A 144179-nucleotide genomic window follows, 5' to 3' on the forward strand; every position below is an offset into this window, starting at 1 on the left:
AGCTTCTACTGCTAAATTAATAGAGTCACAGCTGTTACTGCTAAATGAATAGGAGTAACATCTTCTACTGATAAATTAATAGGAGTCACAGCTTCTACTGCTAAATTAATAGGAGTCACAGCTGTTACTGATAAATTAATAGGAGTCACAGCTTCTACTGCTAAATTAATAGAGTCACAGCTTCTACTGCTAAATTAATAGAGTCACATCTTCTACTGATAAATTAATAGGAGTCACAGCTTCTACTGATAAATTAATAGGAGTCACAGCTTCTACTGCTAAATTAATAGAGTCACAGCTTCTACTGCTAAATTAATAGAGTAACATCTTCTACTGATAAATTAATAGGAGTCACAGCTTCTACTGCTAAATGAATAGGAGTCACAGCTGTTACTGATAAATTAATAGGAATCACAGCTTCTACTGTTAAATTAATAGGAGTCACAGCTGTTACTGTTAAATTAATAGGAGTCACAGCTTCTACTGTTAAATTAATAGGAGTCACAGCTGTTACTGTTAAATTAATAGGAGTCACAGCTGTTACTGATAAATTAATAGGAGTCACAGCTTCTACTGTTAAATTAATAGGAGTCACAGCTGTTACTGATAAATTAATAGGAGTCACAGCTGTTACTGATAAATTAATAGGAGTCACAGCTGTTACTGCTAAATTAATAGGAGTCACATCTGTTACTGATAAATTAATAGGAATCACAGCTTCTACTGATAAATTAATATGAGTCACAGCTTCTACTGATAAATTAATAGGAGTCACATCTTCTACTGTTAAATTAATAGGAGTCACAGCTTCTACTGCTAAATTAATAGAGTCACAGCTTCTACTGCTAAATTAATAGGAGTCACAGCTGTTGCTGATAAATTAATAGGAGTCACAGCTGTTACTGTTAAATTAATAGGAGTCACATCTGTTACTGTTAAATTAATAGGAGTCACAGCTGTTGCTGATCAATTAATAGGAGTCACATCTTCTGCTGCTAAATTAATAGGAGTCACAGCTGTTGCTGATCAATTAATAGGAGTCACATCTTCTGCTGCTAAATTAATAGGAGTCACAGCTGTTGCTGTTAAATTAATCGGAGTCACAGCTGTTACTGCTAAATTAATAGGAGTCACAGCTGTTACTGATAAATTAATAGGAGTCACAGCTTCTACTGCTAAATTAATAGGAATCACATCTTCTGCTGCTAAATTAATAGGAGTCACAGCTGTTACTGATAAATTAATAGGAGTCACAGCTGTTACTGCTAAATTAATAGGAGTCACAACTGTTACTGTTAAATTAATAGAGTCACAGCTGTTACTGATAAATTAATAGGAGTCACAGCTTCTGCTGCTAAATTAATAGGAGTCACAGCTGTTACTGTTAAATGAATATGAGTCACAGTTGTTACTGATAAATTAATAGGAGTCACATCTTCTACTGCTAAATTAATAGGAGTCACAGCTGTTACTGCTAAATTAATAGGAGTCACAGCTTCTACTGATAAATTAATAGGAGTCACAGCTTCTACTGATAAATTAATAGGAGTCACAGCTGTTACTGATAAATTAATAGAGTCACAGCTGTTACTGTTAAATTAATAGAGTCACAGCTGTTGCTGATAAATTAATAGAGTCACAGCTGTTACTGCTAAATTAATAGGAGTCACAGCTGTTGCTGATAAATTAATAGAGTCACAGCTGTTGCTGATAAATTAATAGAGTCACAGCTGTTACTGATAAATTAATAGGAGTCACAGCTGTTACTGATAAATTAATAGGAGTCACAGCTTCTACTGATAAATTAATAGGAGTCACAGCTGTTACTGATAAATTAATAGGAGTCACAGCTTCTACTGTTAAATTAATAGGAGTCACAGCTGTTACTGATAAATTAATAGGAGTCACAGCTTCTACTGTTAAATTAATAGGAGTCACAGCTGTTACTGATAAATTAATAGGAGTCACAGCTGTTACTGATAAATTAATAGGAGTCACAGCTGTTACTGCTAAATTAATAGGAGTCACATCTGTTACTGATAAATTAATAGGAATCACAGCTTCTACTGATAAATTAATATGAGTCACAGCTTCTACTGATAAATTAATAGGAGTCACATCTTCTACTGTTAAATTAATAGGAGTCACAGCTTCTACTGCTAAATTAATAGAGTCACAGCTTCTACTGCTAAATTAATAGGAGTCACAGCTGTTGCTGATAAATTAATAGGAGTCACAGCTGTTACTGTTAAATTAATAGGAGTCACATCTGTTACTGTTAAATTAATAGGAGTCACAGCTGTTGCTGATCAATTAATAGGAGTCACATCTTCTGCTGCTAAATTAATAGGAGTCACAGCTGTTGCTGATCAATTAATAGGAGTCACATCTTCTGCTGCTAAATTAATAGGAGTCACAGCTGTTGCTGTTAAATTAATCGGAGTCACAGCTGTTACTGCTAAATTAATAGGAGTCACAGCTGTTACTGATAAATTAATAGGAGTCACAGCTTCTACTGCTAAATTAATAGGAATCACATCTTCTGCTGCTAAATTAATAGGAGTCACAGCTGTTACTGATAAATTAATAGGAGTCACAGCTGTTACTGCTAAATTAATAGGAGTCACAACTGTTACTGTTAAATTAATAGAGTCACAGCTGTTACTGATAAATTAATAGGAGTCACAGCTTCTGCTGCTAAATTAATAGGAGTCACAGCTGTTACTGTTAAATGAATATGAGTCACAGTTGTTACTGATAAATTAATAGGAGTCACATCTTCTACTGCTAAATTAATAGGAGTCACAGCTGTTACTGCTAAATTAATAGGAGTCACAGCTTCTACTGATAAATTAATAGGAGTCACAGCTTCTACTGATAAATTAATAGGAGTCACAGCTGTTACTGATAAATTAATAGAGTCACAGCTGTTACTGTTAAATTAATAGAGTCACAGCTGTTGCTGATAAATTAATAGAGTCACAGCTGTTACTGCTAAATTAATAGGAGTCACAGCTGTTGCTGATAAATTAATAGAGTCACAGCTGTTGCTGATAAATTAATAGAGTCACAGCTGTTACTGATAAATTAATAGGAGTCACAGCTGTTACTGATAAATTAATAGGAGTCACAGCTTCTACTGATAAATTAATAGGAGTCACAGCTGTTACTGATAAATTAATAGTCACAGCTGTTACTGCTAAATTAATAGGAGTCACAGCTGTTACTGATAAATTAATAGGAGTCACAGCTGTTACTGATAAATTAATAGAGTCACAGCTGTTACTGATAAATTAATATGAGTCACAGCTGTTGCTGATAAATTAATAGGCGTCACATCTTCTACTGATAAATGAATAGGAGTCACAGCTTCTACTGCTAAATTAATAGGAGTCACATCTTCTGCTGCTACGGTGAAAGCATCCTCGTTTAGAATAGAACAGTGCGTTTGTTGATTTAATGTGGGGAAAAAATCTTAAACCTTTAAAAAGAATTAAGATTGGCCACAAGGTTACTGTACTGTTGCATGGCCTATACAGTATGTTCAGGGTCTTTAGTTTACAATAGTATATACATACTATATACTAAGAAGAGCCCTCTGGTCTTATATTTGGTTCACACGACTACAGTACCTTCAATATGACTCTACTGTAAGAAATGTATGATTATTTTACGAGCAGTAAAGAAATATCGGTGGCTAAATTGTGGGCCCGGTACAAGAGAACCAAACTATGAATTCAAGGTTTCACCAGATTCTTTCTTTACTCCGAAGGGCCAAAGAAACAAGAGAAAAGGGAGGGGGGAGCTGATCAGTTTACTGTTGTCAAAATAATGCTATAATACCCCTTTCCCCCCCTACCTCACCCTCCCTTCTCAGACCCAAATCCACGCCCACCCCCACCGGGATCTCGAGTGCCAACGGTGTGCCAACAGAATCAGTGGACTACGACCGATTGAAACAGGTGCATATTTATCTTTCTTTTTTTTTTAACCTTTATTTCACCAGGTAAGAAGCTTGAGCTCAAAGAGCTCTTTTTCGAGCAACACCGGACATAAAACAACAACAAACAACCATACAGGACAGTAAATGAACATAGATAAATGACAAAAAGAGAAAGATAAAAAAAAGAGCAAGCAGCAGCCCGGGAGAGCCAATGCTTAACCTGAGAAGCATTTGCACACTCTCATATCGGCCATTAAAAGGTCAGTAATTACTGTTTTAAAACTGTGCAAAGTAATAAAAGAGATTTTCTTAAGTCCATTCCAGGTAAACGGAGCAGAGTACACAAAAGCAAAGGTATACCAACAACTTTACCAACAAGCCAGTCGGTAAACAAATTTCATTTGAGTTTGAAAGAGGACATTTCATACTGCTGGTCGTAATAAACAAACGTGCATTATTGCAAAAGCTGCGACGCATCCACACATGCATTCACACATGCATTCACACACACACACACATACGCACTCACACAAACACTTGACCTCCATGCCAAAGTTTAACCTCCTATGGTAGAAACTGTGGCCACTAGAGGGTGGGGACACTTTTGTGGACCACTCAACCAACCGAGAGAGCTATAGAGCTGCTGGTCACAGGCAGCTAATAAATAAGTATAAATGTCCTTCCGAGACACTACCTTTTCAGACGGGATGTGTATTTAATTTAGTAATTGCAAATTATGTCCCCAGTGGAAAACGTTGTAAACATCTGCAATAAAAATATATACACAGATAACGTTTTCAGTCTATTCATCTCATTGTGAACCAAAAACCTTTATATTTTTTTATATAATGATACTTTGCGTCACTGTTTCGATATAATATCGGCAGACAAAATGATGCAATATATTGCTCTATCGATTTTTCCCCCACCCCTACTTGCAATGTCGAGCAATATGTACCATGCAAATTAAATACATGTACAATACACAGTAGCCCGATCGGTGGAGCATGGCACTAACACTGCCAAGGCTGGAGGTTTGATTCCCACTGGGACCACCCATGGTAAAACAAAAAGAAAACAAACAAAAAAGTATATATACAGTTTATATCACTCATGGTACTTTAGATGTTTTACAATATTGTACAAATATGGTACATGTTCAATTATGTTAATATATGAAGTAGTTAAACTTGCATTAAGATACCATAAGGCACAAACTGACTCTAGTGTGTAACCAGGGAGTGGAGTAGTTGTATATTATTACAGACTGACCCTAGTGTGACCAGGGAGTGGAGTTGTATATTACAGCCTGACTAGTGTGACCAGGGTGTGGCCAATGACTGTATCCCGCTGTAGAGCAGTCCCCTCCCTCTGATCACCATGAATGAACCTGCTAGATAAGTACTGGGGGCTCGCTCAGCGCTGCCTATCTGCTAACACAGCACATCACTGGAACCATAGGACTGAGAGGGAGGGAGGGAGGGAGGGAGGGCTGGCTCCACACAGGCTTACTACTAGTCTGGCACTCTCATTCACTAACACACACACACAAACACTCTCTCTTTCTCTCTCTCTCACACTCTCTCGCTCTCTCTCTTTCTCTCTCTTTCTCTCTTTCTCTCGTTCTCTCTCTTTTTCTCTTCTCTCTTTCTCTCTTTCTCTCCTCTCTTTCTCTCCCTCTCCCTCTCTCTCTCTCTCTCTCTCTCTCTCTCTCTCTCTCTCTCTCTCTCTCTCTCTCTCTCTCTATCCCTCTTCCCCCCTATCTCTCTATCTCTCTGTTTCTATCTCTCTCCATCTGAATGTCACTCCTCAATACTTCAATGTGAATTCAGAACGGGCTAGAAAGAATGCAGAGAATTCACAAAGAATGGATTGCGGCCACTAAAGATATTGCGCGAATGATATACTAGCGTAAACACGACCATACTGTGTTGCAGCTGAGTGCAATTTGCTCCAGATATCTAGCAGCGCAGTTGGCTGCTGGCAGAGTTTGAGCAGACCTGTCCATGGTGCTGAATCTTTAGGCCGAAGTTATATATTTATATATATTTTCAGATTTGTGAATATTTTTAGAGTGAGAAATGAAGTTGTATTTAATGTTTGAGAATAGAACCTGCATTCTCATTATACTCCAGAATAAACTTTCATTGACCGTGTTTCCAGCGTCTACTCCTCATGGACATGACAAAACGTTATCAATTAAAAGTCATCAGCCATGGCTGGAGTTGGTAGCCGCCGTCACCTACTGTATGATACACAAATACCTTTCCCCCACACATTTGCAATGAATATTACAGCACAAACGTTTTTCTCAAAACAACTTTCTTACCCAGTAACCAGGGATTGTCATCCATGTCTTGCATCATTCCGTATAGACTGCTGTTCCTAAAAATATTGCTGTCGTGCACAGACCCAGGGAATTTGGCAACCACATTCGTTATTAGATTACTGGTTGCACACTACCTGGGTGTTGATTGAATACGTTTAATACCTATTTCTAAAAACATGTTCGTTTTCACATGGTGGTACAATTGGAACGTGAGTACAGTCAATAGCGCCCACAACACTCTCAATCTCTCTCTCTCTGCCTCTCTCTCTGCCTCTCTCTCTCTGCCTCTCTCTCTCTCTCTCTCTCTCTCTCTCTCTCTCTCTCTCTCTCTCTCTCTCTCTCTCTGCCTCTCTCTCTCTGCCTCTCTCTCTCTCTCTCTCTCTCTCTCTCTTCTCTGCCTCTCTCTCTCTCTCTCTGCCTCTCTCTCTTCTCTCTCTCTCTCTCCTCTCTCTCTCTCTCTGCCTCTCTCTCTCTCCTCTCTCTCTCTCTGTGGGTTTGAACCCGAGGCAGTGTGACTGACACTACAGGCTGTGCAGTGACCATGTGGGCTACAGGCTCAGCGGGGGGTAATTTGCTAATTCATTGAGGGTTTAAAAGGGCCATCTGTGTCATCTCTCATTTTCTACTAGTGACTTAGCAGGGCTGGTGTGGCGCCCAACCTACTGGCCATGTGACACGTCCACTCTTAATCTAAGCCCGTTTAAATCCCAGGGGAACCCCTTTAATCCCATGTGACTGTCCAAGATGGTTAGAAGGTGTAACGCTGAAAGCACGTGGACATTTATAAACCTTCTACTGTAGCAATTCGCTGAGTGAAGCACAGTAATATTCACACAACTTTTCTGGGATACTCTGGTATCTTGAGTTGACACAGGTAGAAATGCCAGATCCCATTTGTAATAGCTAGGATTAGCTCATATTCTATGAGAAAATACAAACTTGATGGCTGGGATATTGTAATATTAGCTGGGATACTGGGGCATTTGTAAATACCTTTTATATCCTGTTATATGTTATCCTGTTGGCTCATGTTTAGAGGGATATTTATCCTGTTATATGTTATCCTGTTGGCTCATGTTTAGAGGGATATTTATCCTGTTATATGTTATCCTGTTGGCTCATGTTTAGAGGGATATTTATCCTGTTATATGTTATCCTGTTGGCTCATGTTTGTGATATATAGATGTGTTTCTCGTCCACCTCAGACTTAGTGTGCGCGCGCATCAAGGCGGCAAAAAGGAACGTAATCCTGGTCAGAACAACGGGGCGGACTACAATATACCATTTGCATTTGTTAGCCATGCTAGCAATCAATTAATTAAAAACAATCAATCCATGCCAAAGCTAGACGTGTAAAAGGTGAAAGACTCGGGGGCGTTAGGTGGCGTAGCGGAGATTGCGTTCGTCACCAACCCCGGAGACGCTAGGATTCAGCTCACAGCTCCGGGGTTGTCACCAGCTTGGCTGGCCGTTCACACTAATACAATTGGCAGTATTAGAGGGTGGGAGAAGCTGGCGGGGTGGGTCCGGGTCGTTGTAAACAGCGACTCCTACAGTTCGGTCGGGGCGCCTGCTAAGAGCGGATAGGACCTGAGTGGGATAGTGTGATCCTTCCACACGCTACGCCCTCTCAGAGAATATCCGCGCTGCCAGGTGAAAAGAAGCGGTGATTGGCTGGACGTGTGTCGGAGGAAGCACGTGGTAGCCTCCACTCTCCCAGACCGACTGTGGGGGGTAAGTGCGCAGCGACCAGGAAGGGGACTGGGAATTGGCATAACGACTAACATTGGGATGGGAGAAAATCGGGGGAAAATGGAGGGGGAAAAGACCAAAAAAAAATAAAAAAGGTGAAAGACTCACACTCACAGCAAATCTGATTTTGGCAAAATGACATCCAGCCGTTTTTGTTTGAAACAACTTTTAGTCAGGGGAGTGTCATGGTTTCTCCTTAGAGCCCCGTTGTACTTCTTTTGGCGCAGCAGCTCGCGCAGGTCCGGGGTGACTCAGTTGGTATTGCTGATTGGCTCGACCGCGGTATGTTTATAAACAAGAAACAGGTCTATATGCGTATGTGAAGTTTTACTTTATTAACCCCCCCCCTGCCTTCTTGCTGTGAGGACCACATGAAGATTCAGATTAACTTTGTATCACATCTAAGACCATAAAGGAACACACCAACATTATGGGAAATGTGCTTACCATCTTCTCCAGAGCCAGATAAGAAGATAGATACCAATTTCCTCTCATTTCAGTAGAAAGCTATCCGACAAATTAATGGAAGCCGATATGGACCAATTTCCTCTTTTTTCAGCCTTATCAACCTTATCAACCTGTCTGATCTGCCGTTCTGTGAAGTCTCTGCACTGTTTGTTATTTGTTCATTGATGGTTATCTTACTGGCTGTCACACTGTTCACTGTTGATTCATCTGTAACAGAAGAATTTGTACTGGAAACTACTGATCTCTTTCTTGGTGGGATGTTTATTTTCATATACAAAAGGTCTCGTACAGAATGAAACAAATTGAAAGTCTTAAAAAGGTTAGGAAACTAGATTAATAAATCCTATCTCCTCTCTTGGTTGTTGCGGCCTAGCTCACAAGCCGAAGCTCTCTCCTGTCTCGCTGTCTCGCTTGCTATCCAACACACTTTTGTTTCTGTTACCGGAAGAATACCAACTATAAAGTCTATTTCCATAGCAACGCCGCCCTATCTCCTACTCTCGTCACTTGTCACCTCTGACCCAATCAGACGCTGCTATGGCTTAAAATTAACACTCTATCTCTGAGTGACCTTGGCGCTCTGTCTGTCTCTTACAGCCAGAGTTCAACACACAATACATGTTAAAACTACATATCTCTATAGATATGCACTTCACGGGCGGCCGGGTAGCGCAGCGGACTAAGCGTCTATCTACCACTACAGAGCCAGTGGGATCGAATCCGGCTGTGGTGCCTCCGGCTTGGCCGACCGTCCATACTAACACAATTGGCAGTGTTAGCGGGTGGGAAGCCGGCGTGGGTGGGTCCTGGTCGTTGTAAACAGCGACTCCTACAGTTCGGTCGGGGGGCCTGCACAGCAAGGGAAGGATCTGGGAGAGGTAGTGTGACCTTCCACACGTTACACTCTCCCAGTGAGAGTCCGCGCTGCCAGGTGAAAAGAAGCGGTGGGCTGGCTACACATGTGTCGGAGGAAGCATGTGATAGTCTCCGCCCTCCCAGACCGACGGTAGGGGGTAGAGTGCGCAACAACCAGGAAGGGGATTGGGAATTGGCATAACGACTAACATTGGGATGGGAGAAAAACGGAAAAAGAAGGGGGGGGGGGAGAGAATAAAAAAAAATATATAAAGATATGCACTTCACATACATGCCTGTCATTTCAAGTGAAAACCAGTGATTTCCTTCAGTGTTCAGTAGAAAGCTATCCAGCTGCAAGCTAGCCTAGCTTAGCACAAATTAATGGAAGTGGACAGACCAGCTAGCTTAGCTGTTGGCCAAAAACACATCTCCCTGTATTTTAAGCTAGGCTAGTTTCAAGTTTCTTTATTAGTTGTCATACAGAAATACAGGATACTTTTGTATGAAATGCTTCTTTCTGTTTTGCTCCTGAGAGTGTGCTAGGTAAAAATAGATAATTATAAAATAAGTATAATAAGTATAAAATAGAAAGTCAAGTACTTAAACAAGTGTAAACCAGACAAAAATGTTCAATATACATAATATGTATATTGAACATTTTTGTCTGGTTTACACTTGTTTAAGTACTTGACTGTACAATATACAATGCAGAGTAGTTACAATACAATATAAATGGGATGAGGTAGCTTGTGGTGCCACCTTGTGGTGGTAAGGTAAGGTGCAAGGCTTGGCTATGTGCAATGAGGTATGAGTTGCCAATAAATATAAAGTGTGTTAGTGTCTAAAGTGTGTAAAGTTGGTGCTACAGTGAGTTGTTTATTTAAAGTGGGTGTGTACGTGTGGGTGTGTGTGCTGTGAGTGTGTTTGATGGTTTGTACGTGTGGGTGTGTGTGCTGTGAGTGTGTTTGATGGTTTGTTACATAGTGTTAATTGTCATTGAGCATCCTGATGGCCTGGGGATAGAAGCTCTTTCTGAGTCTCTCTGTGCTTGCCATGAGACTCCGGTATCACTTGCCTGACCGCAGCAGTTCAAAGAGGCAGTTGTTTGGGTGGCTAGAGTCTTTTATTATTCTCTTGGCCTTATTCTTGCAAAGCTTGTTGTAAATGTCTTGGAGAGTTAGAAGCCCACCTCCAATTGTGCGTTTGGCTGAACGGGCCACTCTTTGTAGTCTGCTAGGGGTCTATATATATATGGTTGAATTGTCAAATGAATGTTGTTGGTTTGAATTGTGTTTTCAGGACATTCTGGACGAGATGAGGAAGGAGCTGTCGAAGCTGAAGGAAGAGCTCATTGATGGTTGATGGTAAGTAGATTGACCTTAACAGTAAAGTCTCATAGTAGCTTAATGATCATTTCAGTTTTACCATGGTACTGGCCATTGTATAAATAATTTCCTCATGGTTGTACATGGCCATGTATTGCCATGATACCACTTTTGTACTTACAGGGGCCCTATTATGCTTTTCAACAAGTTAATTTAGATCTCTCTCTCTGTGTCTCTCTCTGTCTATCTCTCTCTGTGTGTGTGTGTGTGTCTCTCTCTCTCTCTCTCTCTCTCTCTCTCTCTGTCTCTCTCTGTCTCTTTCTCTCTCTGTCTCTCTCTCTCTGTGTCTCTCTCTGTCTCTCTCTCTCTCTGTGTCTCTCTCTGTCTATCGCTCTGTGTCTCTCTCTCGCTCTCTCTTTCTCTCTCTCTCTCTCTCTCTCTCTCTCTCTCTCTCTCTCTCTCTCTCTCTCTCTCTCTCTCTCTCTCTCTCTCTCTCTCTCTGTCTATCTCTCTGTGTGTGTCTCTCTGTCTCTCTCTCTGTCTCTCTCTCTCTGTGTCTCTCTCTGTCTCTCTCTGTGTCTCTATCTCTGTCTCTCTCTCTCTCTGTGTCTCTCTCTCTCTCTCTCTCTGTGTCTCTCTCTGTCTATCTCTCTGTGTGTCTCTCTCTCTCTGTCTATCTCTCTGTGTGTGTGTCTCTCTCTCTCTGTCTCTCTCTGTCTATCTCTCTGTGTGTCTCTCTCTCTCTCTCTCTCTCTCTCTCCCTCTCTCTCTCTCTCTCCTCTCTCTCTCGCTCTCTAGCTATCAGGGAGGAGCTGGGAAAGTCCAGCATGGCGTAGAAAGATGTCCCCTCCCTGCACACTGCTACAGCCATACAGATGACCCCCACAACACACCAGCGGGGGGGGGTCGAATCCAGACACAACAATATCACAACGCGGAAAAACAAAAACACCTAAAAATTGGCGTGGTTTTGATGATGATGATGATGATGAGGATGATGGTGGTGATGATGATGATGTTAACAATAATCATATTAATACTGAGAGAGGGCACTCTTGAGCGGCATAGGACAATACATCAAACGAGAGGAGGGGTGACAGGAGGTGTGTTGCATGGATCTCCATGACCCCGCGGCAGCCATTTTGTGGAGCTGTTCAGCCATTTTACCCCTGCCCCTCTCTCTCTCTCTCCCTCTGAGAGCATTGCTTCCCCGAAGGACAAAGCATGGTCTGAGAAGAGAAGTGACCGTCTTTCTGCAAAGAGGATTTCTCTCTCTATATATCCTACACCAAACAAGAAACCATGGGAGACAAAAAAAATATGACATTTAAACACAAAAACACACACACACACACAATATTGAACTACTACAATGATGCTGTATTAACCATTTATATAAAGTGTGAGAGAACAGAGGAGCATTCACAAATCAGAACTCTTCTCGGACGCACACTTGTGATTTCCTACGGCGAAAAGAAAACAAAAAGGCACGTTTTATCTCGAGTGAGTGTCGTTTTTAGAGGCTGGATGACGAAGGGCGGGGTTAAGGGAAATGGAGCCCCCCCCCCCCCCACAAGGCCATAGGGGTAGCCTCTCTTGTGTGTGTGGATGAGGGACTGACAAGACTGTTCTTCAGACCAACGCTGCAGGACGCTGTAAACGCTTGTCTTCCTCAACAACAACAAACATACTATTTTAACCTGAATATGTACAAAAGAGAGCGAGAAAAAGAACATATTTAAAGGGAGAAGAGAAAAAAAACGCTTTCTTGTCAATCAATCATATCTGTTTCAATGTTAAAACTATGGCCATATCAAGTAGCTCAATAATCTCAATCTCTAAATACAGGATCCTCTCTTCGTCTCGTCTCTTGGTCTGTGTGAGCTCCCATACTTGTAACTGTTTTTCTTTTTTGTGTGTGTGTTTTTTATCCTTCCAGAAATGAGTGCTTTTCTACCCTACCAGGCTACCGTACTTTCTTTCTTCTTTCACACAGTTTTTTTTGGCAGGTCAATGACACACAGACTAGGGTACTACCCGCATGTCGGGAAGGCAATCATTGTAGCTCTCTACCAAACCTCTTCTGTCAACGAAAAAAAAAAAAAAAGTGCTGATCTTATTACTGCTAACTCAACATGGCCAGATGATGTAGACGAATTGAAACTTTTCTGTGTACCGTTTTATTTGTTTAAAATAATTATCTTTTTCTTTTTGTCTGTCACTCTTTTTGTCTTTACGGTTCTTTACGGTTGTTTTCTGAGGGTCACAAGGCATTTTGTTACAAGCAATAAGTGTAGCATCTGCGTCAAGTTCCTTCCGGAAAGTTCAAATGTTCCCTGTAGAGAACTTCTACTGTGTGACGACTCTTATCACCCCTTTGTCAACTTGTAACTGAAGGCAAAACGTCTTAGTGTTGAGAGCCACACGTGTAAAGACTTACATTTTACTAAGGTACGCAATGTACTATGGTACTCTGTCCATAGTCCCCCACCTGTGAAATTCAATAATACTGTGTCTTTATTGGTACTACGGTTAAACTTTTTACCGAATTTAAACGGAAAACTGTTAAGAGGAAAAGTAAGCAAGGGACAACCAAGACATAACTCGTGCCATGGGCTCATTCTTTCACCAGTGCTTAATTGGTTTCTTTCTGTCCCTCAACTGCCATCAAAGGTCTAAAGACAACACTGTTTTTCTTGTCTCCTAAGAATTTGTTTCTATATTAGTTGCTCTTTGATAATTATAATTTTAGAATTTCTTTCTAATATTTTTTTTTATTTTTTTTCACAACACATTTGTTTTCCCCTGTGACCCACCACATGTGTTCCATTTTGGCTCTTGGTTCTCCGTGATAAAGGTGCTTGGGTCGTTATGAGGCAAAGATAGATGTATAACACATTAGTTTCATGCGTTGTGGAAGGCGGGTGGGTAAGGTTAGGGTCATTACTTGGCCTGTAGACTATGTTGTCGTAGGCAGCGGAAGGTCAATACAGATGGAACACAGTATCAGGGAAGAGCGAAAAGGACTGCATGCAACCGCAGTAAGTTCTAGTCATACTTTAATGTATCATTTTGGGAAATCTATTTGTGGTGGATAAGCAATGGATCTACAGTATAGTATGTATGGAAAACACTGACACTAATAGAAAGCACTATTAAATCCTACAAAAGCAGTAGTATCTCTTGCAAAGGTGTCATGATTTGGACGCACTGGCTCATCCCACGGATCTCACTTGGAAAATACCACCGTGGTTTACAGCTCCACCTGTTATGGATGATACGATTTTCTTTTTTTAAATGTAACCCTTCCACTGAAGAATCATATAACTCTGGTTTGAAATATCTTTTTGGATAGCACATAATTGTAGTTGTAAAGTCGATGTGAATGTGACATACATTCACTCTTAACTTACCATCTTTAGATAATGAAGTACTCCGACTCTGTCTTTAACTCTAAATTAACACAACACTCTAACTTACCATCTCTGGATAATACAGTTTGAAAATATTGCTCTTGACTTAATATGGAATTATATGGTTCTTCATGTGAGGTACTCTGATATGTATTTAAAAATAAATATAATATGATCTGTTATCATGTGAAGGGATGCGAACTCGCAACACTCCTTGGTATAATGTGTTTCTCCGTTCCATAAAACAAAACCGCTGTCCTCATCCACCTCCGAAATGGAAATATACGAGAGGCTCACTGTCTACTGATGAGTGTTTACACAGCATCGATTGCACTTTAATATATATATATATTCTTTTTTTTTTATGCATAGAAAAGTCCAAGATACGATGACACTAATTGCTCACAGCCTCTGTTGCCAGTAGCGTGGCTATCTCACCAAAGGTATCAGCTCAGCAGTCACCTCTCAATGAAGTTGCCTTTTCTTTTTATTCTTTTTTTTCTTGTCATAATTCTTTATTATTATTTTGTCAGAGGATTACGCGGAAAAAGAGACGTCTATCTTGTCTATAAAACCTATATATCCAGGACTGGATGGGGGATTTGAAATGTTCTCCATTAAGGGATAATATCAACACGTGGGATATTTCTGTTACATGGTTTGTGCCTTGTTCTGAAGTTGCATTTAATAATTATGTCAAAGATTTAAGGATGACTAGTAATAATATCTAGGGACTAGGGTCATTATTATTATGATTATTATCACACACAACCATAGTTTATTTTTTTGTGTGCCATCTCAGTAACGTTGTTTTTAAAGGGAGAATGGGCTTGACCTTGGCTTGTGTGCGAACTTTGTGCTGAGATGCTTATAGGAAAAGCCCAAGCCTTGTTCAAAAGTCCAAAACAAGTCTGGAAGCTGTTCGGAGGGTTGTTCTTTTTTTGTTTGTTTTTCCTCATGCCATTTGTATGTTATTGAAGCTGTGTGTGTGTGTGTGTGTGTGTGTTAAAGCAGGTTTAAGTTTCTCAAGATGCTTTTCAAATCTGAAAATGGATATTTTGTCCTCTGTGGTGAAATTTGTTTGTTTATGTCAGGTTTGCTGAAGGAAACTTTGAACTTTTTTTTGTCACAAACCCAGTTATGTAAAACATCTCCTAAGGGAACTGAATGAGCTGTGGGTGTTGTAATGAAGAGAATGTGGGAGTGAATTCAGCTGATATTAGTCCCCTGCCGCTTTCACATGGGTTTCCTGACTTGTTATTCTTTTATGATTCACATTGTACTATACCGTTCTCATGTTAATTAGACTTTTCTTACATGCTAACATTGTTTTTGTTTGAGCAAATGAAATAAAAATTGCAATACATGATATAAAAAAAGCCATATTTCTTTTGAATGATGCTCAGTTAAGCATTGTTATGAACTTGAGCAGGTAGCCTACATGGTCATAATGAGTACTGTACTTTGAGCATTTCGTTTTTTTTTACTGTTATTTTGTCAACATATGTGTGGGAAAACTTTCTTTAGACAGACGGTACATTTTAAAGTATATCAATAATCATAACCTCTCATTGTATTTTCTAATGTAAAAGACAGATGAACATTATTTCATTATAATTAAATAATATTACGATGGTACTTAGTTCTTAAGAAGATGATCTTGCCTACACTGAAGGATCAGTAACACGTGGATGAATATACATTGGTGGATTTGGGGACTTTGTTGAATATCTTGGCTGACCGGCAACGATCTTCACGGACTTGGCCAGTATCTGTGAATGTTGACTTGGACCGGATGTCTTTCCTCACTTCACTTCACTGGATATCGTATTATCGCACCGTCGTTATCATCTTAGCGACCTCGTTTTTCGTTCTTACCCCACCTGGAGGCACTTAGTCAGCTAGGAGGATAGCGTCACCATTACGATTTATTATTATGTTCTAGGGCTGTCCCCGACTAAGGATTTGGATGGTCGACTATGATTGGCCAAAATTTGCCGTTAGTCGACTGGTCAAAAAATACAAAATAAAATAGAACATTCCATTTGGGCTGTGGGGGGTGCTTAATGTCTGAAGGAGTCGACTGAAGGCTTTCTTGTCCTCTGAAAAAGCATGCAATTGGTCCACTGATGGATACATCTTGATATTTGTCTAGTGTGTTCATTAGATGGGTGAAATCCTCTTTCAGTGCCTCTGTGCCTGTTTTCTTAGGCAGTTAGCCTCTGGTATGCGTGTCCATAAATATATATAGAACACTAGATAGCTTGCCCGCGCTGCCGGCCAATGGAGAGCGACGTCACTGAACCGCCGCCATCTTGTGAGGGTCAGCCTTGAGTGAGAGTGAGTGAGCTGCACAGACAAAAATACTCATAACTCGCTGAAATATTGACGGATTTACAAACGGTTTGGTTTATTACAAGCATTATTAACGTGGCTATGATTCAAGCGGTTTGTAAAAAAAATTTAATTTTTTTTTATAAGTATGCAGTATCATAACTACATCTTTGATGTTTATAGCAAACCAACCCGTTTGTAAATCCGTCAATATTTCAGCGAGTTATGAGTATTTTTGTCTGTGCAGCTCACTCACTCTCACTCAAGGCTGACCCTCACAAGATGGCGGCGGTTCAGTGACGCTGGTGACTCCGCCTTAAGCTATCTAGTGTTCTATAGATATCTATGTGCGTGCCAATAGCGTTAGCCACGCTTCTAGGCCTCTTTTCTTTGGAAATAATGATAAAAAAATATATATATATATTAGAAATATTTTTTATTTTATATTCGACTAAGAGGTTGGTCAGTCGACTACGGCTCCTTTCGACTGATTAGTCGACTAATCAACTAATAGGGGTCAGCCCTATGTTCAATACACCATTATTGGCTGCAGGCTTACGACAATTTTTGTTGTGTTTATTCAAGTTATATCTATATGGCCACGTTTATAGCTCAATGCTCAGTCTGAGCATTCTAATGTTCTTGCTTTTTTAAACCTACAGTTCTCACAGGGTGCTCGTTTAGAGCACAGGTTGTATAAGATTAGCTGGAATGCTAGGCACAGTTGGTGATACTCTGGCTGTGGGCAGTCATGTCCTTTCATATATATATATGTATTCACAACAGTGTTTTTTTTTTTCGTTCTCTTTTTAATGTAACCACCCTAAACCGCCATTCTGCCATCACCCATGTCATGAATATTTCTTCACTTTGTCATGCCAGTGTCTAATCCTAATAAGGGGCCAGGGGGTAAAAATTGTAATACTAACATAATCAGTTGGAATGTGAAGGGTGTGAACAATCCCTTTAAATGTACTAGGATCCTTGGGGTTGGTATCAGCTTTTAGCAGGAAACTCACCTCCAGAGAGCAGATCACTCATATACACAGAGCTTGGGTAGGTCAAGTGTTTCACTCTGGTTTTCAGAGTAAAGCTAGAGGAACAGCCATCCTGATTAACAAAAACACACCATTTACTTCATCTGATGTGATCTCTGACCCTAATGGCAGATTAATTATAGTTTCAGGAACTCTTTATTCTACAAGGGTAGTTTTAGTCAATGTATATGCCCCTAACTTTGATGACATGCATTTTTTTTTCTTTTTTATTCTCCACACTCCCTGACCTGAACTCTAATCAACTGATTATGGGAGGTGACTTCAACTGTGCTCTTAACCCAGCTCTATATCGATCATCCTCCAATGCAGCCCCACAATCTCAGACTTCCTTTTTGAAGCAATACAGTATCTCAGATGTCTGGCGTTTCTTCCACCCCTCCTCCAATCAGTACTCTTCATCAGTTCACCATACATATTCCCGAATTGGTGGGCGGCTACGTGGCGTAGTGGGCAAGGCGCTCGCCACGATTGCGGAGACGTTGGGCTCGCCTGTTCGAGCCCAGCGCTCCACATTGCTTTCAGTTTAGCTGGTCGTTCATACTAATACACATTGGCCGTATTAGGGGGAGGGAAACTGATGGGTGGGGATCGGGCGTTGTGGACAGCGACTCCTACAGGTCGGTTGGTGCGCTCTGCGCATTAGAATCAGGAAGTGTCGGGGGCAGCGTGAGCCTCCCACGCGTTACTCCTCGCCACTGAGAGATCGAGCTGCGCAGGTGAAAAGATGCGACTGCTGTTACCTCAAGTACCGGAGGGGACTTGTGCTATGTATGACTTAGTCCACATTGCAGCCGGCTTGTGGGAGGCAAGAAACAGCGTTCGTGACAGGGGAGGGTTGAATTGGATGATACGAAATTGGGATGGGAGAAAATATAGAAAATGGGAGAAAAAGTGGATAAAAAAATAAACATATTTCCGAATTGATTATTTTTTCATTGATAACACATGTTTTATCTCAAGTGCGTTCCTGTGCTGGTGCTTCAGTTAAGACAACGCACCGCTCAGAACTTGATCACGCAAATTAATTCTGCCACTGGAGAGCCTTATACGGACCCATTGGAAATAAATAGTCAATTCAAATATTTGTATTCTTCATTATATACTACTTCTGATTCTCTTAAAGACTCCTCCCTCATGGATAGCTTTTTTGAAGATTTAGATATACCAATTAAATTATGCTTTTAGAAGAGCCCATTAGTGCTGATGAAGTTCAACAGGCTATAACTACAGTACGGTGCAGAGTGGGAAATGCCCAGGCCCAGATTTGGAATTTACTTAGGTATGTATTTTCAGGCAAATTTTCTGAAAATATGGCTAGGGCTTAAGAGGTTAAAATCATTGGTAAACAAACGTAGTGCTGAAAATATACACTTTGGCTGCTGTTTTGACAGGGTTAGGGTATTTACTCTTGGCTACATTTGAAAAAGAAACACAACATTAATCTTAACGTTCGACGGCCCGCATACGGTCCATCATGCCCGTGCAGGAGATGCGCGCACCTCGCGGCACTTTGCTCTCGTCGGTCGGCTCCGGGCTGCATTTTTCGCCGATCATCCAATACACCATTCGAAAATTGTATTTGCTGCCTTTCGATTGCCACCACACTCAACCTATTGCATGCTTCAGGTCTCGTCATTTGACAGGCCGCTCCGTCAAGTGACCACATCCGACTGTATACGGTCCCGAACTTACCAGTCACCGCTGATGGCGAAAATGATTGACCACCCAAGGAGTGTCTGCTCCGAAAGCGATCCCAGACGGGCGGGTGAGAGTGGGGGAAGGTGACGAAGAAATCCTTTGTCCTGACTCGTGTGTCTGAATGAATTGAAGTGGACGGCCATTTTGGATAATCACACTGAATTATTGCGGTACACACATTACAAAAACTAAAAAACATTTTCCGTGAGATTTTTATAAACTTTGGACTGTATGACTAAAAGACTTCAGGCTATGGAACCGTTATGTTTTCCAGCTCCTACCTCTCATCTGGAACCCAAAAACAGGTATCTGGCAACAAGTCAACACAAAAGTAAGGAGAAATATTTTATTTCAGTGTGTTCAAACCTCTGTTTCTCTAATACTGTACATTAGCACTCAAAGTGAACTTTATTGTGTTAGCAACTTCAGAATGTTACCTTTCAAAAGAGACCAGACTCATGCATGTGCTATAAGTATAAAGTATAATAAATCACAAATTACTTTGGCTATGAGATTTTCAGGTGTTTTCTGCTAAATGGGGGGTATGCTTAAGATTAATACATTCTGTATTCATCTATTTTATGGCGTGATATCAATCTCGTACCGGACCGCTCAGGCTTGATGTTTGAAGAATCATTTCAGACCTGCTCGCTTCCTTCGACCCTCTACTGAGCTTCAATATCCCTGCTTTAAAAAAAAGATAAGGATCCAAAAGATTGTGGCTCATATTGCCCTATCTCCCTCTTCAACGTTGATGTAAAAATATTTGCAAAGGTACTCGCCTGGTAATTGGAATCTTTTGTACCTAGTGTTATCCATTCAGATCAGACTGGTTTTGTGAAAGATAGAATGGCTTTTTTAACCTTCTGCGTCTTAGTCTTATGAATATAATTTACTCCCCCACTGAGTCTCCCATTGCAGAGGTCTTTGTTACACTTGATGTGGAGAAGGCTTTGGTTTTGGTGAGAAATGTGTGTCCTGGGTCAAACTTATATACACCTCTCCAGTGGCATCAGTTCGAACAAACAATGTCACTTCGGAATTCTTCCCCTGCACCGCAGCACAAGACAGGGCTCTCAGTCCCTGCTATTATTTGCATTAGCAATCGAGCCCCTGACCGTCGTGTTCAAGGCATCATTAGAGATGGACAGGAACAAAGAATCTCATTGAATATGCTGATGATGTACTGCTGTATATCTTGGATCAGGATGCCCTTCACATACTGCACAAGTTTGGTGTATTTTCTGGTTATACAGTCAATCAAATTTAAACAAGAGTGAACTTTTTCCCATAAACTCATTGGCCAGAAATCTCCCCCCATCTACATCCCCCCTTTTTTTTTATCAAATCTTTTTTCAAAACAAACAAAACACAATACAATAATACATCACAAGACAATACTTCAATAATATTAACTACAATAACGATAACAAAATAATAATAAACACAGAGTACAAATAAACAAACAAGACAAACACCACAAAAGACATTAGACATTTCCTCCCCCACTCCCACCCCCCCCCCCCCCCCCCCCCCCCCCCCCCCCCCCCCAATGCCGGCCTGTCCCACTCCAATTACACGTGCAGTAGAGATTTCAATATAAATAACATCCAGTAGTGTCAGAGATTAATTGACCAATTAATCATTGTGAGTTTCTCAGGTTCCTTCCACCTCATGGCTATCAGCTTCTTGGCTACAGTAACGTCTACATTCCCCTTTAAGCTTTCCTCAAGTTGCTTCTGTTACCTCTGTATAATGATAACACATAAACACTCTAATCTCAAGACTCAACTCACTCACTCCAAATACATTCAAAATACAACTCCAAAACGTTCCTGTAAACATGTTGTGACCTGTGTATTTACCATGTGGAGAAAAAAATGTATTAGATATTTTAGTTTTCTAAGCAGATATACTCTGAACTCTTTTTTGCCGAACCACTGCTGTCTGGGCGCAGTGATTTCCAATGTGACTAATGTTATGTCTACTGAGGAAATGGTTGTAAAATATTGCATCATATCAAGTTATATTGAGTTCCATAAGGCAATTTAGATGGCATTATTGCTGACCATAATAATCTCAACTACACTAAAAACAAGGAGAAAGTTTAATTCAGATGTATTAGGCCTATGGGTAAAATTCCCCTCTTAAAGTACAGTATTTGTGTAAAAGTACTTTGTTTCTTTTCAGAGAGATGAGTGAGACAACTCACTGAGTTAAAAAAAAATACTGTATAGTCCTCCCCGAGGGTGACACAGTCACTCAGTTGGAATCAGAAACTGAGTCTCGATTGTGAGAGAGAGAGAGAGAGAGAGAGAGAGAGAGAGAGAGAGAGAGAGAGAGAGAGAGAGAGAGAGAGAGAGAGAGAGAGAGAGAGAGAGAGAGAGAGAGAGAGAGAGAGAGAGAGAGAGAGAGAGAGAGAGAGAGAGAGAGAGAGAGAGAGAGAGAGAGAGAGAGAGAGAGAGAGACTGGGGCAAAAAGGGGGAGGAGAAAGACGAGGGGAGGCATACAAAAAAACAGACGGAGGAGGAGAGCGAGAGTGATCTGTGCAGTGTGTGGTGGTGCTTTGGGACACAATGTGGAGAGCATAATGGGGCTTCGTGTGGGAGGGGCTTCCTGTGATTTTTTTCGTAGCCGCAGTTTGAGAAGACGCTCTCTGATTGGCTAGCCCGCGTACAGCGAAGACTTGATTGATTGATTGAATTGATTGATTGATTGATTGAAAAGTTTATTAACAGATTGCAGAATGGGTACAGTACAGTACAGCTCAATACATACAATTGTTAAGGGGATGCAGACCAGAGAAAGACTTTCGTCTTGTTTACATCAGGGTCCCCCATTTTCAATTCATCGTAACATATATGACATACATGACATACAGATAGACAGTACTGCTACATCTATACATTTATGACATACCAGATTTGTAAATACAGTACTGTTTGTGATACAAAAAGAGTCCAGAAAAAAAAGTATATACATTTGGCGTAGAAACTGTACATTGGATTGGGTAGGTGGGGGGGACTGTACATTGGAGGTGGGGGGTGGGGGGGGGGTCGGGTAGGGGGGGGGGGGGTGGGGGACACTGTACAACTATACAAACAAAACTGTACATTGGAATATTGACAAGACCATACTTGGTAATTTACTGTACATTGGAGGGGGTTGTGTTAGGACATTTACAGGGGCCAGTTTCGAATTGCAGTCTCCCGTAGGTGTTTTTGAAAGTGGGTAGTGATTCACATTCCTTTACAGCTTTGGGTAGGGCGTTCCACATTGATGTGGCATAATTGCGAAACGTGTTTAGTCCCTTGTTTGAGCCAAATCTGGGTTTAACATGATTTGTGGAGCTCCCTCTGGTGTTGTGATCGTGGTATTCACTGACCTTTGGGAAGTATTTTGACATGTACATGGGTACCTTGGTCGTGTAGTGTATCTTGTAGACCAGGCCCATTGCAAGTTGCTGTACTCTGTCGTCTACTCTAAGCCATCCTAGGTTGTCAAAGTGGGCAGGGGTGAGGTGGGTTCTAGGAGTAAGGTCAAGCAGTAGTCTGACCAGTTTGTTTTGAGATGTTTGTAATTTAGTTTTTAGCGCCTTTGAGGTGCTTTGGTACCATGAGGTGCAAGCATAGTCGTAGTACCCTTGAATGAGTGCTCCTGCCAGAGTCTTCAGGGTATTCTTGTTTACCAGTGAGGAGATCCGGTACAAGAATCGAGTTCGTTGGTTGACTATTTTTATTACATTGGATGCCATTTTGTCACAGGAAAGATTTGCCTCTAGGATGGAACCCAGGTAGGTAATATCTTCTTTCCTTGTGACAATATTGTCACCCACTGTAACTGAGAAGCCGTCGGTCTTGCTGAGTTTGTTATTTGAACCGAAGAGAATGGACTGTTTTGCCCATGTGTAATGATAGTTTGTTATCAGCGAGCCATATGCAGATTTTGCCTAGTTCTGAGCTGAGGGTTTTTTCAACCTGTAACTTGTTCTTGTCAGAGACCAGCAGGGCTGAGTCGTCCGCAAACAGGAACAAGTTGCAGTCACAAGCTGACGACATGTCATTTGCATAAATTAGGAACAGTAGCGGACCTAGTATGCTTCCTTGTGGAACACCACAGCTTACTGTGAGGGGGGGGGGGGGTAGGGTACCGTTTACCTCCACCATCTGCTCTCTCCAAGGCCAGATTAAGACTTCAGAGGCCCCTGGGCCAGATTCTTGTGGAGGCCCCCCCACACACACGTGCACGCACGCACAGTGGCGTTTTTATATGTCACTTTAAAAAATATATAGAATACCGTAATTCCTCTAATAGTAACCCCGGCTTGTATTTGTTTCAACTGTAGTGGATACCAGGCTTGTATTAGGAGGAGGCATGTATAAGAGAGAGGCCTATATTTCTACTATTTTTTTTACTGAATGAATGAATGAATGAATGAAAACTTTATTTAACAGATTGCAGAATGGGTACAATACAGTACGGCTCAATACACACAATTGTTAAGGCAGGGGATGCAGACCAGAGAAAGACGTTTGTCTTGTTTACATCAGGGTCCCCCATTTTCAATTCATATAGACATTTATGACATACACAACATACATGACATTTATGGCATAGGGACATATAGGTATTTAGTACTAGTACTAGTGTGTAGTGTGGAGGCCCCTAGTCGCGTTATTTCTAAACCTAGCCGCATTTCTGGCAAGACGCTCTCTGATTGGCCGATGCCTGTTTCTACACTGGTTAAGCTTAGGCACTCTTTCGAAGTTGGTTAAGGTTAGAGTTTGTCTTAGAGCGTGACGGGCTGACGGCAAGTTCTTTCGACGGTTAAGCTTAGGCACTCTTTCGAAGTTGGTTAAGGTTAGAGTTTGTCTTAGAGCATGGCGATAGAACGCCAGGTAGTTTGCAGGCTGTTTGACGAGGAAATGGGCAAAGACACAGCTCGTCACGCGATTGGGCAAACATGTCAGTGGCCAATCAGAGAGCGTCAGTCAGTGCCAATCATTCAGTGTCACAGTATGACATCGATCTCCAAAATAAGAAAAAAATAAAAATAAAATGTGGGGTGACGAGGGGCCTCCAAAAATGTTTAAAATAAAAGTTAAAAAAAATAAACAAATATTTGGGGCCTCTAGTGACGAGGGGCCTCCAAAAGAAAAGAAAATAAAAGTAAAAAAAAAAAAAAAAAAAAAATTTGGGGCCTCTAGTGACGAGGGGCCTCCAAAAGGCCTCTAGTGACGAGTGGCCTCAAAAAATTAAAAATTAAAATTAAAAAAAAAATTAAAGAATGTGGGGCATCTAGTGACGAGGGGCCTCCGAAAAACTAAAATATAAAAAATAAAAAATTTAATTTAATTTTTTTTGAGGCCCCTCATCACTCGAGGCCCACGGGCCGCGGCCCGGTCGGCCCGGTCGTTAATCCGGCCCTGGCTCTCTCCCCTCCAGGTAGGATTGCATCCAGCTCACTGATAGACTATCAAAACCAATTGCTTTTAGCTTGTCAATCAGAATGGTGTGATTGACAGTGTCGAAGGCCTTTTGTAGGTCCAGCATGACCATGCCGCAGTATTTGCCCGCGTCCACCTCTTGTTTGATGTGGTCGTTTAAATAGAGAAGGCATGTGTCAGTGGAGTGGGATGTTCTGAAGCCAGATTGGAATTCGTAGATTAGATTTTTTTCCGCGAGGTATTTTTCGACCTGTTCGTATACAATTTTTTCCATAACTTTCGAGATGGAGGTAAGGATAGAAACAGGGCGGTAGTTGCCTGGGTCTAATTTACTGCCTTTTTTGTGCAGAGGGGTCACTCACAATTTTGAAGTCCTTGGGGACGTGTCCCTGTTTTATGGAGAGGTTTATTATGTGTGATGACTGGGGTGATGGCGGCTGCTGAGTCTCTGAGGAATTTGGAGGGGATGTTGTCATGGCCAGTGGCCTTGTTAGGTTGGAGGGCGCTCAGTTTTTTGAGTACCTCATCTGTTGTTACCGTTTCCAGTTTGAAGTCGTCTTTGTGGACCCCTAGGTTCTTGTAGTATGCTACTATGTGTTCTACCCCATAATGCCCTGAGTGGGAGGGTAGTTTGTTTACCAGTGTTGTGGCTATGTTTGTGAAGAAACTATTTAAGTAATTGGCTACATCCAGCTTTTCTGTGATGAGCGTGTTGTCCGTCTTTATGTTTATATTTGAGAATCTGGTTTTAAGTTTTTTACTGCAGCCCAGTTGGTTATTGAGTCATTTCCAAAGTTCACGTGGTTTGTTTTTGTTTTCCTCGGTTTTGTCATTGATGACATTTTTTTTTGCTGTTTTGATCATGGAGTTTACATCATTTCTGGTGGTCCATCGCCCTGCTCTAAAGATAAACTCTAAGCATAACCCACTTCGAAAGAGGACAAAAGCATAACCAGTTCGAAGCAGAGAATATATAATTATGTACAAGGCGGAAGAGCCCTTCGGAGCTAAACCAATCAGAGAGGGTCTTCGCTGTACGCGGGCTAGACAATCAGAGAGCGTCTTCGCAAACTGCGGCTACGAAAAAAAATCATGCAGTCCATCCACAGTTCATTTGAGGTTGAACTTGTGGTCGAAACCGTACACCGACTAGAGAGAAGATGCTTTTCACACAGGAAGACACTGAGCTGCAGGGACAGAGACAGTGAGTGAAAGAGAATGAAGAAGAAGAAGAAGAAGAAGAAGAAGAAGAAGAAGAAGAAGAAGAAGAAGAAGAAGAAGAAGAAGAAGAAGAAGAAGAAGAAGAAGAAGAAGAAGAAGAAGAAGAAGAAGAAGAAGAAGAAGAAGAAGAAGAAGAAGAAGATATATATATATATATATATATATTTCAATGTACATTAAATAATAGGTTATGGCAGCAGGTATGAATAATTAATTTACTGCACTCAGATCTCAAGCAGGCATCCGTGGCTGTTGCTCTTCACAGTCAAACTTGTAACATTTTCTTCAGAGCGAGTTGATTATTAATTATTGCAGTTGTTCTCACATTTTACGAAGCAGTCCGGCTTTAAGCTAGCCTAGCTTAGCACAAATGACTGGAGACGGATACAGATCAGCTAGCCTAGCCATTGCCCAAAAACACCTCTCCCAGAGTTCAACAGCTAGGCTAGCTGATCCGCTTTTAGATCTGGTGACACACAGGCCTACTGTTCAGCCAGGGCTAACCTAGGGGAATCAAGCAGGCCAAGCACGGCCACAAGCTAAGGGTTGAAGAGCACTTCAACAACTCAGATTACAAACCCACTCTTCCCCCAACGACTGATCCCTCCCTCCCTGATGAGCTCAATAACTTTTGTGCCCGATTTGACAGACAACCAGGAGGTATACACACCAAGGCTGCCCTCCCTGCCAACCTCCAACCCCTCACTCTCTCCCCCACTGATGTGTGTACAGCACTGAGCAGGACTAATGCATGTAAGGCGGCTGTCCCTGATGGCATCCCCGGCAGAGTGCTCAGGAACTGCGCTGAGCAGCGGTCCGGGGTCTTAACTGACATCTTCAACCTGTCACCAGCCCAGGCAGTTGTCCCAGCGTGCTCTAAAACCACCTCCATTTACATTTAGTCATTTAGCTGAAACGCTTTTATCCAAAGCGACTTACAAGTTCTGTACGACAGGTCATCAGGAAGGGTACAACTCTATCAGCTGAGTAACAATGTTCATCAAAGTGTTGCGTGTTACAGTGTAGGTTCGTTTATTAGGACAAGTGCATGACAGTAAGGTTAGTTAGGGTTAGATTATATTATTATTATATATATTTTTTTCATTATTTCAGATAATGGTTGAAGAAGTGCGTCTTTAGTCGACGGCGAAAGATTGGACGGGATTCGGCTGTCCTAACTGGGGTGGGTAGTTCATTCCACCATTGTGGGGCAAGGACTGAGAATAGGCGACTTCTCTTTGATGACCCTCCCGGAGCTTGGATAGGAGTAGGTCTGAGGCGGCCAGAAGATGCAGAGCGTAGGGGTCTTGAGGGTGTGTAGTTAGAGACCATTGACCGGAGGTAGCCGGGAGCGGTTCCCTTTGCCGCACGGTATGCTAGGTCGAGGGCCTTGAAGCGGATACGTGCAGCAATGGGGAGCCAGTGCAGGTCCCTAAGAAGTGGGGTGACATGGGCCGACTTCGGTAGGTTTGAGATCAGGCGGGCCGCTGCGTTTTGAATGAGTTGAAGAGGCTTGGTGGCAGTGGTCGGAAGGCCAGCAAGCAGTGCGTTGCAGTAGTCGAGGCGGGAGATGACTGTTGATTGGACGAGGAGTTGGTTGAATGGAATCATGCCAGTGCCTAAACACTCCTCCGCCTCGAGCCTTAATGACTTCCACCCTGTTGCACTCGCCCCCATTATCATGAAGTGCTTCGAGAGGCTGGTCCTGGCTCACCTCAAATCTGGCCTCTCACCCTCACTGGACAGTCACAAATTTGCCTACAGTGAAAACAGGAGCACGGAGGACACTATATCCTCAGCGCTACACTCCACCCTCTCCCGCCTGGATGAGAGCAACACCCATGATGTGAGAATGCTGTTCGTCGACTTCAGCTCAGCGTTCAACACCATCATCCCCTCCAAACTCATCTCCAGTTCAGGAAGACTAGAGCCAGTCTAGTCTCCAGCGTAAAATTCCTGGGAGTCCACATCTCCGAGGACCTCAACCCCTCAGCACGGGTCGAGAAGGCTCACCGGCGCCTCTTCTTCCTGACGAGACTGAGCCCATCTGTCCCCTCAGGTTCTGGTGAACTTTTACCGGTGTGCCGTTCTTTGTCTTGTCGTGTCCACAAGACAGTCAATTACAAGGCTTGGCTATTTTTGTTTTTTTTGTTTAACCTTTATTTACCCACAGGGTAGGTTCGCTGAGCACAGATGCTACTTTTCAGGAACGCCCTGCTTCACATTCACACAGTTCCATTCACACCTGGGAGCTGCCCAGTACAACCACAGTTGACACCATTGGCCACTGAGCAACTCCACTGGAGCAGTTGGGGGTTAAGTGCTTTGCTCAAGGGCACTTCAGCGGCAGATTTTCCCTGCCGGTCCCGGGGATCGAACCGGCGACCTCCCGGTCGCTTCTCTAACCTTCAGGCCACCACTGCCCCCTAAGATGATAGATGCTAGATGTGGTTCAACCACAGTTGAACACATTGCTGTCCCTTCTCATTGAACTCTGCCAAGTCCGATGCTGTGCAGGGCTGTTCCAGCAGGGGGCATATCAGGAGGTGCTGCATGGTCTGTGTTTCAGTGCCACAATCACACACAACGTCCGCATCATTTAAGTATCCCCATTTGGCGAGAGTGGCTTTTGGACGCCCAACACCGGCGGTGTGCCATAGAAAGTATACTCAGTCACCAACGGCATCACAGTCTGCTACGGCAATTGCACTGCCTCTGACTGGAGAGCACTGCAGAGGGTGGTGAAAACCGGTACATCACTCCATACTATTGAGTCGTCTATCCACCACAAACGGTGTCTGAGGAAAGCACACAGCATTGTCAAGGACACCTCTCATCCCAATCATGGACCGTTTGCCCTCCACCCCTCTGGGAGACGCTAGAGGAACCTGTGCTCCGGGTCAAGCAGACTCGGGACGTTTATTTCCCTCAACTGTCATCTCTCTGAACTCTGTGCCATGTTGACCATAGATATATATAGAACACTAGATAGCTTAAGGCGGAGTCACCAGCGTCACTGAACCGCCGCCATCTTGCTCGAGTCAGCCTTGAGTGAGAGTGAGTGAGCTGCACAGACAAAAATACTCATAACTCACTGAAATATTGACGGATTTACAAACGGTTTGGTTTATTACAAGCATTATTAACGTGGCTATGATTCAAGCGGTTTGTAAAAAAAAACATCTTAATTCTTTTTTTTTCTTTTTATAAGTATGCAGTATCATAACTACATCTTTGATGTTTATAGCAAACCAACCCGTTTGTAAATCCGTCAATATTTCAACGAGTTATGAGTATTTTTGTCTGTGCAGATCACACACCCTCACTCAAGGCTGACTCGAGCAAGATGGCGGCCCTACGACGACGTCGCTCTCCATTGGCCGGCAGCGCGGGTAAGCTATCTAGTGTTCTATATATATCTATGATGTTGACAGCCCCCCCCCCCTTACCATATAAACTCTGACTCCATTGCCCTACACCTTAGGCTCTGTTACCCATACTGCATGACTCTGAACTCTGTTGCCTATACTCAATTTATACCTACCTACTGCGTTCACTGTCTACAACTGCCCTACACTGTAATCATAGTCATCATAATAATCTTAACTACCCGGCCACCTCATACTATCTACCAGAGGCGGATTTAGGATTGTAGGAGATCTGGGGCTTAGCCCAGATTGTTTTTACTTCGACACCACCATTTTTTACTTATACCACCACCTTGAAAGTGTTAATATGCATCTTTGTTTACGGTTTGATTATCACTGATACAAAGTAAAATAGTGCAGTGCAATAAAATAGTTAGTAAAATAGAATAAAATAATGCAATAGTGCATTGCAATAAAATAGTTATCGTATTTTTTCGGGAGGCCGGTAAGGAGTGCATTACAGTAGTCGAGTGGGCTTGAGATAAAGGCATGGATTTTCAGCGTCCTTTTGATTTATAAATGGCCGTACTTTAGCTATGTTTCTAAGGTGGAAGAATTATGTTTTTGTCAACTTGTTGATTGTGATTTAAAGCTTAGGTCTGAGTCTACCATAACACCAAGACTTAACTCACTCAAATACAGTTAGCAGCTGGATAGACTACAGATGGAAATTAGCTTCTGCTAAATCTGGTGCAAACATATTTTCATGTAACAATGATGAATTGTCAAAAAAAAGAAAAAAAAATTATACTTTTTTTTTTAAAATAGATTTGGGGCTTTTCAGAAAACATTCGGGGCTTGAGCCCAAGTAGCCACCCCCTAGCCCCGCCCCTGCTATCTACCCATAATACTCTGTATGATAGCATGTACAACAGTACTATATATATCGCATATTTATATTCTTATATTTACCGCATATATATATATATATACACACAGTATGTATATCCATATTTATACTTACTTATACACCTGCATATAACCCATAGCTCTGTATGATAGCATGTACAAATGCTGTATCTAGAATATATATATATATATTCTCACCGCATAATCTATCCACACCTGTCTGTATTTACCTGCACATAGTCCTTACATATTAGATACTATCTACAAATCTATCTATATCTGTACTGTACATATCCTACTCTTACTAGTTACGCTGCTGGCCAGTATCACTGTACATATTATACTACAACTCTGTACATACATCTGATTAGTACTACACTCAGTAGTACTCAATTGTATATTTTGTACCTAGTTTAATCACCTGTAAATTGTACCTGTATATTGCTGTTGCACTTTACTGTTATACATTTGCACTCTGGTTGGATGCCAAACTTATTTTCATTGTACTGTACTTGTGCTGTATAATGACAATACATTTGAATCTAATCTAATCTAATAGTTTTGTGCTAATCTATAATAGTTTGCAGCCAGATAGCTTTCTAATGAACGCACAGAGTTGAAATTGGTAACTATCTTCTTGTCTGACTCTGGAGAAGACGGTAAGCACATTTGCCATAATGTTGGCGTGGTCCTTTAAACCAGTCAACCAACACCAAATATACTTATAAATATAATAATACTTACTTTAAACGTTTCATTTGTTTGCTTTCCCTGTGAAGGTGAAGCTAGAATCAGGATTATAATACCATACACTGTAAGGATTGATATGCTAAGGGTGAATGAGAGATGGAAAGTCCTTTGTTAAACCCCCCCCCAAATATATTAAACATAATAACATAATATTTATATGGTTTCAGCCAGTGTACATTTGAGTATACCACCATAATTTGTTTCCATGTTGTTCTCTTTATGGTAATAGTGTGACATCATATGTATGTATATAATCTCTGTTAGGATCTATGGGTAACAGTACTGTATATTTGCATATCGTATATGTCACAAATGCAACAGTACTATATACCTGTATGTTCCTATGCCATAAATGTCATGATGTCATGTATGTTGTGTATGTCATAAATGTCACTATGAATTGGAAATAGGGGACCCTGATGTAAACAAGACAAAACGTCTTTCTCTGGTCTGCATCCCCTTAACGATTGTGTGTATTGAGCCGTACTGTGTATTGTACCCATTCTGCAATCTGTTAAATAAAGTTTTCATTCATCCATGCAGCTATTCGTGTTACAAAAAGATCTTATTTTACAATCATAAAGAGTGACGTCTACAACACAACTACTTTGCGACTCCACAACCATCTCCATGTTGACCAGTAAACAAAGCGAGCAGTCATCACTTCTCGCGACCAATGACAATCTAGTTAAAAGCCCGCGTCGGCCAATGAGAACGCGAAGGTGTTTGAAATGAACAGCGGACCGGCCAATCGGCGGCCTTCGCGCTCATCGGTGGGTGTTGCAGAAAGAGGGAGGGAGGACGCGCTGCCAAATACAAAATAACGTTAACTATAGATTATTTTCCTTTCCAGTTTTATACGATAATACACTATTATTGGAATTATTCGCGTCATTCTAACGGTAAGTTTGGTGGCGGAGCTGTTCATTGAATGTGCCTTTGTTGAAATATTGGGCTTAACGTGAGCGAACAGTTAACTAACCGCCTAGCGGGTCTTCTTTTGACACTCTGCTGTTGTGTTCCGACTATTCACGTTATTAACCCCCCTGCGTTTGTTTTTATTCATATAACCAACGTTAACAACTTAACGTTGTAAACGTTTGCGTTGTAAAAAATGAAACTCTATTGAATGTTTAATTTACAACAACAAGTGAAGTCATCATACATTGAGCTGGATTAAAAAAAGTTAACGTCCAGGTTGAATAGACTGCGTCGTCTAATATTACTTCTTCATTCTTGAAAAGAGCCAACGTTGGGCAAAGCAAGCGGCTGTTTATGACAATATTTTTGGGGTAACACTACACACATGGGTGGCTAATATTAATAACGTAACAGCCGCAAGCTGTTGAATTATCCATAATTATGCGGCGTGTTGAGTCTTGACCCACTTTTGTTTTGTTTCTAACGTTCCGCTGGTTTTTGAATCCATGACTCGTCCCTTCTCTCCTGTCACTTGGAGTTAGTTAGTTAATGAACCAGCAAAGATATAGTCGCCGTCGGTTGTGTGATTATAGTAAAGGGTTAACCTTCGGTCGTCGTGTGGCAGTGAAAGGGTTAACCGTTTTGGTAGTGTGGTAGTGAAAGGGCTAACCTTCTGTGTGTATTGTCGCAGTGAAAGGGTTAACCGTTTTTGTTGGTGCGGCAGTGAAAGGGTTATCCTCCTGTGTGATTGATTGATTGAACACTTTATTAACAGATTGCAGAATGGGTACAGTACAGTACGGCTCAATACACACAATTGTTAAGGAGATGCAGACCAAGACTTTCGTCTTGTTTACATCAGGGTCCCCCATTTCAATTCATCATAACATATATGACATACAGATAGACAGTACTGCTACATCTATACATTTATGACATATCAGATTTGCAAATACAGTACTGTTTGTGATACAAAAATAGTCCAGAAAAGAGAGTATATACATTTGATGTAGAAACTGTACATTGGAGGGTGGGGGGGGGGGGGGGGACTGTACATTGGAGGTGGTTGGGTGGGTGGGGGCACACACATTGTACAACTGTACAAGCAAAACTGTACATTGTAATATTGACAACCATACTTGGTAATTTACTGTACATTTATAGGGGCCAGTTTCGAATTGCAGTCTCCCGTAGGTGTTTTTGAAAGTGGGTAGTGACTAGTGATTCACATTCCTTTACAGCTTTGGGTAGGGCGTTCCACATTGATGTGGCATAATTGCGAAACGTGTTTAGTACCTTGTTTGAGCCGAATCTGGGTTTAACATGATTTGTGGAGCTCCCTCTGGTGTTGTGATCGTGGTATTCACTGACCTTTGGGAAGTATTTTGACATGTACATGGGTACCTTGGTCGTGTAGTGTATCTTGTAGACCAGGCCCATTGCAAGTTGCTGTACTCTGTCGTCTACTCTAAGCCATCCTAGTTTGTCAAAGTGGGCAGGGGTGAGGTGGGTTCTAGGAGTAAGGTCAAGCAGTAGTCTGACCAGTTTGTTTTGAGATGTTTGTAATTTTGTTTTTAGCGCCTTTGAGGTGCTTGTACCATGAGGTGCAACTTGCAAGCATAGTCGTAGTACCCTTGAATGAGTGCTCCTGCAGTGCCAGAGTCTTCAGGGTATTCTTGTTTACCAGTGAGGAGATCCGGTACAAGAATCGAGTTCGTTGGTTGACTTTTTTTATTACATTGGATGCCATTTTGTCACAGGAAAGATTTGCCTCTAGGATGGAGCCCAGGTAGGTAATTTCTTCTTTCCTTGTGACAATATTGTCACCCACTGTAACTGAGAAGCCGTCGGTCTTGCTGAGTTTGTTATTTGAACCGAAGAGAATGGACTCTGTTTTGCCCATGTGTAATGATAGTTTATCAGCGAGCCATATGCAGATTTTGCCTAGTTCCGAGCTGAGGGTTTTTTCAACCTGTAACTTGTTCTTGTCAGAGACCAGCAGGGCTGAGTCGTCCGCAAACAGGAACAAGTTGCAGTCACAAGCTGACGACATGTCATTTGCATAAATTAGGAACAGTAGCAGTCCTAGTATGCTTCCTTGTGGAACACCACAGCTCACTGTGAGGGGGGGGGGGATAGGGTACCGTTTACCTCCACCATCTGTTCTCTCCCCTCCAGGTAGGATTGCATCCAGCTCACTGATAGACTATCAAAACCAATTGCTTTTAGCTTGTCAAACAGAATGGTGTGATTGACAGTGTCGAAGGCCTTTTTGTAGGTCCAGTATGACCATGCCGCAGTATTTGCCCACGTCCACCTCTTGTTTGATGTGGTCGTTTAAATAGAGAAGGCATGTGTCAGTGGAGTGGGATGTTCTGAAGCCAGATTGGAATTCGTAGATTCGATTTTTTTCCGCAAGGTACTTTTCGACCTGTTCGTAACTTCGTATAAAAAAATGTCCATGACTTTCGACTTCGAGATGGAGGTAAGGATAGAAACAGGGCGGTAGTTGCCTGGGTCTAATTTACTGCCCTTTTTGTGCAGGGGTGTTACTCTCGCAATTTTGAAGTCCTTGGGGACGTGTCCCTGTTTTATGGAGAGGTTTATTATGTGTGTGATGTAGAGCTGCCGCGATTACCGCATTACCGCGGTATCGCTGTTACATCACGGCCACCGCAGAGTAGGCTGAATACCGTGTCACCGCTGTTTTTTATAATAATAATAATAATTTACCCTCCTCTCGTTGGGCTTGCGGCTCTGCAGATATACCCTACTCGTCTATCGAGGTTCCAAGCGACCCTATTGGGTACCAGAAAAGTCACATGAAACATTGCAGACCACTGATTGGTCAGAAGAGAGACGCGTCACACGTTTTTACTTCCTGAATGTCAGCACATCACAACACGGCTAATAACGTTAGCTTTAACTCTCCGCCGGAGTGGACTATCATCGCTCTTCAGGAGTACTAAACGAGACATAATGATTTTACTGTCTGCAACGAATGTTATAATAAAAGCCCTTCGTTCTATACACTTGTCTGATTGAAAACTTTATTAACAGACCGCAGAATGGGACAACTCAGCACGCTCTGAGCAAAGAAAGGAACTGAGATATGAATAGAGTATTGCTTGCTATGGTCCGGTAAATACGCTGATGTTATTGAACGCATAACTATATAATGTCAATGCCACAAAACGAATGCCTTTATTATAAAGTAGTAACTTTATAGTAATAATAATAAGAAAGGGTCGGGGGGTGCCCGCGACACCGAGTGAACTGCGCATCCGTGTTTCACTTTCAATAACTAATGCGTGCTTGCCGAATCCCAAACAATATTCATGCTGCAAAGTCATCCTCTAAAGATAGACATTTAGACTAGAGGCAGGCTATATGCTATAAAGAGTAGACTACTACAAAAAAAAAAATGCATTCAAACTTTTTTTTTAATTTTGTGTGCGTGCGGTAAAAACCGCGGCGGTAGGAAATATTTTGCAAATTTGTGCGATAAGGAAATAATCAATACCGCGGCAGCTCTAGTGTGATGACTGGGGTGATGGCGGCTGCTGAGTCTCTGAGGAATTTAAATTGTGTATTGTCGTGGTGAAAGGGTTAACCGTTTGGTTAGTGCAGCAGTGAAAGGGTTAAAACCTTCTGTGTAGTGTCGCAGTGAAAGGGTTAACCGTTTTTGTTAGTGTGGCAGTGAAAGGGTTAACCTTCTGCGTATTGTCGCAGTGAAAGGGTTAACCGTTTTTGTTAGTGCGGCAGTGAAAGGGTTCATTATAATTTGTGTAGCAACAGTAGCAGCATTTTTGAGAGCGAGGCTCAATGTGAACCATATACCGTTATCATAAATTAGTCAAGGGTCCATCAACTAACTAACTTATAACTAGGGTTGGGCATCGTTTGGATTTGAACGATTCCGGTTCCGATTCCGATTCTCCATATCGATTCCTGTTCTAAACGATTCTCGATTCCGATTCTTTGAGGTGCAGGTCAAAACAGGTCACAGCTTATTTCGAAGGAGATTTTTATTTATTTTTTATTTCAAAAAGAAAATCATACTATTCACATTTTCAGTTGACTTGATACAGTTTAATTTGGTTGCTGTACTGTAACTAGGGTATTAATTAACAAAGTAAAAAAAAAAATCGAAATTTAGAATCGAAATTCAAATATGTTACTTCCGGTTCCAGAACCGGAAGTTAGGAACCGGTTCCTATTAGAACCGGTTTTCGGTGCCCAACCCTACTTATAACATGACAATAAACAGGAATTATTTTTGTGATATTGATATTTCTGTTAATGTTAACTTTAACCAACCGAGTAAACTGGCACACGATAGCTTGTGTGTCGCGTACCTGCACAACTTTGATTGCCTGTGACTGTCTGTGTGTGTGCTGCTCGCTAATTTTTTAACGATGGGACATTGGAGGCAAGGCAAACGTGTACTCTTCTAATTCTAATTTTAGAGGTGGTTAATGGGTTTGCTAAATTAAGGCTCAATATACTAAAGCTACACCCACGTCACTTTCATGTACCCGGAGATGGTGAGCCAAGCTTTACCCCAGATTAGAGCTGCCGCGGTATTGATTATTTCCTTATCGCACAAATTTGCAAAATATTTCCTACCGCCGCGGTTTTTACCGCACGCACACAAAAAATTTAAAAAAAAGTTTGAATGCATTTTTTTTTTTTTAGTAGTAGTCTACTCTTTATAGCATATAGCCTGCCTCTAGTCTAAATGTCTATCTTTAGAGGATGACTTTGCAGCATGAATATTGTTTGGGATTCGGCAAGCACGCATTAGTTATTGAAAGTGAAACACGGATGCGCAGTTCACTCGGTGTCGCGGGCACCCCCCCGACCCTTTCTTATTATTATTACTATAAAGTTACTACTTTATAATAAAGGCATTCGTTTTGTGGCATTGACATTATATAGTTATGCGTTCAATAACATCAGCGTATTTACCGGACCATAGCAAGCAATACTCTATTCATATCTCAGTTCCTTTCTTTGCTCAGAGCGTGCTGAGTTGTCCCATTCTGCGGTCTGTTAATAAAGTTTTCAATCAGACAAGTGTATAGAACGAAGGGCTTTTATTATAACATTCGTTGCAGACAGTAAAATCATTATGTCTCGTTTAGTACTCCTGAAGAGCGATGATAGTCCACTCCGGCGGAGAGTTAAAGCTAACGTTATTAGCTGTTGTGATGAACTGACATTCAGGACGTAAAAACGTGTGACGCGTCTCTCTTCTGACCAATCAGTGGTCTGCAATGTTTCACGTGACTTTTCTGGTACCCAATAGGGTCGCTTGGAACCTCGATAGACGAGTAGGGTATATCTGCAGAGCCGCAAGCCCAACGAGAGGAGGGTAAATTATTATTATTATTATAAAAAAACAGCGGTGACGCGGTATTCAGCCTACTCTGCGGTGGCCGTGATGTAACAGCGATACCGCGGTAATCGCGGCAGCTCTACCCCAGATGATCCCATATGTGGAATTGCACAGGGCCACCAGCAAAGCGGCACAGAGACTTAATATTTTGGGTGTGTCACACCGAGTTGATTTCCACATGTGTTTTATGGAATGCATTGCTTCATTAGATTAGTGTGTAAACTGTGACCAAATTGATTAGTGGTTAGCAGCTACACATGTCTGTTTTTCCCACTCTCTCTCTGTCTCTCAGAGACAAAAAATGCTCTTGAGTTTCATAAAAGTCAGTCAAAGCTTACCAAAAGCTTGAGCAGTGAACTCCAAGCCCACGTGACTGAACTCAAACTGCAAAGAAACAGACTAAGAAATGAAGTAAACTCCATGATCAAAACGGCAAAAAAGAATTCAATGACAAAACTGAGAAACAAAAATAAACCCTGTGAACTTTGGAAATTACTCAATAATCAACTAGTCTAGGCTGCAGTAAAAAACTTAAAACCAGATTTTCAAACATAAACATGAAGACGGACAACACGCTCATCACAGACAAGCTGGATATGGCCAATTACTTAAACATTTTCTTTCAGATGGTGCAGGTAAACGGTACCCTATCCCCCCCCCCCCTCCCAGTGAGCTGTGGTGTTCCACAAGGAAGCATACTAGGACCGCTACTGTTCCTAATTTATGCAAATGACATGTCGTCAGCTTGTGACTGCATTGCAACTTGTTCCTGTTCCCGGACGAGAACAAGTTACAGGTTGAAAAAACCCTCAGCTCGGAACTAGGCAAAATCTGCACCTGGCTCGCTGACAAGTGTACACCTGGGTAAAACGGAGTCCATTCTCTTTGGTTCAAATAACAAACTCAGCAAGGCCGACGGCTTCTCAGTTACAGTGGGTGACAATATTGTCACAAGGAAAGATGAAATTACATACCTAGGTTCCATCCTAGATAAATGGGTGATTCTCATGAAATCTTGATTTCAAAATTTCAAACATAATTTTTTTTTAACAAACTTGCATCAACAAATTTCCTTTTCAAGCACTATAAGCCAGGTCTAGAGTATATGTGAATAATAATTAGAAAATATTTATTTACAATTTACCACCTTTTTTAACACATTTTCCAAAATAAGTCCTTCAAATTCGCATTACCGCAACAGTCATAACTTCAAGACAATAAGAAAAGTGTATACATTTTCAAAGTTTTAAGAATTGATTATTAACAGTCATAGACACATACCTGAAACTATGAAATAATATATATTTTTAAATAATCATTTTTAGAATAGTTTGTCATATTACTCTCATTACCGCAACACCTTCTGCAGTCGACAACCTAATTTTTGTGATATTTCATGGAAACCTGAATTTGTCTTAAAATGTCATTGTAAACATGAAAGCACATAACAAATAGATCATGGACATGCCTTTAGAATCAAATTATAATTGTTCACTAAATTAAATAAACATTCAATTAACAGCTGTTGTGGACTTGTGGTAATGATACATGGGTCAAAAAGTTAAGTTTGTTCCCTGCTTGCTGGTTCCCGCCACCAAAGTGGGTGTCTTTCACTTCCCTGGTGTACTTACAGCTATAGTTAGTGTGGGTGACCACCCACACTATTGTAATCTATACTATTTATTTATTTATTATTTATTCCGCCGGTTTTTGTCCAGTAACTCCTGCCAGAGCTTTTTTTGGTCCAACTCGAGTTGCTATTACATTTTGGAAAGTTTCACCGCACTGTTTGGCTACAAATCGACTTTAAACAGGAACTTTTGGTCCATAAGGAATGAATGGCATACCATTCTAGAATATTTGTGATGTCACAGTATGTCATAATAGAACATTCTAGAACATTTGTAATGTCACAGTATGATGTCATAATAGTACATTCTAGAACATTTGTGATGTCACAGTATGATGTCATAATATAGCATTAGTGTCACCCACACTAATTACAAGGGTCAGTCAACTCTACGACAATCGGTTCAAAAGATACAAAAAGGGGGCGCAGCCTAAGGATCAAGATGAATCCTCTGAAGGGGAGGAGCCGAACCATGGTGGGGGCATGGTCAACATAGAACAATGAAAGAGGATATCCCTACTGATTTTGATGTCATAATAGAACATTCTAGACCATTTGTGTTCTATATATAACAATTCTAACAATTCTCGCAGAAGATCTCATTCTGAAGAAGAATCAGGACTGACACATAGACTGAAGCCTACATTTCTCAAACAAGATGCCTAAGGTGAGTGTCCACAACAGCTAGCTAGCTCTCCGCGCAGGGAAATTGTGAAAGTGTGGGTGATGCCTGTGCACCGCCGGCCAACGGGAGATGGTCTATGAATTGTTGAATAGATCAGGGTTTCCGTTAGAAAAAATTGTTGCCGGTCTCCGTGACCTGCAAGATTTCAATCTACCGGACAAATGAGATTAATTCCGGTCATAGTTTATTGAGCTTTAAAACAATTGAATAAAGAATGTCATCCTCAAGGCATGTAGATTTATAATATTATTACTTAAAACTATAGGCTACTTTTGCGTATACAGTCATTAATATATTCCAAATAAAATAAGTCCCTCGATACTCCGTGCTGCTGCTGACTTGAAATAAAATAGACCGCGTATGTGGGCAGTCGGTCCGACACTAAACAGCAGTCTGTTATAATCACATTTTTATGAGCTAACGAATTCCGTTATATTGGACATTTGTTGTATTAATTATATCAAGCGAAGAACTGAGAAATTTTGCAGAGAGAGACGGCAACATTATCGTGGGTTTGCGTGATGTATATCTCCACCTCCCAACGACTTGGTGCTGGTCATAATGTCCGGTGAAAACAACTCCCTCCAAGCACAACTTGACCACCCGAACCGTACCAAAACAGGCCAAAATTAAATAGCCCATGCGACGAACGATTCATTACATTCGTTTCATCGTTGCTCCACCAAGCAGCCGGTCCAACAATGAAAGCTGTTATCAGCGCGAGCCGGCCGCAGTTAGTTTGCAAGAAGCATCCAGCTGCAGACCCGCAGAGCAGCTTTCCAGGTCTGGGGACCGCACTGTGCCAGCAAAGCTGGTGGGTTCTGTGGGTCTGCAGCTGCATGCCTTCCGCAAATCCAGCAGCAAGCTCTCGCTGAGCGAAGCAACGACAACAAACGCAATGATTGTTTCGTTCATCGCATAGGCCACCCAACTCCAGCCCATCCAAATACAATTCAAATAATCAAACTGTGCCCAGAGGGAACTATTTTCACCGGACACTATGACCGGAGAGATTAAATATGTCGGACTTCAACAGATTTTGCCGGTCAAATACCGGTAATTACCGGCTAACGGAAACGCTGGAATAGATACACAAATCTTCTAGAATGTTCTATTATGACATCATGACATCATACTGTGACATCACAAATGTTCTAGAATGTCCTGCCATTCAGTCCTTATGACCAACATTTCCCGTTTAAAGTCGATTTGTAGCCAAACGGTGCAGTGAAACTTTCCAAAAAGTTATAGCAACTCGAGTTGGACCAAGGCGTTTTTTTTCCCCCCCCCCACTTTTTCTCCCATTTCTTTTCTATTTTTCCCCCATCCCAATTTCGCCTCGCCAATTCTCCCTTCAATTCACCCCTCCCCTGTCTCGAACGTTGCCAGACCATGCCTCCCACTGGTCGGCTGCAGTGATGACGAAGCCTTGCATCACGTGTCCCCTCCGGTACACGAGGAGGCAGCCGTTGCATCTTTTCACCTGTACAGCACAATCGCTCAGTGGCGAGGAGTAACGCGTGGGAGGCTCACGCTGCCCCCATTGCTTCCTGATTCTGCTGTACAGGCGCACCAACCGACCTGTAGGAGTTGCTGTCCACAACGTCCGATCCCCACCCACCGGCTTTCCCACCCCCTAATACTGGCAATTGTATTGGTATGAACGACCAGCCAAGCCGGAAGCAACGCCGAGAGCTGGGCTCGAACCCAGCATCTCCTGCGTTAGTGGCGAGCGCCTTGCCCACTGTGCCACTTAGCCGCCCTCAAGCCGGTCGTTTTGATACCTTACACTGGTGTGTGGTGTGAAAGCTCTGGCAGGAGTTACTGGACAAAAATCGGCAGAATAAATAATAAATAAATAAAAATGAATAGTATAGATTACAATAGTGTGGGTGGTCACCTCACTGTAATCAATGTGGACGGCCACCTCTTTCTCAGTAAGGCTCTCCTTGAGTGACTTCAGCCTCTGGAACTGGTGTTGGATGTTATACACATGAATGGCCAGTTTGACTTCCGGTTTAGCTGCAATATGTAGCGCACGCATTTGGTTATAGCTCCGCTCCCGTTAACGTTAATTTCGTTTAAAAACCTTATTTGGACAATACCAAAAGAGATTAAACCACATCGTATGTATTGATAAGACCTTCTACTAACTATATCAACAGACAACATGGATAAGGATAAGAAAAAGGGTGGAAAGAAACAAGAAACAGCAATTCCAACGGCGCCGATTGAAACACGTTCAAGAAAAATAACAGGCGACGCTGCGGCAGATCCGTCGGTTACAAGCCCCGACGTGTGGGATTATAGAGGAGAATACACCGGGACCAAGGACTACTGGCCCCGAGAGGGAGACAATAGATGACAACATAACAGGAACGACAGGAAAAAGTACCGTGAAGGATAAAGCAGGTGATTTTGAGAAGATAATAGCAAACATATCCATCGGATCCCTCACTGCACCCATAACATCAACTGACACAAGCAGTGCAATTACACAACCCGACTTCAACTCTCTGACTATCCTGATAAAAGAACAGATGGTCGCTTTCAAATTACACGTTGCACACATCGATACTAAATTCGAACACATCGATGCTAAACTCGAAGAGGTTATGAGAGCGGTCGCTGTACAGTCCATGCGAATCACGACAGTGGAGAATACGGTGACAGAAATTACACGGGCAGTCAAGGCGAACGAAGGTGGCATGACAGAGATGGAAAAAGAGATAGAAAGTGTGAAAGAAGAATACCGGAGGGAAATACAAGTGGTTAAAAACGAAGCGACGGAGAGGCTACTCGAATCCCAACGCTACCACAGGCGGAATAACATCCGCATTGTAGGGCTTGATGAAGCAGTAAACTGCGAAGATGCCAACTTTCCAACAGTGCTATCAACGATTTTGGGTAACAACGATCCAAACACAGTGCCAGAAGTGGACCATGTTTACAGAATCGGTTCTCGGGGGCAAAGAAACATCGGGCCAAGAGTCATCATTGTTACTCTGCGGAAGACTACAACAAGGGATGACATCATCAAATTTGCTCGCATCCAACGTGGGAATCTGAATTATGGTGATAAATCAATATTTATCTACGAAGATTTGAGCAAAGAAGCCATCATTCGACGTCTACCATACAAGGAGGTGATGCAAAAGCTGTTCAAATCTGGTCACAAGCCAAGGTTATCATACCCGGCGCTGTTATCATTCGTGGGCAGTGACGGCCACAGGTCTGGTGTATACACACCTAAAGAAGCTGAGGATTTTCTGAATCGAAATGGAGCAAATAACCCAAGGCAGGACGACAATGCCGGAAACAGATAAGCCTCTTTCTCAATGTATACCAGTGTTAGAATGACTTTATTGTGTTCATCAAGGTAGCAGACGATATGCAAGCCGTCTATAACAATGTGTACTGTGTATAATACGATTCGTAATACATTATAATTTCAGACTCTGGTCTCTGGGGAGACAAATACATATCATTGCAAAAAGATCTATCTGGAATATTCTGGGTTTATCGCTCAAATGCCCTGGGTCTCTTAGATCATTCTGGAACATAAAAATAGTCTATTGCACTAGTATACTCTACAACCTTCTAGAATATAAGGCACCATGACAACGAAGGCCTACAACTCTAACAATAAACATCCGGTGTGTATACACATAGCAGATAATCAATTGAATGAAGTTCAATCAGTCCTTAATAATACTTTAAAAATTAACCACACCTAAACGTATGAACACTACAAGGTTATTCTAACAATTTAAGTAATCACTCCATTGATGGTGACTGGCACATTGAAGCTCTAAAAGGCTCTGCTTTTCTATCTTATCTAATCTGTTAATTCGGTTCTAGTGGCTTCTCCACGTTGATAATTATTCTATCTCTCATTCCTTATCTATATCTTTCCTTTAATTTTTTCTTCTCATTACTCTATTTTTTATATATATTTTAACTTACATTGTTCTTTTCCACTGTTCTTCACATTAAGGTGTCAATATTGCTCTACAATCTTTTCCTTTTTTCCTTTTTTCCCACACGTTAGTAGAGGGTTCAAATGAATATGTCGATGAAAGTTTGTTCTCTTTTTTAATTTTTAATTTTGTCATTTATCACAATACTTCATTACAGTAAGGGAAGGTGCAAGACCAAAAGCGACATTCTATTGCAATAGAATGGAAATGTTAGATCCTATGGCAATTAGCATAGGAAGATTAAGATTACAATGCTCAGTTTGGGCAATCCGGTGGACTATGGGAGAAAGTCAATCGCGGAGGATGTGTTTTTGGAACACAGGCCTGTACGACTTTCTGGGTGAGGGGAAAATAGGGGATTTTTATTTGTATATATATATGTTTTTAAGCTCAGCTCTCAACGGGACCTCATTAATTGGATGTACATCTATTGTAGCTTCGCACTCCAGAAGCATTACCAAAAACTACACAAAAACATGCATAGATTATGGCTAGTTTGAATATAATGGTATGGAACACCGGTGGGATAAACAAACAACACAAACGCAAAAGCGTGCTCACACTGATGAAAAAAGAACATGTGGACGTGGCTCTATTAAGCGAAACGCACATTTTAGAGGAAGACATAAATACGTTAGCGGATAACATATACCATAATATTAGTCACTCTTCTTTTGTTACGAGAACTAGAGGGGTAGCCATAGTCGTCAGACGCAAATTAAATATCGAATTGAAAGGGGTATGGTCGGATGCTGAGGGGCGCATAACTATAGCTAGGATTATACACAATAACAGGAAAATTGCGTTGGCAGCGGTATATGCCCCAAATTTGTACGAAGTGGGTTTCTTCACTTCACTAACCGGAGAAATGTTAAACCATCCCGAGTACTCATATATAATAGGTGCGGATTTTAATGCCATTTGGAACCCAAGGATGGACAAAACTTACCTTACCTTTTCCAGCGAACAAAAAAATTCATCTAAAGCATTAAAAGATTGGTCAAAATCAACAGGGGTAATTGATTTATGGCGTTCACTTAATCCCATGACCCGCATGTACTCCTGTCGTTCGGCGAGACACAACACACTATCCAGAATTGATTACGTCTTTGCATCCCCGAGAATATTTGATAAATATGAAGTGGAAATGACACCCAATGCGCTATCAGATCACTGCTACTTAATCCTGAAAGCAACATTTGGTACACTATCTTCCCGGGCCCCAAGATGGCGTTTTAATTCTATGCTGCTTAACAACAAGGAATTCATTACACAAATTAAAGAAGCTCTCACAGTATTCCTACGGGATAAATCAAACTCGGTGCAAGATAGAATATTATGGATGTCGGTAAAGAGTATGATCAAGGATTTCACGGATAGATTTTCCTCCATATTGCGCAAAAATCAATGCACAAAACTGTCTGAAATGGAAACGCTTTACTCAACGCTTTTTAATTCTTTAAAATACAACAACTCTACTAGACTAGAAAACCAAGTTAACATTCTAAAGACAGAGATCAAAGCAATATACAGACAAAAATCGGAATTGCAAATACGCAGCACAAGACAACAGCAGTACTTCCAAGGATCTAAACCTAGTCACCTATTAGCCATGCGACTAAGAATGAATGCAAAATTTGCAGATATAACTGCCATTAGGAAACAACAAGCTCTAGTAACAGAACCCAAAATAATAAACGATACATTCAAAGAATTCTACTCCGATTTGTATAATTCAGAGACGACCTTTGATCAAGACAAATTAGACACATATCTTAATCAAATTACTCTCCCTAAACTTTCGGAGGACGACGCTAAACAGTTAGAAGCACCGATCACATTAGAAGAACTCAAGAAGGCCATATCCGGAATGAAAAACGGCAAGGCTCCGGGAATTGACGGTATCCCATCAGAAATGTACATTTCTTGCTGGGACATATTTGGACCCTTATTACTAAATATGATCTTATACTCAGTCAAAGAGGGAAGCTTCCATAAACACCAAAATATCGCACTCATTTCAGTTCTTCACAAAAAAGACAAAGACCCCACTGAGTGCGGTAGTTACCGACCTTTAAGCCTCCTCGGAACCGATGTCAAACTGTACTCTAAGATATTAGCCATCAGATTGCAAAAGCATATGACGTCTTTAGTTCATCCGGGCCAAACAGGCTTCATAAAAGGTCGCCTGATCAATGATAACATAAGGCGAATACTGCACGTACTAGATGCAGACAAAGAGGACACCACACCTAAGGCGATGCTATCAGGGACCGAAACTAAAGCCCGCCGCCCGCCATGGGCGGGCTGTTTTTACCTTTGGCGCATGACACTTAGAGGGCTGCCCGCCGTGTGGCGTGTAGACGTGTAGTTCATAACTTCATAACGATACTCTTGTGCGAGTACAGATTATAGCCGCTCGTCTTTTTTTTCTCCGCCGCGAGATCGTTAAAAAACTACAAGTCCCACATCGCACTAGGTCCAATCACAGTAGAGTGACGTGACTGGTTTCACGAGAAAAAAAGCAAATGACCAATCGGAAGCTATCATTTGGCTTGTTTACTTCCATCTGCTCTAGTCTATATCGGACCTCCAAGAGTCTAACGTTACTGTTTAAACAATGACCCAGTCAACTATTCACTTTTAGTTTAATACATGACGAGGCATTGTCTAACGGTATCTAGCTGGCTAGCTACTGATAGCTGCTGATATCAACAAATGCTCCAGCAATAGTCTACTCGAGTGCATAATACCTCCGGTCCCTCGTTAGCTAGCTTAGCTAGCTCACGTTGATCCATATGTCCCAGTAAACTAAATTGTCTTAACGTTATCTACCGGGCTAGCAGTAGCTACAGATAGCTCCTGATATCAATGTCTTATAACATTGATTGAATGCGTATTCTAGCTGAGGGCATGTTGAATGGGATTTGACAAAAGAACGGTAACGTTATAAATAGGTCCAGCTTAGGCCTGTCACGATAACACATTTTGCTGGGCGATTAATTGTCCCAGAAAATATTGCGATAAGCGATATTATTGCGGTTTTGAGAGATTTTTTTTGAGAAATGTATTTCCCAAAAGTTTTCAATTAACCTTTTTATTTATTTTTACTAATATAATAATAGCATAATATTGCAAGGAAGCCGTTTCAAAGTGCAATAAACCTTTATTTAACATTGGAAGATATTTTAAATATCCTAAATAAAAAAATGCTCAGTTTGATTGTTTATTATAAAACAAACTGAAACTGGAAACAAGCCCTCTGTCTGGCTTTTTGTATCATCCTTTTAACATGTACATTTATTATTAATGTACCTTGCGGTACCATGTACAAAATATAATAATATAATAATAAAGTATGAGGAAAAAACTGTGGAAACGTAATAAATAAAAAGGCAGTGAAACAATAATCAAATAAACACCAAAATATATACTATCTCTATTGGAATGGAGACTTCAGCACAGGATAAACTAGGGATGGGCAAAAATAATCCAGATCGATTGATCACATGATGTACTCGAGTACTCGTGGAGGAAAACGCTGTACAAAATAAACATCTTTTCCGGTGTTTTAGACTTTTATTTTGAAACCCACCCACCGGTCCGGAGCGGAAGTATTGTTGTTATTATCCTAGCAGAACGTATTGAGCGGACAACTTGTCTCGTCCGGTTCTGTGTTTTTGAGCTAATGATAAAACAAATGTTGAGATTGTTGGTGAACAACTAACTTTAGGTTAGTTTTAACGTTAGCTACTAACGTTAGTTGCAGCTACTACAGGCAATCAATGATGAGGAGGAAGCGCCAAAGCCGTATATAATAGAATAGTAGCCCTGTGGTGTGTAGGCACGACTCGAAACTACCTGTTATAATAAATTAATTCATGTTTAACTTGTCCCCGTGTCCAGTCCTTTGACTAGCCCCACCCGTTCATTGTAAACAATGATGCATGTAATTGTATTAACGTTATTCTGTGTTGTAGCTAGCTATGCTATACGCTGTATTTCGTTTGTTAGCTATTTAGCTAATGTTGATAGCATCAACGCTAGATCTTTAATCTTTATTTAGCAGTCCAGTTTCTCCGGGCAGTAGCGAGAAACTACTTGGGTCTAAAAATAGCTACACTACAAAGAACACTACTTGGTTAAAAGGAGCAACACTATTGAGAAATGTAGTTAAGCTATGTGGCGTTGCTAGTGCCCCACGGAGCTCCCGTGCTGTACTCTGTAGTAAGGCCAGCGGCCCCCCACACGGAGAGTGACTGACAAGGGGTACTGGTTCCGCCTCATTAAAACAAACGCCAAATAGCAATTAATTGCGCCCGTCAAAATCATTGCATTCATTTTAATTATTGCGCCGATTAATCGATTTATTGCTTATTGCGGCAGGCCTAGTCCAGCTGCATCGCCGGAGAATCCTTGCATGCTGAATGTAGGGTCTAGCTGAATATAGGGTCTAGCTGCAAGGCCGGAGAATCCTTGCTGGAGCTGGAGGCTACTCAAGTATACACACAGACAGTGGAGCTGTTTGCAGATAGCAAGCATTTTGACTTGCTCCCAGGTGCGATACCCATGGTCAAACATTTTAGATGCTTGGGTGTGGAAATATTTCCCACCATAAGACAAACGGTGAAGCACAATTACACAAAAATACAGAACAAAATCAAAGACGACCTGGACAGGTGGGCAAAACTTAAAAACTCAGTACAGGCAAGGGTATCAATAGTTAAGATGGATGTATTACCAAGAATCAATTTCTTCAGCTCAATGCTTCCGTTACCTCCTCCAGAGGGCTACTGGAAAAGATTACAAACCTCCACATACAAATTTATTTGGAATAACAAACCACCTCGCATAAAAAGATCCACCGCACAGAGAAATAAAGCAGACGGTGGCATGGCAGTTCCAGATTTTTTACAATATTTTAAGGCCTTCACATTAAGACCATTGAAGATATGGTTTGACCCCCAGGCTTTGGTATCTTGGAGAGAATTAGAAGAAAACATAGTAGCCCCACAGAGACTGAAAGACATAGCACACACTAAACTTTCAATCAAGCATTGTGAGCGAGAATTTGGCCCAATAATTACCCATGCAATCAGAACATGGCGGGAAACACAAAAGAAATATCCTAACCCTCAAGAATGGCATAATCACACTCCCATATTCAATAACAATGCACTCTTAATGGGAAAACGCCCTATAAGATTCCCTATATGGGAAGAGCAAGGCATACACTCATTAGGGGATATTTTTAATAACCAGGGCCTCTGTAGTTATGTCGAAATATGCACAAAGTTTAACCTCACCGAGTCCACATGGCTTTTTTACATACAGTTACGACTTTGTCTGAGGTCTCACAGTGTTCCATTACTCATACCAATTGAACACCACAGATACCACAAATTTTTCTATGAAAGAGAAACATTGGGAGGTTTTTGTATCAGGTTTTTATTATCAATTACTAACGTCCTCGTATGAAACCCTTCAACTAGACACTGTCTGGAGGAGGGATATACCAGACCTGGAAAATGACTTTGATTGGCAAGGAGCCTGGGCAAATGTCCGACTTACATCAAGGAACCCGGATCATCAACAAATCAATCTGAACTATATTCACAGGACATACTTGACTCCTATAAGGCTGTGCAAAATGGGGCTTAAACAAGACTCCAAATGCTCCCAATGTACAAATGGGGACGAAGGAACATTTATGCACATGTATTGGGACTGCCCACCAGTTAAGGCATTCTGGAAAGATGTGTCCCAACAATTATCAATACTCGTATCTTGGAATATACCTGTACACCCCTCGGTATTACTATTGAATGATGTTTTTGAGTTTGCAGTGAATCCACAACTAAAGAGATTGGTTTTATCGGGTATCACAGTAGCTAAAAAACTGATCGCATCACGTTGGTTTCAACTGGAAAAAATGTGCCGAAAAGTGTGGTTTCTTACATATCTCGATGTGATATATCAAGAAATATCTACAGCAAGAATTCTGGGTCTCAATGAATCCAAAATGTCAATGTGGTTAGAAGTGGTGGAGAGAATAAAAGCTAGCTTATAATGGTAGTGTCTGGTTAGGAGTGAGGGATAATGGAGGTACTATCCAAGAGGGGGTCCGGGAGGGGGGGGTTCGAGCTGGAGCATATGTGTGTAGGGTTTTAGAAAATGGGTATTAGGGGTATATTATATACTAACATTTATATAATTGTAATTTCGCTGGATATACACTGTATACGGTTAAAATGTTATTATAGACTATTTTTGTTTTATCTTGTTTCTGTACTTGCATATATTTTAACCACCTTTACTGAAAGTTTCATTATGCATTGTGTGTTGAGTACTGACTTTTAATAATTTTTGTTTTGCAACAATAAAAAAAATATAAAAAAATGAATGGCCAGTTTATTTACATGGTCCTGAGTGAGGTCAACAAGTTTGTCGATGGATGTGTGTGTCTTCTCCAGTGCTGTGTTTTTGACATTCGTCTCCTCCAGTGCACCATCTTTTCCCTTTTTTGTGATTTTACCTGTCCGGGTAACCCACTGGTCCCAGGAAATTATGTTTCCCTTGGTTGTAGGGAAGGTTTTGCCTTGGCATTGAATGCACCTTCTGTTCATGCATTCCATATCACTTGAGCTGCAGACACAGGACTCAACTATTTCAGTTGTGGATGGTGTGGCAACAATCCCAAGCTGGTGAAGCTTCTTGATTTTGAATTGGAAATTCTCGTGAATTTTGCAGGCACAGGTTTCTCTTTGGGAAACGTTGGGTCTCATGGTCCAAAAGGGCTTCAGTCTGCAGAACTGAGCCCTTGAGAGTTTGTAGCGAGGATGCTGACAGAAAAATGTAACATGTAGTCTCTCCATAGTGTCAGTCAGTGCCCTCTTCCTGAACACTTGTCCTTTCTTGCGGACTTTCCCTGTTTTGCCATTGATGACGGTTGAGTTGTCATCCTGGTGCAAGAAACGACTCACAACATGTCCCATCAATCGTCTCTGGCTGTTGTTGGGCAGGGTCTTGGGCTCTCCGGTGGGTGGCTCTCTTCTCAATGGTGCCTATCAAAGGTGCTGGTCCTTTTTTGTTTTTTCTTGTAGCCTTCTAAGTAGGGCTGGGCGATATAACTATACCGATAAATATCACGATATATTTTAATAATCGATATCGAATATAGAAAAAAAAAATCGAAAAATCTTTTTTCTTTTTAAATTTTATTTATACTTTTTTTTTTTTTTTTTTTTTTTGTGGCCTGCAACAGGGCAGTTTTAAAACCAGAGACAGTGGACAGACTTGTCTTTCTTGCCTGCAACTTAAAGTAATGTCTTTGCTTGTCCAAATGACAATACTGACCAAATTGAGATTTATTTTTCTCTTGTCCATTTATTTTGTTTGCTTTCTAATTTAAAATACAGTTTGAAACCGTCTGTACACACACAGTAGGCTATGTGTGCTAGCAGAGCTAGACTCCAGTCACGACAAGTCACAGTGCACATGTGCGGTGGTTTGTCCACCAAAAAAGCGCCGGAAAATAAACTAGCAGAGCCACAACTGTTCAACTCCCCTGGAGCCACAGCCAGCAGAGAAGCCGGTTTACTTTCGCTTTTAAACCAGCTGCAGCCTGAGAACTGGAGTGTGAGGGGATGTAACTGTAACACTAAAGATGGCGGCAACGACAAAGAATTGCTGCAAAATAAACATACAGTACATATCGCTGCTGTCGGGACAAAACCTCATAACTCCATTTTTTTAATATTTTTTTTTTATATAAATCAACTCCGTAGATCATCCTCCATATGTGTGTGTGGGTTTTACAAAGTTTAAACGATGGGAACGCATTAAACCGATCATCTGTCTAAACCTCCTAACTATCTGCTGAAAAGTTGGGTTTTTGGAGTTATGAGGTTTTGCCCCGACAGCAGCGATATGTTGTTTAAAAAAAATAAAAATAAAAATTACTTAACAATTTCGATAATTATCGATATCGAGAAATATGATAACATTATCATATCGTTATCGCGATATGATTTTTTGCCATATCGCCCAGCCCTACTTCTAAGCTGCTTCGTTAGATTAGAGTATTTTCGGGACTGGATTTCCAGTTGATCTTTTGTCGCCCTCAGTTTTGACTAGGGGTGCACCGATGTATCAGTCGGGTATCGGCCGATAAGTGCCTTGTTGACTGCAATCGGCCGATAAGCTCGAATGTGCCGATGGCAGTAGCCGATAAATATCCATCAATTTGTGTCTCGTTAAAAGGCAAAAAAAAGTTCAGTCGCATCCTTCACAACGCCGCCCCCAGTCCCCCACACACACACAAGCTTGTTAGTTGAACTATCGGTATCGGTGGCAAATTTTCATATCGGTGCATCCCTAGTTTTGACCTCAGTGAGGTTATGGTTGCCTTCCTTTTTCTTCCTGCTTTGGGGGTGGAGGTCTGCTCTGGTGTTGGGCAGTTCAAAGGTGGCTCGGGAGGGCTTGGTACTACCTGGACATCCTGCATCCTCCTTTTTCTTCTTGCTTTGGGGGTGGACGTCTGCTCTGGTGTTGGGCAGTGTGATAGCAGTTCTGGGGGGCTTGGTGGTACCGGTAGGCCTCCATCTTGCTCCGGTACCTGTGCAGCATCTGGCTCATTGATGGAGGGAGGGGTCAAATCCAAGATGGCATTCAGTGTTTTCTTTTTAGCATAATGCCTGTTTGAAGGAAGCATACCATAAAATTAGGAAAAACATATATGGACAGACCCTACACTAGTGTGTGTGCATATGTGTGTCCTACAGTAGGGTTCTCCCTGTGTGTGTGTGTGTGTGTGTGTGTGCGCGTGTCCTACAGTAGGGACTGAATGGCTTACAAAGTGTGAGTGTGTACACATCCTCTAGTAAGGGCCAGAAAGCTGGACATCCTATCAACTAAATGGCTTGTATGAGGCTTCCTATAAACGAGCATGTTTGCTAATGACTGTACCATTTCCAACCCCCCTAACCTCTCTCTCTCCTTCCTTCTGTACTCGTCCAGCAGGTCAGGGTTGTTGTAAACCCTTTCTCTGAATTTTGCTAGCCTAGCCTTTGCTAACGCTTTCTTTTTCTCAGTGGCTGACTGTCTGCAATGAAACAGGAAAGTTAGTAAATTACATCAAAAAGTAACTGTTGATACACATTTTATTATTACTAGTAGGGATGCCCCGATCACGTTTTTTGCCACCGATACCGATCGTCGTGAGCCATATCGGCCGATATTGGAATTGGAGTATTGCACTATTGGATCATTGATAATAGATCGATATATATCGATCTGGATCGATGTATCGTCCCCTAGTCATAAATCAGTCTCTCTAGAGTCTAGACTGTCTGACATAATTATATATATTTCTTTTTCAAACATATTCAAGATTAAACATCCTAACCATGTCACAACCACAGTCATAGTGTATATGTTCAGCAATACGTTTGTTTACCAATAGGTTACAGTGTTTCCCCTAAAAATAAATTCAACAGCTGTGCTGTGCGCACGCTGCCGGAATCCATATTTGTGTGTGCGTACGTGCTGCCGGAATCCATATTAGCGCACGCTGCCGGAGAAATAACTTAAAACTACCTTAGAATTGTTCGCGATTCTCGACTCCCGGAGTCAGCATTGCCTGGGGCTTGGGCCAATCGTCATACTAACTCGTTTGGCTGGGTTAGGGGGAGGGAAGCCGTGGGTGGTAATCTGGCGTTGTGGACAGTGACACCTACAGGTCAGGTCTGGGAGCCTGCTCAGCGAAAGGCAGGAAGTGGTGAAGGCAGCGTGACCTCCCACGCGTTACACTTCACCAATGAGAGTCCTCGCTGCCAGGTGAAAAGAGAGCCACTGGCTGTCTCCGCATGTGTCGGAGGAAGCATGCGGTAGACATCAGGGTTCCCTTGTACCGACCAGTAGGGGGAACATGCGCACAACGACCAGGTAGGGGAGAGGGGGGAAATTGGCATAATGACTAAATTGGGGGGGAAAACACAGAAAATCAGGCGGAGAAAAAAGAGATTTGTTCGTGATGGGTTATTCTTGTTCATGTTCATGTTCATGGAGTCATGTCTGTGTGAATTTGCTAGGATGTTTTTGGTGTGTCCGCAGATCTATTCTGGGCTTGGTTTTTGAAAGTGCTATTCTGAGGTCATGCTGAGCATTTAGTCTGTTTCTGTATTTGTTTTTCAGGTATGCTAGAGTAGAAAACCCAGAGTCACATAAGTATGTGGTGCCAAACTGAATCAACACATTTACAGCTTACATTTTTTTTTAATTAGGGTCGCGACCCTAAGTTTGGGAAACACTGTGACTAGACTAATATCAAGATGTATCCATCTGGTGGACCAATTGCATGCTTTCGCAGAGGACAAGAAGCCTTCAGTCGACTCCTTCAGACAGTTTCAGTGCCACGGGTCCGGAACCCCGTTGCGTGCCAACGCCCACTTCAATGATAGAGCTCTCATATTTGCGAACGCATAAACTATATCTTAAATTATGGCTATGTCTATAATATGGCCGTCGCTTATTGATGACTTGCTTGCAGTCAACATTGTCGAAACGGATTGTTTTTTAATCGGTTAATTTCCGTTTTATACCATTTTGAAAAAAAAACGTTGTAATTTTTTGGCCTATTTATGAATAGTTTTCAAATAAACGCTAGATTATCGATATACTTATGCACGCTATAGAAGCGGGCTGAAAAATCGATTATCCATTTCCTGATCAGCACCAGTGTTGGGCAAGTTACTTTAAAAAAGTAACTAGTTACAGTTACTAGTTACTTCTTCCAAAAAGTAACTAAATTACTTACTCAGTTACAAATTATAAAAGTAACTAGTTACTTCCAGGGACCGAAACTAAAGCCCGCCGCCCGCCAGGGGCGGTCTGTTTTTACCTTTGGCGCATGACACTTAGAGGGCTGCCCGCCGTGTGGCGTGTAGACGTGTAGTTCATAACGATACTCTTGTGCGAGTACAGATTATAGCCGCTCGTCTTTTTTTTCTCCGCCGCGAGATCGTTAAAAAACTACAAGTCCCACATTGCACTCAAGTCAACGGTCCAATCACAGAGTGACGTGACTGGTTTCACGAGAAAGAAAGCAAATGACTAATCGGAAGCTCTCATTTGGCTTGTTTACTTCCGTCTGCTCTAGTCTATATCGGACCTCCATGAGCTAACGTTACTGTTTAAACAATGACCCAGTCAACTATTCACTTTTAGTTTAATACATGACGAGGCATTGTCTAACGGTATCTAGCTGGCTAGCTACTGATAGCTGCTGATATCAACAAATGCTCCAGCAATAGTCGACTCGAGTGCTCCGTTCCCTCGTTAGCTAGCTTAGCTAGCTCACGCTAGATCCATCTGTCCCAGTAAACTAAATTGTCTTAACGTTATCTACCGGGCTAGCAGTAGCTACAGATAGCTCCTGATATCAATGTCTTATAACATTGATTGAATGCATATTCTAGCTGAGGGCATGTTGAATGTGATTTGACAAAAGAACGGTAACGTTAAATAGGGTCCAGCTGCATCGCCGGAGAATCCTTGCATGCTGAATGTAGGGTCTAGCTGAATATAGGGTCTAGCTGCAGGGCCGGAGAATCCTTGCTGGAGCTGGAGGCTACTCAAGTATACACACAGACAGTGGAGCTGTTTGCAGATAGCAAGCATTTTGACTTATTGCGTGGTGGCGATGTCTCGCAGATAATACAACTACAAGTATGATTATATAATATATATTTTATTTAAAAAAAAATGTTTTATATAAAATATATATATATATATTTTTAATCAAAAAAGTTTTGGCAGGTAAGAAATATGCTTGGCGGGTAGACTCTTCCCATCTACCCGCCACTGGCCGGTGAGTCAAAAAGTAAATTTCGCTCCGTGCACCACCACATAATTTAGGGTGCACCCAAACATTTTCACCGCACCTCTTGCCGCTGCAATAATACATTTTAAGCGTTACCGTTACCTTTTTTGTCAGTTCCCATACACATTAGTAATTTCTTAATATGTTATGTAAATTATTGTAAACAGGAATAAAAGGTACAGATCACAAACGAGAAATTGTCATATGACACACAGCAGGTCTTAAAGTTCAGACAAATGGCTTTCAAACTAATTGTCTCACAAAATTCCACTGGAGCTTAAAAATTTAAATAAGATTGCAATAACCTCAATTGTTTAGAAGAAGGGGAAAAAAGTGCTGTGCTTGACTTGGCAGCATAGACTCCTATGAAAAAATAACATTGTATAGCAAAGTCCAATCTATTTTTACACATTCAGCTCAGCTCCAGTAGCCTAAATCCAGGTTGTATGTCTATTACTCATTATTATTATTACTCCACATTAAAACAGAAAATTATATTGAAAAAATAAAACGTAATAACAGATTCCATAGTTATGGCCCTATATCATATGCTTATTGAATCTATTTGAATAGCCTAATAACTATTTAAATGTGTTGCTTGTCTTATTTCTGCTTAAACTGGAGTTATTATATAATAACATTGCTGTACCTTTTGCATGTGCGACGCGTGCTCCACCTCGATGTGGCCAGTAATTAGGATATTGATAGGTCTCCCGTTGCGCAATATGCGGCTGTAGACGAGCTCGCACTACTTTGCAGAGACGTCTGTATCTCCGTCGATCATGAAGGGACGTCTTCTTTTTTAATGTGTCTGCAATCACTCCCATGAACTGGGCACAGGCAGTGTCGTTGCTGTACGTCGGGTTGACGTTTAACAAGCAGTTTTCTTTCATTAGGGTGATCTGCGATTTGAATTTAGTAAACGCCAGCTCTTCTTTTGCGATATTATAAGCAGTGTTGAATTTGATTTTCATTTCTTCCTCCTCGCTTTTTTTATTTGCCGCCGTCTGGCGCTGAAATGCTTCGTGGAGAGGCACTGTTGATGTGCTGGCAACACACCTGTCACGACACAGTATGTGTTTTTTGGAGACACTATGCTTTTTTAATGTTTCTATTCTGAATGTTGATGATCTGACAGCAAACGCAGTACTGTCAGCCATATTAGGACCACACTCCTTGCAATACATGCAAACCATACTGTTTGTTGCTTTATCGTAGCGGAGCCAGGGAAATTGAACCAGCCATTCCTTCCGAAAGGTATATATTTTGGTTTCAGGTTTCACAGTGGCGGCTAGGGGTGGGACGATACATCGATCCAGATCGATACATCGATGTAATTATCAACGATCGAATCGGATCGATGCAATGTAATAAGATCGATTCATATCGATACTCTTATTTTGAAAATCCTGTGGCGAGTCTCATATCCGCCCAAGAACAACAGCAGTAGCTCCGTGTGTGTAGATGTTACAGCTCTGTGTGTGTAGACGTTACAGCATAGCATTCTCCCTTTCTGTGTGTGTGTGTGTGTGTGTGTGTAGACGTTACAGCATAGCATTCTCCCTTTCTGTGTGTGTGTGTGTGTGTGGTGTGTGTGGTGTGTGTGGTGTGTGTGTGTGTGTGTGTGTGTGTGTGTGTGTGTGTGTGTGTGTGTGTGTGTGTGTGTGTGTGTGTGTGTGTGTGTGTGTGTGTGTGTGTGTGTGTGTGTGTGTGTGTGTGTGTGTGTGTGTGTGTGTGTGTGTGTGTGTGTGTGTGTGTGTGTGTGTGTTAGAGCTGCCGCGATAACCGCATTACCGCGGTATCGCTGTTGCATCACGCTCACCGCAGAGTTAGGCTGAATACCGCGTCACCGCTGTTTTTTATCATAATAATAAAGTTGGCTTGCGGCTTTGCAGATATACCCTACTCGGTTCCAAGCGACCCTATTGGGTAGAAGTGGTACCAGAAAAGTCATGTGAAACATTGCAGACCACTGACTGGTCAGAAGAGAGACGCGTCACAGTTTGGAGGCTCTGAACAAAAACAGAACGCCGCCATCTTTACTGCCTCGCTAAGGATGCATTTCATTCAGGATTTGTTTGCGACAGAACCAAGTGCAATAAACAAAAAAGAATGGATTCACGAGAGGTAACGTTAAACCCGGGTTGCTTGGTAGAATACACAATGAGAGGTAACGTTAGCTTTGGCAGAATAGACGCAACGAGAGTATGGTTAATGTTGTTATTGATTGATTGATTGATTTAAACTGTGTTAAACTCTGGCTTGCTGCAAGCCCTCGGACACGGAGCTTTCAGTGTACACAAGCGAGCGGCCCCGCCTGCATCCCCACACGGAGACAAACGGAGTAGTACCTGGCTGCAGTGGAAAAGGAACGAAGTACCAGGTGCCTAAAGCGGGTCGAGTCGAGTGGGTACTATGCAGTGGAAAAGCGCCATTAGACTAGAGGCAGGCTATAAGAGTAGACTACTACTAAAAAAAAAAAAAAAAATGCATTAAATTATTTTTTTTGTACGCACTGTGCGGTAATAACCGCGGCGGTAGGAAATATTTCGCAAATGTGTGCGGTAAGGAAAATATCAATACCGCGGCAGCTTGTGTGTCTCTCTCTCTCTCTTTGGAAAGACCAGAATGAGGTCAGAGGAGTTTGATGTTTTTGTTATTTAAACAATATAATACATAATAAATGTAGGCCTATACATGATCATGCAACATCAACAAATTGTTGTAGGCACGGTTTGGGAGAGGGAGGTAGGGAGGGGTTTAGGCTGTGAGTTTTGAGTTCCAAAAAATGGAGCTTAAAGTTTAAAGCTCAATATATCAAAACGTGGCACTTTACAGTGAACAGGAGGTCTATTTGTATTAAAAACAATAGATTGATTTTCCTTTGATGTCTGGAAGAGCTCAAAAATACAAATGTCAAAATGATATTTTCGTTACCTTTTTTTTGTTGATCTAAATGTGACTGATTGTGTTAAATGGGCATATGATATCATCTCATATTATCGGTGCCTGAATCTAATCGTATCTCGTATTGTATCGTGAGAGACTTTGTGATATCGCCAAATATCGTATCGTTGTCCAAAGAATCGATATCGTATCGTATCGTGATGAAACTGGTGATTCCCACCCCTAGTGGCGGCGGCGCATGACTTTTTTTTGTTTATCCCGTCATTCAGTGAATAACGATCAGAGCCAATCAGAGGCAGATCAGGGCTGGTCTTTGCATAATGCACGTGTTAGAACCAATCAAAGGCAGATTTATTTTTTTTATAATTTTTTTTGAGAACGCACATGGCCGGGAAAAAGACGCTACACACACACATACACACAGACAGTCTATAGACCTGCTGGGAGGTGCACCAGTGCGACAAGGGAAAACATCCAGTTGCACTAAGCTGATATTTGGTCGCAAAATGCGACCAAATCAGGCGCTCTCTGGAGCCCAGCCCTGATAGGGACTGGAAATCGCTAATAAAAAAAAACGAGATCTCGCGTTGTTGGCATGAACTAACGAGAAATATCGTCGTTGGCACTCAAAGTGTTAAGCACCCTCCACAGCCCAAATGGAATGATAAAATAAAAAAATTCTGGCGTATGTCTGGTCATTTTTAGCATGGTGGCATTTTAGCATTCACTGTCAAAGATGCAAAGAAAAATCTTAATTCATATTCTCTGTTTCATCACAATTTAAGCAAGCCTAATAATGGACACAATATTTCTGACACTGGAATACATTCCCTGAGGTCCATAGATGTCCCTAGATACCAAGAACATGCAAATGGACCTTGTAGAAGTGGAGCAATCTTCCATTTACTTAGGTATGTATTTTAGGCGGATTTTCAGAAAATAGGGCTAAGCAAATTCCACGCCATTCCGCGATAATTCAGAATTCCATGTTAATATTTCAATTCCGTGAAATCCTCTGCGATTCCACGATTGCGGATTCCATAGGGCCCTATATGTACCTAGCATGTAGGGCTGATGTGGAAAAAATATCTAATTTGCTATTATTTTGACTGACATTGCAATTAAAATATTCACAATATTAGAGGAAATGAAAATGTTTCTCATTATGTCTCTCTCGCTTGTCCAGGTCAATGCGATGTCTGTTCCGAAGCATCAGAATGGAGACACAGTGATGGGTCACTGGCCTGGAAGCAGTCTCTACTACGAGGTGAAGGTGTTGAGCTTCCACGCCAAGAGCCAACTCTACACCGTCATCTACAAGGATGGCACCGAACTGGAGCTCAAGGAGCTTGACATTAAGGTAGGAAATGATCCAACAAGGCCAAAACCATACACCAAAGTATTAAGGCTAGACCATTTATCGATTTATCGATAACTGCGTGATATCGATAAGTGGCGTCACATATCGATATATTTGCATATGTAAAGAAAAAAATATATATAGTACCGGTATATATATTTTTTAAATACTTTTACTATACTAAAATACTAGGTCTTGTGGCATGTTTTAGTTGAATTGCAACTCTGCACTGTGCATTCAATATCCAGTGCACTCCTCCATCACATCCAGAGACCACCGACTATAAAATGAGAAGGATGACACTGTGGTAGTTTTGAATGGGGAAATCTGTAACACTAAAAATAGTGGCAACAACAAAGAATTGCTGCAAAATAAACATACATTTGTTGTTAACACTTTCAGCTCCAGCCGTTTTAGTTATCCTTGTACTCAATGGGCCACCAAGATGAGCACAGAAAGAATGGATGAATGTCGGGCCCTGTTTAGACGGAAACGCTAGCAGGTGAATCAGCAAAAATATTTTTTCGGATGTGCCTTTCGTTTATACGGAAACTGCGTTTTTACGGGGTGAAACCGCAAAAAGGTGAGACTACCTTCCAGGGTTGAATTCCTAGAAACGATAAACCTTTGCGCTATCATCTAAACTGTCAAACCGCATAAAACGATGACGAAAGGGTTGTCAAGGCTCTCGTTGCGCGTACTGCTTACATCACAGGCATGCGCCAGTAGCCTAGAAGCGTAAACAAAGCATGTCTGATTCTATCCATGGCGATCACCTGAAGGCTACATTGGCAGTACTTTTAAATACAGAAGAATCTGTCCCGCGGCGTGACTGGACCCACTGTCTGTGAGTGACTCTGCTTTGGTCCAATCACATTCCCCACCCACAGTCTGCGAATCAAAGGCAGAGTAGGGCGGGTCTTCACAGCACGTCATGTGACATATGCGCCAATCGTGTGACAGCGGGGCTCAGTCGTCTCGAGTCGTTACAGCCTCGTCTGCACGGAGAATTCCATCCCAAAACGCTAGTCTAAACGCAAAATTAAAAGTGAGACCGCAAGACGACTTTTGCGGTTTCTGTTCAGACTCTCTCCGTCTAAACGTAGCCTCAGAGCAGTGATTTAAACTTAAAGTGAACATTCCTTGGCAACAGTTACCTTAGGTAGTAATAGATAAGCAAAATGCATCATCATCCACAGCAATATTAATTCATTTAATAAGCCTTCTTTGATGCAACAGAAACGGATGGTAAAAACTAGGCTAAGTTACAGCATGTTAAGAGAAAAAGATATGACGTGCAAATGTCATGTCACAATTTACTGACTAGACTAGAGCCTAAATCTGCCTAAACCCTAAAAAAGAATGAAAGGTAGAATAGTTTTGGTTCTTAATATTTAATTTCTTCCCCACCACAAATATTAGATTTGGAAGGGATTCAATAAGCCAGAACGAACCAGAACGTAAAACTATAAAATCCAAAGGATACCCAACCCTACTGATTTTTTTTTTGCAATGTAGCTTGGTCCTGTTCCATTTAGTGCTTTGTACTGTATATAAGGAGGATGACCTTAAAATCGATTCTAAATGTTACCGGAAGCCAGTGCAGGCCGCTGAACTGATGTGGTCTCTTCTCTTGGTTCTAGTTAGTAGTCTAGCTGCCGAGTTTTGAATTGTAGTATGAACTGTTTGAATTATAGTAGACTAGGAACACGTTATGACATGTATGTTACTAAACTCAAACCCATATGCCTTTTGAGTGTTTTGTGTACTTCAAATTAGGGCTGTCAAAATTGGCCGCCTACAATGACATTCGACTATGCCTTCTTAAAAAGAAATACATAGTTTCGAACCATTCGAATATCTATTATTGCGCATTATGTAAACAAAATGAATTACCTTTAAGATCAACAGGGGCTGTCTCTGGGAGTGAGATCAAATTAATGAAACTTTATGTTATATAGGACGGACATTCATACACAGCCTACGAGCAAGGTGTGATAAACATTATTATTATGATACAATTATATATTTTCCTTCGCATGAAACCATTGGTGACCTGCAAGACACTTCTGTCTCAATGTCATTATTCAATATCTATGTGCTTTACCGTGAGGGATGATTTACAATAAAGTGCTAAGTGCTAAAAACGGAAAAATAGGCTACTTGCATTCCTGACGCTAGAACTCCCAAAATAGCGTTAGCATAAAAAAAAGAAGGTAGGCCAGGCCAGCTGTAGTTTACATAGCTTGCATACAACTTTGTCTCGAGGTTCCATAAGTTGATCAAAATATGAAGTATTTCCAAACGTTGTTTTTAGATTGCTCAAGAGTGCAAATCACCGTCTTCGCGACCAAGTTGGGTTTTGAACTCTCTGCCATTACGCCATGCAGTTGTTGTTACGTTCTTCAGCTCAATGAAAGTGACGTTGCGTGTCTCCTGTCCGTCATGCAGCGCATTCAGGCCCACGCGAGCAGTCGGGGGCTGTCTTTTTTTTTTTTTCTTTTTTGTTATTATTTACAAATCGTATATAGAATATTTGTTGACACAGCCCTACTTAAATGTGACACTGCACTTTGAATATAGTATATAAATTCTGAGTCATGCCATGAAAAGAATTCCTACAGGGGAGCTCCAGTAGCTCACCACGTACCGCGAGTGCTATTTCAGCGCCGTGGACAACCGCGCTCGCGCGGATCTGGGGCTGAGCGCGTTCGAATCCCGGACGGCAGCCGTGCCTTTCCCAGAGTGTCTTTCCCCCCATCTGAACCCTTTCAGCCTGCTTCTGTCGGTCGAACTTGACCAAGTATGAATGCGACGAAAAAGCGATAAACGCTAAAAAGAACCAGCTGACTGGTCAAAGTTTTAAAAAAAAGAAAAGAATTCCTACGGGCAATGAATGTCGGATCACAGAAAATAGTGATGACATCAGAAATCTAGCTAGTGAGCTAACTGGAGATGGGGCTGGGCAATTAATACAACTTTGAAAACAAGATAATAAGACTTTCAGGTCATGTTTTTAAGCCAGGTCAAGCCTTTGAGCTAGGTCATGTTTTTGTTTTTCAGTTGAATTACCCTATTTTTAAAGTTCAAGGAAATCCACAATTTCCTTTGTAAAGTTCAATAAATGCATGATGTTTAAGTCATGTAATCGTGTTTAAATAATTGTGACCTCAATATTGACTAAGATAATCGTGATTATGATTTTCTTTTTTTGTGGACAAACTATATTTACCATCCAAAATGTACTTTTTTTTTGTGATATAACTGTGATATATACTGTATTGTAGGGATGTTCGATATTGGCTTTTTTACCGATATACCGATATTGTCAAACTCTTAATTTCTGATACCGATATCAACCGATACCGATATATGCAGGGTTCCCCCCCCCAAAAAAACTGAATAATTTCAGGTAATTAACATTACATATCTCTTGTCGTGGAATTAACACAACATTATGCATACTTTTGACAATAAATAAAATAAGAATTTGTTCTTACAGGGTGTCCGCGGGACCTTAAAAAGTCTTAAAAAGTCTTAAATTCAACTATCAACTATTAAGGCCTTAATTTGTCTTAAAATGTCTTAAATCCGACTTTCGGAGGTCTTAAAAACATGCCATGTCATCTTATGTTTCATTGTGAAATCTGGGGGGAAACTATTATTAACGGGAGATAAAGTCAGGCTTTTTTTTCTCTTTCACGCAAACGGTACGCTGTGGGGCGGAACCAATTTATGGTCCTTAATGTGTGTCGCCGTCGGGAGCTATTTCAGAACACCGGAGCATAGGTAACACGTTATTCAAGCCGTAGCGATAACGCTGACGTTTAGTTTAGTTTAATTGATTTGTATTTATTTGCACTCGTTAATTTAACATGGGAAAGTGCAAATTTAATGAGAACTGGCTCGAAAACCCTCTGTTTGCAGTTGCACCGTGGTTGGTCCCAGTGAAAGTACGAGGCCCGCTGCAAACTCTGCAAAAAGGATTTTAAACTGGGAACGATGGGAATAAAAGCAGTCGAGTCACACATGCACAGCGCTAAGCATGTTACATATGCAAAAACCCGCCTGCAGACAACTTCAATATCAAATTTCTTTTCGACGCCGTCCACATCAACTGCTCAGGGACAGGTAGGTCTACCACCAATTACATCTGCACCTGTCCGGGTAACGTTCGGCTCCACGCCAACCCTTGAAGCTGAGGTACTGTGGGTTCTAAATACGGTCGCAAAGCATCAGTCCTACAATGGAAATGAGGGACTAGGAGAGGTGTTTCAAGCGATGTTCCCTGACTCTGTTAGGATCTATGCGTAGCAGTACTGTATATTTGCATATCATGTATGTCACAAATGTAACGGTAATATATACCTGTATGTCATGTATATCCCTATGCCATAAATGTCATGTATGTTGTGTATGTCATAAATGTCACTATGAATTGAAAATGGGGGACCCTGATGTAAACAAGACAAACGTCTTTCTCTGGTCTGCATCCCCTTATTATTGTGTGTATTGAGCTGTACTGTATTGTACCCATTCTGAAATCTGTTAAATAAAGTATTCATTCAACCAAACCACAAAAACAAAACAACTGGATGAATGAAAACTTTATTTAACAGATTGCAGAATGTGTACAATACAGTACAGCTCAATACACACAATAATAAGGGGATGCAGACCAGATAAAGACGTTTGTCTTGTTTACATCAGGGTCCCCCATTTTCAATTCATATTGACATACACAACATAGAATAGATAGAATAGAAATACTTTTATTATCCCGTGGGAAATTTGACACTGCAAATCGCTCAACATTTAAACATTTAGACAGGACAGGTCACGAATTAGAATAATAACACAAATCAATCAAGTTGCCTAGGATAAGAGTAGAGTAAAATAGAATAAAAATGAAATAAAATATACAGAAATAAATACAGTAAAAACATACATGACATCATGACATACAGGTATATACTGTAGTACTGTTACATTTGTGACATACGATATGCAAATAATATACAGTACTGTTACCCAGAGATCATAACAGATAATATTATATATATATGATGGGGATGAGACTGTACATTAGGAGGAGGGGGGGGGGGGTTGGACATTTACGGTGGCCAGTTTCGAATTGCAGCCTCCCGTAGGTGCTCTTTAAGAGCGGTTTTGAATGTGGGCAGGGGTAAAGTGGGTTTTAGGAGTGAGGTTAAGCAGTAGTCTGACCAGTTTGTTTTGTGATGTTTGTAATCTTGTTTTTAGTGCCTTTGAGGTGCTTTGGTACCATGAGGTGCAGGCATAGTCGTAGTACCCTTGAATGAGTGTACTGAGAGTACCCATGATTTTTGCCATTTTGTTATCGTGAAATTGGTATTAAATTTAATTCTGAGTGGCATTAAAAAGTCTTAAAAAGCCTTAAATCTGACTGGGCTAAACCTGCAGATACCCTGTCTTACTAGCCTGGGTAAAGAAAGGTTATATAAATGTAAAAAAGAAAAGAAAAAGTTGAAAACCGATACCGATCCGATATTACATTTTAATGCCAATATCGGCCGATAATATTGGACATCCCTACTGTATTGTGTAACTGCATTCCTATTAGACAATATATTAACCACTAGCCATAACCTGTCCCCCCCCCCCCCCCCCCCAGAGTCCTACCGGCTTCCAGCGTTCCCGCTCCCGCTCCAGGTCACGCTCTCCGAGCCGCCGTCGCAGTCGCTCCCGTTCCCCGGCCAGGACCACGCGCCGCGCCTCCTCCCGCATCGCCGCCGCCCACGTGGTCGGGGAGAGGGGAGATCATATAGAGGCCAGGACGAAGGACGGAGCGGTGGAGGAGGTCAGACTCTGTCTCCTTGATAAATTATATCATCATCATCACCATCATCACTTTATTTATCCGTACATGGGATCACCACAGTCCAACAGTACATATTCACATAATTCACAAAAAATACCATGGCCGAAAGGAACAGGAAGAAGAAAAAATCTTATATATACCTGCCCCTACACACGTACAACACACCGATAGACATATTGTGTAAAACCAAACAGAATATACCCATTTTGCAAAAAATAAATAAAAATTTAACATCAACACAACCAAATTAAATCAACATAAATAAACCCATTGAAGAATGGATTCTATCTCAACCATTTTGGTTCAGTGGCCCCACACAAATGTCATATCCTTATCTTAAATAATGGATGCAATGGGCTCTGCTAATACATGAAGTGAAGTACTCCGAGTCTGTAAGGTGATCTCAGTGCATCATTAAAGCAAAGCTCTGACTAAGCTCTCCCACTTCAGGGCAGGGGTACCTCATTTGAAACCTTTTCCCCCAAGCCTTGAACGTTTTGAGAAATGATCCATGTCCATAACATTGGGGAGAAAACATTTGTTTATAATTTCCCATTTTATAGTCACTCACGAGTTCAGACTAGATGTACCCTGGCATAATGTTAGACATTTGATCTTGTGTCTTGCCAAATCAAGACATTCTATTCACAAATGGGTATTTCTGACATTGTGACATTGACAAATATTGGTCCTGGAATGTTGCTAGGCTAAACAAATTAATCATGGAACGTTATTGAAAAGAATCTTCCATTGGTTGATTGTACCAATCGTCCTTGGCGTCTTTGTGGGACCCATGAGAGGGGAAATGTTGTCAGACCTCATGAAGAAGATGGTGAGAGAGATGGAGGTTAAGCTTATAGATTCAATGTACATTAGGTCCGCATTTCCATTTTAGCATTTACACAATACAATACACAATATTAAATAAATAAAGGTAATATCTGTATATTGCCCTGCCCTAATACTGTGCAAGTTCTGAAATTGTACGTTAAAAGGATTATGCAGGCCACTGACTATACAAGGAGCTAAACACGCATGTTTAGCCGATAATTCCCTTCAGTATCCCAACTCTGCAATTGCCGTAACTGTTTAGTAAGTGGTTGTGATCCACTATTGGTGATTACCCTCTCATTGTGGGACACATGGACCACAGTCTTCCCCTCTCCTATTGTATTTTTTTGCCAGCATTATTTTGTCTCTCTCTTCCTCACATTGCTGCTGTTTTGTTTTTTCTTCATCCATACCTCCGTGGTTCGACGCCCAGCAGCCGCCAACGCCAGTTGTGAACAATAACAGCAATAAGCATGAAAAGAAAGAGGAGGACCGAGGAGAGTCTGCTAACAAAGTGAACGAGGTGAGTTATTTTCATAAATATTAAAGATCTACCTCTGTCTTTTTATTTGTTTTTATTGCACACAGGAAGCAGTGAAGGCTTTGTGTTCTTTCTGAGATCTGTCATCTCCTTTTTCAGTTTGATTTGTAGATGGATTGTTTTTCTTCCATTGGGCGGACTGCATTACAAAAATGTCACCATTGTGTTGTCGTGCAAAGTAAAGGCTTACAAACGATGTTCCAGGCGGTGATGCCGCCGCACGCTGCATGTTTGTGGATTTCTTTCTTTCTAGGTATAGCAAATGGAATGTCATGATGCTTGCATGTTGGGGCCTCCTGGCTTGTCGTTTTGTGTGTGTGCTTGTGTGCGTGTTATGCTTGGTCAGTCACGTGGCATTGCAACATGTGCCACCTCTTATACTCTTCCTGGGTTAAAGCTGTACTGCTGATCAGGGTGTGTAAACTTTCATAGAATAGCATCAATGATTGGAAACCAGTTTGCCACTTGTCATTCTTCAAGTGTGTGTGTGTGTGTGTGTGTGTGTGTGTGTGTGTGTATAGGTCACATGATCTGAACAGTAATGCCAGTTCACTTCTGAGAAGCTTTATATGGATGTACAGATCTAGGACTTTACTATCTAAATCCATGCTAGAATAAATAGGCTATTTTAATTATTTATTTTATTTGTCAGAGATAATGCAAAAGAAAACAATGTAACGAGTTACAATATACAGATGAATTGCATGTTGGATTTTTATAGCAAAGGCTAATTACAAGTTTCAAGTTCAAGTTTCAAGTTTCTTTATTAGTTGACATGCAAAGATACAGAATGCTTTTTTCTGTTATGCTCCTATGAGGATCATAGGACGCTTGGATCATACACATACAGCTCATTACAGTAATATTCCACAATTATTACATTTTAGATAGTAATAATGGTACAGAGCCTTGAGACAAACATATGCATATTCACCACCGCAAACAGACTGGCAGCCGTCATAGGCAGCGCCATTTACGGAAGGAGGGGGGAGTGGGTTGGGGTTGTTACAGGGCTGTAGGGGGGGGGGGGGGGGGGAGGGGGGGGGAGTGCACAAGCCAAGTCCTGGGTGGGGGAGGTCTCCCTCACACGAGGTAGCCGACAGTGCAGTGCCAATGCAGAGGGGGGGGGGGACTAGGGATTGCGGGTGGGGAAGCCGCTCGCCACTCTTATCTCCCAGAGGGCCTTCGACTCCAGAGCTCTCGGTTCGACCTTGGTCCCGGAATTTGTTTTGGCTGACTGACTGGCACAATTTATCCCAGCCACGTCCCTTTAAATTTGATTTGAATAGAGTGGAATATAACTCTATTGATTTGAGTGGAGTGAGTTTTAACAACTCCGTCCAAATGACTGAATGCATTATTAGTCCAAGTGTCTTATCAGTTCATTTTGGTAGATCCTGTGCGCTGTAAACAGATCCAAAATCTTCTTATTGCAGTCCAAAAGCTTCGATAATCCAAAAATGACCACGTCTTCAAGTTGGTAACCCGATTATGATGTCCCAATAGGCAGAGAGGGTTAGCCTTATTCTGCTTCTTGAAGAAAATATGCAATCCACTGATTAGATCCATTTAGAGTTGATTTGAGTATAGTCCGGCCACCGGCACGAAGCAGGGCATAGCAGCGTCAGGCTCCATGGAGCAGTAGAGGCGGCGGTAGGAACGGCCTTGAAGGCCTTGGGAGAGAGGAAAGAAATGCGACTTGTCTCTGCAAGAGGGGGAGGTACACCCTGGTTAGGCTTTTCTACTTTAGTGGTCATTACATATCATCATTACCAAAAGTAAATTAGTTATAATTAGCACATAATAATAATAAATCATCAACATGATCATACAATTATTACATTATCACATCACATTGTACTCATTTTACTTGTGTGTTCCCTGATTAATGGCAATATATGTGTATGTGCATATGTTTATAGGTGTATGTCTGTGTGCATGCATGCATGTTCTGTAGTCTTATGTAGTAGTATGTAGTAGTATGTATGTACTGTATGTTTGTCTGTGTGTCTGTTCCTCTAGCTGTGTGTAGCTATCAGTGTGACCGCAGCTCTGATTAGTGGGCTATGGTCATTAGGGCTGACCTTCGAAGCTTTTTTTGGCAATCGAAGCTTCGGGGCCGAGCTTCGATTTTAATTCGAAGCTTCGATTTTTTTTTTTTTTTTTTGTTTAATATTTTTTTAATATCTTTTTTTTTTTTTTTATCTTATGTTGTGGGACTTGTACAGCACTTTCGTAAACGTTGTTGTTTTTAAATGTGCTCTATAAATAAAGTGGGTTGGATTAATTAATTAAGTAGCCTCTTTCGTGACTGACGCATCCAACAAGGTTTCACTCGGCTGTGTGATTTTATTCAAGGTGGATCGCTGTTGTCGTTTGAACAACTTCAGATTTCATGGGAACTACCAATCCCCCAAATCAAGAATGTTTAAGATGAATGAAGTAAGATTTTGATTATTTGAAATATGGCCTGTGTAGACTAAACTATGCACATAATTATGTCAGTCTACAAGGTCCGGATTCTACATGGTCCGGCAATGTAGACCTTGTAGACTCCACTACAGACCAATTATCAGTGAATGTTCATGCATTTTTAAGAAGGGCAACTTCCACAAAAAAACAAAGAACTCACCAAAACATCTCAGTAGCACCTTATCTAAATGTTATATTTCATATATGGAGATTCATATTTATTTATGTATTGCATGCATTTCTACATTTTATTTCCTATTTTGTTTATTCATCCCAGTATCTTTCTTTCTTATGTGTGGAATTCTACAAGGTGCGCGCACACACACACACACACACACACACACCTACACACACACCTACACACACACACACACACACACACACACACACACACACACACACACACACACACACTTACATTTAGTCATTTAGCTGACGCTTTTATCCAAAGCGACTTACAAGTTCTGTACGACAAGACAGCAAGAAGGGTACAACTCTATCAGCTGAGTAACAATGTTCATCAAAGTGTTGCGTGTTACAGTGTAGGTTAGTTTATTAGGACAAGTGCATGACAGTAAGGTTAGTCACGGTTAGATTTTTTATTTTTTTTTATCATTTCAGATAATGGTTGAAGAAGTGAGTCTTTAGTCGACGGCGAAAGATTGGACGGGATTCGACTGTCCTAACTGGGATGGGTAGTTCACACACACACACACACACACACACACACACACACACACACACACCTACACACACACACAAATCGAAGTAAAAAAAAAAAATTGATTTTTTTTTTTTTTTTTAACTTCGATTTTTTTTTTAATGTTCGAAGCTTGTGCCATCGAATCGAACGTTCGAAGCGTCGAAGCATTTAAGACAGCCCTAATGGTCATATGCGTTTTTGAGTGTATTATGAACATACAAGCTTATCAGGGCAATACTATCACTGGGGAGAACGGTTTCCCTTCACAACCAGGTTTAGATATGTGGGTCATCTACAGGTCACTTGTACAAGGTGCTATTAGAATTCGATGTGACCATCAATGAAGTATGAATAGCTTTTTTTCCCTCTACACGACCAAAGTATTTTTGTTGTTATTAATGTTTGTATTTCCTACAGTCAGAGCTAGGGTTACCGCGGTGATGTAAAATGTCTCATGATTAATAAATTCATGACAACACAGGTATTGCCGGTGAGACTGGACATTTTACAAAATGACACTCAATATCTGTAGAGTGCTTACTTTGATCTTTAACTTTATAAATGGTGCATTTATCTTCTATCCAAAGCGCTTTACACGTCTACATCCGTTTTAAATAAATTGTCAATGACTAGTATCCATTTGTTGGACAGAGTTGAGGTTATGAAAATAAATAAATAAACCAACCGTCGATTTTCCATTAATTGACTAATCAATGTAGCTCCAGCCTTATTTTAGTGCATTGCACAACCATACATGGAATGGACTGGTCCTTGGTTGGACCAAGCTTCCCCTCTAGAGCTTTCTTTGAAGTTAAATCTACTCTCTGGAATCTTACTCCATTATGCCGGCATGCCATTCTGTGTGAAAGGAACGGACACGGAAATGGGGGGGGGTCAAAGTTGATTATGCCGTCTTCAGAAATGTCCATGGTGGGGTCACCCCAGTGCCTGTGTGATAGGGGACTGCCTGGCATTGCGGGATAGGGGGTGAGTGGGGACGTTTTGATGATGTGGTTAATTCTGTGGTGGTTAGCTTGTAGGTTATATATCATAACCAGGGAACAAAATAAGTACCCGCCAACCGCCAATGGCGGGCAGATTTAAGGTTTGGCGACTAACAATGAGAGGTCTGCCTGCCACCTGGCGTGTAGTTCATATCGATACTCTTATTTTGAAAATCCTGTGCGGGTCTCATTTCCGCCCCAAGCGCAGCTCCAGTCATATCTATAGCTCCGTCAGCTAGCAACGTTCGGTTCATATGATACTCTTATTTTGAAAAAAAACCGTGGCAACTCGACGAGTCATATCCACCCCAGTCCGTGCTTTGTAAGATCCTGATCAAACTGGCCAGTATCACGTCTTCATCTGTTTTGGCTCTCCATCCAATTCCTCTGCGTTGTGTCATTTTAATGGTCCTGACGTCTCTCCGACACTGGCTGATAAGATCCTTATCTCCCCCGTTAGTGCAATCCATAAACCATACTAATTCTCCACCTCCGTAAGAATTCGACACTTCGACACCGTGAAATACCTTATGAGGAAAAGCCTTGTTTTATTGCTATAAACAGAACCTCATAATCAGATGTTATCAGATTGTATCGTCCTCGAAGAGTCTATTCTAATGATCTTTCGGTGTGTTCGTCTATCGTCCTTTTGTTATTCAGTCCAATAGTGTTCAGCAGGGCTGTACGGTGCGACATATGTCGCACGTGCGACACTGACGTCAGTCTGTGCGATGAATGAATTGACTTCACTAGCACGGGAGCGATGGCCCGTGGTGCAAGCAAAAAAAATAAAAATAAAAAGTGTGACGGTAAATGAATGGACCACGGCGCTATCCACCTGGTACTTGTAGTCTTGTGCGATTAAAAACAATGTCCCGTCTCGCGTAGAGTCCATATCAAAACACCAAATCCCATAATCCCTAGCGAACAATATCCCCGCGAGCCGAGGCAGCCAGGTGCGAGCTCAATGTACAGTGACTGAGACAGTTTCTGACAAGATGAAGCGCTTTTTTAAGGTTTTAAATCCAAAAGAAGTACAAAACCCCAAACGAGCCCGAGAGGGACCACCGTTAATAGAAACGAGACAGGAGAAGGAGAAGATTAAGGTTTACAGATATAACGCAGAGTGGAAAAATGATTTTCCGTGGCTTATTTTTAACGAGGAAGAGCAGCTATTATTCTGTCACTGGTGCCGAGAGGCTCCCGAAAAGATTCGATCAGAAAATCCATATGTCGTGGGTAACAATATCCTAAAAAGGGATAATATTAGCAAGCATAATACGTCCCATCGACACATTCCTGCCCGGGATGCCTTCAACTCTAAACAAAACCCCGAGCGGGCCGGCACCCTCTTGCACTCGCTGAGTAAACAGACGACCAGAGCGGATGATGCTGATCTCCGTGAGGTAACGTTTAAGATGAATGTGGCATATTGCATCGCCAAGGAAGAAATGCTGTTCACTAAATTTAAGCCACTAATTTTACTCTGTAAAAAGAACTCCATCGTATGGCTACTTAAATTCCCCTCCGGGATCAATAAAGTATTAATTATCTATCTATCAATCTATCTATCTATCTAATAACGAGACAATATGCAAATACCGTACTTTTCGCACTATAAGCCGCACCTGACTATAAGCCGCAGCAGCTAAATTGAATGATGTGTACATATATAAGCCGCACTGGACTATAAGCTGCAGGTGTTTTAATGTTTAATTACCATATGTAATTAGCATTGGGACACAATACTGTCGGACAAATAACAAGAATTAACTCATTTACAAGTTGTATTAAGTTTAGCAAATAAGGGAACAGATAAATAACATTTCAATGCAGTCAAAAAAGCAATATTTAGATTTTAACATTTTCAGGTTTGGTCACGTCGAGACATATAAGCCGCACCGTTATATAAGCCGCAGGGTAGAAAAATGGGGGAAAAAGCTGCGGCTTATAGTCCGAAAAGTACGGTAATTCTTATTAGTATTTTATTTCATTGTGTTTTTAGCCCTTAGTTGCACTTTTGTTGCAACCCCAGTTATCCCATTAGTTCCCCCAAACTTAGGTCTGTTATGTTAAGCTAAGAAGTCTGCTAAGAAGCATAATTATTTATTATTATTATTATTTAATTGCATTGGGTTTTTAGCCATAGTTGCACTTTTGTTGCAACCCCAGTTATCCCATTAGTTCCCCCAAACTTAGGTCTGTTATGTTAAGCTAAGAAATCTGCTAAGAAGCATATTATTTATTATTTTATTTCATTGGGTTTTAGCCCTAGTTGCACTTTTGTTGCAACCTCAGTTATCCCATTAGTTCCCCCAAATTTAGGTCTGTTATGTTAAGCTAAGAAATCTGCTAAGAAGCATATATTATTTATTATTCTTTTATTTCATTGGGTTTTTAGCAATAGTTGCACTTTTGTTGCACTTTTCTGTGTTTATTTCATGTTTTGAATGTTTTTTTTTACATAAATCATAGTGGTTCAAAATTTTGGGTCGCGACTTAATGACTAAGGAAAATGTTGGGTCCCGAGGCTAGACCAGTTGAGAACCACTGGACTAGACTACAATATGATGCGGGGGTGGTGAGCTGAAACAGTGTGTGAATGAATGAATGAATGAATGAGAACTTTATTTAACAGATTGCAGAATGGGTACAATACAGTACGGCTCAATACACACAATTGTTAAGGGGATGCAGACCAGAGAAAGACGTTTGTCTTGTTTACATCAGGGTCCCCCATTGTGTGTGTGTGTGTGTCCCAACCGACCCCACTTCTATGTTTCAATAAATTATTTGCATTTAAAACTATTAACGCTGACTCATTCCTTCAGTCCACTCAAAATTATGCTAATATTCCTTATGTTGTTTATGATATTAATTGAAAATAGCATATGAGAGTATTATAGTAATAATAACACATGGCAATATACTAAAAAGCTATTTATAATTTTTGGCTGGTAAAAAAAATCTGCCTGGCTGGTAGTTTTTTAAATCTACCAGCCAAATGGCTGGTAAGTCAAAAAGTTAAGTTTGTTCCCTGATCATAACCACAACTATTTTCACAAGTGGAGAACCACCACACATCAGTTGTCTCATAAAAAGATGGGATAGAACAAAGGAACTTTTTTTTCTTTTTTTTTAAACTTTGACCAGTCAGCTGGTTCTTTTTAGCGTTTATCGCTTTTTCGTCGCATTCATACTTGGTCAAGTTCGACCGACAGAAGCTGGCTGAAAGGGTTCAGATGGGGGGAAAGACACTCTGGGAAAGGCACGGCTGCCGTCCGGGATTCGAACGCGCTCAGCCCCAGATCCGCGCGAGCGCGGTTGTCCACAGCTCTGAAATAGCACTTGCGGTACGTGGTGAGCTACTGGAGCTCCCAAGGAACTTTGTTTTTAACAAATCTAACTTAAAGTAATTACCATAATCCACATACCGGTACATAATCGTGCAGGTGCCCATCTAGCATTTCCCAACAATTGCATACAAAAATAAAACATCATCAACCAGCATCTCTGTCCTGAGAGAAACAAGGCCCCTTTCTCATTCCTCAGCCCTGTACCTCTCAAATAATTATTTTGTACATCTTCTTGAACTGGTTTATATGTATACTTTGCTTGAGTTCAACATCTAGACAATTCCACAAATTCAATTCCACAAATTCAATTCCACAAATTCACCCCACACATTTTTAAACGCATACTCTTCAGAGTAGTACAAACTCTGAAAAGAGAACTTTCCTCTCAAGTTATAACCCCCCTCTCTGTCTCAGAACATGTTTGCATGTTACCAGGAAGTACATTTCTTGCTTTGTACATTGTTTGTGCAGTCTTAAAATTATATCGGATCCATGAACTTCCAAGCATGTGTCTTTAAAAACAGCATGTTAGTGTGCTCACAAAATCCTACATTGTTTATTGTCCTCATAGCTCTTTTTACTGTATAATGACTATGTTGCTTTTGTACATGTTACCCCACACAGTAATTCAGATATGGGTAATACAAATAAACAAGACAGAGTGTATAACACTTTATGATACAACATGTGCCTAGTTCTTCCCAGAACTGCAATTCCCCTCGCCAACTTTGCTTGTACATGTTGTATGCGAGGTCTCCAGCAGATGTGTGGTCTAATATCACACCCAGACATTTATTTTCATATACTTTCGATATTAACATTGTCTATAATCACTTGTACGTGAGTGTTTATTTGACCATTTCCAAAACGCATAAGCTTGGTTTTGTTCCAATTTTATGATAATTTGTTTGTCAAACGCGTCAGTCGTAACCACCCCCAAGAGCTGTTGGACAATGTGACGATAAAACTCTTTACTGAAGCTAATCTGAGAGAAATCCCTTTGGTTAATATGGCATCTTTCCATGGTGTGGTGACCCCTGTTGAGTGGCAGGTGGGAGTATACAGGACTGCATTATCCCACTACAGTAGGCTATGTCAAAGTAATGCTTTGTAACTAACTTGCCAAATTGTCATTGGTAGCCTCTTCTCCTTGTTGTCCACTGTCTTTGTTTTTGTTTTCACTGTCACTTTCCTTGCTATGTATCTGGTGCCCTGTGCCTAATCCCCTTGTGTCATATCAGTGCTCCATATAGATATATTGGAGCTCTGTGATGGCTTTAGAATCACTTCCCATTTTGGAGCACTGTGGTAGCTTTCACACTCTAATACAGTGGACAGTCATGGATTGATGTGTATATATGCCCTCCCTAAGTGTGGGTGAGCCTAGAAAGCTACTGTAACCCAATCGGTGCCCCTTAGCACTAGGGGTGGGGGGAAAAAAATCGATATGTACCGTAGTAGTATTGCGATACTTTGCGTGGCGATACTATATCGATACAGGGACGCCAAGTATCGATATTTAATTTAAAAAATGGGATGACAAAGTTGTCGACAGTTTTACTTTGCAGTTGAAAAAAGGTAACGAATAAAATTTGAAAATAAATAATAATCGCAATACTCAGCGTATCGCGATATATTTAATATCGCGATACTATCGTGACGCAAGTATCGCGATAGTATCGTATCGTGAGGTCTCTGGCGATTCCCACCCCTACTTAGCACACGTTTCTCTAAACTTTGCATGAAAATAACTTTGGAAACTGTTACTGGAATGCCATGTAGATCACTTGGGTTAACTTGATGAAACTCCCTATAGCATCTTTTAACCACTGGATATCATTAATTTATCTCTCCTGAAGGCTGAGGTGGAGCCAGAGAACCAGAGCTGCTACAACCTGCGACGCAGGAAAGATGGCCGAGTAGAGGCTAAGCAGCAGCAGCAGGAGGAGGAGGAGGAGGAGGAGGAGCCCAAGCCGGTGGCTCCTGCTGCTGCCTCTGCCACGCCACTGGACTTTGGAGGCACCATAGGTAGATTCTTCTTCAGCCCCGGCATAGACACTATCATCACGTACCATCACACTGTTTAAAAGGACACCCTCGCCTTTAAAATCAGACGTCACGTACCATCACACCGTTTTAAAAGGACACCCTCGCCTTTAAAATCAGACTGTCACGTACCATCACACCGTTTTAAAAGGACACCCTCGCCTTTAAAATCAGACCGTCACGTACCATCACACCGTTTTAAAAGGACACCCTCGCCTTTAAAATCAGACCGTCACGTACCATCACCCCGTTTTAAAAGGACACCCTCGCCTTTAAAATCAGACCGTCACGTACCATCACCCCGTTTTAAAAGGACACCCTCGCCTTTAAAATCAGACCGTCACGTACCATCACCCCGTTTTAAAAGGACACCCTCGCCTTTAAAATCAGACCGTCACGTACCATCACCCCGTTTTAAAAGGACACCCTCGCCTTTAAAATCTGTCACGCACCACCATCACACTGTTTAAACTCTAGCCATATTTTCAGAAAACTCACCAAAAAATACACATCTAAGTAAATTAAAGATTGCTCCACTTCTACAAGGTCCGTTTGCATGTTCTTGGTATCTAGCGACATCTATGGACCGCAGGGAATGTATTCCCAGTGTCAGAAATAGTGTGTCTGTTACTAGGCTTGAATACATTTTATTTTTAATTCGTTTTTTTCTGGATCATATCTCTGGGTGGAACAAACCTGAACGTTATTGCCATAAAATAGAACCCAGAGAAATTAGTTTCTCTACCTTTTATGTGAACGTCTAGCAAAAAAAACAGCATTGCAATCTGAAAAAGAATGGCGGAGAAATGTACATTATAAAAAAGTAACTGTACTTACAGTAGATTTCATTCTCGGTTTTTGCTGCCCAGTCAGGGGTACCTGGTGGTACTAAATCCAGCTTAGATTTTTTTGTACACGTGATCTCAAGAAGGTGCTGAATGAGCTCAGTGGCAATTCTTCACGTAATGGTCAATGTTAGCATGGTGTTATTCACCGTCAAAGATGAACAAATCAAATTCATATTCTCCTTTGGTTCATTACAATTTACTCAAGCCTAGTAATGGACACAATATTTATGACACTGGGAATACATTCCCTGAGATACATAAATGTCCCTAGATACCAGGAACATGCAAATGGACCTTGTAGAAGTGGAGCAATCTTCCATTTACTTAGGTATGTAAATGGTACGGTTCCCTGGTGGTTAGAGAGACCGCCCTGTAACTGGAAGGTCACAGGTTCGATCACTTCAACAGCCAATGTGTCCATCCCTGACCAGGGCTGTACGCTAAGCTTTGTCACTAGGCGCACACTTGCCCCTAAATGAGAAATTTAGGGGCAAAGAATATTTTTTAGGGGCACATTTTTAAATAACAATTTTGCCATTATTAAAAAAATATGTTCCTCCTGCCTCATTACTGTGGTCCTTTTATTTAACATTTAAGTGCGTTTGTTTTCAGGTTTGTATCTTTTATAATGAACCAACTGAGAAAGTGTGTAAATCACTAATAGAACAAAAACAACAAACTGTGTGTGTGTGCGCTTGTGTAGTGCTCCTTGAATGAGATCACCACAACACACACACCATTGCATTAATCAGGAGGACAAGAAACTCTGCATAAATTTGTTTCACAATGAAAAGTGCTTTAGAAATCAAATGAATTATTATTATTGTAAATAACCCCATGAAAGGTTTATTGTTTTTATGGGTAATTACCTGCTTCATATTTGTGATGTTACTGGTTTCAGTGTGTGCCTAAAGTGATCAATGTGTTGGGCCGTTTATAGAGATCTATGCCAATTAATGTTTATGTATATCCGGGACTTTTTTTTATAAGAATTGAGAGGTATTTGTATATGTGACCTTTATTTTGAAACCCGTGTTGCGACGCAACCTTATTTACATTTGCGCTTTTGACAGTGAAATGTTCAGTCCAACTTAGCTCGAAGGAAAGACTAATCAAAAAGGTTTAATTGACCCGTATGAGGCTCTTACGGTAGGACTTTGATTGTTTATAGAAGTGGAATGTAATACTATGCAAAACGAGAAATAAACAGTGATTTTACCAGCAGTATAGTTGCAAGCCACTTTCATTTCATATACGGGGAACCGTGACAATTATTAGTATTATCTTATTTGCATATTGTCTCATTATTAGATAGATAGATAGGTTGATACTTTATTGATCCCCGGAGGGAAATTTAAGAAGAAAGTATTTCACGTCCTAATAGTGGGCTACTACTACTACTCACCTAATGCATGGCTGAACCTGAATGTTAGAAGTGTCCGTGTCCCCGTCAATCAATCATCACGTCATCACGTCAATCATCATCATCTTATCATCTCTCCACATCGGACGTGGTTGTCATAAGATGGACTGATATCCACTCCGTTCTTCTTGCAGAGCAAAATTAGCGGCTTAAACTTATTGAAAGGAAGTTCACATTCAGTTTCGTTTAGATTGTTCACTAGGAATTATGGGATTTGGTGTTGGATGTATAGACTCTCGCAGACAGGGACATGGTCTTTTCGCACGATAGACTACAACTACCAAGTTGCCCAGATTCACTCCACACAGGCTATCGCTGTTGCCGACAGATTCTTTCATAGCACCACGACATTGTGTCTCACTGTACACAGCCCTGGTTGTAGGCTAATGTTTTACTATTTTTTTTATCCAATTTGTATGGATTAATTTAGGAGTGAAATGCAAATGAAGGGTTGAAATCACTACTCGCAAGCTTGCCCCCAGATATTATTTTCCACTCGCACCGGCCAAATTAGGGGGCAATTTGCGATCATCTCGTCCCAGTGTACAGCCCTGCTGACAAAGTGTCTTAGAGCAACCTCCGAGGTCCCACAGTCTGTGAGGAAAAACAAACAAACAAACAAACAAACAAACAAACAAACAAACAAACAACATATGAAGCCAATTGAGAAATGTATTTGTGATATTGGCTGCAACACATCTCTTTTTGTGTCAACTAGGAGTCTACTTCTGGCTGCTGTTCCTGCCTGGCTGGGTACTGTACGTGATCCTTCAGGGGAATCAGGAGGACCCCAGCCTGGCCAACCTCCCCCTGCCCCTGCCTCCGCTGGCCAACCTCTGGGACACACAGGCCTTCGCCGTTGTCCTCCTTTGGATCCTCTTCCAAGGTCTCCTCTACATCATGCCCGTCGCAAAGGTGGGTTTGGTGTTGTGGTGGGGGTCTTCAAGTTCACCTGCAAGCTGTTGTTTCTTACATCATTCGAATTTGTGGTACTTTATAGAGCTGTCCCCGAAGCCTGTTTTTGGGCTTCGAACTTCGCCAGGGTTTTTCAGACGGACGTTCAAACCTTCATTTTTAATCATGCAAAAAATGTGCTCCTAAATAATTTGTCTGGTTCAGTACTGTCGAGTCTTGACTTTAGGCACATAACGTAGCGCATATTGCTGCGGTTAGTTACTGGTCACAGGAGGCTTCAATATCATTTGGATGGTAATCCATTTTGTGAATACATTTGTTGAAACAACATCTTTGTTGGCCGACGGCTCCTGCTATCTTAACATTAGCAAGCTAAAGGGCTGCGCTCTGCATAGCTTAATTAACGTGCATAACATACCTGTGTAACGTTAAGTAACTTGTGTTCCGCTGGGAAGTTCAGCATCACTGCATACACTTGGTTTAATCCAAACGTCCATTCGGAAACATTGTATTATGAAATAAGACGGGGTAGCCCCTTTCGTGACTGTGATGCACGCCAACAAGGTTTGGCCGAGTGAATCCACAGTCCCTTGCTCCCCCATAGGAAACCACCCTAATTAACTCTGAAGTCAAGTCAAGTCAAGAGTTTTAATTGTCACGGCATACAGGTATACAATGAAATGCGTCTGGTCTTGCCCGCGACGATGTGCAATACAGTGGTACAACATATAATAGAATCCAATAAAAATACAGTGGTACAACATATAATAGAATCCAATAAAAACAACAGTGCAATAAACAGGTACATGGTGTGCCATCTCGGTATCTGTACATAGTATTTACAGAGCATATAGGACATGCTAGGTAGCTTTAGTAGTGCAATACACTTCCTGATGTTATACTAATTTAAAGTGGCCTTTCCTCTGGCCATAAGTGTGCGTGTGTGCGGCATGAGTGTTAAAGTGGCTGCTAGTGTGTGAGCGTGCTCAGCGTGCGTGTCGTGTATGTGCTTGTGTGTGCTTGTGTGTGGATAGTTCAGTTTCTGTGTCTCTCAATGAAGAACTGGTCCGACGCGAAACGCTTGTTATACAAGTATCGCAGATAAATTTCAAAGGTACTCACAGTTACACGAGGGTCTTGGACAGAGATACGCAATGGTTTGAAAGCTCTGCATTGCTAATAAACATTTTTTTTTGTTTTTTATCTTTTCCCCCCTCCATTTTTCCTCCGATTTTCTCCCATCCCAATGTTAGTCGTTATGCCAATTCCCAATCCCCTTCCTGGTCGCTGCACACTTACCCCCCACAGTCGGTCTGGGAGAGTGGAGGCTATCACGTGCTTCCTCCGACACACGTCCAGCCAATCAACCGCTTCTTTTCACCTGGCAGCGCGGATTCTCATTGAGAGGGCGTAGCGTGTGGAAGGATCACTCTATCCCACTCAAGTCCTATCCGCGCTTAGCAGGCGCCCTGACCGAACTGTAGGAGTCGCTGTTTACAACGACCCGGACCCACCCCGCCAGCTTCTCCCTCCCTCTAATACTGCCAATTGTATTAGTGTGAACGGCCAGCCAAGCTGGTGACAACCCCGGAGCTGTGAGCTGGATTCGAACAGGCGAATCTAGCCGCTCCGGGGTTTGGTGACGACCGCAATCTCCGTTACGCCACCTGACCGCCCCTGCTAATAAACATTTTAAATAATTTTTATAAACGTGTAAACAGCGAAGAACGTAATGGCTGCTCTCCCCCGAACACCGCAATGAGGAGTAGGGTATAATCTGCAGAGCCGCACTGCCGTCTCGTGATGTTTACACGTTTATAAAAAGTATTTAAAATGTTTATTAGCAACGCCGAGCTTTCAAACCATCGATTGCATATCCAAGGTCATTTGCGATAATTTTTATTGAACCACTTATACTAGCACATGCATGGGTCTGGTCTCTTTTGAAACGATACATATAAAGTACATTACAGTGAAATTCTTGGTTCTGTATGAGCCCCTGAGATATATACTACCGGTAATATGCCTTTGGTGGTGGGGCTTATTTGGATTATGTATTGTGCCTTTTTAAATTAAGTTTGTTTTTGTATTTCTCTAGCTGAGTGAGGGGATGCCCCTGAAGTCTGGTGAGAGGCTGAAGTACAGAACCAATGGTAAGACTGCTCTCTATGTCTAACTCCCTCTGGTCCAATGAAACATCATTGTAGCCAATTGACCCTTCTTAAGGCCATTTTTAGACTGAAACGCTCACATGGGAATCTGGCAAAATATCTTTTCGGATGTGCCTTTTGTTCATACAGCAACAGCGTTTTTGCGGGTAGAATCCGCAAAAAAGTGAAACCACCTTCCTGGGTGGAAATCCTAGAAACGATACACCTTTGTGCTATCATCTGAACAGTCAAACCGCATAAAACTATGACGAAAGGATTCTCAAGGCTCTCGTTGCGTATTGCTTACGTCACAGGCATGCGCCAGTAGCCTAGAAAGCGTAAACAAAGCGAACAAGCATGTCTGATTCTATCCACAGAGATCACCTGAAGGCTACATTGGCAGTACTTTTAAATACACAAGAATCAGTCCAGCGGCTATCACAACTAGTGACTGGAGCCACTGTCTGTGTGTGACTCTGCTTTGGTCCAATCACATTCCCCCAGTCTGCGAATCAGAGACAGAGTAGGGCGGGTCTTCACAGCATGCTTGGTTGTCTCAACGACCTGAGGCAGTGTAGCGTATGGGTTAGCGGGGCTCCGTCGTCTCGGGTCGACTACACTTTTACAGCCTTGTCTGCACGAAGAATTCCCTCCCAAAACACTAGTCTAAACGCAAAATTAAAAGTGAGATCGCAAGACGACTTCTGCGGTTTCTGTTGAGACTCTCTCCGTCTAAACATGGCCTAAGCCCTGCCCTCTTTTCGTGATCCTCCAATCACAACGGTTGCTTCCCTCTGACAAAAGCAACAGTTGTGATTGTAGGATCAAGAAAAGAGGGCAGGGCTTGAGACAGGTTGTATTAATGAAACATCATTACAGTCAATTACTTATTGTAATAATTGTAATACTTATGATGCACCTCCCTGCTCTCTCCTCAATTTAATGAGGGGAATCCTTCCTGAAATGAAGACCAAACTAAAGACCTCAGAGTGATGACTAGATTGTGTAGGATCTATTCCTTTGTCTCACTTTTTTTAAAGATCACTTTGACGTGAAGAAAATGCAGGAATCATAATTTTTTTTTATTATCCCCTTCTTTTTCCGTTTTCTCCCATCCCAATGTTAGTCGTTATGCCAATTCCCAATCCCCTTCCTGGTCGTTGCGCACTCTACCCCCTACAGTTTGGTCCGGGGGGGCGGAGACTATCACATGCTTCCTCCGACACATGTGTACCCAGCCCACCGCTTCTTTTCATCTGGCAGCGTGGACTCTCACTGGGGGAGTGTAACGTGTGGAAGGTCACACTACCTCCCCCAGATCCTTCCCTTGCTGTGCAGGCACCCCGGCCGAACTGTAGGAGTCGCTGTTTTTTACGACCCACCCTCGCCGGGTTTCCCACCCGCTAACACTGCCAATTGTGTTAGTATGGACGGTCGGCCAACCCGGAAGCACCACAGCTGGATTCGATCCCACCGTCTCTGTGGTGGTAGACAGACGCTTAGTCTGCTGCGCTACCCGGCCGCCCTCAGGAATCATCCTTTTTAAGCAGACTGGACAGTGGTCTACCATCCAGAAGTTTAAATGTTCATCTATTACAGAGCAATTAAAGCTTAGGCTAGCGGTGGTTAACCTCTATCTCTAGGATTCTTTGTAGGGATGTTCGATATTGGCTTTTTTACCGATATCAGATATACCGATATTGTCCAACTCTTAATTTCCGATGCCGATTTCAACCGATACCGATATATGCAGGGTCCCCCCCCCCCCCCCCCCCCCCAAAAACGGAATAATTTCAGGTAATTAACATTACATATATCTTGTCGTGGAATTAACACAACATTATGCATACTTTTGACAATAAATAAAATAAGAATTTGTTCTCACTTGCCTGGGTAAATAAAGGTTAAATACATTTTTTTTTTTTTTTTTTTTTTTTTTATCGATACCGATAATTTCCGATATTACATTTTAAATGCCAATATCGGCCGATAATATCGGACATCCCTAATTCTTTGCCATCGTGGTGAGCGGCCTGGCGGTGGTTAACCTCTCGCTCTCTGTCTCTCCAGGGCTCTTTGCCATCGTGGTGAGTGGCCTGGCGGTGGTGGCGGCGGTGCACCTGGAGGTGGACCTGACCTACATCCACAGCCACTTCCTGCAGCTGTCCGTGGCCGCCCTCCTCTACTCCTTCCTCCTCAGCGTCTACCTGTACGTCCGCTCCCGCCACGCGCCCGTGGACCAGCTCGCCCTCGGGGGGAACTCTGGTGAGAGGACATGATGGAATGATGGTCACAGATTGGTTTATCTCTGGGACCAGGTTAGGGCTGCTTGATTAATCGAATTTCGATTTTTGGCTTCCCACGATCATGAAATAAAAATCTACATAAAACGATTATTGTGCCGCATGCTGTGTTGCTTACATTTTGTCCTATGTAGGGTTGGGTACCGTTCACATTTGAACTGATACCGGTACCGGTGCCTGTGAATCGATACCGGTACCTTTTTTTCCTGTACTTTAGTCTCTAAAAATGTAATCTACCTACCTCAGTTGTAAAAAAAAAAATCCAAACTTCAAATGATTTATTATCATTATTATTTATTTAGAACAATTTGTTAATATATATATAATACCCATTGTTCAATTAACTGTATGCCTCACTGTGTGGAAGAGACTGGGATCATTCTTTTGTGCAAGGCAACATCAGGCTTGACTTAAAACATTACGGGCACCCAAGTGGCGACCCATGTAACGCGTTGCGTCGCGAAGCGGCCGACCCGGGTTAGATTCCCGGACCCGGCGTCCTTTGCCGAATGTCTTCCCCCCGCTCTGTCTCCCGTTCTTCCTCTCTCTCTCCCTCTACTGGACTGCCCGGTAGTACAAACAAATAAAAATATACCAAAAACATAATAAAAATTTAAAATTTTATAAAAAACATTACTTTCCTAACTTGGTATAACTAAGTGTAACAAATTAACACATATATATAAATGTACTGAATTGTTATTTCTTATTATATTATATAAAAAATTAAGAAAATCCCTTTTTTTTTTTTTTTTTTTTAACCGATACCTGATCCAGCTATTTTAGTGATATCCGGGGCGATATCAATATCGGATCGGTGCATCCCTACTAGGATTTAGATCCGCCTAGAATGAAAGGTAGAATGGTTTTGGTTCTGGATATTTGATTTTCTCCCCACCACAAATATTAGAATATGAGAGTATTACCTTTGTACAAGCCCTTTGGGCTTCGTTCCCTCCTAGCACTGTTTTATTTTTATTTTTTATAATGTGCTAAATAAATAAATAAACTAAACTAAACAGAGATTCAATAAGAACCAGATTCGATAAGCAAGGATCATCTAACATTAACATGTTTTATGAAGTTCAGACATGGCTCCGTTTTTAAGCTAGCGTGAAGCAAAGTGATATCATGTGAACCCTGAGATTCCAAGGAATCCATTGATACCAAATGTGTCATCATAGCTTAGTGAGAAAAGGGGAAAATATTGCTTCAAAGTCAAACTGTCTTTACCGTGACGCCTCCAGTCACGAGTGTGAATCAAAGACAACCGCACTCTTTCAGGTGTCATTTGTGGCAAACGGTATGAGAACCAATTTGACACCATGAGTCTCTATTCATGTCCTGTTCAACTACCTGTGCCGTTTCTCTTCTCCTCCAGGCAATGTGGTCTATGACTTCTTCAAGGGACGCGAGCTCAACCCACGCATCAAAAACTTTGACCTGAAGTTCTTCCACGAGATGCGCCCGGGTCTAATTGGCTGGGTGAGTTGTCGCATGGGAAACATTTGGGGTAACACACATTTTACACAGGACACTTTTGGGGTCACTCACATTTAATGATACATGGGTAGATTCAAGGACAAAATAAAAGTCTGAACAAAATCATTTTGGGTAATTCGGTGGGCTGGCTAGAATGGGAAAACACTTATCAATGGCAGTATAGCCCAATTGTTTCCCATGTATCGCTGTCTTGATATTTCACCTGTGCATTATTAGTTAATGAAAGAGTAGATCAATGTATTCATCTTCCTAATTTAATTTATAGGTTACAGCAGTGGAACAGTACAAGCTTTGCCTTACCGTATTTGTGGTGTTGTATACACACTGCTCCCTCTGGTGGTAAAATGTGAAACTTTCATGCAGAAATGTTTCTTCACTCCACACACATGTACTTGTTTTTATCACTGCAAAGTAGAGTGTGATTGGCAAGTGGCAGTTTATTGTGATAGAAATTAGGGTAAAACGAAAAAAGGGTTAATTGTGCCTTTTGCTCCAGATGGCACCACACTAGAGCTGCTACTAATGATTATTTAAATAATCAATTAATCCAATGGCTATCTTATCGATTAATCTGTGTATCTAAAGTGAATTTTCATTAAAAACAATTAATTAAAGGCAGTTTGAATATTTACAGTAAGTTTACTTTCCTCATGAATGTACACTGAAATAGTTTTGTATTTGTTTGTTTTTGTATTATACTGTCTTAGTGCTCCTGAATTTAATAATTTTTTTACTTCTGTTCTGTCAGACGAGACACTTCGGAACATTTAACTGCCATCATCAAATGTTTTGAAGCATCGATGCAGTAATTCTTTACAGATTATCCTTCATAATTTGATTCAGTCGATTTTAATTGCCCCTACACCATCCGTTATCGGGCACAAGGAGATACAATGGGAGTTTGTTGACTTTTGTTGCGTTGACATTTTACAACACTTCCGCGTACACTTGATGTGTCATGGAACTTCTGCACAGAGACCAATGTTAGCTGTCATTTAGGCTTTGTTGTGCAATATTTTAAATGAGCCAAACAGTGAGACTGTAGAAATTCAGATGAGTAAAATTGTATAAAAAATAAAACATAGTTTATTTCTTTTTCTGTGGCCACAGAGAGTATCCTCAGTTTACAATCAGAGACAAGTTAATACGAGCGTCTGACCAGAAAGTGAGAGAGCTCTGGTCAGACTTACAATTAACCCTTTCTCCGCCGATGATGTGTTTACACGTCATTCCTCACCATGCGTAATCTGCCAATGACGGGTTACGGCGTCTTTTGAGATCAATATTTCATATTTTCGTCATGGTATTCACATTTCACCCACGGAGTCTTTGCTGGTGTTGTAGGACTCCGCTCAACTCTGCAACGCTTCAATACCGCCACCTGGTGGCCGATCGGCGAGTTGCCAAAACCGGAAGTGGCCGGAGGTGCTTAGACCGTCCCCTATTCCGACTCTATCCAGACACCGTGCATATCGATCCGTTGCCATAACTCAATAAACAACATGATTGGACGTATATGAGTATTATACAAACCGGAACTGGATCACCTAGATCAACATCCCATAATAGCGATCCTTTTGCTCCACGCTCATCACCCAACGGTAAGAGGAGACTGGGGTGAGTTTCAGAGTTTTTCTTTACCATTTTCGATACAAACTGCTCTGATCTATATATCACCCATACTACATAAATTATTTAACGTTGGCCACGGAATTATAAACGACCCCCCCCCCCCCCTCCCCCCCCCCTCCGGTCAACCGCAGATGATCAGTCAACACGTCTAGGATCATGTACAGTTGACATTTTTTATCTGCCGTCGATCGGTATCAAACTGCATTTGATGATCTAATATATGCATTTATGGCTATATCTCACGTTCTATGAAATACTGCAGAAAACGATAAAAACATATTTATACTCTAGACCGTATTATTGTATGAATGTGTGAATGAAAAAGTAAAACGTTCCTACATCCTGAACGATAGATAATTGATGTTGAATGGGCCATAGTAATGTCAATTTAGCAATACAATTTAAAAAGTTATAGCCCTGCAAAGAAGGTGAACATCTCCATAGACAAATAGAGCTGGCAGAGAGGCTACAAGGATGGATATAAGCTCCGGCAGAGAATGGGTTAAGTACCAGCTGGGAATGACAAATGAAAACAAAGATGAGAAAATGAAAACAAAAGATGGGTTTATGGGGTTTGTCATGTCTCACACAAGACTAGAGACGAGGCCGAATGTCATATCTAAAAAGTCTAGCTGTCCTGAGCCTTGGCCGTTGTTTTCAGAACACTGTTTAACCCTTTCAATGCCGCACTACCAAACGGTTAGCCCTTTCACTGTGACAATACACAGAAGCTTAACCCTTTCACTGCCACACAACAGCAGCTTAACCCTTTCACTGCCACACTACAGAAGGTTAACCCTTTACTATCACACTACAGACGGTAACCGACGGTAGTGTGATAGTAAAGGGTTAACCTGTAGTGTGGCAGTGAAAGGGTTAAGACTGCCGCCCTAGTGTCTGAGCTGTATACTGTAGTTAACTATATTAACTAGTCAAGGCTGTACAGAGAATAATGTATTTAAACCAGCTATAATGAACATGATAATATTTTCGACCACAGCTTCTAATGTCAAGAGTGGAGAAGCAGCATGTTTTACTCAACCCATCCGTTTGTCTCGTCTGTCCCTCCACCAGTGTGTGGTGAACTTCGCCATGGCTCTGGCGGAGATGAAGCAGCAGGGTCTCGAGGCTCCGTCCCACGCCATGATCCTGGTCAACCTCTTCCAGCTGCTCTATGTGGCCGACGGTCTCTGGAATGAGGTACACTCTTCGAGCACAATTATGTCTCTTGTAGAGGAACATTTCACCAGTAGATATTAGGGGTGTAAAGGTATCCGTACCGAACCGTTTCAGTAATGGACCTTAGGTTCAGTACGGCTGTGTACCGAACGAATACAACGGTATGTTAACCACTAACGACCGCCCACCGGGGGCTGTTTTTTTTTCACAATCTAATATAAATTTTTTATTCTTTTCTTTTTTTTACAAGTCTATTATTAATTTCGATATAGAATATTCGTTGACAGCCCTACAAGTACAATTAGTTACTGCACACTACATCACCCCTGAGTGGAACATGGAAAGCCAAACTTTCCAACACTACCGAAAACCCGTACCGAACCGTAACTTCAAAACCGAGGTACGTACCAAACCGTGGTTTTTGTGTACCGTTACACCCCCTAGTAGATATATACTAGTTAAGCTTAGGCACTCTTTCGAAGTTGGTTACGGTTAGAGTTTGTCTTAGAGCATGGCGATAGAACGTCAGGTAGTTTGCAGGCTGTTCGACGCGGAAATGGGCAAACACGCTATTGGGCGTACCGCACATGTCACATGACCTGGCCAATCAGAGCGCCGGAAACACGGATGCGTTGTAAAAAGGCTACACGCAACCAGTACATCTAACTAAAGACACAGAGCTGTAAGGGGTAGCCCACACAGGGTTGGTTTTTAGTAGGGTCCCAATATCCAGGGGGTGATGTTTGAGGTTGAGAAGAAGCAGGATTGACATCCCATTTTCTTTCTTTTTTTTATCCACTTTTTCTCCTTATTTTTTCTATTTTTCTCCCATCCCAATTTCGCCTCGCCAATTCTCCCTTCAATTCTCCCCTCCCCTGTCTCGAACGTTGCTAGACTATGCCTCCCACTGGTCGGCTGCAGTGAGGACCAAGCCTTGCATCACGTGTCCCCTCCGGTACACGAGGAGGCAGCTGTCGCATCTTTTCACCTGAACAGCGCAATCTCTCAGTGGCGAGGAGTAACGCGTGGGAGGCTCACGCTGCCCCCGATACTTCCTGATTCTGCTGTACAGGCGCACCAACCGACCTGTAGGAGTCGCTGTCCACAACGTCCAATCCCCACCCACCGGCTTTCCCACCCCTAACACTGCCAATTGTGTTAGTATGAACGACCGGCCAAGCCGGTAGCAACGTGGAGAGCTGGGCTCGATACCAGTATATCCTGCGTTAGTGGCGAGCGCCTTGCCCACTGCGCCACTCAGCCGCCTTGGCATCCCATTTTCTTGATACAAATGATGAAATGCATCCATCCACTACCGAGTACCAACTATCTGCTACATTTTGGGGAAATGTTTACCTGCCTGCTGTCCCTTTTGATGCTGTGGTCTGAGTGAGATGGGTAGCTTCCGATAGGCAGCACTGCAGGTTCCATAACAAAAAGGTTTTTTATTTTATTTATTTTTTAATGTGTTTTTGTAGATTTTTTTTTATTGCGTTTTTACTACCAGGCAGTCCGGTAGAGAGAGAGGGAGAGGACGAAATGGGAGACAGAGCAGGGGAAGACATTCGGCAAAGAACGCCGGGTCCGGTAATCGAACCCGGGTCGGCCGTGCCGAGACGCAGCGCGTTACATGGTTCGCCACTTGGGCGCCAACAAAAAGGTTTTTAAGTCGGACCACAACATGTAAGCAAAAGGTTTTAACAAACCACAACAGAATACGTAACAGTATTTCTGATGCTTTTTTTTATAATTTTTTTTTAGAACAACATGATATCTTGGAACTAACTAACCAGCTAACTTGATAGCCGCAGCGCATAGTAATATACTGGCCGCATTCAAAATAAAATAAACTAAATAGTTCTGTGAGGGAAGAATTGTGCATAAATATGATTGTCTTTTCCTCCTTGTTCTCAGGAGGCCATTCTGACCACCATGGACCTGATGCACGACGGGTTTGGCTTCATGCTGGCGTTTGGCGACCTGGTGTGGGTTCCCTTCACCTACACGCTGCAGGCCTACTACCTGGTCAGCCACCCCAACCCCCTGGGGCTGCCCTCACTCATAGCCATTATCGCCATCAAACGTGAGTCCCTGCTGTCACTTTTATTTATTCATAAATGTATTATTATTAATAATAATAAACGTTATTTGTAGGGATGCTCGATATTGGCTTTTTTACCTATACCGATATTGTCCAACTCTTAATTTCCGATACCGATATCAGCCGATACCGATATATGCATTTTTTTTTTATAATTTCAGGTAATTAACATTACATATCTCTTGTCGTGGAATTAACACAACATTATGCATACTTTTGACAATAAATAAAATCAGAATTTGTTCTTACTTGCTTGCCTGGGTAAATAAAGGTTATAGAAATAAAATTAAATATTTGAAAACCGATACCGATATTTTCCGATATCACATTTTAATGCCGATATCGGCCGATAATATCGGTAGGCTGATAATATCGGACATCCCTAGTTATTTGTATAGCACCTTTCATTGATAATAAAACACAAGATGATACCTAGTGAGGGGGATAAGAGCTCAATGATGAAATCCAATCCCCTTGCCAAACATCTATGCTATTCATAGTGATTAAATAAATAATGTCTCCCATCTTCTCTAATTTATTTACTACTGTTCCTTTAAGCCCATCTAACACCATTTTCAAATCCCTGTTAACCGTCTCCTGTTCTTTCCTTTAATTTGCCCCCTAGGCCATTTAACTCTGTACCGTCTACATCCCATCCTACAGTGCTTTCCCTCTCCTCCTCCTCAGTGAGGGTTACTGATATCCTGCACTACTCTTTTTGACATGGATTAGGCTAATTAGCTGAAACAATCCTGATTCCTGAGCCTATTTTATTCTCCCCTTTTTTAAATAATAGTATCTCTTCAGTACATTTTGTTCCCTGTTTTTCAGCATTTAGTGTAGTGCTGTTCTCTGCCCTGTTCAGCATTTAGCCTTCCTTTGTAGCCATTCTTGTTTTAGGGTACTGGCTTATTTAGCACTTTATTTTCTAGTAGCTGAGCCTTTTATTGTAGTGTGTTTCTTTTCATGACAGTTTTATTTTGTTTCCTTTTGAACTGGCATTACCGTAGTCCACTTCTACACATAAAATCCCTTCGTGGAGGTTTATTGTTATTTATTTCTAAATTGCCAAATTTACCCATTCCAATCCCTTTAGAAGATTTTAAAAGATATGGGAAATAATGTATAAAGACAAAGCTATCAAAGTTATTAACAAGTGAACTTTAAATTGTATTTGTAATGCACACACAAATCTACCGGTAATCTAAATCTTGATCTCCTGACGTCTTGAACTTTGCCAGGTTCCAGTGTCTTGCTTGGACACATTTTTGGACGGCAACAAATGTGTACATTTGGCCATTTAGAAACACAAGATTATGAATGAACTCGTATTTTTATTCCCCATTAAAAACACATAATGTAGACACTTTGGATTTCCTTCAGATTCATTCTGGCACAAAAGTATGGCCCGCCCTACTCTGGGATCCTCAGGGTGAAACTTCAAGGTCGATGAGGGAGGGGTACATGTTGTCGGATTGAGGAAAGAATTCATCAGGAGCGTTTTCTTGACTACTATAACGAATTCTGGGGGTTGGAGCTTAAAATAAATGAATATTCGAAAATGTACCCCTCACGAAGGACCACCCTAATGTATACACACAAGACAACCTCTAGTTGTGATGTTAAGACGGTTATGAACTGTGTTCACATACAGTTTATTAGAGCCTTGGGCAACTGTACAACAAGTGAATGTACATGATTAGAAATGGCAATACTATGCAGATATTTCCATTGAAGTCTGGATTTCAGGATTCACAACGTCAACAACATGGTATGTTGTCCTAGGAGGGCAGTGTTTTTAAAAAATCCAAACAGGGGAGGCTGATAACCGTTCCCCCAAATGTTTTCAGTTTTCAAAATCTTAACTCTTGACATGGCTATGTCCAGTCAGTGTGCTATCTCGTATGTGGTTAAGAGTTCAGATAGTCGGACTGCTTTCAATGAAAGGTAATTTGTTGATAATTCTGTAGGAATTAATTTTTATTTAGATTAATTGTTGTATAATATGTAATGCTCTGGGGATTCTCATGACCAAAGTCTCTAATGTCTTTCCAGTCCTCGGCTTCTACATCTTTAGAAAATCCAACTCCCAGAAGAACACCTTCAGGAGAAATCCCTCCGACCCCAAACTTGCCCGTAAGTCACTCACTGGTGCTTTTATTTTTTAAGATGGACACACAGCTGTGTAATTTTTAAGTTGCACAATGGTTTTGTGAGTGCTAGTTAATTGGTCAGTAACATCATAAGCTAATGTTACAGTATGTGAACCTACTATGGATGGGGGATGTAAGGGAGACAAATTCAGTGACTCCAAAACGAATGTTCTTTTACAAAAATATGGCTTTAAACTTGCAGAATACTTCCTGCATAGAATTGACTACTTTGGTCTAATTTAATTTGGTCTTCCCACTCTAATTGTGTATTTCTTCTTTGCGTGTCCCAGACCTGAAGACGATCCCCACGGCCACCGGGAAGAGTCTGCTGGTCTCTGGCTGGTGGGGGGTGGTCCGTCACCCCAACTACCTGGGAGACCTCATCATGGCCCTGGCCTGGTCCCTACCCTGTGGTGAGCCTCCAAACCCAAACAAGTAGCAAAACAAGTTAGAATTAATAAATGTTCCTTCAATTGACACATTTGACATATATATGTACAGTTACTCCGAGCCATGTGTATATAGACTAGGGGTGTAAAGGTACACGTATCCGAACCGTTTCAGTGTGTACCGTATCGTACCGAACGGCTGTCGAATACAACGGTACGTTAACCACTAACGACTTCCCACTGGAGGCTGTTTTTTTTCACAATCTAATATAATTATTATATATATATATTTCTTTCTTACAAGTCGATTATTAATTTCGATATAGAATATTCGTTGACAGCCCTATAAGTACAATTAGTTACTGCACACTACATCACCCCTGAGTGGAACATGGAAAGCCAAACTTTCCCCCACTGTACCGAAAAACCGTACCGAACCGTGACGTCAAAACCGAGGTACGTACCGAACCGTGGTTTTTGTGTACCGTTAAACCCCTAATATAGTCCATTTCAAACTTGACAATGTAAACATTTTAAATGGGCCCAAGTTATATACTGTTGCAGTGTTTGCGAATGTCAGAGAGTTAAAGTTAGAGGGGGCAGTTCCTATCTGCACAGTACAGCCAATGCATTTCCCCCAAAGACATTAAAAGCTAGAAAGCTTTTTATATTGATTGGATTAACACCGCACTCTTCCACCCTGTTTAGAAACTCATTGGACTCTTCCACCTTATTTAACCCTTTCTCTGCCACGCTTATGTACATCCTTATACCATCTTCTGCCAGCTCTATTTGTCTATGGAGAAGTTCCCCTTCTTTGCAGGGCTATAACTTTTTAAATTGTATTGCTAAATTGACATTACTATGGCCCATTCAACGTCAATTATCTATCGTTTAGGATGTAGCAACGTTCTACTTTTTCATTCACATATTCATACTAAAATACGGTCTAAAGTATAAATATGTTTTTATCGTTTTCTGCAGCGTTCTGCAGAACGTGATTTATAGCCCTAAATGCATTATATTGATGATCAAATACAGTTTGATAGCGATCGGCGCCAGATAAAAAATTTCAAATGTACGTGCTTCTAGAAGTTACTACTCATCATCTGATGTTGACCGGATGGGGGGGGGTCGTTTATAATTCCGTGGCCAACGTTAGATGATTCATGTAGTGTGGGTGATATGATCATCAGAGCAGTTTGTATCGAACACGGTAATAATAAACGCTGAAACTTACCCCAGTCTCCTCGGGCCATTGGGCGATCAGCTTGGAGTAGACAGTTTGCTATTATGGGATGTTGATCTAGATGAACCATTTCCAGGTTGTATCATACTATATACGTCCAAATAACGTTGTTTATTGAGTTAGGGCGAGCGATTGATTATCCAGTGTGTCGAGATGGAGCCCCGGGAGCTATAGCGAGTGGCCGGACCGAATTTGGATGAGCACCACTTTCGGTTTCCGGTTTGCTATTTGGGCGATCCGCCGATCGGCCACCAGATGGCGCTCTTGAACCGTTGGAGAGTTGAGAGGAGATCAACAGGAGATCTCAAGTCTCCGTTGGTGAAATATGATTGCCATCACAGATTTTTGAAATATTGATCTCAATGACGTGTTACGGCGTCATTGGCAGATTACGCATGGCGGAGAATGACGTGTTAACTCGTCCTTGGCGATTAAAGGGTTATTTAAAGGCGATAGTTTAGCTATACAATTTAGCTATAGCTGGCCCTCAAAAGTTTGCTCAAACGTTGTGGACATGTGTAGATATGTCTGAGTGACTATGACAAATTGGTGCCATTTGGGCAATAGGTGGCGCTGTAGCAGTATCATACCGGTAAGTGTAAATTACCATAATGCTCCTGTCTGTTTTTCGCATATCTCAAATGTTTTTAAAGTTTAATTGATTTTAAAGTTTTAAATGTTTAAATGTTTCAAATGATTAATCTCTTAACTCATTTAGACTTAAAACACCTGCTCATAATCCATTATATAGCCTGAAAATACACACAAATGTGTTTCCTGGTTTCAATGGGTTATGCCCTAGCCATATTTTCAGACAATTCTCCTAAAAGTACATACCCAAGACAAGTAAATGGAAGATTGCTCCACTTCTACAAGTACCATTTGCAGTTTCTTGGTATCTAGGGACATCTATGGACCTTAGGGAATGTATTCCCAGTTTTATTTCTCCATCTTTGACGGTGAATAACACCATGCTAACATTGACCAAAAGTGAAAAATCATTCAGCACCTTCTTGAGATCAAGTGTACTAAAAATCTAAGCAAATGAACAAAGGGGATTTACAGGTGTTTTTGTAGATACAGTACTGCATTTTGTCCTCCAGACACATGCTATTTGAAATATGAATATAGGATATCAGGCCTATAAATGACCTTATTATGGCCAAGTCATACATCTATGGATCGGGCCAAATCCCCTCTTTCCAATGGCAGAGTTAAATCTGGATTTAGTACCACCAGGCGCCCGTTACAGGGCAGCAATATGAATATAGGATATCAGGCCTATAAATGACCTTATTATGGCCAAGTCATACATCTATGGATCGGGCCAAATCCCCTCTTTCCAATGGCAGAGTTAAATCTGGATTTAGTACCACCAGGCGCCCGTTACAGGGCAGCAAAGACCGTGAATGAAATCTACTGTAAGTACAGTTACTTTTGTATGTCCATAGCTCCACCATTTATATTTTATGGCAATAACGCTGAGGTTAGTGAGATAAAAACACACGATTTTCACGTCAATATTTGCAAAAGAAAAATGGTTGGACTGCTGTTTTGATAGGGTTAGGGTTTTTACTCTTGGCTACATTTGAAAAAGAAACACAACATCACTTAATATACGGACTGTATTGATCCATTTGTGACGTGAAATAAATCTCGGGCTGATCGGGCTTAAAGGGGACATGCATTGCTATTCCTTGCACTATTTGGGCAACTTTACACAATTCCTGTGAGTCTATGGAACACATATGTAAAGTTTCTTTCAAAAAAATTCATTGTTTTATATTTTTTATCAAGTACTCAAAAGCATAATTTTTCAGCCTCAGGATTTCATGCCGTTTGTGCTGGGCTCCGCCCATAAGCGCTTTGAGTGACAGTCACCCACACAGTCTGCGACTGGCACACAGAGAGAGATAGAGAGATTGATGGGGATACTAATAAATTTCGCCGCGGGGGGGCATAATCCCACGGGACAATGCATTGGTAACTTGTTTCAAATGACAATATATACCGTACTTTTCGCACTATAAGCCGCACCTGAATATAAGCCGCAGCAGCTAAATTGAATGATGTGTACATATATAAGCCGCACTGGACTATAAGCCGCAGGTGTTTTAATGTTTAATTACCATATGTAATTAGCATTGGGACACAATACTGTCGGACAAATAACAAGAATTAACTCATTTACAAGTTGTATTAAGTTTAGCAAGTAAGGGAACAGATAAATAACATTTCAATGCAGTCAAAAAAGCAATATTTAGATTTTTACATTTTCGGGTTTGGTCACGTCGAGTCACATATAAGCCGCACCGTTATATAAGCCGCAGGGTCAAAAATGGGGAAAAAAGGTGCGGCTTATAGTCCGAAAAGTACGTTACCCCTGTGGTTATTATTGTACGGATCGGAATATGCGCGTGGGGGAGCGTGTGCAAAGATATTTTGACAGTGATATCCCAGGGAGAAGTCCCTCCACCCGCCCCACGCCCACACATTTACACACTCCTGAGCGCGGTCTCTCTCTCTCTACCAGGGAGAAGCCCCTCCACCAGCCCCGCGCGCACACACATTTACACACTCCTGCGTAGGGCTGGGCGATATGGCCAAAATGTTTATCGCGATAACTATATCGATAACAATATCATATCACTCGATAAAAAAAAATCGAGTATTAATTTTTTTTAGTTTTTTTTACTTTTTTTAAATGAAACAACAGATGTATGTTTATTTTGCAGCAATTCTTTGTCGTTGCCGCCATCTTTAGTGTTACATCCCCTCACACTCCAGTTCTCAGGCTGCAGCTGGTTTGAAAGCGAAAGTAAACCGGCTTCTCTGCTGGCTGTGGCTCCAGAGGAGTTAAACAGTTCTGGCCCTGCAAGTTTCTTTTCTATCTTTTGGTGCTTTTTTGGTGGACAAACCAAAGAATGTGCACCATGACTCGTGACTGGAGACTAGCTCTGCTAGCACACATAGCCTACTGTGTACAGACGGTTTCAAACAGTTTTTTAAATTAGAAAGCAAACAAAATAAATGGACAAGAGAAAAATAAATCTCAATTTGGTCAGTATTGTCATTTGGACAAGCAAAGCCATTACTTTAAGTTGCAGGCAAGAAAGACAAGTCTGTCCACTGTCTCTGGTTTTAAAACTGCCCTGTTGCAGGTCACAAATTAATATATAATATAAAATATAATATAATTATCGTTATATCGCCCAGCCCTACTCCTGCGCGTGGTCTCTCTTTCTCTCTCTCTCTACCAGGGACGGCGTCAGGTTGTGTGTAAGATGCGTGTGTTTCCCCCGCGCCGGTCAGGTTGTCCCCGGCACCAGGTTGTGTGCAAAATGCGTGTGTGTCGGCTAGGGATGGGTACCTTTCACATTTGAAATGATACGGTACCGGTACCTGTGAATCGATACCGGTACCCAACGGTACCTTTTTTCTGTACTTTAGTCTCAAGAAATGTAATTTACAGTCGTAAAAAAAAAAATCCAAACTTCAAATAACTACAATTTCGACCGTTTTCGGCTTGCCATTGCTCCGACTGCTTTGTTGTTGAATCAAGTCAAATCCTAGGTAAGCATATATTGTGCGTGTGAACGTTGACATGAAAAAAAAAAAGTAACAAAAAAAAAGGTAATTTTTTTTTACGGTATCTCACTTGAATCGATACTCGGTAGTACCGACGTGTTTCGGTTCGGTACCTCAAAAGTACCGAATTCGGTACCCATCCCTAGTGTCGGCACCGTTTGAGGAAGTGAAAGTATTTCCACTCTCTCTGCTGTTGAGGGGACGTTGGTTATGCAGATCAGTGCCCTATTCACGTCAGCAATACTGAAAAATAAAAAAAACGGCTTAGTTGAGTGAGGGAAGATCTCGTGAACTTGAGACTAGACTGATATGATAATTAACGACACAGACCACGCATTATCAGGGCTGTACACTGCGACGAGATGATCGCGAATTGCCCCTTTAATTGGCCGTTGCGATTGGTAAATATTATCTGGGGGCGGGCTTGCGAGTAGTGCTTTCAAGCCTTGCATTCGCATTTCACTCCTAAATTATCCAAGGCGTGTGATGACGCGATGACGTCACTCACGCGAGCTGAGCAGTGAGCACTCAGCAGGTATGATCAGCGGGAACAATCGACTGAGCACTCACTCTGATAGACTGGCTGACTGTCTGATTCATTTAGCTATGAAGAAAAGTAAAGTTAGTATTGCTTCATATTCTCGACGCGTTCGACCTCCTATAGTGAGCCGAACTGAACTGAACTCAGACACACGGAGAGAGCTGCGGCGTCTGCTGCTCCTCCTCCCTCCCGCACCCGTGGCTGTTGTAAACACTAGTCTCTAGTGGGACACTGGGACCTCGGTGAGCCTGCCAGCCGGCTAGCAGTAGCTACTGATATCAACAAATGCTCCAGCAAGTCTAGTAGTGCATGATAGCTTGCGTTAGCTCACTGTTCAAAACGAAACGTCCCATTAAACTAAATAGCTACAGATAGCTCCTGATATCAATGTCTTATAACACTGAGTCGATGCGTATTCGAGCTGAGGGCACGCTGAATATAGTCGATAGGGTCCAGCTGCAGCGCCGGAGAATCCTGGCCGTAGCTGGAGGCTACAGTATAGGGTCCAGCTGCAGCTCCGGAGAATCCTGGCCGTAGCTGGAGGCTACTCGAGTACACACACAGTGGAGCTGGTTGCATATAGCGAGCATTTTGACTTGTTGCGTGGTGGCGATGTCTCGCAGATAATACAACTACAAGTATTGTAGTCTTGACTTGACTTGATGATTATATAATATATATATTTTATTAAAAAAAGAAATTATAAAATAATTTTTTTTCTTTTTCTTTTTAAAGGGGAACTATCTTGTAAATGGCCTTTTCAGTGTTTAGCATTGTTTCCTAGCTATGTGGACTTATATTAATATGATCTATGTCTCTAATTCTCATATTGGCACATTCTTCCAATTCTCCTCTCACAATATTCACCCTCACTGAACTGAGTCATCTGAAAATGTGCTGATTTGTGATGTCAGAGAGACACCGCTGCATGATAACTCGTGCGGGTGCTGAGACTCGTACCCACTCCACACAGTCAGCTCAAAACGGCTTAAGATCTTGAGGTAGAAAAATGCTGTTTTTGAGGACTTGATTAGAAATACAAAACGATGAATTAAAAAAAAAATTAAATTACAGAGGTGTTCCATAAACTCACAGGAATTGTGTAAAAGTGCCCAAACAGTGAAAGAAATTGTAAAATAGTTCCCCTTTAAATAAAAAACAATCGATATAAATAATGGTAAAATTGTTATTTAAAAATGTGCCCCTAAAAAATATTTTTTGCCCCTAAATTTCTCATTTAGGGGCAAGTGTGCCCCTAGTGAAAAAGCTTAGCGTACAGCCCAGATTATAAATGGCCTGTTCCAGTGTTTAGCATTGTTTCTTAGCAATGGGGGATTATATCAATGTGGTCTGTTGTTAATTATCATATTGACTCATCAGTCTAGTCTCGAGTTCCCTCACTCAACCTAAGCCGTTCTGATTTGACAGTATTGCTGACGTGAATAAGGTACTGATTTGCATATCTCCGCCCCCTCAACAGCAGAGTGGGTGGAAATACTTTCACTTCCTCAAAGTGAAGCGAGGCAGAGAACAAGCGAGCGAGAGGAGCTTCTGTCGGGGAAACAAACGCATTTTACACACAACCTGACTGCGCGTGGAGGGACTTCTCCTGGAGCACGCTCATAACACACACGCATTTTACACACAACCTGACCTCTATCTCTCTCTCTCTGTGCCAGTGCAGACTGTGGGTGACTGTCACTCAAAGCGCTTATGGGCGGAGCCCATCCAAGAACAGCCTGAAATCCTGAACTAGAAAAATTATGCTTTTGAGTACTTCATTAGAAATACAAAACAATGATTTTTTTTTTTTTTTTTTAAAGAACTTTACAGATGTGTTCCATAGACTCTCAGGAATTGTGTAAAGTTGCCCAAATAGTGCAAGGAATAACAATGCATGGGACCTTTAACATTTTTAAATGCCGGTGAATAAGAGAGAAAAAACTAAAACATTTGCGCTAATGTAACTGCACTGTTGACTCTCTCTTCCCTCCTGCAGGCTTCAGTCACCTGCTGCCCTGGTACTACATGATCTACTTCATCATCCTGCTGGTGCACCGGGACTCTCGAGACATGAGCGAGTGCAGGAGGAAGTACGGCTCGGCATGGGACGAGTACTGCCGGACCGTCCGCTACCGCATCATCCCCGGTGTCTACTGAGCAGCACTCACTCACCCCTCCCAGCACGGGGGGGGGGGGGTTCCTGAGCAGTATACAACCCTCACTCACCCCTCCCAGCACGGGGGGGGTTCCTGAGCAGCATACACCCCAACCCTCACTCACCCCTCCCAGCACGGTGGGTTCCTGAGCTGAGGCCATTTTGGTCCATCGTTAAAACGCCTAGCTGTGGAAGCTAACTAGTAGGGACACACACAAAAATAACTTTATTGAAGGAAAAACAACATGGATTCATTGACTGAATATTGATTTGACTTTTAGGCTTTGGGACATTTTAGAGATTTTTGTAAGACACTTGATTCTTGAAGGAACATTTTTTTATGGAAGGAGAAAAAAATAACTTATTGGCACAATGGACTCTTTGGATTATTGCCTTTTGTTTCTTAAAGTCTCTGGAGCAGAAGACCAGGGGCAGACAAAAGTCTCTAGAGTGGAACACACCTGTAGATGGACAGGTGCGTAGCAGAAGACCACGGGCAGACGATAGCAGAAGAAAGGACTCGTCTTCTTGACATGCGATCAGAAAAGATTTATTGGGAACAACGTTTTGGTAAAGACCGTCATCAGGTTATCTTCAGCGTTTCCGTTAGCCGGTAATTACCGGTATTTGACCGGCAAAATCTGTTGAAGTCCGACATATTTAATATCTCCGGTCTTAATGTCCGGTGAAAATAATTCCCTGAGTCTAAGCACAATTTGATTATTTGAATTGTATTAAAATAGGCTAAAATTAAATAGCCTATGCGATGAACGAAACGATCATTACATTTGTTTCCTCGTTGCTTCTAATAATGACAACGACGTTGTCAGCGAGAGCTTAGTCCTGGGTGTGCGAACTTTTGTGAAGCTGCAGAGCCAGAGAGGCAACAGCACAATGCAGTATTCCAGCAGTACTCCAATTCAGCCATTTTCAGCCAATGTTGGGTGGGGGGCGCTGCTGTGCGGTTCCCAGAAAAGAGCCAATAACAGCTAAATCAGCTTCTCTGCAGCGCCATACTCTTTGCAAATAAGTCGTTGCGAGGTGGAGAGAGTCGTCACGCAAACCACGATAATGTTGCCGTCTCTCTGCTTTCTCAGTTCTTCGCTTGATATAATTAATACAAATGTCCAATATAACGGAATTCGTTAGCTCATAAAAATGTGATTATAACAGACTGCTGTTTAGTGTCGGACCGACTGCCCACATACGCGGTCTATTTTATTTCAAGTCAGCAGCAGCACGGAGTATCGAGGGACTTATTTTATTTGGAATATATTAATTAATGACTGTATACGCAAAAGTAGTCTAGTTTTAAGTAATAATATTATAAATCTACATGCCTTGAGGATGACATTCTTTATATAGCCTGCCTATCAATTGTTTTAAAGCTCAATAAACTATGACCGGAATTAATCTCATTTGTCCGGTAGATTGAAATCTTGCAGGTCACGGAGACCGGCAACAATTTTTTCTAACGGAAACCCTGGTTATCTTACAGACCGTCATCAGGTTATCTTACAAAACAAAGGGTGAGAAGTGGTAAATCAATCTGTACCAATCGGCTCACACTACACTGACATCACTCAAGCGTTTTGAATTTATAAAAAAAAAAAAAACGCTATATAAAATGCTATTTATTTTCACTTATGTTGCTTCAGCGTTCTGGTAGTTTTACCTGCCACATGTAATACCCACACACACACACACACCGGTATGGTAGGGGGCATAAAGGCCCCTGTTGCGGTTGTGTAGACGTTACCAGGTCGGCATGGGCGAGTAGGTCTCGTGTTTTCACTAGTTCAGGGTCTGGTTTTAAAATATTATCTTTATTACTATTATAATTTGTATTTATTTATTTTTTAAACATTGGCATAAGAAGTGATGCAAATACACAAAAAAAACAGATTGGCATAATCAGGCACACAAATGGAACCATGGTCGTCCCAGAAACCTGTAAATAGAAATCTCCATTAAAGTTAAAATACCGTAATTCCTCTAATAGTAACCGGGTCTCAAATACAAGCCGGGTCTCTATTAATGGCCGGGTGCGCTCTTGAGCTAAGCAATTATAAGCCGGCCTCCTAATACAAGCCGGGTTACTAATATACTGAGCTGCATACTGAGCTAGTTACTTGATTTCACTTTGAAAACGTTGAAATGACCAGTGACCACCTGTAATTGCACTGTTTACTATTTCATACAGTACTTGGTTTCAATAAATGAACCCAGTACATTTTACTGGGTTCAAACTGACACAAAATGTTGATTTATTCATTATGATCCGTTTGAAAATTTGAAATATAGGCCTCCCTCTTATACAGGCCTCCTCCTAATACAAGCCTGGTACCCGCTACAGTTGAAACAAATACAAGCCGGGGTTACTATTAGAGGAATTACGGTAGTTATTTTTCATGACGAGATTAGTTAAATCAATGATAAACTGATTATCTGGTATATTCATATAAAGCCTCCTAACCAGCGACATGTAGTATATTCATGTAAAATCTGGCAATATCCAACGTCACTAAGGGAACATCATCGGGTAAGTCGGTAAGACATTAAATATTATTAATGAAGTCAGTGGAACCTGTATGCTGGTAAGGTGTGGACATAATGGCTTAATAAAAAATCCAACAAACTGACAGAGGAGCCAATAAGTCAACCAACCTATTTACGATTATCTCACATTTAGTAGTCTTGTAAGATAACCTGATGAAGGTTTTTGTACCAAAACGTTCCCAATAAATCTTTTTTCATTGCAAGTGAAGTCCTTTCTTCTACTGTTTCTTAACATTTCAAAGCGTCTAAAATTGGAAGTCTTAGACAAAAACTAAGAAAAAACATGTCTCTGCTTAGAAAGTCTTGTTATGATGTATATTTTGTACATATACATTTGTTTTTCTACTCAAGATTACAAAACATACAGTACCCTTTTTAAAACAACCCTTTCGAATACATTTTCATGAGTTTTATTCTGTGCGCCTGCATTTCAAAAGTGTTACTATATTGGTTTAGCTTTTATTTTGAAATAATTTTGTAAGTATATCTTCCTAGTATTTAGTATAGCTGCTTGTGTATATTGTGAATGGTGGGATTGAATGCTAAATTTGTCTTAATTTTGTTGTGTATATTTTTATATAGAGATGTAGTGTTAACTTGAGAGTGTAAAGAAATTATTTTTGGTGAGGATAAAGAAAATGCACTAATGTGATGAAAGGCATTTCTTTTTTATAATATAAATAATCAAGTCCAAAGTCTATTTTGATTTGGCTTTGCTACCTCAGGTTCTCTCACTGGTTCCCCACTGTGCCTTTGGGGGGCAGTGTTGCATAGTGTAGCACATGTAGTCACTGGGGAAGAGTTAGACCTGTTTCACCATGCCCAACAATAATCCAACTTTAGCCGTTTAAAAACTTAAACTATATACCCATCCGTTTAGCAGGGAGTGATTATTTTTGTTTTATTTAACATTTTGAATGTTTATTTTGTATACTCCATTTCTTGTGGAAATTCCCCTTTCCCCCACACCACCACCATTTCCCTGCTTTTTCATATGTTTCATTTATCATATTCCCTGATTCAATCACCCCAAATCTGTCAAGTGTGTTTCGATGGCCTAGTTTCAGTTTCAAAATGCTTTTCTCCTTACAGCTTTACAATTTTCAGGTAGTAATGACGATGACTATTTTTAATGGGAGTGCCGTAGTCTCTTCAAGCTATGTTTTTATCCTGTGCATTTGCAAACCCAAATAAGTATTTTTTACTATGTATGAAATTGTAGAGTAGGTAGCATTTCCTGTGCTATGCCGACTGAATGCAATGTAAATATTCTAGATCTCATTCTTTTTCTTCTTGTTTACTTGGAAGTAGTGATGCTAGCCCCTATGTTTTTTTTCAGTAGATATTCAAAGGTTGCATTCAACTTTTATTATTTTTAAGTTAAACTGCCTAATTTTGACCACTGTAGCTGTAGCCATGCTTAAAACTATAATCTGCTATAAAATATAATCCGTCTTTTTCTGGACAGAAAAAAAATCCTGACTATCAGTTCATGTTCAAATGTTTTGGCAAAAAATAAAGGTTTACAGTGTTCTCTTCATCTACCTCTTCAGTGTGGACTTTGTTCATTTTCATGGTACACTATTAATATCTATGCTTGTGAAATTTAAATGTTGTATACCTACTACACTTTGCATTTGTTAATGACTGTAATCTACTGTGTATGTTTTAGCTGTATTAACGTGTTTGCACCGTTTCAGTAAACATTGAATGCTTCCACTATTTGAGCCGTAAACACCTTTTAAATGGGGTCTTACTTAATAAAAACCCATCACACTTGTTAATGACAGTAATCTATGTTTTAGCTGTATCAAAGTGAAATGTATGTGTTTTAGCACCGTTTCAGCAAACATTGAACAGTTCCACTATTTGAGCCGTATACACCTTACACAGCACCTGTACAGTTCAAACTAGTGGACTTGTTCCATGTTTATTGAAATGGTCCTAAATGGTGAAAATATGATTCCCACTCACTGGGAACCACCAATTAATCACAAAACAAATGGTACTTCCAGAGGTTTAGCCATTGCACCCCTGTAAAACTCAGCCCACTATTGACCACTCAACAAGTGGTCAGTAGACTCCCAAATATCCTAATTGCTTATAGCGTTTGGACCAATTGAATGTTCTGACACATTACCCTTTAACTTTGACGATGTATATCTTCTAAACCGGCCTGTGCAACTGTATGGGTTAAAGTGATGTCACATCTTACCTGTGCAACTATGCAGGGGTTCCCAAACTTTTTCAGCTCGAGACCCAAAAGAGAAATTTGGTGTTTCCCCGGGACCCAAACTTACAAAAATACATCATGAATTGCCATAACATACATACAAACTACTGATAAAGAACACAACAAACCATGAATTTCAAATGTATATGAAATGTATTTATTTAATTATAAAAGTACATCACAGCAATAATCGGAGTGTAATGTTAAGTTGCTCACCACCTCATAACATATGTACATACAATTTTGTAACACTTTTAAAAACAAACATGTTCTACTCTCCTTTCTATTTCTCACCCCTTTTTCAACTCTCCATTTCTTACCCCCTCCCTCCGTCCCTCAACCTTAAACCCCAACATTGAGCAACATTCTAATTAATTTGTACTGACTTTAAAAATTCTACTGACCTGACATGCTAGAAGGGGTATAATATTTCATCTATGGCACAATGAAATCTAATGAGAGGTATGTGGCTGGTTGAAGTTTTCAACCAGCAGATCTATTCTGTGCTTGGTTTTTGAAAGTGCTATTCTGAGGTCATGCTGAGCATTTAGTCTGTTTCTGTATTCGTTTTTCAGTTATGCTAGAGTAGAAAACCCAGATTCACATAAGTATGGGGTGCCAAACTGAATCAACACATCTACAGCTAAAAATAAAAAAATAAAGAATTTTCTTTTAATTGGTGACCCAATAAAAACGGGTCCGCGACCCTACGTTTGGGGAAACAGGTTAAAATAATGTCACATCTCAACTGTATAGGTTAAAATAATGTCACATCTCTACTGTATAGGTTAAAGTAATGTCACATCTCAACTGTATAGGTTAAAATAATGTCACATCAGCTGTATAGGTTAAGGTGATGTCACACAGAAGGGAAGCAGCACACCCTGTATCCACTTCCTGGTGTTCTAGGGCCGCTACTGTTCCTAATTTATGCAAATGACATGTCGTCAGCTTGTGACTGCAACTTGTTCGCGGACGACTCAGCCCTGCTGGTCTCTGACCAGAATAAGTTACAGGTTGAGCACCTGGCTCGCTGATAACAAACTATCATTACACCTGGGTAAAACAGAGTCCATTCTCTTCGGATCAAACAAATTCAGAAAGACCGACGGCTTCTCAGTTACAGTGGGTGACAATATTGTCACAAGGAAAGACGAAATTACATACCTAGGTTCCATCCTAGAGGCAAATCTTTCCTGTGACAAAATGGCATCAAATGCAATAAAAAAAAAAGTCAACCAACGAACTAGATTCTTGTACCGGATCTCCTTTCTGGTAAACAAGAATACCCTGAAGACTCTGGCAGGAGCACTCATTCAAGGGTACTACAACTATGCTTGCACCTCATGGTACCAAAGTACCTCAAAGGCGCTAAAAACAAGATTACAAACATCCCCAAACAAACTGGTCAGACTGCTTGACCTGACTCCTAGAACCCACCTCACCCCTGCCCACTTTGACAACCTAGGATGGCTTAGAGTAGACGACAGAGTACAGCAACTTGCAATGGGCCTGGTCTACAAGATACACTACACGACTAAGATACCCCTGTACATGTCAAAATACTTCCCAAAGGTCAGTGAATACCACGATCACAACACCAGAGGGAGCTCCACAAATCATGTTAAACCCAGATTCGGCTCAAACAAGGGACTAAACACGTTTCACAATTATGCCACATCAATGTGGAACGCCCTACCCAAAGCTGTAAAGGAATGTGAATCACTACCCACTTTCAAAACCACTCTCAAAGAGCACCTACGGGAGACTGCAATTCGAAACTGGCCCCTGTAAATGTCCTAACCCAACCCCCTCCAATGTACAGTAAATGACATATTAAACCCAATAATACACGAGACCCTCCTCTTGGAACCAAGTATGGTTTTGTCGATATTCCAATGTACAGTTTTGCTTGTACAGTTTCCTCCACCCCACCTACCCAACCTCCTCCAATGTAGTTTCTACGTCAAATGTATATACTCTCTTTTTTAAACTCTTTTTGTATCACAAACAGTACTGTATTTGCAAATCTGGTATGTCATAAATGTATAGATGTAGTAGCAGTACTGTCTATCTGTATGTCGTGTATGTCATATATTATGTTATGATGAATTGAAAATGGGGGACCCTGATGTAAACAAGACGAAAGTCTTTCTCTGGTCTGCATCCCCTTAACAATTGTGTGTATTGAGCCGTACTGTACTGTACCCATTCTGCAATCTGTTAATAAAGTTTTCAATCAATCAATCCATCACTCCTTTCACATTACAGTAGGGGATAATGGTTCAGCCATTGCACTGCTGATCCCTTCCATATAAAATCATACACTAAATTGCCCAATATTCACATCCCTCATATCATTAGAACCGGAATACCTTAAATTGATTGATTGAAAATGTCATTAACAGATTGCAGAATGGGTACAATACAGTACAGCTCAATACACACAATTGTTAAGGGGACGCAGACCAGAGAAAGACTTTCGTCTTGTTTACACCAGGGTCCCCCTTGGATTGGTGTGTGTGTGTGTTTAGACGGATCAGTCATTTAACTTGAATCTAACCTTGACTGAACTTTTATAGAATGAACGGACCCGTGACGTATCGACCTGCCTTGCTCTGAGTCATAATAAACTGTTTGGGGTGGCCCCGGACATGAATATACGTCACGCGTGGCGTCAGATTATTATGAATTATGATTTTATTTTTGTTCTTCTCCACACTGTTAAAACACGTTTTGGCATGATATCCATTTGAGCGGCATCTTCCCGCAGTGATGTTAACATTGTCAAGTAGCTACAGCCAGGCTCTGATCATGATTGGATTAATAGACCACTAATGAATACAGGATTATTATTATCTGAGCACGAGGAAGACCTGTGCCGCTGCCTGCAGGGCACATATGATGGAGCGGTGGGGGTGTAGTGGGGTAGGCCTGCATGGTGTATTAGAGGTGGGGGTGTAGGTGGTAGGCCTGCATGGTGTATTAGAGGTGTAGGTGGTAGGCCTGCATGGTGTATTAGAGGTGTAGTGGGGTAGGCCTGCATGGTGTATTAGAGGTGGGGGTGTAGGTGGTAGGCCTGCATGGTGTATTAGAGGTGGGGGTGTAGGTGGTAGGCCTGCATGGTGTATTAGAGGTGGGGGTGTAGGTGGTAGGCCTGCATGGTGTATTAGAGGTGGGGGTGTAGGTGGTAGGCCTGCATGGTGTATTAGAGGTGGGGGTGTAGGTGGTAGGCCTGCATGGTGTATTAGAGGTGGGGGTGTAGGTGGTAGGCCTGCATGGTGTATTAGAGGTGGGGGTGTAGGTGGTAGGCCTGCATGGTGTATTAGAGGTGGGGGTGTAGGTGGTAGGCCTGCATGGTGTATTAGAGGTGGGGGTGTAGGTGGTAGGCCTGCATGGTGTATTAGAGGTGGGGGTGTAGGTGGTAGGCCTGCATGGTGTATTAGAAGTGGGGGTGTAGGTGGTAGGCCTGCATGGTGTATTAGAAGTGGGGGTGTAGGTGGTAGGCCTGCATGATGTATTAGAGGTGGGGGTGTAGGTGGTAGGCCTGCATGGTGTATTAGAGGTGGGGGTGTAGGTGGTAGGCCTGCATGGTGTATTAGAGGTGGGGGTGTAGGTGGTAGGCCTGCATGGTGTGTTAGAGGTGGGGGTGTAACTAGGGGTAGGCCTGCATGGTGTGTTAGATGGAGATGGGGGCCTGTAGGTGGTAGGCCTGCATGGTGTGTTAGAGGTGGGGGTGTAACTAGGGGTAACTAGGGGCGACAGTGGCTCAGGAGGTAGAGCAGTCGTCTGGCAATCCGGAGGTTCCCGGTTCGATTCCCGCTCCTCCCGGGCAGCGTGTCGATGTGTCCTTGAGCAAGACACTTAACCCCTAATTGCTCCCGATGAGCAGGTTGGCACCTTGCATGGTCGCCTCCGCCGTCGGTGTGTGAATGTGTGTGTGAATGTGTGAATGAATGGGTAAAATGTGAGTAACAAATTGTAAAGCGCTTTGGATAAAAGCGCTATATAAAAAAAGCAGCCATTTACCATTTAGGGGTAGGCCTGCATGGTGTGTTAGATGGAGATGGGGGCCTGTAGGTGGTAGGCCTGCATGGTGTATTAGAGGTGGGGGTGTAACTAGGGGTAGGCCTGCATGGTGTGTTAGATGGAGATGGGGGCCTGTAGGTGGTAGACCTGCCTATGTCATTTCCCCTCAGCGTCTAATTAACATGTCATAATACAGATCGATGAAATTTACTGTGTATAAAGACTAACCCTAAATAACATGTCAGACAGCCTGGTCCATACAAAGACTAAGGCGATGGTGGTGGACCATCGGCGGAGGCAGGAAGCACCCAACTCCCATCACCATCCAGGTGGGCTAGTGCCCTCTCAGTATGACTACTACTTCTTTGTTCACTTGTTTTGCCCATTGTCAGCGTCTTTGGGTTCCTGAAAAGCACTTTATAAATAAAATGTATTATTATTATTATTGTTACTGGCCAGCAGCATACTAGTAAGAGTAGAATATGTACAGATATACATATAACAAAGGACTATGTGCAGGTAAGTACAGAGACAGGTATATATGCGGTGAGATTTCTTTTAATATATATATGGTATATACAGCATTATTGTACATGCTATCATACAGAGCTATGGGTTATGTGCAGGTGTACAAGCAAGTATATAGAGAGGTTATATGCAGGTATATTCAGACAAATATGATATTATACAGCACTGTTGTACGTGCCGTGCTATCTATATGGGTAGATAGTGAAAGCAGTAGGTAGGTATTACATTGAGTATAGGCATCAGAGTTCAGAGTGGTGCAGTATTAGATTAGATTAGATTGTACTTTATTGTCATTATATTTGCATAGCTACAATGAGATTTGGGACTCAAACTTATGGTGCAGTAGTGGAAGCAAATATAAAATCACACAAGTAATAAAAGAGAAACATAAAATACTATACAATAAAACAATGTTACAATACTGTACAATATACAAAATAACAACAATATACAAAATAGCACTCACAGTGTCAGACAGGGTGAGCCAGTGAGCCTCAGTCAGCCTGTACAGACAGCAGCTTGACCCCATTGACTTTGCATTGTTTTCTGGCTAACTCTCTGGAGCTACAAACCAATGCTATCTGGAACTTTCAGAAAAGAGGGCTAGAGGGCCATGTCTTTTCTGCATAAAGAAAACCATACCTTTACGGTTGCATTCATCGTCGTCTCCATGGACACAGTGAATAATCAAGGCTGCACAGATGCCATGAAATTCAATTATTTAACTTTTTTCAACTCATTCGTTTTTTATTTTATTTATAAAAGAGCCAAAAATGGGGGAAATAATACTATAATATTATGTATTCAATATGTTAAAGGGAAAATAAATTGAGTAAAGGAAGCACCGGTTAGTTTACTTCCTGTTTGGGCAGAGATGTTTTGACATGTTTGTCCAACTCTCTGCTCACTTCCGCAATCATCATCATCTTCTGAGGAGTTTTCATCGAATACATTACCATGGAAACAGCCACCCACGCTGCCATCTTCAGAGCGTTAAAGGAACCTTTCAGAACCTCCGTGAGCTCTGAGACAGGTTCTCCGGGTTTCAGGAAGGTTGGGAACGTGTCAAGAAGAGTCGGACGGTTCTGCTGCTGCCAGCGTTCTGCAGGCAACACTGTCAATACTGTCGGCACTAAACTGTCAGTGCTTCTCATCGCTAAGAGCTGCAGCTGCTGTCTTTTGAATAGTTGAAATGCTTGAATTAAAAGGAAAATGTCTTTTTGACTTTATTCTGATCAATTTGATAATTGTTACAAGCAGCACATATTAACCCGTTCACTACCACTTCTTATATACAAAGCACTAAATGGAACAGGACCAAGCTACATTGCAAATTATCTAGTCAACTATGTGCCAGAATATTACGATCATCTACTACTGGTCTATTGAAGGTTCCAAACCACAGCCTAAAGAAAATCGGGGATGCAGCCTTCGCAAACTATGCACCAAAGTTATGGAACACACTGCCTATGGACATTAGGGAAGCTAGATCTCTAAATATCTTAAAAAATAAGATAGGGCGGCCGGGTAGTGCAGCAGACTAAGCGTCTGCCTACCACCACAGAGACAGTGGGATCGAATCCAGCTGTGGTGCTTCCGGCTTGGCCGACCGTCCATACTGACACAATTGGCAGTGTTAGAGGGTGGGAAACCCGGCGAGGGTGGGTCCTGGTCGTTGTAAACAGCGACTCCTACTACAGTTCGGTCGGGGCGCCTGCACAGCAAGGGAAGGATCTAGGAAAGGTAGTGTGACCTTCCACACGTTACACTCTCCCAGTGAGAGTCCGCGCTGCCAGGTGAAAAGAAGCGGTGGGCTGGGTACACATGTGTCGGAGGAAGCATGTGATAGTCTCCGCCCTCCCGGACCGACTGTAGGGGGTAGAGTGCGCAACGACCAGGAAGGGGATTGGGAATTGGCATAACGACTAACATTGGGAGGGGGGGAAAACGGAAAAAGAAAGGAGGAAAAAGATAATAAAAAAAAAAAAAAAACACTCTGCTGCTGATTGTACTGATTACACTATTTTACTCTGTCCATTCTATTGGACTCTTTTATGACTTTTAAACAGTTCTAAACTGTCAGGTATCGAACTATGTGAGTATCAAGCAGGAAAAAAGACTGTCAGGTTTTTAAAACTGTGTGGGGGACCAAGGCCTAGAACTGCGCCCTGAGAGGGAGGTTCGAAGGGTCAAAGTGCAGGTATCAAACAGGAAGGAAGACTGTCGGGTTCTAAACTGTGGATATCAAACAGGGAAGGTAAAGACGGTACAGTCATTCAGAACTACCTTATTGCACTGCACTACTGCATCATTTTACTCTGTCCATTCTATATAACTTTTTATTACAGGTTCTAAACTATCGGGTATTAAACTGTGTGGGTATCGAGGCAGAAGAAAGACTGTCAGGCTTTAAAACTGTGTAGGGCACGGGTTCTCAACCGTTCTGCTGCCAAGGCACCCCTGTGTTCAATAAAATATTCCAGGGCACCCCTACATACGATAAATACTTTTCCGGTCCTGTCTTTTTTGCTACAATGATGACAAAAGTGCTTGCTTTCAAAATAATGTTTATTTAAGAAACCGGGAAACACATTTGTGCGTATATGCAGGCTATATAATGCATTATTAACAGGTGTTTCAGGTCTAAATGGCTTAGTACTGTTGACATTACACTGCTTGTAGTAGTAAATCAAATAGCATATTTCTTTAAATAAAATTACAGAAAATTATCACTAAAGTGCTATCTGTTGCAGCTGCACACTTTTCCATAAAAATAGCACATTTGGATAAGTGTGACCATTTCTCAAAAACTGAAAACCATGTATTTTTTTTAAATACAGAAAAGGATCACCAAGTTACCATTTCTCAAAAAATATAAATAAATACAGAAACTAAGCACTCGTTCACTCAGTGGACATTTCTAGCTCAATGCGAGGTCTTTGACAAGGCAACACGCATGTCATCCTCAAGGCTCTACTTGGCCCTATATTTTGTTTTCAGAGCTGTCATGGATGAAAAGCCTCCCACGCGTTACTCCTCGCCACTGAGAGATCGAGCTGCGCAGGTGAAAAGATGCGACTGCTGTTACCTCAAGTACCGGAGGGGACTTGTGCTATGTATGACTTAGTCCACATTGCAGCCGGCTTGTGGGAGGCAAGAAACAGCATTCGTGACAGGGGGGGGTTGAATTGGATGATACGAAATTGGGATGGGAGAAAAATATAGAAAATGGGAGAAAAAGTGGATAAAAAAAAAAAAATTAAAATCAACCATTTGCATCGAAAGTTTTGTTCATCCATGATAAAAAAAATCTGAATCAAGAAATAGATTTTTTTTTATTTAAAGTGTAACTAATTGTCCGAAATTGGTTTTACACCATACATATTGGATTCTAATTTATTTTTCTATAAAAAACTGCATTGCACTGTGTAACTGAGGGGTTACAAAACCCTGACTGTATTAAAGATTGTGATAGATTAAACCACTGCTAGTTATGTACTTTAATTACTGGCCAGACAGTACATCAAATATAGATGGTGAACACCCACAAGAACACGGCATTGACACAGAAATACTATTGGAGGGTAATTTATTATTATTAGGCAACGTTAGGTTACAGAATGAGAATTAGGGTCGCGCTTGTATGGCGAAGAATATACGTAAAGTCAGTCAAGAGCATAAGTCACTAAGAATAGCAGGAATCCTACGATGGGTCTAAGCTGATGCCACCTGTTGTATAGTAGCAATTATATAGGGCAACACCGGTACCAACTGGAGACAATGGGTTCCCTCCGGGGTGTAAGGCCTGGAGGGTAGAGGAATGTTCGGGTACTCCGTCTGAGTCAACGAGGAATAAAGAGACTCCAGGTACAGGAGTCGGTGCTTGTACTCCCTTGATCAGCAGACAAAAGCAATAGTTGTAATCCAAGATGCTCGACAGCATTGACGACAGCTAGCCAGCCCCGTCCACGAGGCAGGCCCGAGTGGTAATCCTCACGAGGTTAAATCCCAAACGATAGTGGAAATCAACGGTGCTCTTCTCCGGTAGTCACGTCCCAAATCAATATAATCCAACCAGGAATGGTTCTGCAATCGCCGGCGCCGATTCTCCTGTGTACATGTCCAACGGTTCTCGCCTAGGACTCCTCGGGTGTGGGCGACGTATTTAGGCCACACAGCCTGGATAAGTGCACTAGCTAAAGACACGACGAACCGATGGGTAATGCTACACACGGAAGAACTGTGGCCGCACGATATACAATAAATGATCGACTATTGACTTCACATTAGATTAAGTCGAACTCAACGTTACTTCATTAAACTCTGACACTTTAACATTCTATTCGCACGCGGTTCTCAATGCTCTATTTAGACGCAAGGTTGCTCACTTCACTGCACGTTGACTCGTGGTGAAGGTGGGTAAGGTTTAGGTAAGTTACTGCTGTTTACACCTGCGCCGTATTTATACTTAAGTGAATATCTAGTCCCAACCTCAGTCCTTGTCTCGTATTACTACGCAGACTCTGGGCATGTTCTGACATGCCTGCAGTTGTCTTTGAACTTGCCGTTGGGGGCTTGCGCGTTGGCGCCTGGGGGCGCTGTCCAATAGGAGAGCGAATATTACTCTGGTCTGTACGCAGGTAAAGGGATATTCCGTGTATATATATAAATAATATACAAAGTATATCAAACGATACATATATATATTCAGTTTAATCTGGCCCTTCACAACAGCCGCCTCCTAATTAGTCTGCACCTAATTAGTTAAAAGGAAGACAGATTAATAGTCCAGTCAACTGCTCAATGTCTGTTGTGGGGAGTAGGGCAATCTACAAAGTCAGTGGGTCATGATCGTCATCAAGGGAGTCAGGGAGCCTCTGCAATTCTATCAGCCTCGCCACGGGTCGGGTGTGGCGGTGAGGCAGGTCGGCCCTCCTGGGTATACTGGGCTGTGCTCGCCACTGGCGACAGTCTGGTCGAGTCCGCTGGAAGCGACGTACTGCTTCTCTTCCGTTCAGTATCCAATAGCGACGTCGGATCTCAGCGAAGACTCTCTCTGCCCCAGCGTGGTGCACATGATTGGATTAATAGACCACTAATGAATACAGGATTATTATTATCTGAGCATGAGGAAGACCTGTGACACTGCCTGCAGGGCATATGATGGAGCGGTGGGGGTGTAGTGGGGTAGGCCTGCATGGTGTATTAGAAGTGGGGGTGTAGGTGGTAGGCCTGCATGGTGTATTAGAAGTAGGGGTGTAGGTGGTAGGCCTGCATGGTGTATTAGAGGTGGGGGTGTAGGTGGTAGGCCTGCATGGTGTATTAGAGGTGGGGGTGTAAAGGTAGGCCTGCATGGTGTATTAGAAGTAGGGGTGTAGGTGGTAGGCCTGCATGGTGTATTAGAGGTGGGGGTGTAGGTGGTAGGCCTGCATGGTGTGTTAGAGGTGGGGGTGTAGGTGGTAGGCCTGCATGATGTGTTAGAGGTGGGGGTGTAGGTGGTAGGCCTGCATGGTGTATTAGAAGTGGGGGTGTAGGTGGTAGGCCTGCATGGTGTATTAGAGGTGGGGGTGTAGGTGGTAGGCCTGCATGGTGTATTAGAAGTGGGGGTGTAGGTGGTAGGCCTGCATGGTGTATTAGAAGTGGGGGTGTAGGTGGTAGGCCTGCATGGTGTATTAGAAGTGGGGGTGTAGGTGGTAGGCCTGCATGGTGTGTTAGAGGTGGGGGTGTAGGTGGTAGGCCTGCATGGTGTATTAGAGGTGGGGGTGTAGGTGGTAGGCCTGCATGGTGTATTAGAGGTGGGGGTGTAGGTGGTAGGCCTGCATGGTGTATTAGAAGTGGGGGTGTAGGTGGTAGGCCTGCATGGTGTATTAGAAGTGGGGGTGTAGGTGGTAGGCCTGCATGATGTATTAGAAGTGGGGGTGTAGGTGGTAGGCCTGCATGGTGTGTTAGAGGTGGGGGTGTAGGTGGTAGACCTGCATGGTGTATTAGAAGTGGGGGTGTAGGTGGTAGGCCTGCATGGTGTATTAGAAGTGGGGGTGTAGGTGGTAGGCCTGCATGGTGTATTAGAGGTGGGGGTGTAGGTGGTAGGCCTGCATGGTGTATTAGAAGTGGGGGTGTAGGTGGTAGGCCTGCATGGTGTATTAGAGGTGGGGGTGTAGGTGGTAGGCCTGCATGGTGTGTTAGATGGAGATGGGGGCCTGTAGGTGGTAGGCCTGCATGGTGTGTTAGAGGTGGGGGTGTAACTAGGGGTAGGCCTGCATGGTGTATTAGAGATGGGGGCCTGTAGGTGGTAGGCCTGCATGGTGTGTTAGAGGTGGGGGTGTAACTAGGGGTAGGCCTGCATGGTGTGTTAGATGGAGATGGGGGCCTGTAGGTGGTAGACCTGCCTATGTCATTTCCCCTCAGCGTCTAATTAACATGTCATAATACAGATCGATGAAATTTACTGTGTATAAAGACTAACCCTAAATAACATGTCAGACAGCCTGGTCCATACAAAGACTAAGGCGATGGTGGTGGACCATCGGCCGAGGCAGGAAGCACCCAACTCCCATCACCATCCAGGTGGGCTAGTGCCCTCTCAGTATGACTACTACTTCTTTGTTCACTTGTTTTGCCCATTGTCAGCGTCTTTGGGTTCCTGAAAAGCACTTTATAAATAAAATGTATTATTATTATTATTGTTACTGGCCAGCAGCATACTAGTAAGAGTAGAATATGTACAGATATACATATAACAAAGGACTATGTGCAGGTAAGTACAGAGACAGGTATATATGCGGTGAGATTTCTTTTAATATATATATGGTATATACAGCATTATTGTACATGCTATCATACAGAGCTATGGGTTATGTGCAGGTGTACAAGCAAGTATATAGAGAGGTTATATGCAGGTATATTCAGACAAATATGATATTATACAGCACTGTTGTACGTGCCGTGCTATCTATATGGGTAGATAGTGAAAGCAGTAGGTAGGTATTACATTGAGTATAGGCATCAGAGTTCAGAGTGGTGCAGTATTAGATTAGATTAGATTGTACTTTATTGTCATTATATTTGCATAGCTACAATGAGATTTGGGACTCAAACTTATGGTGCAGTAGTGGAAGCAAATATAAAATCACACAAGTAATAAAAGAGAAACATAAAATACTATACAATAAAACAATGTTACAATACTGTACAATATACAAAATAACAACAATATACAAAATAGCACTCACAGTGTCAGACAGGGTGAGCCAGTGAGCCTCAGTCAGCCTGTACAGACAGCAGCTTGACCCCATTGACTTTGCATTGTTTTCTGGCTAACTCTCTGGAGCTACAAACCAATGCTATCTGGAACTTTCAGAAAAGAGGGCTAGAGGGCCATGTCTTTTCTGCATAAAGGAAACCATACCTTTACGGTTGCATTCATCGTCGTCTCCATGGACACAGTGAATAATCAAGGCTGCACAGATGCCATGAAATTCAATTATTTAACTTTTTTCAACTCATTAGTTTTTTATTTTATTTATAAAAGAGCCAAAAATGGGGGAAATAATACTATAATATTATGTATTCAATATGTTAAAGGGAAAATAAATTGAGTAAAGGAAGCACCGGTTAGTTTACTTCCTGTTTGGGCAGAGATGTTTTGACATGTTTGTCCAACTCTCTGCTCACTTCCGCAATCATCATCATCTTCTGAGGAGTTTTCATCGAATACATTACCATGGAAACAGCCACCCACGCTGCCATCTTCAGAGCGTTAAAGGAACCTTTCAGAACCTCCGTGAGCTCTGAGACAGGTTCTCCGGGTTTCAGGAAGGTTGGGAACGTGTCAAGAAGAGTCGGACGGTTCTGCTGCTGCCAGCGTTCTGCAGGCAACACTGTCAATACTGTCGGCACTAAACTGTCAGTGCTTCTCATCGCTAAGAGCTGCAGCTGCTGTCTTTTGAATAGTTGAAATGCTTGAATTAAAAGGAAAATGTCTTTTTGACTTTATTCTGATAAATTTGATAATTGTTACAAGCAGCACATATTAACCCGTTCACTACCACTTCTTATATACAAAGCACTAAATGGAACAGGACCAAGCTACATTGCAAATTATCTAGTCAACTATGTGCCAGAATATTACGATCATCTACTACTGGTCTATTGAAGGTTCCAAACCACAGCCTAAAGAAAATCGGGGATGCAGCCTTCGCAAACTATGCACCAAAGTTATGGAACACACTGCCTATGGACATTAGGGAAGCTAGATCTCTAAATATCTTAAAAAATAAGATAGGGCGGCCGGGTAGTGCAGCAGACTAAGCGTCTGCCTACCACCACAGAGACAGTGGGATCGAATCCAGCTGTGGTGCTTCCGGCTTGGCCGACCGTCCATACTGACACAATTGGCAGTGTTAGAGGGTGGGAAACCCGGCGAGGGTGGGTCCTGGTCGTTGTAAACAGCGACTCCTACTACAGTTCGGTCGGGGCGCCTGCACAGCAAGGGAAGGATCTAGGAAAGGTAGTGTGACCTTCCACACGTTACACTCTCCCAGTGAGAGTCCGCGCTGCCAGGTGAAAAGAAGCGGTGGGCTGGGTACACATGTGTCGGAGGAAGCATGTGATAGTCTCCGCCCTCCCGGACCGACTGTAGGGGGTAGAGTGCGCAACGACCAGGAAGGGGATTGGGAATTGGCATAACGACTAACATTGGGAGGGGGGGAAAACGGAAAAAGAAAGGAGGAAAAAGATAATAAAAAAAAAAAAAATACACTCTGCTGCTGATTGTACTGATTACACTATTTTACTCTGTCCATTCTATTGGACTCTTTTATGACTTTTAAACAGTTCTAAACTGTCAGGTATCGAACTATGTGAGTATCAAGCAGGGAAAAAGACTGTCAGGTTTTTAAAACTGTGTGGGGGACCAAGGCCTAGAACTGCGCCCTGAGAGGGAGGTTCAAAGGGTCAAGGTGCAGGTATCAAACAGGAAGGAAGACTGTCGGGTTCTAAACTGTGGATATCAAACAGGGAAGGTAAAGACGGTACAGTCATTCAGAACTACCTTATTGCACTGCACTACTGCATCATTTTACTCTGTCCATTCTATATAACTTTTTATTACAGGTTCTAAACTATCGGGTATTAAACTGTGTGGGTATCGAGGCAGAAGAAAGACTGTCAGGCTTTAAAACTGTGTAGGGCAGGGGTTCTCAACCTTTCTGCTGCCAAGGCACCCCTGTGTTCAATAAAATATTCCAGGGCACCCCTACATACGATAAATACTTTTCCGGTCCTGTCTTTTTTGCTACAATGATGACAAAAGTGCTTGCTTTCAAAATAATGTTTATTTAAGAAACCGGGAAACACATTTGTGCGTATATGCAGGCTATATAATGCATTATTAACAGGTGTTTCAGGTCTAAATGGCTTAGTACTGTTGACATTACACTGCTTGTAGTAGTAAATCAAATAGCATATTTCTTTAAATAAAATTACAGAAAATTATCACTAAAGTGCTATCTGTTGCAGCTGCACACTTTTCCATAAAAATAGCACATTTGGATAAGTGTGACCATTTCTCAAAAACTGAAAATCATGTATTTTTTTTAAATACAGAAAAGGATCACCAAGTTACCATTTCTCAAAAAATATAAATAAATACAGAAAATAAGCACTCGTTCACTCAGTGGACATTTCTATAGCTCAATGCGAGGTCTGCTGCTGCTGGCTAATAATACGGTCAATACGTGGGGAGATCTTTGACAAGGCAACACGCATGTCATCCTCAAGGCTCTACTTGGCCCTATATTTTGTTTTCAGAGCTGTCATGGATGAAAAGCCTCCCACGCGTTACTCCTCGCCACTGAGAGATCGAGCTGCGCAGGTGAAAAGATGCGACTGCTGTTACCTCAAGTACCGGAGGGGACTTGTGCTATGTATGACTTAGTCCACATTGCAGCCGGCTTGTGGGAGGCAAGAAACAGCATTCGTGACAGGGGAGGGTTGAATTGGATGATACGAAATTGGGATGGGAGAAAAATATAGAAAATGGGAGAAAAAGTGGATACAAAAAAAAGAAATTCAAATCAACCATTTGCATCGAAAGTTTTGTTCATCCATGATAAAAAAAATTCTGAATCAAGAAATAGATTTTTTTTTATTTAAAGTGTAACTAATTGTCGGAAATTGGTTTTACACCATACATATTGGATTCTAATTTATTTTTCTATAAAAAACTGCATTGCACTGAATTGTATCCCTTTAAATGCCCTTTTAAAATGAAAAATTGTGCTTGGAAAAGTACTTAAAAGTCCTTGAATTTCATTTTGCAATGTCTGTCGGAACCCTGGTTCTACTAAAGTTCTAGAGTGAAATATGGTTTTAAGCCATTTGTAAACCAGTTGCCCTGACTGCAGGGGCCTCTCAACACATCAGAGACATTCCTACATTCCTACAGAGGTCTAGGTTCATCTTGGTAGCTGGTATGGCATACATTACATTTAATTTAACCTCAAACATTACAAAAGAGGATGGAAGTTAAGCTTGAGAAACAAAAAACCAAAAGGAACAACGTGTAGTATGATCTCCGATGTGTATCGACTTGTAACCGTCTTAGCAGATTTGTATTGTTTATTCTTATTTGTGGTGCCTGTGTGTGTATGAATCTGATGACGTGTCTTGTTTTGTGAGCTCGTCGTCGCTGGTAAATGAGGCTATAACCTAATTTCCGGCTAGTTTTAAAAAAAAATGCAGTTTTATATTTCTAATCAAGTACTCAAAACCATCATTTTCAGCCTCAAGATTTCAGGCTGTTATGGCCCCGCCCATAAGCACTTTGAGTGACAGTCAGTCCACACAGTCTGCACTGGTAGACAGACAGACAGACAGAGAGAGAGAGAGAGAGAGAGAGGGAGGGGGTGGGAGAGAGAGAGGGGGTGGGAGAGAGAGAGAGAGAGAGAGAGAGAGAGAGAGAGAGAGAGAGAGAGAGAGAGAGAGAGAGAGAGAGAGAGAAAAGACAGGCCGTTATTGACAAGGCCCCCTCTTCTCCCTCCCTCCCTCTTCCTTTCTCTCCCTCTCGGTGATGAGAGTCCGCGCGGCAGCTTGTGGTTTTTCTTTTTCTTTCTTTCAATCTCCCGTTTGCGGGTGTGTGGCGCGCGGCAGGATCTCGTCTTGTCGATTTTGTAAAATGAATTAGGTATATTGTTAGTAAGTTAGCCATGTAATAAGCGGGATAATGTATAGCTATACTCGGTCATCATCGCAAAATAATTTACCTTTACTGACGTGGGGGGGCAGGTAGCGTAGCGGAGATTACGTTCGTCACCAACACCGGGAGACACTGGATTCGCCTGTTCGAATCCAGCTCCCGCCGTTGCTATCAGCTTGGCTGGCCTCTCACACTGATACAATTGGCTGTATCAGAGGGTGGGAAAGCTGAAGGGTGGGTCCTGGGCGTTGTGGACAGCCAGCAACCCCTACAGTTCGGTCGGGGCGCCTGCTCAGCAAGGGTAGGAACTAAGGAGAGATAGTGTGGCCTCCCACACGCTACACTCTCCCCGGTGAGAACCTGCGCGGTCAGGTTGGCCTGCCGGCAGGCTGCACATGCGTCGGAGGAAAGCATGTATTGTGACAGTCTCCGGTCTCCCGGACCAACAGTAGGGGTAGGTACGCAACAACCAGGAAGGGTGGGATGAAAAAAAAAAAAAAAAAACTCTGTCGGTCAATTATTTTGCGACAATGACCTCGTAGCTATACATTATCCCTTACTTACTGTATCTACAAATCCTTCTCTTTAATCATCTTCCCGCGGTTCATTTGCTTAGATCTTTTGTACACATGATCTCAATAAGGTGGTGAATGAGCTCAGTGAGCATTTTCTCGTGCCCCGCAGATTTAACATGATCAAAGATGCAGAAATCATAAATCATCATTTATATTCTCCTTTTCTTCATTACAATTTACTCAGCCTAGTAACAGACAATATTTCTGACACTGGAAATACATACCCCCAGGTTCCTAGATGTTCCTAGATACCAAGAACATGCAAATTGACCTTGCAGAAGTGGAGCAATCATCCATTTACTTAGGCATGTACCTTTAGGCGAAACAGTTTACAGCTTAACAGGTTAAAACATGTAAATAAAGTACTAATCCACCACAGGAAAAAGGGTACATAATGTATGTTATAGCAATATAGTAATGTTAAAGTAATATATTTAGATATTGTATCGAAAATGTTACATGTATATGTATTACAAGTACATATATTACATATTCAAAAGATTTTACTTTTTGTATTTAAGTTCCCCTTCTGGGGATGGAACCCTAACTTTATGTCTTAACCACAAACATAAGTGAATGTTAAAACTAACCTTAACTCTAATCATAGTCAGATAGTGGTGGGAGCACTCGCCCATGACTGCAATGGTTGTTGGTTCGACTCCTGGTTGTGGCGTTTGTTTTGGACTTTTGCCGATATGATATGTGAATATTACTACTACTAATATTACGACTATAACATAATGTACATTATTTACCATTTTTCCTGTGGTCAATTAGTACTTTATTTACGTTTTCTGATTGCCCAGGATTACTGATAACTGATGAGCTACAACTCCCATCAACACACCCAGAACGCAGGAAAGAAAAGGGAAAAGATGAACTTAAAGTTTTAGCAATATTAACTCTTAGTTATCTTAGTTCGGACAACACTGACCAGAGCTCAGGCAAGTATAACCTGCGTGAGGCGGAGACATGGCGACTTACTCGCTCCATAAACGCACAGAGGAAGTGCAACGATGAGCTTTTAAGATCGTAGAATATCTTAATTTCACCCTTAAATGAACACACAATTGTATTAATTGGCAGAGTATGTATTTATTTACAACTCAGTATACTCAGAAATACAGTATTTTCTAAATAATACATTTCCTATAATAAGTACGAGTTTTACCGAATAGAGCGTCTTCTGTGATCTATTTGCAGACTTTAAACTAGACGTCACATCATCACATTACATCACATCATCAACGTACTCCACCGTGTCTTTCAGATGCAGAGACAGCCCGTGTAGGTATTTACTATTTTCAGTTGTAAAGTCAATCCAAATCACTGGATTGTACTCAACCTCTACATGTCTTTAAAGATGAACTACATACGTGGTCTTCCTAGCGGTTGATGTTTTCACAACGTTGTACACTCTGCTGCCCCCCCCCCTTTCTGTGTGTATTCATCCACAATCTATAGCTCAACATGAAACAATTTGCAATTAATCGTAAAATAATTACGTATATTATAGAAGGGAACTCATTTTGTGCAAACATGGAAAGCTTGCCAATGTTCATGAGGCAGAATTATTACAATAGCCGATAATACATTTTCCAATTATAAATCCCTATATACGGGTGGACCGCGTGGGAAACTAAAGTGACGTCAGACTACACCTCCCTATAGATACATAGCACTGAAGGCCTATAGGTGAAAAACGAGAGAAAAGCATCCACTGAAACAAAAACCCTGCGCTCCCCTGGAGAGACAACCTAACGCTGAAGAGAAGTCACGTGACTTCAAGTTTCAAGTTCTGTTTTGTCAGTTGTCACATATAAGGTACATGTACAGTACAGTGGAATGCTTGGACTACGTTTGTTTACCAAAGATTTTAAGTGTTATTAGTGAAATTGCCAAATTTCCCTCGGGATGATTAAAGTATTTCTATTCTATTCTATTCTAAATATGAGTTCATAATCTCGGCGCATTCCGGCGGAAACCGGATGAATTAGACGCGAGGAGATAACGTGTCATGAAGGCGGTGTCATGCATGTTTGTAGTCCTAAAACAGAGGAGACCCGGGGCTTTCAATGGACATTGAAATGTCATAAAACGACACAACCCAGCTCATGCTCGTCCGGCGTGAAATAATCTTTTAACGTAATTTTTTTGTGATTATGTCTCACGGGTCGAAAAAACCTGAACGTTATTGCAATAAAATAGAACATAGTTTGTTTCTTTACCTTTCTGTGAACGTCTAGGGAAAAAACACGTCTCAATCAGAGTACTCAAATGTAACTACCGTACTTTTCGGACTATAAGCCGCGGCTTTTTCCCCATTTTCCGACCCTGCGGCTTATATAACGGTGCGGCTTATATGTGGACAAAACCCGAAAATCGAAATATTGCTTTTTTTACTGCATTGAAATGTTATTTATCTGTTCCCTTATTTGCTAAACTTAATACAACTTGTAAATGAGTTAATGTTATTTGTCCGACAGTATTGTGTCCCAATGGGAGTCATTCTCTGTAGAGGTGGGAACTTAAAGCTCAATATAAGAACGGCCATGCACCACCACTCACAGAATCGAGAAAGAGCAATCAATCTGTCAATCCTTTCCGTGTCCGGGCCGGGTGAGGTTTCCTGTGTTGAGTCAAATTAAGCCGCAGGCTCCACTCCTTACATATGGTAATTAAACATTAAAACACATGCGGCTTATAGTCCAGTGCGGCTTATATATGTACACATCATTCAATTTAGCTGCTGCGGCTTATAGTCAGGTGCGGCTTATAGTGCGAAAAGTACGGTACTGTAGATTTAATTCACGGTATTTGCTGCCCTGTCAGGGGCGCCTGGTGGTACTAAATCCAGATTGAACTCTGCCATTGGAAAGAGGAGATTTGGCCCGATCCATAGATGTATGACTTGGCCATAATAAGGTAATTTATAGTCCTGATTATTATATATTCTATATTCATATTTAAAATGGCTTGTTTCCGGATGGCAAAATTCAGTACTGCATCTACAAAAAAAAACTGTAAATCATCTGCCGTTTATTAATTTGCTTAGATTTCTTGTATTTCATATGTGGATAATTTTTCACAAAGTAGTTTGAGCTACTTTAATTAAATACAATTAAATTGGATGAAAAATAGGTTATGTTAAAGTGGTGTGTGGTCCAATTCTGCTGCTCTGATTAAAGGTTAAGTCAAAAGTCAAGTCAAGTAATTTATTTATATAGCACGTTTAAAAGCCCAAGAGCCAACCAAAGTGCTGTACAATCAGAGCTTAAAATCAATGTCCTAATATAAAATCCGTAATAAGGTTAGGTTAGGTTATGTTAAAGTGGTATGTGGTCCAGTTATGCTGCTGCTCTCATTACGTCCTCTTGAAGTGGACACGCTTCAAATGTTAAAGTATATAATCTTCAAGCTTTGATTTGATTTTGATTTGATTTTATTACGGATCCCCATTAGCTGGTGCCATGGCAACCAGCTAGTCTTCCTGGGGTCCACACAAAAAAACATACAAAAACAATTATTGCAAAACAGAATTATTAAAAGCCAGTACTCAACATACAATACACAATGAAACTAACAATTAAGATGGCTAAAATTACATGCAAGCAAAGAAACAGAAAACAAAAAATACAGTGTTAAATACAATTTAAGATTGTTTTTAAAATTGAATATTTTTAAGAATTGCTTTTAGAATGCTCATCAATGTTACTAAAACATCAATTTCACCATACCTTTAAAAAGAAAAGAAAAAACACACAAAGTAATCAGAAAAAGTTTTGGATAACATGTCTGCAGCTACACTCATGCATGACATATATTAATTTCCTTACGGATTATGGCTCCTTTGAGTTTCTTTTTGAAACTGTCCTTGTTTTCCGTCCGTATAATATGTAATGGGATCCTATTCCAGTATGTTATGGCTCTATACATTGCAGTTTTCTTTAGAGCGTTGGTTCTAGGCAGAGGTAGGGTGAAGCGACTACTTGAAGCATGTCTGGTATTATGTCATGTCTATCATTGGTGGATAAAAGCATAGAATACAATTGAGTGGGTTTACCCAAGGTACAAATGTTCTTTAAAAACCTAATCAAACTGCATGCTAGTCTCTCCTCCACCCTCATCCACGACAGTCTAGCATGCATTCCCCCTCCACACTATTCCTTATAGAGCAGTGAAGAGTGAGTCGGGCAGCTCTATTTTGAGTGAGCTGGAGTTTACTAAGCTCTTGCTTTGACGCGCTAGACCGAATTGCTGGGCAGTAGTCAAGATGGGACAAGACTAAAGATTGTACTACCATTTTAATTGTTGTATTCGTTAGGAGGTAGGCATTTATTCTTATTATGGAGATGTTTCTACTCATCCTGGTACCCATGTTATTAATCTGGGCAGACCAAAGTAGTGCCTCGTCAATAGTTACACCCAACAATTTGGCCTCCTTCACTTGTTCAATACCAGCGTCTTGTAATGAGAGACTCAGTCTATGCTCCGACCTTAAGGCATATTTAGAGCCGAGTATAAGACATTTTGTTTTTGCTACATTTAATTTTAGTCTGTTTTCAGTTATCCAATTCGAAATCATAAATAATTCACTCTGAAGTATCTTATTCACTTGTTCTGTGCTCTCAGCGGATGCATATATAGTTGTATCATCAGCATAAATCGCTGTACATGCACTTTCTCCTCTCTGGGAGCTCAGCTGGGGTTGTTGCAGTTCATGCTGTGGTGTCATGTTGTGATGTGAACAGTAGGGGGAGCTGTAGGGTGCACCGAGTGAGAACTACCAAGCTCGAAGATATTTGACAGTGGAGCGACACACTTCACTCCTTTTAAAGGTTGCCAGTCTTGCTGCGCACAACGCTCTGGTGCTACAGAATGTGTTCTTATTGGTTGAACATAGACGGAGGGTTGAGCGGGAGCTGAACGATGATGCGAAGCGGGAGTATCGGGAGGTTTAACGTCGGTACACACACACACACACACACACATGGCGTGTTCCTTTAAGTCTAACTCTTGTTATTGGTATCGGTTGAGCAGAAATAAATGTCCATTTACACAACACTGCCAGTCAGAGAAATATGAACTCGCCGAGCCGTGATGATGTTTCCTCCCACGTTCCTCCAGCTGCCGGCATCATAGAGGATGGATACCAGCAAAAATGAGATGCCGCGTGAGGAGCTGGAGGCTCTGGATGAGCTCAAGAGGAAGCACAAGGAAGAAGTCGAGGTCTGTACACACACACAATACACATGTATCCCTATCAGATTGTGCGCTTGAATGGGCAAGAGAACGATGATGAAAACACGGACACAATAAGGCACAGCCTAACCGAGCTCATCAAAGGCGTAAACCTAACGCAATTCGTCTCTCGCACCATCTGCGTCTCCAGTGATGGAAAAGGGGCAAAACCATACTACGGAGTGTCCATGTGCACGTCCAACTCCGGCTCCAGAGTCACCGAACGGAAAATTATGATCGCCGTGGGACAGCTGAAAACCTGGCACAGCTATATAGGAAATGCAGTGATGACAACAACTGCAGCCATCAAACTGCCAGCTAATTTCATCTGCAAGACATTCAACCTTAGCAGCGGGGAATACATGTCTCCCTGTCGAACCTGTGCGGACCTCTTTGGTTTGGAGACAGTCCAAACAATAAAATTCCCCAAGGGGAACTGTGCGGAAACTGAAAGCCTGAGCAAATTGTTCGAAGGTGTCCAGACAGTCCAGGACATAACAATGCTGGTACCCAATGAGTTGAATGACTCAAAAAAGCATAACGCACAAGGTGCGCTAATCAGAGTTCTCTTGAAAATGTTCAAGGATCTGAATTTTGACTGGGATTGGACTTATTATAGTCCTCAGTGCTGCTATGATGCCTGAATTTCCCCAAGGGGATCAATAAAGGAATATCTTATCTTATCTAGTGAAGGGTTCAAAACCTGCCAAGTCCCACATGAACCGCACAAAATTCACTTTTAGTGCTAAAGTAATAGTTACATAGGTCTGAACTTGAGTTGTAAAAAAACTTGTTACTCAAGTTTTTCTGTAGTAGTTAGTAGTCCAGAGGTAGTATTTCCCCAGAAGGGGGTATGGCTTACAAATCCAAACGGAGCCATAGCCTGAAGCCTTATGTAGTACATATCCAAATGTCATAAAGATCCATTCAGAAATGAGTGATTAGGGAGTGATTTTGGTAAACTGTGTACATAGACTTCAATTCATTCGGCTGTTTTGCTCTTCCTGTTTTCGTGTTTCTTCGTGTGTTTTATTTTTTTTATTTAGATCCCCATGTGGGGTATCATTGGAATGCCAAACTCATTGGTTACAACAATCCACAATCATTTTCGAGATCGGATCTAGATTGACGGAACTACTGCAGCCTGAGTCGGGAGTGGTATTTTGCGCAATACCGTGTACTTTGTACTTTACTGGCATGTAACTCGAGAACCGCTGAACGGATTTTGTCGCTATCGACAGGCAACAAAGAAGCCTTCAATTCAATATATATATTGTATTAAAGAGATAGTGGAACACAATGTACAGTATACTGAAGAGAAAAGGAATACAGCAAAAGATGAGGTAATAAGACTTCTCAAACTAAGGCTCAATATTGTGGAATTTGAATGGGATGAGACTTATTACAGTCCTCAGTATAATTATACAATATTGTTGTACTCTGTTATTGAAAGATATGTTACAGTTATTATTGTATGCCTAATAATGTGTTAGTCTACAGTATATAGAATTTGAGCCACCCTCTTTATATTTAGAAAGAAATATTGATGACTTCCGGTTTGACTACAATATGTAGTGCACGCGTTTGGTAACAGCTCCGCTCCCGTCACCGTTAATTTAGTTCAAAAACATTATTTTAACAAATACCAATGAGATTAAACCACATCGTAGGTATTAATAGGAACTTCTACTAACTATATCAAAAGACATAAAGACTCAACATGGATGCTAAGGATAAGAAAAAGGGTGGAAAGAAACAAGAAGCAGGAATTCCAACGGCGCAGATTGAGACACGTTCAAAGAAAATAACAGGCGAGGCAGCGGCGGATCCGTTGTTGACAAGCCCCGATGGGGGGAATATAGTGGAGAATATACCGGGACCAACGACGACTGGCTCCGAGAGGGAGACAATAGATGACAACATAACGGGAACGACAGGAAAAAGTACCGTGAAGGATAAAGCAGGGGATTTTGAGAAGATAATTGCCAACAAATCCATCGGGTCCCTCACTGCAACTACAACATCAACTGACACAGGCAGTGCAATTACACAACCCAACTTCAATTCTCTGACTATCCTGATGAAGGAACAGATGGTCGCTTTCAAATTACACGTCGCACACATCGATGCTAAATTCGAAGAGGTTATGAAAGCGGTCGCTGTACAGTCCGTGCGAATCACGACAGTGGAGAATACGGTGACAGAAATTACACGGGTAGTCAAAGAGAACGAGAAGAACGTCAACGATGGATTGATAGAGTTAACGAATGAGATAAAAAAGGTGGAAGAAGGATGTCGGAGGAAAATACAAGAAGTCAAAGATGAAGCGATGGAGAGGCTGCTCGAGACCCAACGTTACTACAGGCGAAATAATATCCGCATAGTGGGACTTGATGAATCAGTCAATTGCACAGACGACAAGTTTCCAACAGTGTTAGCAGAGATTTTGGGTAACAACATTCTAACCACAGAGCCGATAGTGGACCAATGTTACAGAATCGGTACACGAGAACAAAGAGGCAATGGTCCGAGAGTTATCATTGTTACTCTGCGCAAGACGGTAATAAGAGACGACATCATCAGAGGTGCACGCAACCAAAGGGGGAAACTGAAATATGGTGAAAATTCAATATTTATCTACGAAGATCTATGCAAAGAGGCCATCGCTCAGCGTTTCCCCTACAAGGAGGTGATGCAGAGATTGTTCAAGAGTGGTCTCAGGCCAATGCTAAAGTACCCGGCACTATTATCGATCGTGGGAAAAGACGGCCGGAGGGAAGGAATAAGCACGCCTAAAGCCGCAGAGGAATACTTGAAGCTACATGGAGCAGGTCCCCCAGGGCAGAACGCAACACTGTCTCGCACCAGATAAGCCTACTCATCTCTCTCTTTCTCTTTGTATTTCAGTAATTTTATTAGAATGACTTTACCACGTGTCATGTACGAAGGTCTAAGAATAACAACCGGAGGGCGGCACATGAGCAGAAGCAGCCTCTCTCAGTAAATGCATTTAAGTCAAGGTCCCAGGTAGAGGTAAAAGAAGACACAACACAAGACGTTTTCCAAATAGTAAATTATATATTGAATGGAGGTAGGGGTTTAAACCTCCTCCATGGTGCACAGGGAAAAAGGTAGGGGAGGACAAACAAGACATACATATAAGGCAACTCAACCAAGATAGACAAACCTTGAGGCTACTGTACTATGTGGCCGTGTGAACATCAAAGAGCACACGGTTCCATACACAATGTGCAGAGAAAGGCTGGCACAATCATCAGTCCATCAGGTCTATGGCAATAGGGCTAACTGCATATCCATGCTATATGAATATACATATATATATATATACATCCCCATGCAGTGGCAAACAAAGGCAACCTCATACACTGAGGTCACTGGAAAATGACACAATGACGTGCGCCGACGTGTGTGTGCTGTCAGCTACTTGTGCACCCGTCCCTCTTGATGTGATTGCCATCAGCTGTCCCTCATTAGGCAATCAGCACCCTTCAGTATAGGGACGGGCAGCACCTGACAGGAAGAGAAGAAGAGATATCATTAGCTCTCATGTTCACACACACACACACATACAAACGATACTAATCTGATGTTCACATGGTCTTCCAAATACAGTAATAATGATAATGACCAACCCACGTACGTCACACCTCCCCCCATAAGAGCGAACCCGCAGGGTTAGCAAAACATTATCACTTATTATCAACCAACATCCGATTAGTACCAACAGAACAAAAATAAATAGAAATCACACTCCATATAGGCCACATGCCCCTATGTTGGGCCCACACGGTCAACCACCACCTCACCCAATACCAGATGCATCAGCCGCCGGACGTGGCTGGCACATTCCTCATACCGAGGCCATGACGGTATACTGTAGTCAACCATACGCGAATTGCTCAATGGTGTTCGCACTCCCAACATCAACCCTGTGCGTCCTGTAAGGCACATTAGAACACAACACAGCATGTGAAACAACAGTCCTGTCACATCTCAACTCCGACGAGACGCGGGCAGGACTTTTCCTTAGCCTATTCACATGACACCAGCGTGTCCTCCTCCGCCGCCCGAGCGTATGCAACATATACTTAGTGGCAGAGACCTTTCCCCTTACCACATAAGGTCCTGAGAACCGGGCAGTGAGCACCGTACTAGGCGTGGGCAGCACAATCAACACCTCATCCCCCGCCTCAAAATGCTGCGTCACTGCCAACTTGCAAAACTCACCACAGACCGAGTCACCCAACGCTAGACCTTGCTCTCGCTTCCGCTCCTGTGCACTAGGGACAGCACAAATAGAAGGGACATTGGGGTGATTATTAATCAATGCATCACACAATAAGTTCGTAAATGGAGCGTCTCCAACCTCCAACACAGGGACGACCTTACCCCCAGCGATATCATTCCCCATGACGAAATCCACGCCCTTTACGGGAAAACATGGGCGAACCGCGACCGGAAAACAACCTGTGATCAGTGCAGACTGTACATGCACCTTATGCAACGGCACGCGCACACACCCCATGCCAATACCTCTCACCAATCCGCTCGACCGACAGGAGTCCACATCCAATGGTAATACATCAGCCAGGATGAACGATTGAGAGGCTCCTGTATCACGGAGTATTCTCACCCGTTGGTAGTCCCCAACTTTACCCGACAGGGACACACAACCATCAAACAAAAAGGGCTCAAAAGAGCTATGCTGGTCAGGACATGACACCGTACCAATCAACCCCACCCCTTTCGGTTCCTGGGCTGACTCCCTGGTCTCCTGTCGATCCCTTAGCGCATGACAGTCCTTCACAAAATGCCCTTCTTTTTTACAATAATGACACACTCGCTCGTCACCCAAGGCATTTCGAGACGGCGGTGAGCGAGGTCGGAATGGTCGCTCGTCACCTCCGCGATACGGCGGCCCCGACGGAGAAAACGCGCCCCCTCCTACATACACACCATTTCGTACAGAAACATTTTTGTGGATCATTGCTAACTCGTCACACAAAACTGCAGCTTCCTGGAGGGTAGAAACCTTTCGCTCCTCTAAATGTACTATCATGTGTTCGGGCACAAATTTTTTAAATTGTTCAATGAGGATTAACTCACTCAAAGCCTCGACCCCATCCACCTTACACGCTTCACACCAACGAGTGAACATCGTCCGTTGTTCATGGGAAAATGCCACATGTGTTTGCGAGGGAGCTTTACTTAGTGCCCTAAACCGTTGCCGATACGCTTCTGGCACCAGTTCATATACGCGCAAGACAGCACCCTTCACTTTCTTATATACCATGCTGTCCTCCTTCGATAATAACTGGCATGCGTCCTGAGCCCTACCCGTGAGCTTATATTGCAATAATAGTGCCCACTGATCCTCCGGCCAATGCGAAGCCCACGATATCCGCTCAAAATTAACAAAAAATGCTTCCACCTCAGACTCTCGAAAAACAGGAACCATAGAAATATGCTGCCCAACATTAAAACTGCCCTGGGAACCTTCAGATGAGGGCGAAGAAGAGCCAACACTCTCCAGTTCCATCCTCCTTAGTGTAATCTGGAGCTCTCTATCCTTCTCCTTCCCCTCTCTTCTCTCCTCTCTGTCTCTCTCCTCCGTGTCACGCATAGCAGCTCTGTCTCTCTCCTCTCTCTGTCTGTCTCTCTCCTCCCTTCTCTCCTCTCTGTCTCTCTCCTCTTTTCTCTCCTCTTTCCTCTCCAATCTGTCTCTCTCCTCCTTTCTCTCTTCCCTGTCACGCATAGCAGCTCTCTCCTCTGAAACAGAGGCACGTCCTGAGTGTACAGAATTATCACTGTCAATCTCCTCAGCCATGGCACCGCTACCCCTCCGTTCCTGTATAGCAACACCTGTTCCCTAACTGGACTCACCAGACGCCTCGTCATGCGTGACGTCCTCCGAGCCATTTCCCCCGGCTATGGGCGAACTCAATATCTCCCTATCAACCAACCCAGCGAGCACAAGTGCTTTCACCTCCTCTTTACTTTTTGAACTTTGGACCGTAATACCATAATGCTTGGCGACCCCACACAATTCAGCTTTCGTGCAGTCATCAACCTGATCCCTTGTAGGATCTGCCACAAACAAGTCCAAAGTAAAAGCCACCCCAGCCATAGTCCCTACAGAATATGACTACAAAAAGTAACACAACAATAATAAACTAATCACAGGTGACAAGAAAATACCCCCTCACCTACTCCACAATATCCGTGCGTAACACCTTTAATCATTACATTCCGTAGTATACAATTCAACCACTCTGATCCACTGCCCACATCTACCATCTATGAAAACAATAAATGCTGGTCCAACCACCTCAACTAGGAGTCACCTGTGTCACTCTAGCCTATCCCAGATAAACTACTCCACTAACTGGATGAAGGCTACACATATCTTCAGTCGCTTACCGATTTCATTGCGCGCTCCACCGGAATCACGACTCGTGCCCCCCACCCTCTAGCCAAGCAGGTGACCCCCCCTGTTACCTATGTGGCAGAAAAACAGATTCGTTCAAGAGTATCACATACAACAATGGTTTACATCAATCAAAACTGTGTAGCACGGACAATGGAACCATACTAACTTACCAATTAGAAAACGCTATCTTATCTCACCTGACATGCTTCAATCGACAAGTCACCCCATTATTTTACCAACAAGGAACCATACAATTGCGCAAACTAACGAGCCCCCATGTACGAAGGTCTAAGAATAACAACCGGAGGGCGGCACATGAGCAAAAGCAGCCTCTCTCAGTAAATGCATTTAAGTCAAGGTCCCAGGTAGAGGTAAAAGAAGACACAACACAAGACGTTTTCCAAATAGTAAATTATATATTGAATGGAGGTTGGGGTTTAAACCTCCTCCATGGTGCACAGGGAAAAAGGTAGGGGAGAACAAACAAGACATACATATAAGGCAACTCAACCAAGATAGACAAACCTTGAGGCTACTGTACTATGTGGCCGTGTGAACATCAAAGAGCACACGGTTCCATACACAATGTGCAGAGAAAGGCTGGCACAATCATCAGTCCATCAGGTCTATGGCAATAGGGCTAACTGCATATCCATGCTATATGAATTGTAACTGACCGCCAAGGGTAAAAATGCCTATCATCTTTATTGTCAGTAAGCTTTGATTTGCGTTGGTCTAGATGATCAACTTCTCTGTATTGGCTCAGAATACTGAGCTCTCTATTTAAGAAAAGTATATTTCGGAGCCACTTGTGCATTTTCATTTCGTGTCCACATGGGGGCAGAGCTCGTCTTTCCTATAGTATAAAGGTCACAGCATCTTGTGTGACCAAGGCGGAAGTAACTCAGAGATAACGACGGAGCAGGCAGCGAATTATGTATGATAGAAGAACCTTACTCCAGTAAATAACTCCCCTTGGTAAAGCGGAATAAGGTATGTCGAACACTCAAATGTATTATTATTATTATTACTGTTGTTGAAGAGGTCTATATTTATGTGTGTAACTGCCAAACATTTATAAACATGTAAAGTGGTGCACTCACGGAGTAGCTTCTAATCAAAGGCACCTGCTGCCGGACAAGTAACGTTATTATTTATCATTGTTTCCCTGAGTGCCTTTGCTATGGAAGACGAGTTCACCCTTAATATCTTTGAATACAATTGTTTGTTTGAACACGTTGGGTGAACAACATGTGAAAAATATTGAACTGTGAACTATGTAACTAATTGTATGTTTGTGTTTGACTGTCCTATGCAGTTTTCACGGTGCAAACGGAGCAAATGATGCAACCGTCAAGGTGCAAATGGAGCAAATGATGCAACCGTCAAGGTGCAAACGGAGCAAATGAGGCAACCGTCACTACCTGTACAAACACGGTGCAACAACAAACTACCAAAGAAAAGCTACAGTACTGCTAAGCTGAAATGCAAAAGAAAAGAAAAAGAGAAAATAAATAAAAGCATCTGTACGAAACATAACCGCATCTTTATTTCAACACCAAGCCGGGGGGCAGTTACAGTGAAAACTTACCCGACTCTGAAGAGTGAAAACTTAGCCTACTCTGAAGAGTGAAAACTTTCCCGACTCTGAAGAGGATCAACAGTGAGTAAAACCCATACTCTGAAGATGATAAACAGTGAGTAAAACCCATACTCTGAAGATGATAAACAGTGAGTAAAACCCATACTCTGAAGAGGATAAATGTATTATGAAACCTCATTCTGAAGTGGATAAATGTGAAGTAGACCTTACTCTGAAGAGGATAGATGTTCTGAAGAGGATGGATGTATTATGAAGACTTTATTCTGAAGTGGATAAATGTACAATGAAGACCATACCCCGAAGAAAATGCATGTATGTTGAAGACCTCACTCTGAAGAAAATGCATGTACAATGAAGACCATACTCTGAAGAAAATACATATATGTTGAAGACCTCACTCTGAAGAAAATACATGTACAATGAAGACCATACTCTGAAGAAAATACATGTATGTTGAAGATCTTACTCCGAAGAAAATACATGTATGTTGAAGACCTTACTCCGAAGAGAATACATGTATGTTGAAGATCTTACTCCGAAGAGAATACATGTATGTTGAGGACCCTACACTAAAGAAAATACATGTATGAAGAGAAGGAAGAATGAACCTACTGAGTTAACCCTATGCTGTCTGGTATCCATCCCAGCAAAACCACGGACGTGTGGCAACTCCTGTATATCTAATTAACCCTATGCTGTCTGGTATCCATCCCAGCAAAACCACAGACGTGTGGCAACTCCTGTATATCTAATTAACCCTATGCTGTCTGGTATCCATCCCAGCAATACCACGGACGTGTGGCAACTCCTGTATATTTAATGAATATTATGCTGTCTGATATCCATCCCAGCAAGTGGAACTCTTAAATACCATCTATTTATTTGATATTTTGAGTGTGTGTGATCAAGCACAATGTCGGCCCAAGAAGACGATGCTGGCAACCTCTTGGAGATGGAACGGAACAGGACAGGTGCTCGCAGAGGAACTCTAACAGAGAAAGGAAAGGAGAATCGTGAGGTGGAAAATATGAAAAATGAGAAGGTATTTAACAAGGTTTACCACACCTGGAGGAAGATGGCAAAGGAAATTAGAGGAAAACTGAGAGCCTTCTATCCGACAGAGGAACTTGGTAAATTAAAACAAGACATTCAAACAAGTTGTGACCTAGTATATAGTGTGTATGAGTCAATTCTATGCAATCATGCCACAACTCCAGAGATAGCAAATAAAATGGACGCCTGTATCCAGCTGACGACAGACACGCAGGAACTTGTTTGTAAACGATTAGAAACAAAGGAAGAAGATTGTAATGAACGACATGAAAAGGAGAGAGTGAGGATAGCACTGAATAAAGCGTCAAGCAGAAGGATGGAAGCTGAACTTGCAGCTAAAGAGGAAGAGGTGAAGGCCATCTGGGGAATACAGGCTCTGCAAACAAATCTCCTCAAACTAGAGGAGGAAGAGGCAGCCATGCTAACGGAAATGGAGCAGATGAAGGTGGAGAGTCGACGTAGGCTGGAGGTCAAGGATGGATGAAGCTACAGCAAAGGATGAAGCTACAGCAGCTACAAGCAGAAAATGAAGTTAAGGTAGCAGCAGCCCGAGTGAGGGCATACGGTTCTGGAAGTGATCAAGATAACAAAGAAGAAGAAGAAAACACTGATCATGAAATAAAAACTGCTCACCAAAAACCTGAAGATAGTGCTCTGCTACATCCAACATTCCAACGTCAAGTATCTCCTGGAGCAACTGTGAACCAAGAGGCCTTCAGTCTAGCCCAAGCAAGCGCACTAAGCAGGAACCACCTACCTAACCCTCATCTGGACAGACAAGGGAGTCAGAGCTTCGTACATAGAGTCGCAGTAAAAGAAATACCAGCCCTGTCTACAACAGATGTCCTGAAAGCCCTTGAGTCGGACTTCTCTGAAAGGAACTACGAGGACAAGTACGTGTCTCAAGAAGATGTTCGCTTCATACAATTTCTCAGTAACCACATCAGACAGAAAGAAGATGGACAGTACGAGATGCCTTTACCTTTCAAGGGTAGCGGCCCACCATCTCTACCAAACAAGAAACGAGCCACTGTCCGCCTTCAGAAGAAACTAAAGACAAATAAAGAATATCACGAACGCTATAAGATTTTCATGAAGGAAATCATTGAGAAAGGTGATGCAGAACTGGACCATACAACAGCAAAGGGAGAGACTGCCTGGTACCTTCCTCATCACAGCACCTACCATCCCAAAAGGCCCAACAAGCTAAGGGTCGTGTTCGTCGACTGCTCAGCAAAACTATTCGCCACGCCTGAATCCCGAAAGTACCTTAAGTTCCTATGGTGGGAGGAAGGAGATTTGGGAAAAGAACCACGGAAAACAAGATAACAGTTCACCTATTCGGAGCTGCTTCGTCTCCTGGATGTGCCAACTTAGGCCTAAGGTACATGGCACACCAACACAGAGAAGACTACCCATCAGCCTCAGCCTTCATTGAGAAGAACTTTTACGTTGATGATGGGTTAGCCAGCGTTTCATCAGTCGAAGAGGCCAAGAAACTGATCATCGAGGCACAAAAATTGTGCAAACGAGGAGGCCTACGCCTCCACAAATTCAACTCTAACCACAAAGACGTCCTCGACTGTATGAAACCCTCAGAAAGAGCAACAATCACTGACCCTCTCGAACTTAAGCTGGAAGCGACCCCAACTGAGCATGCACTTGGCCTTCAGTGGTCTATAGACAACGACACCTTCAGCTTCAATGTCAACATGAAAGACCAGCCTTCAACCCGTCGAGGAATCCTCTCCATCGTCGCCTCTCTTTATGACCCACTCGGGTTTGTTGCCCCATTCACCCTAAGCGGAAAACGCATACTCCAAGAACTATGCCGCAGAGGCATAAGATGGGACGATCCACTGCCAGATGACTTAAAGCCATGGTGGGAGGAATGGAAGATCGGGCTATATAACTTAAAGGAATTCACAATCCCTAGATGCTATCACCCACATGACTTCAGCAACATCATCAAGACGGAACTGCATCACTTTGCCGATGCCAGCAGCATGGGGTATGGCGCTTGTTCCTACCTCAGGTACAAAAATGACAAAAATACAGTACACTCCAGTCTTGTGATGGCCAAAGCAAGAGTAGCACCCACAAAGGTATCAAGCATCCCACGACTAGAGCTCTCAGCGGCAGTGGTCGCAACCAAATTAAGTGTGTTGCTGAAAAGAGAACTGCAGATGAAGATCGATGAAGAATTCTTCTGGACAGATTCACAAGTAGTTCTGGGCTACATCAATAATGAGGCAAGAAGGTTCCATGTGTTCGTCGCGAACAGAGTCCAACTGATAAGAGAAAACACTGACCCAAGTAAATGGCACTATATCGAAACAGCAGAGAACCCGGCAGATCATGCCTCCAGAGGCCTTCAGGCATCTCACATTCCTTCAACAAACTGGATGTCAGGTCCTACATTTCTCTGGAAGCAAGAAGTACATCCCAAACTGAATCCCTTCGCAGACCTACTCGTAGGCGATCCTGAGGTTAAGGCTGTCCAAGCTTTCACAACCAAAGTTAACAGTTGTACAGACATTCTAATTCGCCTAAATCAGATCTCTTCATGGTCAAAGATCCTGAAAGTAGTTGCAAGAATCAAGAGGCTGGGATCGGGAAAAGTACACAACACCGAACTGGTGACAGTCGAAGAACGAGAAACAGCTGCCAAAATAGTGATCAAGCTTGTCCAGCAGCAAGCCTTCTCTCAGGAAATTAAGAGATGCCAGGAAGGAGATGCTCTTCCAAGTTCAAGTGCTCTTCATTCCCTTGATCCAATTCTGCATCGAGAACTTCTCTGTGTGGGTGGAAGAGTGAGACGCTCATCCCTCAGTCAAGAAATGAAACATCCCATCATTTTGCCAAAGACATGTATGCAACCAAGAGATGGCGCAGAGTCCAGTACCTAATCGAACAATTCTGGAGCCGCTGGATGAAGGAATACCTCCTGAACATTTCTACACGCCAGAAGTGGCACGTACCACGGCGTAACCTCAAGGTGAACGACATAGTCATCCTCAAGGACAGTAACCTGCCAAGAAGCCAGTGGCAACTATGTCGGGTCGTCGAAGCCACTCAAGAGAGCGACGGTCTAGTACGTCGAGTAAAAATACAGACTGGGGAGCGAAAAGATCACTCTACCAGACCTTCAGTCCTCGAGCGACCGATCCAGAAATTGGTACTCCTCCTCGAGAGTAATTAGTATAGAAACGCTTGAATTGTATTATTTTGATGCTATGTGAAATCTAAAAGGAAATCCTGTATGACTAAATTAATTGTTTTGTGCTTATCCGTCATAGCAGGATTTGGTGGGAGTGTAACTGACCGCCAAGGGTAAAAATGCCTATCATCTTTATTGTCAGTAAGCTTTGATTTGCGTTGGTCTAGATGATCAACTTCTCTGTATTGGCTCAGAATACTGAGCTCTCTATTTAAGAAAAGTATATTTCGGAGCCACTTGTGCATTTTCATTTCGTGTCCACATGGGGGCAGAGCTCGTCTTTCCTATAGTATAAAGGTCACAGCATCTTGTGTGACCAAGGCGGAAGTAACTCAGAGATAACGACGGAGCAGGCAGCGAATTATGTATGATAGAAGAACCTTACTCCAGTAAATAACTCCCCTTGGTAAAGCGGAATAAGGTATGTCGAACACTCAAATGTATTATTATTATTACTGTTGTTGAAGAGGTCTATATTTATGTGTGTAACTGCCAAACATTTATAAACATGTAAAGTGGTGCACTCACGGAGTAGCTTCTAATCAAAGGCACCTGCTGCCGGACAAGTAACGTTATTATTTATCATTGTTTCCCTGAGTGCCTTTGCTATGGAAGACGAGTTCACCCTTAATATCTTTGAATACAATTGTTTGTTTGAACACGTTGGGTGAACAACATGTGAAAAATATTGAACTGTGAACTATGTAACTAATTGTATGTTTGTGTTTGACTGTCTTATGCAGTTTTCACGGTGCAAACGGAGCAAATGATGCAACCGTCAAGGTGCAAACGGAGCAAATGATGCAACCGTCAAGGTGCAAACGGAGCAAATGAGGCAACCGTCACTACCTGTACAAACACGGTGCAACGACAAACTACCAAAGAAAAGCTACAGTACTGCTAAGCTGAAATGCAAAAGAAAAGAAAAAGAGAAAATAAATAAAAGCATCTGTACGAAACATAACCGCATCTTTATTTCAACACCAAGCCGGGGGGCAGTTACATCATGAATATACATATATATATATATATACATCCCCACGCAGTGGCAAACAAAGGCAACCTCATACACTGAGGTCACTGGAAAATGACACAATGACGCGCGCCGACGTGTGTGTGCTGTCAGCTACTTGTGCACCCCTCCCTCTCGATGTGATTGCCATCAGCTGTCCCTCATTAGGCAATCAGCACCCTTCAGTATAGGGATGGGCAGCACCTGACAGGAAGAGAAGAAGAGATATCATTAGCTCTCATGTTCACACACACACACACACACATACAAACGATACTAATCTGATGTTCACATGGTCTTCCAAATACAGTAATAATGATAATGACCAACCCACGTACGTCACACCACGACTCAACAAAAGTAGCAGATGATATGCATGCCGGCAACACCAAGGCACAAGGTGTATAATATGGTTCGTAATGCATTATATTTACAGACTTCTGGTCTCCGTGGAGACAAGAATCTGTCATTGACATTGTGAACAATCTGGAATATTCTGGGCTCATCGCTCAACTGCTCTGGGACACAAAGGAATATCCCGAAAATACTAGTAGTCATGAACCCTGGGTAGGAAGATCATTCTGGAACACAACAGCAGTCTGTTCGTATTTACTAGGGTATTCTACAACCTTCTAGAATAGAATGCACCATTACAACGAAGGCCTGCAACTTTAACATTAACATCCGGTGTGTATAAGCATATGATCAATTGACTGAAGTTTAATTAGGCCTTTAAAAAAATCAGCCACATCTAAATGTATGAGCACAACAAGGTTATTCTAATATTTTAAATAATCACTCCACTGATTTAGAGATTGGCACAATGTAGCTCTAAAAGTATCTGTTTTTCTCTTTTATCTCTGTATTCAATTTTATTTTATTGGTTTTTCCACGATGAGTTTTATTTTAGCTCTCACTCCCTTTTTTTTATCTTTCATTGTTCTTTTCTATTTTTCTTCATTTTAAAACACTTTGGGTGCCGGCCAGAAATCCGGAAAATGACTGTGGGTTGCCAGGATTCCTGGGCGATTCTAGCATATCTCATGATCTTAGCGGAGCTATTTCTATATTTTATATTATAACTATGGGGAAATGGTTTGGCTCATTTGAAGACGACAAGTTGATGTACACAATGAAAAAAAACGTTTGTTTCTGCATGTCTTCGTTCGTTCACAATTACAAGTTAAAAAACGTCAACAAAGGATAAAAATACAGGTAAATTCTTTAGAACAGGAGTTACAGGCACTTTTATGAACGGTGTGCCGGCGGGGTGATAATAGGTACTGAACGTGTTATAAAGCAATTTAGACTGGGATGGATGGATGGATGGTTTGATTGATTGATTGTTTGACAGATTGTTTTATTGGTTTGATTGATAGAATGTTTTATTGTTTTGTTGATTGTTTGATTCATAGATTGATTTGTTTGATTGATTGATTGTTTTGTTGGTCGTTTGATTGATAGAATGTTTGATTGTTTTATTGATTGTTTGATTCATAGATTGTTTGATTGATTGATTGGTTTGATTGATTGATTGTTTTGTTGGTCGTTTGATTGATAGAATGTTTGATTGTTTTGTTGGTCGTTTGATTCATAGATTGATTTGTTTGATTGATTGATTTGTTGGTCGTTTGATTGATAGAATGTTTGATTGTTTTGTTGGTCGTTTGATTCATAGATTGATTTGTTTGATTGATTGATTGTTTTGTTGGTCGTTTGATTGATAGAATGTTTGATTGTTTTATTGATTGTTTGATTCATAGATTGTTTGATTGATTGATTGATTGGTTTGATTGATTGATTGATTGTTTTGTTGGTCGTTTGATTGATAGAATGTTTGATTGTTTTGTTGGTTGTTTGATTCATAGATTGATTTGTTTGATTGATTGATTGTTTTGTTGGTCGTTTGATTGATAGAATGTTTGATTGTTTTGTTGGTCGTTTGATTCATAGATTGATTTGTTTGATTGATTGATTGTTTTGTTGGTCGTTTGATTGATTGATTGTTTGATTGTTTTATTGATTGTTTGATTCATAGATTGTTTGATTGATTGATTGGTTTGATTGTTTTGTTGGTCGTTTGATTGATAGAATGTTTGATTGTTTTGTTGGTCGTTTGATTCATAGATTGATTTGTTTGATTGATTGATTGATTTGTTGGTCGTTTGATTGATAGAATGTTTGATTGTTTTGTTGGTCGTTTGATTCATAGATTGATTTGTTTGATTGATTGATTGTTTTGTTGGTCGTTTGATTGATAGAATGTTTGATTGTTTTATTGATTGTTTGATTCATAGATTGTTTGATTGATTGATTGATTGGTTTGATTGATTGATTGTTTTGTTGGTCGTTTGATTGATTGATTGATTGACAGTCCGACTGACTGACAGTCCGACTGACTGACAAACTTGAAATGCAGTAATACTATTATATCGATCAGGTGGGAATATATTGTATTGATCAGGTTAGTAGATATTGTACCGATCAGGTATTATAGATCATGTGCATGCAATAAACTAAACAAAAAACATTTCGACTGTTTCTCATTCATGTACTGTGCATAATCTGCTCCTCTGTACCTACCTGTTTTCCAATTTATTCGTCCATACATGATAAACACATTCATAAAGTAATAATATCTTGTATTGATAATATATCAATTAGTTTCACCTGGAAATACTACTACCTCATCAACCACCATGCCTGGCGCTAATGAACAAGTAAGTTATAACTACTGGTGTAGGTCCAGAAAACATTATTATAAAATACAGAATACTTTACAATGCAGAAAACTTGAAACTTTGATGCCATGAACATTTTTATTGTAAAATATGTTCAATAAACTGGGTGACAAGTCATCAGTACCAACCATTGTTGCTGTGCATTAGACACATATGCTGGTAACATTCACAGTATAAAATTATGGTAATTTACCAAGACAATACCTTATAAAAAGTGAACACTGGCTGATGATAACCAACCATTGTTTCAGTGCATTTAGGAGTTTGTTGGTAACATTCACAGTATAGGATTATGGTAATTTACCAAGACAATACCTTATAAAAAGTGAACACTGGAGGATAATCAACCATTGTTTCAGTGCATTTAGGAGTTTGTTGGTGTCATGTACAGAGGTCTATTGACCATACAAGATAGTAATCTGGGAAGGTGTTACATGAGCAAAAAACAACCCCCTCAGTAGAAAAATGCTTCTCAAACAGTCCCGGGTAGGCAGATAGTAAACAAAGACGTTTTCAAATGGTAAATTGGTTTTATTGTAATGTGGGGGTTTCAACCCACAGCCTTTTCCCAAAGGGAAAAGGGATGTTATCAGTGGGGATTTCAACCCACAACACACACAAAGGAAAAGGGTAAGGGGAGAACAAACAAAGTGAAGAACAATAATAAGTAAGGCAAACTCGAACCACACAACCACATGCCACGTGGTTGGCAATCTGGGACCGAAGGAACACCACTCTAACCATGCAGTTAACCGTGTAGGACGAATCTAATATGGCCAACCATATACCTACCCCCCACAGGGTTTGGTCCATGCAGGCAGCACATAATCAAAAGTCCACATACCGTGGCAATTGGCATAACCAGCAAAGGAATAATTACTACACAAACAGTGGCAACCAGAGGCCGCCTCACTCCACTTGGTCACTGGCCAAATGACACCATGACGCCGAGACGTGTGTGTCCTGTCAGGTATTTGGCTACCCATCCCTCTTGAGCTAATTGCCAATCAGCTGTCATTCATTAAGCAATCAGCACTCTTCAGTAGGGATGGGCAGCACCTGACAGGGAGAGAAGAGACAGCATTAGCTCTCATGTTTACACACACACACATCATATACAAAACATAACACATTAAATATACTAACCTGATGTTCAG

General features: G+C 41.7%; 2 protein-coding genes across 3 annotated transcripts in view; both read left to right on the top strand.

Annotated features, from left to right (window-relative positions):
* Nucleotides 1-12914, top strand: part of enah (ENAH actin regulator) — a 193548-nt gene extending 180634 nt beyond the window's left edge. Inside the window, exons 11-13 of the mRNA XM_084325720.1 lie at nt 3878-3962; nt 10650-10707; nt 11474-12914. Of these exons, the coding sequence (XP_084181846.1) occupies nt 3878-3962; nt 10650-10707; nt 11474-11511 (181 nt within the window). The 3' untranslated portion in view covers nt 11512-12914. The remainder of the gene's footprint in view (nt 1-3877; nt 3963-10649; nt 10708-11473) is intronic.
* Nucleotides 12915-31643: 18729 nt separating this feature from the next.
* Nucleotides 31644-104682, top strand: lbr (lamin B receptor). Of its 2 annotated transcripts, none has more exons than XM_084326530.1 (14): nt 31644-31775; nt 59465-59638; nt 65292-65477; nt 66763-66852; nt 76265-76433; nt 79441-79637; nt 81736-81790; nt 83858-84052; nt 85472-85575; nt 88300-88425; nt 90319-90487; nt 92561-92641; nt 92949-93071; nt 100425-104682. In XM_084326530.1, the coding sequence occupies exons 2-14, from the start codon at nt 59474-59476 to the stop codon at nt 100583-100585; spliced, it is 1821 nt and encodes a 606-aa protein (XP_084182656.1). In that variant the 5' UTR covers nt 31644-31775; nt 59465-59473; the 3' UTR covers nt 100586-104682. The 2 variants fall into 2 exon arrangements, with proteins under 2 accessions (XP_084182656.1, XP_084182657.1); XM_084326531.1 differs by having other exon boundaries at nt 66766-66852.
* Nucleotides 104683-144179: the final 39497 nt, after the last annotated feature.

This window comes from Notolepis coatsorum, assembly GCF_963971535.1.
Source record: "Notolepis coatsorum genome assembly, chromosome: 12".
NCBI classification, from domain to species: Eukaryota; Metazoa; Chordata; class Actinopteri; order Aulopiformes; family Paralepididae; genus Notolepis; species Notolepis coatsorum.

Coding starts and splice junctions, on each gene's coding strand:
- lbr (XM_084326530.1), top strand. CDS start 59,474: ATGTCTGTTCCGAAGCATCAGAATGGAGACACAGTGATGGGTCACTGG. Junction 66,853..76,264: donor CTGCTAACAAAGTGAACGAG/GTGAGTTATTTT, acceptor TCTCTCCTGAAG/GCTGAGGTGGAGCCAGAGAA. Junction 81,791..83,857: donor GCTGAAGTACAGAACCAATG/GTAAGACTGCTC, acceptor CTGTCTCTCCAG/GGCTCTTTGCCATCGTGGTG.